Consider the following 144179-nt stretch of genomic DNA (forward strand, 5'->3'; position numbering starts at 1 on the left):
AGCTTGGAGAAGCAAGAAGGCACTGTTGCTATCAGGTAAAATGCAGCTGAGGCAGAGGGCTGGGTGCTTTTTGTGTGGTCCAATAAGCCTCATGCTGCCAGTTGGTCCCTTGTGCTGCTCCTGGAAAAGAAGCCCATGGCAGGGATGGTTCTTTTATGAGCCACTTCCAGGTGAGGCTCTGGCCTAATCCAGCCACCACAGTCCCAGATGGCAAACCCTTACCAGCAAAGCTGCAGATTGAAACAGTCCAGGGAAGCAGGCCGGCCAAGCAAGAAAGCACTCTTACTAGCAGGTAAAACACAGTTGAGGCAGAAGGCTAGGTGTTTCATGTGGCCCAATCATCCCCATATTGCCAGTTGGGCCTTTGTGCTGCTCTCAGGAAGGAAGGACGGAAAGCCACAAGAGGACTGGTTCTTTTTGAGTTTCTCTCCTATGCAAACTCTCTACCTAACTAAGGTACTAGCAATACTGAGAGATTATATGCACTGTGGCTCTGTAGCTGCAGCTGAATTGAGTCTAGCTCGTTAGTATTCACAGGTGGCTCTTCCTTCTCCTGAGTAAACCTTTCCAGTCTTCACCCTTTTGCTCTTGAATACAATTTTTCAGCCTTGAGCATTTCAGTGTTCTGTAATGTTACAAGGCGGCATACATATGTAATAAAATTGTGGGGGAACTGGTTCTTCCAAAGCTGATTTTCTCCTGCAAAGTAGGTGCATGACTACTGAGCAATGGCCCCAGTCCTTAATCCCCTTTAACTCTGTGTACGGGAAGTAGGGGGGAATGGACCCGTTCCCCTTCTGTAGCTGAAGGCTCTAGACTGGGGGAACCCATGACTTTTGCTTCTTTTCAGTTAATTTTACTGTGAGGGAGTGGTGCATCTAATGGGTGATTTGTGGCAGAGGTTTTTCTTGAAAAGGGGCATGGAAGTTTGGAGATGGGGTGGGTGCCTGAGAGTGAGGAGAGAGATTCAAGACTGAACTGTGGAATGGGGGGGGCGGCAGTAAGAATCCTAGACATGAGAGAATACTAATATTTACTTTGGGGTTTTTGAGATTGCTTGGTGACAATTCTGTCTGAAGAACTCCAGAAACACAGCTGCTGCAGGCCTCTTAATGACTTCTTTTTACCTCAGGCCACATTCCCTAAACCTTCACCCTCAGCAGATACACCCACAACCAGGTCCACCTCTTGGGTACAGTCTTCCTCTCACCCCTAATGTTTGTTACACTGCAGTCAGCTGTTATTAATTGCATTCTGATTTCTTTGTCTGGAAACTTCTCTGTTAGGAGTTAAGGAGTTGCTCCTTTTGGTTGGGGGGGATTTCTCCTCAGCATTGCTATCACCTATGGGGTTTCTTATTTACAGCAAATGCCTATAGAAACTCTCTAAACTGTATAAGTACCCTCAGTTTTGAAGAGTCCAAGCATCCCCACTTCCCAGAGGCACGGGGCCATGATGCTGAAATTGCTGGGTGCCTTTACCAGCACCCCCTGGGTGTGTGTGAAGCTGCCACACTGCTGGTGAAATCACTGAGCCTCTCCTCCCAGAGGAAAGGCTCCTGCTGAGACCACTAGGCTTCTTGCTTGCCAGAGCAAGGTGCCATTGATGGGTACCTTGCCTCTCCTAGTCAGGGCCTCCTGTTTTCCTTTCCCTTCACTGAGACCAAGAGCTGCAACATACACTAGTTGCTGACTGACTACAGGAAAGGGCTTCAGCTCAGGGAAAGGTATCTTGCTTTTATTTTATTTATTTATTCATTACATTTTTATACCGCCCAATAGCTGAAGCTCTCTGGGCGGTTCACAAAAATTAAAACCAAAATAAAACAACCAAGAGGTTCCATCCCCTTTCCCTGCGTGTGTGTGCGCTCTAAGTCTCAAAAAGACTCTTTCTCACAGTCTTGAAACTACCTTTAAACCTTCATTTGTTCAGCTATTCCCCCAAAACTAGCTTGTGCATTTGAATCTGTGTAAACCTCAATAACTGTGCCATCTATACTCAGACATTTCAATGGTGTCTGAGTATAGATCTCTTTTGAATGAGAATCACCTTACTTAGCTATAGGCACTCTGTTGCCAATGTCTAAAGATTTCCTTATAAGCGGGTGTGTAAATTTTGGAGAGTGGTGGTTTGGATTTGGTCCTAAACACAAGGCGACCAATCCTCTCTACATTCAAGCCAAAACTACATTTGAACTGCTTTAAAAGTGTTGGGATGAACACAATGACTCCATTCTGTTGTAGATTCTGCTGCCATACAGAATTCATTGCTTTTTCCCATAAACCAGCAAATGGTCTCAGATTACAGCCATGAGAGAGTGGACGAAGATGTGTAAACCCAGAATCGTATGTAACCTGACTGTGTGAAGACAAATATTGCTAACACTAAACTTTTCTTTTTAGATGCCAGCACCAAACAGTAAGGTGCTAAAACAAAGTGCACCCATGACTTGGGTGTACAAATACTAATGTTTTTGTAGGGTGACCCTATGAAAAGGAGGACAAGGCTTCTGTATCTTTAACAGTTGTATTGAAAGGGGAATTTCCGCAGGTGTCATTTGTATGCATGCAGCACCTGGTGAAATCCCTCTTCATCACAACAGTAAAAGCTGCAGAAGCCCTGTCCTCTTTTGTATCTGGTCACACTAGGCACAGAATTAATTTTTAAACTTAATTTGTGTTTCAGGTAGACACTTCCTGCAGTTGGAAGCTCTAACCTTTAAAGTAGACTATTTATTGGGAAGCAAAATCAGATTAACAAACACAAGGAGTTATTTACTAGACTTTACCACCATTTCAGGAGACAAAGTAAGTTCTGCTCACTTTCTTGAAAATGTTCTTTCTGTGCTACACAGATTTCCTCAACAGGCTTTATACTTGTAGTTTCTACTTCTAAACATGCCACAGGTTTTTGTTTACAATTTGGCATGGCAGAAACTTTAGACTGGGTTTGCTCACTCGAACTGGGGGAGCTTTAAAAACTGGCCCTTTCATGTAGCTCACTTGGCTTAGGAAGTGAAGCCTCAACTTCTCTGGCTGAGGGGAAATTTCCCTTGTGCATTTCTGGGAGAGGTTTCTTTGGCAGTTAGAGTATTGCCTCCCCCAAGCTAGGGCTTTAAGGAGAGTCTGGATTTCTGTTTGCTGCTTTGGAAAGTCTTTTTCTGACACTTTAGATTCTCCCTCTGGCAACAATTGTGCACTTGCACTGTCTGTACTTTTGCTGTTGGCTGGGCTAAGTATCCCTGGTTCCCCACTGTAGCCCTGTCAGGGGGGCATCCTCTGAGCATTACACTGAAGCTTCTTGTTCACTTGACGATGTCCACGGGGAACCGGGCATCCCTATAGTGCTGCACATGCTTCTCTCAAGACCTGCCTTTGCTCAGGGGTCCAGGTGTTGGCATCAGTGATTGGTGCTGCCTTTGCTCTTTTAATAATGCCGAAACCTTATACAAGAGTACAGTTCGCTGCTTGTCATACTTGTTCATGTCTTCCCCTAAAGAACTGAGTTCATTCCATAGGGAAAAAATCTGAATGGATCTATTTTCATTTCTGGGGGAGCCTGTTCTGAAACTCCCTGCCTATTGCTTCCGCTTAGCAGGCTTTGTTGACCAGGGCCTAGGGTGACCGGGGGTATCTTAAAACATCATTTGAGGATGTGTGCATCTGCCTCTTTACCACTTTTGAGAAAGCTCAGCTTAGCGGTGTTCACCTTGGTTCTGATTTTGTGCATTCAGAGCTATTTCACCATCCCTTAGAGCCTTTCCTTTTATAGTTCACTCCCCCCACTCTGATGTTGCCTTTCCCCTTTTGTTTGTCAGGGTTTGATATGACCACAATGCCCCTTGCAAGATTGTGGGTCTGTTCAGAAGACACCTTAAACCCTGCTGGGTTTAAGGTGTCTTGGGTGATGCGTTTTGCTAAACCCTGCTCACTCACTAACCACAGTCAGACCATCTACAGCAGGGTTAGTGGCTCTAACTGTGGCTTAAAGTGCTGTGTGTGACTGCACGGCTTGTGGTTAGTGCTAACCCCAGAGAACCAGTTTCACTAATAACAGAGCCTGATGAGTCTTCTGAACAGACCCAGTTCACAATGTAGAAAAGGTCCATGCAAGCAGCATACTAGTCTGGTTTTGGATGGTAGAGTTTCTTCACACTGACCTTTGAATGGAGATCTGTGGTGAAACTTACCCACCAATGAAAACTGGCAAAAAGCAGATTGAGGAGTAACTATTCCTGATTAATTTTTCATGCCCTGAAGATTGTATACCTTAGCATCTCTCTGGAACTAAATATAGAGCAAAATATAATGCTGTAGGATTTTTTTAAACATTGAATTTCTCATGAAAAAGATATGGACCAGATTCTGCTCTAGGGTTCAAGAAAGGCCTCTCAGTTCATTTGACCCAGGTTCAAATTAGTACACAACCATGAAGTCCACTGACTGTCCTTGGACTAATTATTATGTCATCCTAACATACCTCACGAGTTTGTTTTGAGGATACAATAAGAAAGGCACTATTTACACTGCCCTGAAGGAGTTTTGGTCAACTCAAAAATGTGGAACATTTTGTTGCTCTGCCTGCATTACAGATCTCAAATATTTATGTAGGGTAACCATATGGAAAGGAAGATAGGGTTCCTGTATCTTTAACAGTTGCATTGAAAAGGGAATTTCAGCAGGTGTCATTTGTATGCATGCAGCACGTGGTGAAATTGCCTCTTCATCACAACAGTTAAACCTGCAGGAGCTATACTAGAATGACCAGATACAAAAGAGGGCAGGGCTTCTGTGGCTTGTGATGAATAGGAAATTTCACTAGGTGCTGCATGCATACAAATGACCCCTGCTGAAATTCCCTTCTCTATACAACAGTTAAAAGATACAGGAGCCCTGACCTCCTTTCCATATGGTCACTCTAATTTATGCAATTATTGATAGTATTTATATCCTGGTCCTTCAGTAAAGGAAAAAAAATCCCAGGGTTGTCTAATAGTAAAACTTAACAATAACATGTATTGATATAACAAATATATAAAAGCAGAGAAGGAAGGTGCAGCATATTTACTTTACTAGAGCAGAGGAAATTATTTTGTATCTTGAGCAAAGAAGTTAAATACTTTATTCTTCCTGCTTCTCAGCATTTCCTTCTTGGTATTCTAAAACAAGCCACAAGCCTGTGTCCCATCCTTTGATTAATATGAGCCTAAATCTGTGATAGAGAGCTGTGTTTTTTAAACCTATTTTTTAAGAACAAGGAGTAGGAAGTGAAATCTTGAGCAGGAAAGGGTGAGGGAGGCTGTTTAACCCTTCCCCCTAGGATAGGACTGCTTTTACATTGATAATCTTTTCCTTCTGGAGGCTGGTTTTAAGCCGAAACATTGCAAAGGTAAGGCATCGGACATATCCTACTCAGCCCATCTTCCTTCTGCTTGCAGCCATCCCCTGCCTTTTTGTGATAGATTTAAAAAAATGGAAGAAAGTAACATGCAACTGTGTGTAATGTAGTTGTTTTGTCCTAAGGTATCTTGCAGAAGTAACACTCTCCTGGAGCAACTGATTAATATGAATATCTAAAACTCTTAAGAACTTTTGATAAAATTGCATTCTGTATAATTCTTAAGTTATTTTACCTTTGGATTTTATTTTATATATGTTACACGTTCTCATCTGTATTTACTTTCACACTGAGTCATTTATTTTCAGTGTTTATTTAGAGGGTGTAAAATTAGCACTTGGTGCTATTGTAAACAACCTTAGTTCGCATTATGTCCTCCATTCTTGTGTTTGAACTAAATGAACCCTATGGCCAGATTACTATTATTATTAGCAGCAGCATTTTACCCTTCCCCCTCCCTTCAGCCAATTAAGGCTTCCAAGAGCAATTTACAAAGATCAGCAATAAAACAGTCCCTGCCCTCGTGCTTAAAATCTAAGAGACTGTACAAAGAGAAAAGGGGATTGGGACGGAGTAAGAAAAACACAAGCTTCCTAGGAGAAAACAGAGGCCAGGACAGGGTGAGACTGGATTGCAATCCATCTCATAATGAGAATTAGGTATGGGTGCATTGTATTATATTGGGCCCACAGCATTCAGTAGAGGGCAGCATGTAAATGTCCAATGCTGTAAAGCTTTGACAGAGGCGGTGACTATTTGGGATGGAAAAAGGTTTACACCTCAGCGAAGTTTGACGTCCCTCCAACTCAGTCGCCCACCCACTAGTATTTCGGTACTGTGACATTTCTCCCACAGTCTAAATAAACTCTGGCACTGCCTTGAATGCTCGATGCAGAACTAGCACAGCGAACAACATATGCTACATTTTTGAGTGAACGATTTACTATCCCTGCTTGCTTTACTGGCTCAATGAGACTCCCCCGCCCTATGTTAAATGAACTGATCACTAATTACATTTCAGGATTCTTTCTATTTTACGACTTGAACTGTTTCCCACTATCTTTTCAGAGACCTGTTTTATCAGGGGCTTAGTATCAGTCACTTCCGCTTTGCGTTTGGCTCTTTTCAATTCCATGAAGGTAGCTAGTCATTCGGTCACACGACTGGCGGATGGTTTACTGCCGTAGAGGATGCCAGTCAGACATTACAGACTCCTTCCCGGGTCCTTCTTTTTTGCTAGCTGGCTTCTGTCACTCTCTTCTACGCCCATGCCGGTAATACATATTCTTATCTAGTTGGCGGAGAAACTTAAACACGCACACTCCCCCGAGCGCTTGTGAACAGGGAGTTGTCCTTACAAAGCGCCACCCTTCGTTGCAGGTGGCCGCTTCGCAGGCTGCGCAATGGAAGAAACCTGGAGCCGCGCTGTAAAAGGTCTGACGGATTTTATGGGCTTCCTGAGCCCCAGAGAAGACGGCAGCCCGCAGGCAGCGGCAGCCGCAGAAGCGGCCAATGCGGAAATATGTGAGTGTTTGTGTGAGCGGGGGGTCCCCGAGGGGACCCGGCGCGGAACAGGCAGTGGGCGCAACCGAGCCTCTTTATTAGTGGCGCCGCAGCGGCCGACGTCGCGAGTGTGGCGGCACCATTCCTCCGCGCCTGCGTCAGAAGAGGCGCTTCGCCGCAGAAGGCGGGAAAGAGCTGCGCTTGAGCGGGCAGGGCGCAAACAGGTTGTGTCCGGGGCTCTTCAGAGGCCTCGAGCCCCTTCTGCTGAAGATATCCTCAGTTTTGACAGGTGCTTACTAGAGAGCTGCAGTCCTATATCCATTAACCTGAAAGTAAACTCCGTTGGACTCAGTGGCATTTTCTTCTGAGTAGACATGTATAGGATTGCACAGTAAGAGGTGGCGGTTGTTATTATTATTTATTGCATTTATATACTGCCCCATAGCCAAAGCTCTCTGGGAGGTTTACAAAGATTAAAACACGGAACATTAAAAACATATATACAAAATTTAAAACCACAAAAAGCGTAAAAACGGATTACATACAATATCTATCCTGGGTCAATTAAAAACTCAACTGTTAAACATTTTGCTGTTACTACTTAATTGTTTGTTGTTTATTCGCTCAGTCGTTTCCGACTCTTCGTGACTTCATGGACCAGCCCACGCCAGAGCTTTCTGTCGGCTGTTGCCACCCCCAGCTCCCCCAAGGTCAAGTCTGTCACCTCCAGAATATCATCCATCCATCTTGCCCTTGGTTGGCCCCTCTTCCTTTTGCCTTCCACTTTCCCTAGCATCAGCCTCTTCTCCAGGGTATCCTGTCTTCTCATTATGTGGCCAAAGTACTTCAGTTTTGCCTTTAATACCATTCCCTCAAGTGAGCAGTCTGGCTTTATTTCCTGGAGTATGGACTGGTTTGATCTTCTTGCAGTCCAAGGCACTCTCAGAATTTTCCTCCAACACCACAGTTCAAAAGCATCTATCTTCCTTCGCTCAGCTTTCCTTATGGTCCAGCTCTCGCAGCCATAGGTTACTACGGGGAATACCATTGCTTTAACTATGCGGACCTTTGCTGTCAGTGTGGTGTCTCTGCTCTTAACTATTTTATCAAGATTTGTCATTGCTCTCCTCCCAAGAAGTAAACGTCTTCTGATTTCCTGGCTGCAGTCAGCGTCTGCAGTAATCTTTGCGCCCAGAAATACAAAGTCTGTCACTGCCTCCACATTTTCTCCCTCTATTTGCCAGTTATCAATCAAGCTGGTTGCCATAATCTTGGTTTTTTTGAGGTTTAACTGCAACCCAGCTTTTGCACTTTCTTCTTTCACCTTTGTCATAAGGCTCCTCAGTTCCTCCTTGCTTTCAGCCATCAAAGTGGTGTAATCTGCATATCTGAGATTGTTAATGTTTCTTCCTGCGATTTTAACTCCAGCCTTGGATTCGTCATGTCGCATGATGTGTTCTGCATACAAGTTGAATAGATAAGGTGAGAGTATACAACCCTGCCGTACTCCTTTCCCAATCTTAAACCAGTCCGTTATTCCGTGGTCTGTTCTTACCGTTGCTTCTTGTTCGTTATACAGATTCCTCAGGAGGCAGACAAGATGACTTGGTATCCCCATACCACCAAGAACTTGCCACAGTTTGTTATGATCCACACAGTCAAAGGCTTTAGAATAGTCAATAAAACAGAAATAGATGTTTTTCTGGAACTCCCTGGCTTTCTCCATTATCCAGCGGATATTGGCAATTTGGTCTCTAGTTCCTCTGCCTTTTCTAAACCCAGCTTGTACATCTGGCAATTCTCTCTCCATGAATTGCTGGAGTCTACCTTGCAGGATCTTGAGCATTACCTTGCTGGCATGTGAAATAAATGCCACTGTACGATAGTTTGAACATTCTTTAGTGTTTCCCTTTTTTGGTATGGGGATATAAGTTGATTTTTTCCAGTCTGATGGCCATTCTTGTGTTTTCCAAATTTGCTGGCATATGGCATGCATCACCTTGACAGCATCATCTTGCAATATTTTAAACAGTTCAGCTGAGATACCGTCATCTCCTGCTGCCTTGTTATTAGCAATGCTTCTTAAGGTCCATTCAACCTCACTCTTCAGGATGTCTGGCTCTAACTCACTGACCACACCGTCTGAGCTATCCCCGATATGATTATCCTTCCTATACAGATCTTCCGTATATTCTTGCCACCTTTTCTTGATCTCTTCTGTTTCTGTTCGGTCCTTGCCATCTTTGTTTTTGATCATACCCATTTTTGCCTGGAATTTACCTCCGATGTTTCTAATTTTCTGGAAGAGGTCTCTTGTCCTTCCTATTCTATTGTCTTCTTCCACTTCCTCACATTGCTTGTTTAAAAATAATTCCTTATCTCTTCTGGCTAACCTCTGGAATTTTGCATTTAATTGGGCATATCTACCCCTATCACTGTTGCCTTTTGCTTTTCTTCTTGCTTGGGCTACTTCCAGTGTCTCAGCAGACAGCCATCTTGCCTTCTTGGTTTTCTTTTTCTTTGGGACGTTTTTTGTTGCCACCTCTTGGACAATGTTGCGAACTTCTGTCCATAGTTCTTCCGGGACCCTATCTACTAAATCTAGTCCCTTAAATCTATTCTTCACTTCCACTGCATATTCATTAGGAATATTAGTGAGCTCATATCTAACTGATCTGTGAGTCTTCCCTATTCTCTTTATTTTGATTCTAAATTGTGCAATAAGAAGTTCGTGATCTGAACTACAGTCAGCTCCAGGTCTTGTTTTTACCGTCTGTATAGATGTCCGCCACCTTTGGCTGCAAAGGATGTAGTCAATCTGATTTCGGTGTCGGCCATTTGGTGAAGTCCATGTATAAAGCCATCTTTTAGGTTGTTGGAAGAGAGTGTTTGTTATGCACAGTGAGTTGTCCTGGCAGAATTCATTTTGTTCTCCTAGACCATGCTTACCTGTAATTGCAGATGTCATTTGACTGCCCACCTTAGTGTTCCAGTCTCCTGTAACGAAAATAACATCTCTTTTTGGTGTATTATCCAGTAGGTGCTGCAGATCCTCATAGAACTGATCTACTTCTGCTTCTTCAGCATCTGTGGTTGGGGCATATATTTGGATCACTGTGATGTTAAATGGCTTACCCTGAATTCGAATTGAGATCATTCTATCATTTTTTGGATTGTATCTAAGCACTGCTTTAGCCACTTTATTATTAATTATGAAGGCTACTCCATTTCTTCTGTGATCCTCTTGTCCACAGTAGTAGATCTGGTGGTGATCTGATGTGAAGTGGCTTAAAAGTAGTCATTTATTATCCTTTTTCTAAGGTTCCAGTTTCTGTGTGTGTATGAGAGAGCGAGAGCTCCTGTACCTCTAAGGAAGCAAGTGTTTTAGAATGTATCCCCAACTCTGCCATTTATTTATGTCAGGATCAGGAAAGGCAACTATTTCTGGCTGTCATATGCATGTCTAGACAGAAAAAAGCCCTACAATTCCCAGCATGCCCCATGTCTAAACAGTGTTGGGGATGCAAGGGGAAGAGATATGGAACAAATGGTAACCCATTACTTCCTTTTCAGAAAAAGGGCCTGCAGCTTCCAGCATTCCCCAGCCAGCATGGTGGGAGTTGCAGGGCCTAAACATGCATAGGATTGCCCCTGAAGTATTTACATACTATTACTTACTGGTGTATCTTTGTGAATAGCAGACAAGAAACTGAAAATTGGAAATGTACGCGGAAGTTTATTACCTAACTTATAATACTTGAGATGGAGAATGCTGAAGTACCAGCTTGTCTTGTCTGTTTGCTTGACTCTAATCAAGTGGGAGAAGGACAAACACTTCATTTCTCTCTTTTTTTTTCTTTTTTCTATCCTTCCATGCACAAGAACTGGAAAATCTTTCTCTCTCTCCATGAATGAATGAAACATATGTCAAATAAATATGATTAAAAAGGGAGGTTCTTATAAGGTAGATTCTGGTTGTGGTTAGTAAGGGTGGGATTGGAGTATTTCTCCTGGCTAGAAGCAGTACTACTACTGTTCCACAAATTCAACGTCTTTGCTTAAGTCCTACCTTAATCTTTTTCTGTTTTCTTCTCTTTAGTCCCCTACTTCATAAAATCATATGTGTTGGATTAGGGTCAAGGAGACATGAGTTCAAATATTCATTCAACCAGATGTCCTTGGGCCAGCCACGCTCTCTCAGCCCTAAACTACGTCAGGATTGTTTGGAAGTGAAATGCAAGGCAGGACTATGTAGACCACTCCTTGGAGATGGGGTGTGATAAAAATATAATTAATTAAAGCTTTTTCTTGCCATTTCATCATTATCACTAAAATCCATGCTTTTTCTTTGCAGTGCTACCAAATGAGAGAGAATTTCAGCACGCCGCTAAAACTAATAATCTGGACACTATGGAAAGACTATTTAGGGAAAATGTTAATATTAATGCTGTAAATATTGTAAGTATAAAACACTCTATAGAGAATTCCTGAAACAAGAAAATCTTGTTTCTTCAATCCTGTTTCATTGAATTTAGCAAGAGTAGTGGGTGCTCTGCAAGTTTTGGAAGCTGTTGTTGACCAGCAATAGTCAATAGACAGAACAGGAATCCATGAATGGGGTAGTTCATTAGTGGCTACCATGGCTTAAATAAGCCATGGTGCATGCCAGCTGCCATTCTGAATATTCAAGCTGTGGTTGCTGCAGCCACGACATGAGAGTCTGGGAAGGGTGACTTTTTGCCACGGTTAACAAGCCACACCCAAATCCTACTGTAGACCATGAGTTCTGGGTGGCTTGTTTCCCGCAACAACAAGCCACCCTACACAGTTCCCATGTCACGAAAGGCCTCAACAACTGTCCGCCATGTTTGAATATTCACAATGTTGGCTGGCATATGCTGCAACCCACCGTGAATTGTTTAAGCTATTGTGGGCACTGCCATTCATGTGAAGCACCCAGAAAGCTTTGGCTATTGGGCGGTATAGAAATGATTTTTTTTTTTTTAAAAAATAATGGATCAGGTAAAAATCTTAGGCTGGAGACAGGTAATACTCTTAAAGACTAAAGTGCTTTGATTGAGCATTAGTGTAGGTAGTGTAGTACCCAATTATTTTGACTCATTGTCATCTTTGATCGAACATATAATACAATAGCATATCACATGATGATCCATATCATCAGGGGCTCACTTACCCACTCCTCTAATATCATATATGCCATCATTTGCTAACAATGCCTTCCTACTTTCTATAAGACAAACAGTTGGTCTCTACTTTAAGGCTACAATCATAAACGCATTTAGTAGGGGATAAATCCACTACTATTTCATTTATGCAATACTTTTTATACATAATGTATGTTGTATCCAATGGTTTCCAACCTCTAGAGCAGCAGTGAGCAATTTGTGGGCTTCCAGATGTTTTGCTCTAAAACTCCCATCTACCATAGTCAGCATAGCCAATGGTGAGGGATGATGGAAATTGTAGGCCAAAACATCTAGAGTGCTACATGTTGCCCATCTCTGCTCTAGATGAATTCAAACGTAGGATTACTAATACTACTAATTTAATGGAATTGGATGAGCCTCCCAAACACCAGTAAGTAGAGGATTAGAATTAGATTTCTAATTTTTGAGGCTGAAAGCAACACCATAATATAGTGCAGTATCAGCACCTATGCTGTTATGGTAATGGCTTACTTAAGAATAAGGATACCAACATACTGTTTCTATATGTGCATCTGGCAGTGGAGTTTAAGATACATGAAAACAACTTTATTTGTATATATTTGTTAGCCTCCTTATGAACAAATATTATACTTTTACACAATAGCCATAGACACTTATCTACAAATATTTATCTATTTGACTAAGCCCATTGAGTTTATTATACTTATTTTTATATAGATAATGTCATTTACTTGTGTTTGTGAGAATATGATCTTGATTTGTTTATAACAGACCAAATCAAATGGTTGTTGGTCAGTACTAACAAGGGAAACTGTAATTTGATGATAAAAATAGCATTTTTTTCTTTTTTGGTACTGTCCAGAAGATTTAAAACTCCATAGTAATATTATGTGCTTATCTTTTTATCGTGTTTCCCCCCCTTATTTTAGCTGAGGCGCACAGCGCTCCATTTTGCTGTTGCAGGAAATCATATATCTGCTGTGGATTTTCTTCTTCATCACAAAGCTAGAGTTGACATTGCAGATAAGGTACTCAAAAATGGTTCTTTAATATTAATTTACACTTCCTGACTGACATTTAGGAATCTTTTATAGAAACCCTGGCATTTATTAGGTGGCCCGCCATGCCTACACTACTAAAACACTTGGAGTGCCTTCATTGGCAACAATTGAGGTTCTCTCCCCGCCCTCTTTTTAGCCCCTGCATGTCCTCCCCGCCCCCCCCGCCCCCAAATTGAGTGGGGAAGTGGCTGGCCGGGAAGGTTTAAAACTCAGGTCCCTGAACACTTGCTTGAAGATAAAAAATAAATGATTATCTGCACTCTACTTATTTAGCATAGTATTTAGTTTAGCTCTATAGCTCCAGTGGTTGGGAGAAGATCTATGTTATCCAGACAACTTGTCCTGTCTTTTACTAATAACTAAGGATTTGTTGTAGAATTAGGATAACAAAGATGCAAGGAAAGCTGAGCTATTGCATTTGATCCCATTTTCTCCAGTTATATAGCTTTTCAAATACCATATTTTTCAGTTGATTGGTGTGTTACAAAAGCTATTTTACCATATATTAATTTGAATCTAGTGAAGGATCCCAAAGAGAGGTAATTGGATATGCAGGGAAACTATCATACTGCTCCTAATGTGCTCTTTTATTATTTTTGTAGTTAAGAAGTTTGCTATTATAGCAGATTAAATTGCATTTTGTTTATTAGAATATGCTTTGTATGACAGACCGATGCATTCACTTGGATATCAAACGTTTAAGGCTACATTCCTACCAACTAAAATGCTGATACTCAGTTTACAGGGTCCAAGACTTTTAAGAAGTCTGGGTGTTATTTTAACAGTGCATTTGTTTTATATGTTTTAATCAGTTTTATGTATTTTATAATATTTTTGTATTCTATGTTCCCCGCCTCGATCTGGAGGGAGAGGCGGGTAAGAATTATTATTATTATTATTATTATTATTATTATTATTGTGACTGATACCTTTATGGTTCAATTATCCTGCCTCACTCACAGAATTTTACAAGGCAGTACAGACAATGTCATCTTCCAATTTCTAGCCCTCCTATGTTTTCCCAGCCCAGTCTTCTGGCTTTCTTCTCACCAGAAAAACATCCATTAAGATATAGGCATCAAAGCTGTGCAATGCCTTTTGGTTGGTAGTACCAGGAGCCGTCCATATAGAAGCACCCTAAGGCATTCTTATTACTTAGCTGAAAATAGGACATGGGCTTGATCCAAAATTTCATGAGCAGAATTCCTCTCATGGAATAGAGTAGCCTTCTTACAAATTAGGGCACTCCCAGGTGTTGGTTCCCCCTTCATCCTGCAGACCCCTATATATATCCGCTCTGGAGGATTGGGTGATGCTCAGAATAGTGTGGGAGGGTGGCACAGAGGGGCTGCTGGGGGAGGAAAGGATCAGTGAAAAGTTCTCCCCTCTCCCACTTCTATTCATGGAATGACATCTTTGGACCCAATCCATGGAGTTTGATCAGAAGGGAAAGCCATTCAGGACAGGGCCATTAAAGCCATATATGAGAAGCAATGTTGCGGAGTGACAGTTCAGTTCCCCTTTCGCATGCTTGAATCAGTCTTAGTTTGCAGGAGGAGGAGTTTTCATTAGCAGCCAGAAATTTGTTTATGCTCACAGATTGCAAACTAGATTTACTAGCATTTTAATACACATATTTATTTTATATTAGATATTTTATATTAGATATTAGTATGGTTGTTCAAAAAACTACGAAAATAACAGCGTTTATGCATTCAAATGTAATAATTTGCAAATACATTCTAGGCTAATGGGTGTCTGGAATTAGGTAGTAAAGGGAAGAATAAAATAGTAGTTTAATGTAATAATACTATTGTGTTTTCATCCAGCATAGCATCTCAGCACAGGAGAAGCTACCTAATCATAGTTGGGGTAAGGTCCATAACTCAGGAATAAAAGTAAAGGCTTTTCAAAATCCCAGATTCAGTTCTTGGCATGTCCAGTTAAAATGATCTTAAGTAGCAAGTTAAGCAAAGCTTTTTCCTCAGAATGGTTGGTCAAAGACTGGTCAGTATAGAGTGGTAGTGGACCAGTAGTTTCCACATTGTTTAGGGCAACTTCACGTCAACTAGTTTTAAAAATAACGGTAACATTCCTCTAATATGAATCCCAGTTCATCAGAACCCACTGAATATTTTATCACTTAATTCTATTATAACAGCATTTGAATTCATCTCTTGACCATCTAAGGGCATGGTTGCACCCAAGCCTTGAGAAAAAGAAGGAATGGTTACCTTTGTATTTTGAAAGTTACACTGCTCTACTGACATGTATGGAAATTTTAACATTGTGTCAGATAAAATGGGAGTTAGGGTCGTATATACACAGCTTAAATATATATTTAAATTGTACAATATGGATTGTTCATTTTACCCTTTACTTACCCTTTAACAAATGTCTTTAGAAGTAGCTATTTTAAAATATTAGGATCAGGGGAATTAGAAGAAATGCACTTATTGTTATGTCATTGCTATTAGATACTTTTCTGTGGTTTAAACTAAGTAAGCAGACTACTTTTTGGTTCAGTGAGCTTTAATCGTAGTTTAATACATAATATATGCACTCAAAAAGAGCTTGTGTGATAACTACAAACTCTGAAGTTTGAAATATGAATTCACTAGTTCAATATGGTGCTCACCTGCTCACCTACTGTGCAGTTTTGTTAGAATAATTTATGAAATAATGAATGTGAAGCACCATGAATGCTCAAAAACAGCTACCCTATTTCTTCAATTCTAAGACGCACTTTTCCCCCCATATAAACATCTCTAAAAATGGGGTGCGTCTTAGAATCGCGGGTGTGTCTTAGGTTTTTTTTTCCTGTTGGTGGTACTGAAATTAGTGTGCATCTTACAATCGATGGTGTCTTACAATCGAAGAAATACGGTACATACGTGTTGTCAAAATATCCACACGTCTGGATTTTACCATTTCTAGCTGCACAGATTTAAGTGGATATGTTCCAAATCCATTTTTCGGAATGCCCTGCCACAGTTTCATTGGAATGGCCTGATTTATTTTTATTGTGTTGTATTTTTATTCTCTTTCTCTCTCTGTCTTTTTACTGTTTGCCTCTCAGGAATCTTTTTAAGAAATAGAGCCATCTATACATTTTGTAAATAAATAGCAATAAATTCTGTACAACTTAACGGGCTAATTTGCATTAATTTTGTTTGTTAATTATATAATTCCATGCATTAAAATGGAAAATAACAGTTTGGAATTTCACTGTGACTTGTAATTCCTTGTGACTTCTTATAATTTATTTATTTTTAATTTGTAGCATGGACTTACTGCGATTCATCTTGCTGCATGGTCTGGAAATTTAGATATAATGCTGATATTAATTAAAGCAGGTGCTGATCAAAAAGCAAAGAACCAGGTTTGTTATTTATAAATGTAAATTAATTTTAAGTACTTACACAATAGAAGAAACTATTTTGCAGAACTTTTTGTCTTTTCCTTAGGAAGGATTGAATGTCCTGCATTTCGCAGCTCAGAACAATAATGTTAGAATAGTAGATTATTTTATCCAAGACCTACACCTGAAGGATCTGAATAAACCTGATAAGGTAGTGTGTCTATATACTATGCTATGGGTTATCTACCAGTGGATATAAGTAATATTTTGTGAATATGTTTCTTTCTAAACACCTAGCATAATTACAAATAGAATCATAGTTAATTTTTTCTCACATTTTTTTGAATATTGTGGAAATTGACTTTTTCTCCAGTTATCTCATTTTAATTCCTCTTGGCTAGCAAAGTGATGTAGTTATATTACATTGAACAGAAACATACGGCATTTGTACTCATACTTTCCACAGGGACTCAGAGCAAACAACAGCCTTCGTACAACAATAAATTCAAGATAATTTAAAAGGTTATGTATGTAAATCACATAAACATACTGCACTAAAATAAGCTTTTTTAAAATTTGCAGCTGCTTGATGTGAGTGAGAGCCTGAAGCCCATTGGTAGGGCTTACGTGTTGCAGGTAGAAAGCTTCAGGTTGTTCAGTCCCATCCGTCCCCGTCCCCCAGCACTCAAAAAGAATCTCAGTAATAGGGCTAGAAGGATCATTGTCTGAATCCTGCTGCCAGGCCAGCTTGGGAAGATAATGGTGGGCTATATTGTCTATATGAGGCAGATTCTTACGATGCTTGTCCAAATAAAAAAACCTTGCATCACTTCCAGAAGATGCTCAGGTTCCATTTGATTTTAGGAAACAAGCCAAAAAACTCTAATAACGTATCACCTTACTCCTCAAGTACCAATACATGAAATCAGCAAAGCTTACTTCCAGTATAATATATTCAGGATTGCAGCTTACTTGTGCAATTTGATATCTTTTACTGAATCAACGATTGGCAGTGAAAAGACTGTGTTCTTGTAAATTGTTGGTCTTTTGCAAACTTCCACTGATGTACGCTGCCTAGAATAGGGATACACTAATGTAAGCCATTATCAAATTGTTTTTTCTTCTTCTTTAATCTGGGTGGTTACAAATACATTTTTCTACAGGAGGATTAACCAACCTGCCACTTGTAGTTTAAACTTTGCAGGCTAAACACATCTGCAAAATTTATCTTTTTCTCCTGTCGTTATGATGTGGGGTATAGTTAAGACACAAGTATCTAGCAGTTACATATTAGTATTTGTACAGGCATTTACAGCCACATGAATAGGAGTGTGAATCTGTGGGTTTAAAGCAGGAACTATCAATGGCTACTAGCCCTGATGGCTATGTGCTACCTCCAGTATCCAAGGCAGTAAGCCTGTGTGCACCAGTTGCTGGGGAACATGGGTAGGAGGGTGCTGTTGCAACATGTCCTGTTTTGTTGGTCCCTGGCCGACAGCTGGTTGGCCACTGTGTGAACAGAGTGCTGGACTAGATGGACCCTTGGTCTGATCCAGCACAACACTTCTTATGTTCTTAACTTTTTTTCTGTCGAAGATCAGATTCCCTTAGGTAGGGTCACATGTTGGCGGTGGATGGGCTGAAGCCAGCAGTGAGCCAGTCCAGAGCCAAACGTGGTTGGAGCCACCCTTGTTCTAAATTCTGTTTCTGCCATCCCCAAATGTCTCTCTTATTCAACCACCCCTTCCCCACCTCACTGTCTCTTTCTCATTCTACCACCCCCTTCTCTCTCTCTCCCTCCCCAATCAGCAGGCTTCCAGGGAAGGACAGATTACTCTCACCAATGGTCTGAACTGATAACTTCCGGAGGGCTTTTGAAATTAGGCTGAAGTTACCCACAGTGGTTTAAAGGCACTCTAGGAGCGTCTTCAGACAAGTGTTTTATCGTACGTTTGTGACTGGCCACTCACGCATCTTCGTGGGTCATTTTGACGACTCAGTGATCCTCCTATTCATCTCCCACTCTATTTCCTGGTTTTAGCATTGTGAATTAATCCACAGAAAAGCTGATTTTTAAAAAAAAGAAGACTGTGTTTCCTGCCATGTGCAGGGACATTGCGCTATAAGATGCCCACTTCAGGGCACTATTCCCATTGATCTGTATGGGCCATGTGCAGATCCCCATGTAATTTCAACTCGTTCCCATTGCGGAAGAAAGCAGGAAGCAAGAGCGATGGTAAGGAAATGTGATCTCCCCATCCCCCCTAGTCTGAAGATGCTTAAATAGCTAGCAAATGTTCTACGAGAGTTTTTTTCCTTTCCATACTGACATCTTTCTCTTTTACTGTCTCCTAGAAAGGCAAAAAGCCATTCCTTCTGGCAGCTGAAATGGGGCATGTAGAAATGATAAATGAATTGATTTCCCTTAACTTATTCACCACAGAAAAGGACAACGTAAGTCTATTACCAGAATTCTAAGAAAAGCATATTACACAGTGCATAGTTAAACTACAGAACTCTCTACAACAAGATGTAGTCATGATCACCACTTTGGATGGCTTTAAAAGGGGGTTAGACTATTATTATTATTATTATTTATTTATATAGCACCATCAATGTACATGGTGCTGTACAGAGTAAAACAGTAAATAGCAAGACCCTGCCGCATAGGCTTACATTCTAATAAAACCATAATAAAACAATAAGGAGGGGAAGAGAAAGCAAACAGGCACAGGGTAGGGTAAACAGGCACTGGGTAGGGTAAAACTAACAGTATAAAGTCAGAACAAAATCAAGTTTTAAAAGCTTTAGGGGAAAAAAAGTTTTTAGCTGAGCTTTAAAAGCTGCGATTGAACTTGTAGTTCTCAAATGTTCTGGAAGAGCGTTCCAGGCGTAAGGGGCAGCAGAAGAGAATGGACGAAGCCGAGCAAGGGAAGTAGAGGCCCTTGGGCAGGCGAGAAACATGGCATCAGAGGAGCGAAGAGCACGAGCGGGGCAATAGTGTGAGATGAGAGAGGAGAGATAGGAAGGAGCTAGACCGTGAAAAGCTTTGAAGGTCAACAGGAGAAGTTTATATTGTATTCTGAGGTGAATTGGAAGCCAATGAAGAGATTTCAGAAGTGGAGTAACATGGTCAGAACGGCGAGCCAAGAAGATGATCTTAGCAGCAGAGTGGTGAACAGAAACCAATGGACTGATGTGAGAAGAAGGAAGGCCAGTGAGAAGAAGGTTGCAGTTGCAGTGAGAAGAAGGTTGCAGTAGACTAATTCCTGTAAGAGAAGGCTATCAGTGGCTAGTAGTCCTGATGGCTATAGGCTATCTCCAGTAACAAGAGCAATATGCCTATGTACATCAGTTGGGAAACACGGGGGTGGGGAGGGTACTGTGGCATTCATGTCGTGTGGGCAACTGGTTGAACACTGTGTGAACAGAGTGATGGGCTAGATGGACCCTTGGTCTGATCTGTATCAATGCAGTGCCAAATTACCCTGCTTAGGGTGCTGTTGCACCATGTCCTGCTTTGTTGTTCCCTGCCCGATGGCTGGTTGGCCACTGTGTGAAGAGAGTGCTGGACTAGATGGACCCTTGGTCTGATCCAGCATCAGGGCACTTCTTATGTTCTTATTAGTGCTACATTTTGATAAGCAATTGGTTATCTTATTTTACATTAAAAATTCTCTGCTCTGTGAAAGACATGGTGTTATTGATGCAGAGAACAATCCTAACCCCTTTGGACAGCCAACCAAAAGTGGTTAGGATGGGGCGGAGAGGATCTCCGCTGGCAGGCTGAGTGTCCACCCTAGAGTTCCCAGTTATGCCCATGGGAAAACTCCACAGGTGTAAATCTGCCACTGGTAGTGTTCCTTCGGCCAATAGGCAGAGGTAGGTCCTAAAACAGGGTGTGCCGGGGATAGGGTAGGGGTGGATTTGGATCCATTGTATCCAAAGCTCCTCTATTCAACTGTGAGGCTGGTACAGGTCATTTCTCTCCTCTTGATTTCAGTGGGAGGAAAACCAGGAAACCACCCACCACTTCCCACCCTGGTCATTCGTGTGCCAACAGGGCTGTGGGTGCTGTGGTCTGTCTGAAATGGATCCCCCCTTCTGCCCCGTTTTAGGATTGCTCTGCCCATGGGATTAGGATGATTAGTTTGCATGCAGAGCTAATGATGGTTAAAACCTGTGTTTCCCTTCACCATTTTTTCCAGGTATGGTAGGGCATTGACTAATGTCTGTTTCTCTCCACTCCATTGGAGTGGAGCGACACAAGAGCAGATAAAGAAAAGGTGGGAAGAATGAGACCAAAGGCTTATAGCTATGGAGAGGGAAGAGTACGTGGGAAGAGATGTGACTATCCATGCATTACCAAACTTTTATGTTTTTCTGGAGGAGAAGGCTATCTGTGGCTACTACTCCTGATGGCTGCATGCTGCCTCTAGTATCAGAGGCAGTAGCCCTATGTACACCAGTTGCTGGGCAACATAGGCAGCAGGGCAATGTTGCACTCATGTCTTGTCTGTAGGCAGCTGGTTGGCCACTGTGCAGAGTGCTGGATTAGATAGACTCTTGGTCTGATCCAGCATGGCTCTTCTTATGTTCTTTCTCTGCGACCCTAGAGATGAGAAATAATGCTTTTTAAAGATAAACAGAAACTACTGGTATAATTATTGTTATGAACAATAATCTATTTAAAACATTTCTATTTTGGTCAGCGACACACAAGTATGAAAAACACACACCATATAATCTATAAATCAACAAAAGAAAAGAAAATGTTCTTAAAATTAGCCAAGTTAAAAAAATTGAATAAGCAGATCTTGATGATTCCCAAACTCAGTATGAACTGTATGAAGTCCATTAAAATCTTTTTAAAAGTCTGCTCATAGGCTTATTCACTAGAAATGTCATGTGCCAGAGTGCAGATTCCATATGAAACATGAGAATGCATAGTGTATCTTGAGTTGTTACTTGCTCCAAGAATGTTTGCTTTTGGTAATGTGAATATTCATTATATTTCTGTGTGTGTGTCTGTGTTTTGCAGGAAGGAAACAGTGCATTGCACCTGGCTGCTAAAAATGGCCACAGTGAGGTGGTAGAAGCTCTTCTGGATCATTGGGAAGAAATAAATGAGATCAATCAGGTAAAAATATAAGAAATATAAGAAATATGCTAAATGAATGAAAGAATAAAGATGAAATGCATATAAAGTTTTAAAATCAAAGATGTGTCCACAATCAACAAATGGCTTTCAAACTGCCAAATTGGTTGCAGTTTTTTTTTCTAATTAGTGCAACACTTTAATATAGGATACTCAATCCTATATACTTTTACCTGGGCGTAAATCTCTGAATAGTGTAAAAAAATGAATGCATCTAGTTCTTAAACATTCTCCCTATAGGAGAACAATGCACAGGGTTGTAGGCCAGGTAGAATATCATTTAACTAGCACGGACAACATGGTCTTTGGGAAATTTGGAGTTGCCCTGGCAAGTAGTGCCTGTTGGCATGAGGAAGGGAGAGAAGGATTCTGGAGCTAAATCGGGCAGTAGATGGAGATGTCTGTACTGTCACTTCCCTCTCTTGTAGTAAACCAGGAGAACAGGAGATGTTTGCATCAGAAATGAACTGTTGCAGATTTCTCCTGCCACTACAGAAACTTCCACCACCGCCACCCACCCACCCCGGCACTGGACGCAGTGATTTGCCCCAAGCATTGTGTTAGACTGGCTTTAGCATCATTGATCAAAACAACGGGGCAATTTGGATGTTGCCTTTTTCTAAGTTTCGGTTAGATTAGGTTAGCGTATTAGAGTCACTTGCATATCTGTGCACCCAGGATGAAGCTGATGTGCAAACAGATAACACAAAGATGCAACACCCACAAAAAACACCGTAACATCTAGAGTAGTCTGAGTGTGTTTCCTTGATATAAATGCTCCCTTTTTATTCTGACAGGGCTCCTGAACCTTTAACAGAGGAATTCAACAGTTTAGCTTTCCTTATTACTGTACCTCAAAGCTGGGAATAGCTTTTCTTGTTAGATTTTTGCCTGTTAACTAATTGTAAAACAAAAGAGAGTCTTGCCAGAAAAAAAAGATGACAACCAGCCTTGCAAATAAGGTTATGTGAATTAAGTCCATCAAAATATAAGCCAGCAAGTTTTACTATTACATTGGAGGCCCACAATATCTCTGTAAGTCAACAGCCTGCCAGGAATAAAATGCTGATTCTTCCATTTTACCAATAAATATTTTTTTTAAAAAAATATATCCCAGCCTGCTTACCTGAGGAAATTCTTCTTTGCCTGGTACCAACCCTATTTGAAAGTGAATTTTCTTTGTATCTTGTTTGATTTCAGAATGGCGAAACACCATTTTATCTGGCTGTTGAAGGAGGCCATGAAAATTGTGCAGATCTCTTATTGGAATCAGGAAGTGACATCAATATTTCAAACAAAGTATGTTGATAACTCTTGGTGTTTTTCTTAGTCAATTTACTGAAAGAATATTTTTAAACCACTTCAGACTAATTAACATATAATGTGCCCAACCGTGGGGATTACAACAATTCTGTGTAGTGGCTCAGCCTGTAGAATCAGTGCATAGTAGTCATCAGAGTGTTACACTAGGATTTGGGAGACATGAGTTCCAATATCTGCTCAGAGATTAAGCTTGTTGTGTGTAACTTTGGGTCAGTCACTATCTCTCAGCATCACTTGTTTTGTGGATAAATATGGGCTGGTGACCAACATATACTGCCTTGAGTTCTTGGAAGAAAGGTGGCTATAAATATAATAAATACAGATAAAAGGTGGACATTGCTACTAATACACGTGCAATTGTTATGGCATATTTTTTAATGCGTCTTATTTTGTAATTTGATGATTTTTCTATTGTTAGCCACCGTGCACACGACTTTATTGCAAAGACAGGATATGAGCGTTGTAATAAATGATAAATCAAATTTTGTAGCCTACTTTGCAGTGGAGAATGTGGTTTCTCTGTTATCATAACAATATAATTCATTTGCATAATATTTTATACTCTTTGAAGACAAAAAAAGCTTAATGATGTAAAATGCTGCATCCAAACTCAGATGCTTCAGGATATTGCTAGCAATAGTGATGGACCATTCCATTGCCCACTCTCCATTTCCTCCCTCTGCGCATCGGATTAAAATGTAAAGGATAATCTTGGAAGAAAAGGCAGTTGGCCTTTCGCAGGAAATGCCCTGGAGAACAATGCTAACCCCCAGATCCACTGGCTGGAGGAAGTTAGGATGGGGGTGGAGGTGCCTCTGCTGAAGAGGAGCTCGCTCCGCCAGGGGAAGGGGCATCTGCCCCAAACCCCAGTTACACCTGCAGAAAACTCTTGTGGGCATAGATCTATTGCCAGCATCGTTTCTGCCAGCGGTAGGCCCTGAAACGGGGTATACCAACAATGGGTCGGATCATCTGCCTTATCCAAAGCGACTTCATTCCCCTGCGATGCCCCAAGGTCAGCCCCCTTTACTATATCAGCCCCATTACTTGTTGTACTGCCCTATATATTCCCAAATTCGGTCTAAATATTTAGATTGTTTTCTTGAGAAAAAGTCCAGCTGGTCCAATTTAGAAAGAATACACTTTTTGTTTACATGTGATAGCAAGACTGTCCTATTGGCATTGGTCAACTTCGCTGTTACAGCCGAAATGTACCGAGCAAAATTTCTAACCTTACAGAATGTATTATTTGTTTTACCTTTGTTTTTACTATGCTTGTTGTAACCACTGGTTGAAACAATAAAGGTCTGTCTGTCTGTCTATCCATCTAATCAACAAGGAGCTGGAGTAGTTAATTCCCCGCAATAGACACTAATGTTTTTTTTAAAACAACAGCAACAACTAAGAACTTCTGGGGGTGAAGGGGGAAGAGAAGGACCACTGCGCTGACTGGTGTGAGCTGGAAGGGCTCCCCTCCCTTCCCCTCTGCTTACTGACTGGGTTCACACAATCATAGAGGGGGAAATAAGTCATGGTGGGTTATTCTGCCCCCTCTAATGTGTCGTGGGGAGGATTAGCACAATTACCCTAAGCAGTCATGTCATGCAAACCCAGCCAGGGTGGCTTGTTGCCATGGACAACAAGCCACCCCATGGGCTGCTGAGGGTAAGTGTGCAAATCCTCCACCCCCAGCACACCTTATCATGCAAACTGGGCGGTGTTACCAAACAGAATTCAGAAAAGCTGCCTTTATGCATTAGGATCAATACCCTTAGTATCCTACATGGATGTACATTCACCAATATCTTCCAAGCTGCCAGGTCCTTAAAAAAGAAACAGATAACATTGAACATCACTCCTTAAGATAGCCAAATGTACCAAAGATAAACAAAATAATTAGCTATTTAAGATCACTTACTTTGCTTATATTAAATACATGACTTGAATTTTCACAGGGGCATTTTTACTCCAAGCACTATGCGGAAAGGCAAACTTCTTCCTTATACTTTTCCTTCCCTTTTTTTTTTGCCTTTGTCATACTCACTTTTTTATTATTTCGTTTTAAAACGAAATTTTTGTGAACCGCCCAGAGAGCTTCGGCTATTGGGCGGTATAAAAATGTAATAAATAAATAAATAAATAAATAAATAAATAAAATTAAAGAAGAATCCTGATCTTTTGTTTCTTGGCATGTGGAATCTCAAGAAAACTCATGACCCTTTTGACAAAGGTAGAAAGGTTTTCCCCCCATCCCAATAAGGTTTTAAAAGAATGTAATTTGGAATGTATAACTACTTGCTAATGGTGTCTCTTAGCTAAAACAATTACAGTCTAACTGAAAGTAGCGATGACTCTGCCATTCTTGAAACTTTGATTTCCTGCTTTCCATGTGAAACACCACGATTCCTTGCATGTTTACCCAGAAATAACTTCGTACAATGGAGTTCATTCCCAGATAAGAGAACATAAGATTGCAGCAATAGGGTGCTTCCAGACAAGAGGGCACCTAACACTATTACTCTTTCTAATTACGTTGATTTATTAACATTTGTAAAAATATTTCCCCCTTTCTCCATTGTCTTTTTCTTTCCTAGCACGATACCAATGCATTGCAAATTGCAACCCAGAATGGACATACACCTTTGGTCAGATTTCTTATTACTAAAAATATAGATCTGGGTGCTCAGTCTCAGGTAAGGTTTTTTTTTTTTATGCCACGTGTTATGCTCTTCATTTTTTTCACGCTCCTCTGATATTTCTTGACAAGATTCTCTGGAAGTGGTGGTGGCTAGAGCCATGCATAATTCAGGAGTAGTACTGTACAGTGAAACTAATTGACCAATTAAAGTCCAGCATTTTAAACTCAGTTTCAGTGGGGAGAGGGTTAAACCTGACTCTTTCATCAAAACCTATGAAAGTCAAAAGAGCTTAACTCTGGCAGGATTGTGCTTAACAGCTTTTAAGGTTTTCAAGAAGGAAAACATATGCAGCTCAATCCCATGTATGCCTACTCAGAAGTAAGCACCATTGAGTTCAATGGGGTAAGTAGGTATGGCAGACTTGCAGAACCCCTTTCATCCCAAGGGCTGAATTCTATTTCAGAGCAGCCCCCGGGGCCACAGTCTAGTGATGGAGGGCCCGAAGGCAAAAGGGATGCAGTTAAAATGTCAGGATATTTCAGCTTCAAGCTCTTAGTCCCAGTAACGAAGTCCTTAGGAGACACATTTCAACCTTTTCGAATGGGTGGCAAAATACACAAAAACCAGGAAATCACCCAACACCTGGTGGTTGGTAGAGAGGGGGCGGGGCCAAAGGAAAGGACGGGGCTTCCTGGGGAATACCAGTGGGACAGATTGGGCTCCCTGAAGAACTGGATTTGGCCCCCAGGCCTGAGGTACTGCACCCCTGGTTTATAGGATTGCAGCTCCCACTTACAAATGAAAAACCCACAACAATGTATAGTGTGCTGGAATGTAGGTTTCTGCAGCAAGGTGATAACTCTTATTACCAAAAGGGCTGTATGTTCCAGTCTTCTTATTACAGTTAATTGCTTATGTAACAGTAACACATTTAGTATTAATGAGAGAGAGAGAAGTGTTTTAATATTCTAGTACATTTGGAGCTGGGACTATATACAAAGTTATCTGTTTTGGATGTAACTCATAAAACTAAACACTTACTCCTCATGGGTATCATCTGAGTGACATATTTTGTTTGCTAGTAAAAGGATTTTCATTGCATTTCAAAATCTTGGCCATCCCTGAAGTACAATGCTGTTTACTTAGTTTTTCACCAGCTGTTAATTGGTAGATAAGGTTTATCCAGGTTTCATTCCCAGAAGCTATATTTAAGACTGCTTCTGAAATTGTCATACCATATATATCATTGACATGAGGACATTTTTTTATTCATTTGATGAAGAGCTCCATGGTAAAAAATTGGAAATGTTTAGTGAAAAGGTGGGGGCTGAGAAGATAAGTTAGTTTATACACTTGCTTAATATTTTACCTATTCCCCCGCCCCAAGTTTTAGGCTTTATCAAAATGCACAAATTGTCTATTTTCTCTGATATCTTTTATCATATTAGAATTTTGCTCTTTCTGTAAGGAGCTCAGAGTGGTGTTTATTCCATTTTATTGTAACAAAATCATGTGATGCTATTTAGGCTGAGACTTGCCCAAGCATTATTGTTGTATGGAGACTTGAACCCTGAACTGCCATGGCTAAGGCTGACATTCTGGCCATAACACCACAACAACCCATAAGTTCCTTTATTAGAAGGTGCACTTCTGGTGTGCAGGTGTGACTCTGAATGTTTCATTTGGCTGGCACTTAGTTGTAGACCTGAGACTCAAAATGGTCAAATAGGTTATCAAGTGGAAAGTATTTATTCTGATTTAATCATTTGAATCTAGCAGAACCAGCCGGATAGCATGTTCCATGGTGTCTAGAAAAACTCGTTTTACTATCATATACAGGGCTGATTTATTCAGTGCAGTTCTCTCTCTCCTTTGAAAGGAACTTTTTCTTAGTAAGATAGAATTAGAGAGTAATCCTAACCCTCATATCTGCTACCTGGGGAGAGTCCGGATAGAGTGGAGGTATCTCTCTACCAGCAGAGAGAAGCTCCACTGGCAGGGGGACCCATAGGAGGGGCCATAGCTCAGGGGTAGAACTCGTGCTTTGGATGCCGAAGGTCACAGGTTCAGTTCCAAGCAGTGCCAGTCAGTGTTGAAAATATTGGGCTAGATGGACCAGTGGTCTGACTCAGGATAAGGCAGGTTCCCATGTTCCGCTCTGGAGTTCCCAGTTACCCCTACAAAAAGCGCTGAAGGCATACACCTGTCATTCACAGTGTTTCCACCTGTCGTAGGCCTTAAAGCAGGATATTCTGGGGATCCCACATCTCTGGCCTTGAGTTGGAGGTGGTCTTGGAGTCACTGGATCTAAAGCCCCTTTGTTCTTTCGAGAGACCCCAGGATTGGGTCACTCAATTATGCCATTTTGGAGCTGGTGTAGTTAATTCACCTCACTGAAACCAGTGGGGGATGAGAATTTTTTAAAAAAATTAAGATTGGCCAGAATGAAGAAGAAGAAAACCCTGCACCATATTTCCTGCTTGGGCCAGAACAAGCCAGTACGGCCTACCAGGTAGGATTTTGGAAGTGGTAGATCATCTGCCACTCCACTCCCCACCTCCACCCCAGTTAGGATTACTCTGCCCTATATACTGAAGAGTTCTATTTTGACTTAGGCTTTCCTTTTGACATTGATGTTTATCACCTTGTTACAATTCACTGGTCTAGTATGCACCTAACATTAACCCATGATAGGGTTGTTGAATTCTGGATTGGCGTGTTGTGCAAATGTGGTCGTTCTAACAAATGATGGCATGTTAACCAGAAGTAACCCAGGAAACCCATGGTTTATGAACTCTGTTAAACCATGGCTTGTTGTTATGTGTGAACTCAGAACCATGGGTTGTTGATGGGTTATTTCACCATGCTACTGAGGTGGCAAGCAAGAGTCCTAAAAAAAACCAGTCACTCTACCTGCCAGTAATATGGTGCTGCAAAGACATTTGGGATACAGAGAGGGAGCGGGTGAAGAAACAAGAAAACCCAGGGATTGAGAAAATATGACATGGTTTGTTTGCTGGCCTGCTGACAAATCCTGGTAAGGCAACAAGCCATGCGGTTAAGTAAACCATTGGTTAGTGTTTTGTGTAAACCAGGCCAGTGTATAATGGTTTGCCATCATTTGATTGCTGGTATGCTTGGCAAATTCAGTTACCTTGGCAGAAATAAGGTGGCTTTCTTCTGCCCTTAGGAAAGTAGACTATTTTTTTCTGAATTGAAGCAGTGTGGTCAAGCAAGTTCTCTTATAAACAAATAATACTTGTGACGGTTTCATCACACTGTCTTTTCCTCTGTCAACAGCAAAAGAATTCTCCTCTCCATTTGGCCATCTTAAAAAACAACCTATCCGTGGTCAGTAGTTTAATAGATGCTAACCATGACCTAAACTCTCTCAATCAGGTGAGAAATTGTCTTTTAGAGTCATATAATAATTTTAAGATGGAAAATTGAGTTCTCTTATCTCTGTGGGTATGCATGCTATCCCTTTATAAGAATAAAGTGCAAAGTAAGGTGGGGAAATGATCAGTCGCTTCACATATGTCAAGCTAGGCTTCTCAGTAGAGATACCTCCTTTGTCTGTGATGATGTCAAAGGAAGCTTTTGGACACTTTAGACCAGGTTTGTCTAAAGGTTCTTTCAATTTATGCCCCAAAGGATAAAAAGAACCTAATGAACTCTGGAGTAATACAGGCCTTTTAAATACATATTTAGATGCAATATGTATGCAGGTCTCTCACCTTTTTATAGAAATTCCTCCACATGTCGACACTTGGTACTGAGGTTTTCCCCTAATCATGGAACAGCTGGGTGTGCTTAGCTATTGAACCTTTCTGCAGCATCTATAGCTCTTGCCTACTTGCATTATTTCTGGAAAGGTGGCAGGATTGGTTTCCAACCCTTCTTGGGTTTCCTCTGTACAGGTATGCCATCTTCTCTTTATGCATAAATTTAGTGGGGTTATATTTACAAAGGAAAAGCTAAAACTTATTCTGACGCATTACTGTTTCTGACTCCTGTTTTCTGTTGAATCTTCATACCTACAAGTAGGGCACAATTTGTATATTATTATTTTTAACCAACCTCATATTTATTCATCTAAATTATTATAAATAAAGCTTATCTATCCCAGGCCTATTCCCAAATGTGAATGTGTATCAAAGTGGCCACTGGATCGTAGTCAAGTGTGGGGAGATGTTTGTTCAAAAGTCCAAAGAGCTGGAGTGCATTTCCATAATTTACTCAACAGTAGCTGCCACCACTGTTGGGATGTTTGTCAAGCTACCCCAAATCCATGGGCTGTTAAAGGGTTGTGGGTGGCTTGTGAACCACCCCAACAACTCACTCTTGCTAGGTCCACACATAATGACAAGCTACAGTGTGCCTGCATCATGGCTCAAATATTCAAAATGGCAGCAGCCACCACAAGAAAGCCCAAAGGGAAATTCACCCATGGTGGCTTCTTGTTATGTGCGAACCCAGCCAGAGAGAGAAAGAGAATATACATATATAGAAAAAGATAGGTACACACACACACTTTCAGAAAATGTTTAAAAGCATATTTTGCTATTTTTATTGTTGGTAACATGCTTTAAAAACTGTTCTGGGTATATTTTATGCAGAGATATAATGTTTTGACTGCAATGGAAAAATTACACCATTTTTCCTTCAAGGAACCCAAGCCGGCATACGTAATTCTCCTGCTCTCTATTTTTATCTTTACAAAAACAATCCTGCGAGGTAGGTTGGGCTGAGGGTCAGTGACTGGCCCAAAGCCACCTAGTGAGCTTCCATGGTCGAGTGGGGACCAGAAGCTGGATGTCCCAACTTCCAGTTTAACACTACACCACACTGCTTCTAAATGATAAATGTTCAATTGCTAACAATAATTTGGATTTAGATTTAGTCATACTTACTCTAGACCAGCCTTCCTCAACCTGGGGCGCTCCAGATGTGTTGGACTACAACTCCCAGAATGCCCCAGCCAGCTGGCTGGGGCATTCTGGGAGATGCAGTCCAATGCATCTGGAGCGCCCCAGGTTGAGGAAGGCTGCTCTAGACCCACTGAAATCAATGGGACAAGTTAGCTGTGACTAATTTAAGTCCCATTGATTTTAATGGGTCTCCTCTAAGTATGATTCAATCTGGATCCATCCTGATAATTATCTACATTCTCTTATCTATGCAATTCGAATATTTACTTTTTTGTTCATGTTTTATTAACGGAGGACATTCCTTTATAATCGTCTTCTTCTACTTTGCTTTGCTTCTACAAGAGACATCAAACGCCTGTACACCTGGCAGCAGACCTTGGCAATGTAGAAGTAATGGAAATGCTGCTAAAGGCAGGTTGTGACCTCAACATTGTGGATAAGGTACTTTTAATTATTCATATTTCTGTGAAGGTGCAATTACTCTATGGCCCCGTTCAGAGAACACACTAAACCATGCTGCTTAACCACAAAATGGTTAATGGAATGCATTAACCTTAATGCATTCCATTAACCATTTGTTGGTTAAGCAGCATGGTTTAGTGTGTTCTCTGAATAGGGCCTATGTGTCTTGGCATTTAGAACAGACTGCTCTTTTAAAATATTTTTCATTTAAAATATAACTCTTGATTTAGCCTTTCCTTTCCCAATCTAGTGCCCTCCAGATGTGTTGGGACTACTGGCTGGTGGATGGTGGGAGTTGTAGTCCAACATGTGGTGGACCCCAGGTTAGGGTAGATTAATTTAGTCTCTTTCTTAAAACCTGGAACAGTTTGGCATTAACTTAGTGAAAAGCTATTTGTAAGATTAATAATAAAATACTGTACTTGTTCTTTCTATTTGCCAAACATAATGTAAAATAGTCATTCTTCTCTGAAAAAGGCTTTCTCATTCCAATCATTTGATGCCACTAGCAGCCATTTTGAAGCTCTGATTCAAGTGGTGTTTGTTGATGCACTCCAGTTTCTCCTTTATGTTGGGAAATGTGTTCCCCAAATAGAAGAAATTGTAGCAATTAATGTCACAGTGATTTCCCTGGATTACTGATAAAGACTGAACCTCTTCAATGGCAGCCATGGCCCAAGATATGAGTTATTTTTTAGAAGTTAAACATCTCAGCTGACATAAAAGGCAGATCCAGTGGGAATATTGGATGGTAAGTGTGGAGTGTCCCTGAAGTGTCTGAGACGAGCAGGTTTTTTAATTTGCTGTTCAAAGCCTTAAATTCTGGAGTTTCCTGGGGCTTAACAAGCATTCTTTTGCATGTACTCTTAAGCATCATACTCATTTTGTGTGTTTCTAACATGCTTCTTGCAAGTTATGCATTGCTTAGGTCCCAATGGAATAGTCTTTGAAACTAAGGGAATGTAATGATCTAATGCAGGGCTGTTGAAGCTCTCTCAGCCCAAGAGCCTAATTCAATTTTGGAGAAGCCCTTGGGGACCAGTAGTGGGCAGGGCTGAAAGCAAAAGGGGGCCAAAATACAAGCATATTTAGGTTAAAGCTCTTACTGCTAGTAGCCAAGCCTTAGAAGCATTTCAACTTTTTGGAATGGGGTGGGGTGGGGGACTACACAAAAGCTGGGGAACCATGAAACCATTGGCGGTTGGGAGAAAGAGGATGGCCCCAGAGGAAGGGGGCATCTGGGAAACCCAGAGTCGGATTGGGGTCCTTGGTGGGCTGGATTTGCCTTAAGGCCTGAGGTTAGACACCCCAGGTCTAATGTCAAGGAACCAACTCCAAATGTAGATAATTGAGATCCTAGTTTCTAAATGTCAAAGTGAAATGTTATTGAGGTACGCCTACAAGGGACTAAGCCTCAATGAACACAGCGGAACTTATTTCTGAGTAAACATGCATAGGCCTGTGTCATTAATGAATCACTCTCCTTCTGTGGGGTAAAGGTTAGTATTGCAGCACTTACGCTTTTGTCCCTTGGTGAGGCAGGATGGGACATGGTCTCGTCTCTGTCCCTATGTGCACTGCAACACTGGGATTATAAATACCTCTTGTGTATCCCGAGTCCATATATGTCAGAGAGTCATGTTCACTGTAGCATAATGAGATGGGATAGTCTAGAACATTTGAATCCCCTGAGAAAGAACAGTATGCAGAGTCTGCTTTTCCAGGAATGTCCAAGCATTGGTCAAAGCCACTGATAGGATTCTCTGGCAAAAAAATGTGTGTATGGATAGTGGCTTGAATAGTTCAGGCATTGCAATGCTGGGTTCCATTTTGGTATCATTGGGAGAGAATGAATTCCCCCTCTCTCACTGCTTAAGCTCTTTAACACATGGAAACTCTGGAAGAATTATGTTGTGGACAGCTGTTCTCAGTATAAATCCACTGACATAAAAGGATTACAGAGCTAACCCAGTAAAGTCACAGAAATATGTGTGGCCTTGAACTGTCAATAGCAGGAATGTACTTGGATTACAGAATGGTCAGTGGCTAGCAGAGAGATTTAATTGGAATGCAGCACTATTTAAGCAGCAACAGTTAGCATAGACGTTCACTTTATTTTACAGATAAAAGTTTGTTATCAGAGCTCTTAAGGACAGCTACAGGCGAAATAACTGTAATCGTTTATTATAGAAGAGTGGAATATTAATTGAAACTAAGCCAAGGGTAACTATGCAAGTATTATTATAAAAGGGCAGGTGTGGTAGGCAATAGGCAGATTGATTTAGATCTTGATTCATGACAAACAATGGACAGGAGAGAATGCTTTGTTGCAAAACATGTTTGCTACCTTTAAGAGTCAGCCAGGCGTGAGCTTAAAACAAACTCTTTTCCTATTAATTAAACAATCGTTCTGAACTTTCACTACATTGTATCCCTCCTGCTTGCTTTGTCTTTGCTGTTATGCTGGGACACTTCCTGGTTGGTGCTCTTTAATCTGTGTCTTTCCAAGGTGTCAGAGTTATTCCTTCCATCTGCTCTCTATTCAGGCATCCTACTTTGGTGTATGAGAAAACATTGGGTAGGAGGATGAAGATGAGCATGCTAGCTCTGCCATCCTTGTTGCTCTCCATGTGTGGAGGGCAAACATTTGTGCAGCAGGTAGTCTTTTATTTTTTGTTGTTGTTTATTCGTTCAGTCGCTTCTGACTCTTTGTGAAGCGACTGAACGAATAAACAACAACAACAACAAAAAAGACTACCTGCATTATTTAAAACCCTGGAAAATTGTAGCCATGTGGTAACCATGTATGCAATCAGATGACAAAAAATGCTGCAGCAATTTTAGAGATCAGGTAGTTTATTGTAGTTTTGTAATGAACTTCCTAATTAATAGGAGCCAGTGTAGCACAGCAGATAGTCTGACAGTGGGAGGCTTGAATTGAAAACATTGGCCAGCCGTGAATAGCTGGTTGGCTTTTGGCAAGTCATTATCAGACTAACTTACTTTGCAGGGCTGTTATAAGGATAACCTCAAATCTCTCCTTGAAAGAAGACTAAAATAAGGGCACAACCCTATACATGTTTAGACAGAAAAAAGTCCTACAGCTCCCAGCATGTTTAAGAGGGGAATGCTTGGAGTTGTAGGACTTTTTTCTAGGGGTGTTTGGACGATTGCAGGGGTGAAAGAAGCTATCGTGGCTTCTCCACCACCTGCCTTGCTTGTGCCATGCATGGATCCATAGTTTACATAATTACCTGCTCTGCAGCACCGGTTGGCGGGTTGTCTGAACCTGGTAAATGGCATGGTGGGAGTGGTTTCACACCTGCCATACTGCAAGTCGTGGGTGGACACACCAAGCTTGGACAAAGTGCCAAACTGTACTGCAGTGTGGGCAATTATGTAAACCATGGACATACGAACAGGATGCATGAGGGCAGTGGGGGGGATCCTTTGAAACTGGTCTAAACTGCATAGGATTCCACTTTAAATGAATTAATGAATAAACACACTTAGTATATCATATTCAGTCTAGATCTGTTCAACAAAGGTTTAACTGAATTATACTTAAAATGGTGATGAATTCAAGTTTCGATTGAAGTTCCCTTAGTCCTTAAGAAACAAGCTGTTCACAATTTCACAAGATTTGAAAGATTGCCCAATTTCATGGGATGTGGAGATGTACGGAAATAGCTTTTGTGATCAGAGTTTAATAGGCGGTATCATCTATGATCAGTGCTGAAGGAGTTGTAAGAAACCCCATCCCACTGCAGTCCGGGGAACTGTAAAGTTTCAACACATGTTGCTATGCTCACCACTGCTCATGAGGACTACCTCCTTTTTAATTTTCAGGAATCCGAAACACATTTAAAATGTATTTAGCAACATTCTTGATAATTTGTCTGCATTATTTTGTGCACTCCTCCACAAGTCAGTTCTGCACTTCGTGCATTGGGAAGGTAGATGATCAGTTAATTATAAAACCTACTAACCTATTTCTGTTTCTCATCTGTGGCCTCCGTTTTCTTGTCTAATTTTGGTAATTCACTGCTTGCAATTTCAGCAAGGAAAAACCACACTAGCCACAGCTTCCAGGAGCAATCACGCCTTGATTGTAGATATGATTATAAAAGCAGAGAGGTATTACATCTGGAAACAGGTAAGAAGCCTCTCTAATTCATTCCCTCTTTTTCAGAGACAGACTTCTCAGTGTATTAAATTTTGCAAAATATGGTTTCTTTGTAGGCTCTGGATTCCCAAAGCTTGAGATGGGCCTCAATATACTCTGTGCTTCCTTGTTTCCATTCTTAGCTGATTATGATGGGAGTTGCTGAAACAATTGCTTTGGAGGTGGTTTTGGCTTCCCAAACATTCTTTGGGAAGCAATTCTATGCATTTTTACTCAGAAGAAAACCTTGCTGTGTTTAGTATTGCAGCCTTAGAGACACTAAACATGTTACGCTCTCCCTTTTCCATCAGTCTGTCTCCCAATAGGGCTGGGTTAAAGAGAACACCCCCACCTCCAGATCAGCACTATGCGTATCCAAGCATCTTTCCTATCCATGTTGCATTACGCTAAACAGATTTATTATGATGAATACATGCTCACATTTTGCCAATGTCACTCAACGTGCATTTTAGAACATAAGAAGAGCTGTGCTGGACCAGAGCAAAGACCCATCTAGTTCCCGCAGTGGCCAGTCAGATCCTTATGGAGAGTTCAGAAGCCAGATATGAGTGTAATAGCATCCTCACACTTGTGACCCAGTCAGTGACATTGAGAGGAATTTAAAATGTGTTTAGCAGCATTCTTGATAATTTGCCTGCAGTGCACATGGTGCAATCTAGGTAGGGGAGAAAAACAGCTGGCCATCTAAGGTGTTCAAATGAATTGGTCCCTAGTGCCAAATGTATGTGTGCTTTACACCTGTGTCCTGAGCTGCATTGCATGATATGGATGATGTCCATGGAGTCAGGAGGCCCCAATTCATGTAATCTGTAGCAAGCTCAGAGGTCCTGCAGGAAGAACCACATGGCTCTTGGAAACTTCAGCTGCCATGAAGCCACATGGCCTTGGATGCTCTGTGCATGCAAGTTCTTTGTGTGGAGGCTACAGAACAGTGGATGGAAGTACAATGAGTGGTAAAATATTAAGCAAAGTTCCAACCTGGATACATACAAATCCTAAAAAAAACCAGACACTATTTTTTGGCCTAAATAGCATACAATTTGTCTGCTACTTTTTATAGAGAACTAGTGTGGTGCAGTGACTAGAGTACTGAATTGGGATGTTGGAAACCCATTCAGCCATGTGGCTCATTGGATAGCCTTGGGTAAGGCACTGTCTCCCGGACTAGCCTACCTCACAGGGCCCTTGAGAGGATAAAAACACAGACATAGGTAACCTGAGCTTTATGGAGGAAGGACAGGATACAAAAATAAATAAATAAATACAACAAATAAGTAATATATATAACTTTAAGCAAGACAGTGGTTTTGAAAATCCGTTTTTGCTTCAGAGACAAAAAGCTTTCTATTCTGGAGATGGAACACCTGGAGCTCTTCTGGCTTCTTATTTCACTGAATAAAACAGAGGACAGAGGAAAGAGCAGGAAAAGAACACGAAGTACAGATTCGTCTTAGTTGTGGAGTTATCTGGCTTTTATAATGTCATGTCACAACATTAACTGCATCCATAGTTAAGTGTATGACTTCACAGCTGGCTTCCATATGGGGAAATGAGGTTCAGACATAAGAACGAGGAGTCTGTGTTCCGTACCAGAGAGAATGGAACGGCTGCTTTGGAGCCTGGAGATTGTCTTCTCAGTATTTATCTGCAGATGTTTATAATAGAAATGGACAGAGGAGGGCAGTGAACGGCTGCTGAGAACTGTCTAGGTTTCTGAGTAAATCCATAATGGAAACTGCTGTGACATCCAGGTATCGTGGGCAATCTGGGATTGTTTTCTTCATCCTAGCCAAATGAGCAGAGTTCACCATTCTCCCCAGGATTCTCTGTTGCATTAAAATTTTGTTATTTATGGATGCAGAGGAGCTATGAGATAATCTTGTGCAAATAAGCATGAGATAAAATGAAATATGACTGCTTTGGGAAGTTTAATATAGTGTACACATTAGAAAAAACCCACATCCAGAGTTTTATTCAGTCATTTACCACAGATGTAGGAAGACTTTGTGCTTGTCAGGTGTACTTTATTTTTTACTAGAAACTTAAGATCTACTAAGAAGAGCCAGATGCAGTAGTCATACATAATTAAAGAATAATTTAATTCTTCTTTAATTAAAGAGAGCTGGTGTGGTGCAGTGGTTAGTCTGTTGGATTTGGAAGACCTGGGTTCAAATCTTCACTTGGCCATAAAGCTCACTGGGTGAATTTTGGCCAGTCATTGATTCTTAGCCTAACCTACCTCACAGGGTTGTTGGGAGGATAAAACTGAGAGGAGGATCATATATCCCACCTTGGGCCCCTTGGAGGAAAGGTAGAATATAAGTGTAACAAGTAAATTAAAAAATGACTGTTTTAAAATAAAGTTTTAACCTTTTTTGCCAAGGTTTTGTTGTTGCTCTTGAACAAGGTCTTAAAAGGGTGGCGTGTTGTAAGTTGCTGCTTTGCAAACTGTTGCTATTTCAGTATTGCAAGTCAGAACACTTGTAACTGTAGATCTATGCCATATAATGAACGCATTGGGAAATCAGTTTGCAGGATTGAGTGCAAAGACTGCTATGCAAACACAATATCATTACAATTTTGTGATAATGTACCAGAAATATTGGCTTGTATCCTAAAATAAGTCAACTCAAGGAAGTTCACAGGAGGGAAGTTTCCTATCCCTGAAGCCGCTCCCAAAAAGCCTCTCTGGAGGGCTAAGCGGAAGGACTTTAAAATAGTCCGGTAGGTGAGGTTTGCTGGAGAGAGATGGGAATGGAAAAGTTTCTTTCCGTGAACTTTCTTAAGTTAATGTATCTCAGGATCCAAGCATGATTTGGGGAAATTTCCCTCTCCATTAGCAAATGCCTGAGCTCCATCCTACATCATTCAAGAGGGCCTCAGGAGAGAAGCTTTTTTATCAACTGGAGAAAACTATAAGTTCAAGAATGACAGAGTTAAATCTCTGCAGATTACTTCGTGATTCTTTACTTTCAAGGAGCATTGCCGAAATGGTGGTGATCTGCCAAGTGATGTCCTGTCTTTTAAACAAGATCACAGTGTGCAGACCAAACAGATCCGGTCCTCTCTTTGGAATCTGGCTTATAATCAGTTAAAAATGGGAGAGTGGACAAAACTGGCACTATTCTGGAATTTTACAGCTGAACAAATCAAAGCTATTGAAGAACAATGGACAGGTAAATATACTGGAGTTAAGAAATGGCAGTGTCCTTATTCCAGACATTCCAAAAGTTAGAGTTTTTTGAATTATAAGAAATTAACCTTTTTGTTGTTCTACACCAGGGATGTGGCATATGTGACCCTCCAGATGTTGTTGGACTGCAATTCCTAACAGGCCTCTAGACAGCATAGCCAATAGTGAGGGATGTTGGGAATTGCAATAGAGCAACATCTAGAGGGCTACAAGTTTGCCATTGTATGCATGCTTTTAAAAGAAGAAACTTCAAGATGAAATAATTACTGCATGTCTTGCCAACTTTGAATAATTGTTCCTAAGCTAGCATAGAAAATTTAAGTTTATATTTTATTATGTATAGCACAAAGTGTACTTTTTCATTTCTACATTATGATCAATATGTTCTCTTGGCAGATATTAGGCCTTAAAATCCAATCAATAAATATCCCTCCTTCCAGTTTTAATATGATGAGCATATAACCTCTACAGTTGTGAAGTTTGCTTGAAATAGAGCATCTCCATCTCAGACAACTGATTAAAGGTGCTTATTGTCTCATAGACCAATATATACATCCTCACATCTGTCAACATTTGGGGGGGGAATACACTTTGGGCTCACCTCCTGACCCCCATCATAATCCCACCCAGTCACCAGAATACCATATATAATATATATTAACATATTACTGGATTGAGCTCTTTTCATATTTTGTATCTGATCAGCCCAGCATGCCCAAGGTCAACTAATAGTTTATCTACTTTTTAATACTCTTTTATCATCCCATTGTATTGACATTCTATGGAAATTTTTGAGTAAATGCTGGAAGGAGACAGGGTTAAGCAGCAGTACACCCTCCCGTCACAGCCTCCTACCATGTTTTCCAATAAAAAATAAAGGGCCAGAGTTCTCTTTGCATCTCCCGTGTAATATCTTCCTTGGCCTTTCTAACCAGCAGTTACTTGGAAGGTGCTGCTGATCGGGCATAGTGTATGTTCAATGCCGGAAGAGATTCATCAACTTAATACTCTCTCTGAGTTTAAGACAACCATAAAGACTAATCTCTTCTGGCAGGCCTACCCAGATGAATTTTAAATCTAAGAATTTTAAGATGTCGTGATTGTTATTTTAATATTGTATTGGTATTGGAGTTTGAAAAAATAATAATGGTCCCGTTCTCCCACACACACATACACTCCACATCCCAACAGAGCCTCTTCTACTTTTCACTTTTGAGCTGAAGGAACATGCTTCAGGAAAACATTCCTGACCCAGACTACTTTACAGCCATACTAATTGTCAGCTTTGTGGAAAACTTGTGACGCAAAAGCATTTTTCTTCCTAAACAGGATGCTAACATTTTTTATGTTTTGACTAGGGAAAAAGAGCTACAAAGAACATGGACACAGAATGCTTCTTATCTGGTTACATGGTGTCCTAATGGCTGGCCAGAATCCAATTAAACATTTATATGAAGATCTAGTGAAAGGGGGATTCCAACACCTAGCTGGTGAGCAATTATAAGCATAACAATTAGAATATACTGATGTGGTTAAAGGGTTGAGACTCCAGACTTCAGAGAGTGCAAGGGCCTTTCCACACGTTTAAAGGATCACATTTTATTTCTAGCAACTTGCTCAGGTTATCTCCAGCCCAACAGCTTAGTGAAATACTGTTTCCTAGGGTTTTTGTAGATGGGGCATTTATTGGGCACTTGTCATTTCCTACTCATGGTTGCTTATGGGTTCTTTAGATGAAATCATGACCCTGCAGTTTCACTTTTATCTAAAGAGCACTGTTGGCAAGGTTTTTTGTGTTCTTTTTAAAGAGAAGGGAAATTCTAGTATTTAATTGTAAAAGTGAAAAAAACCCTTTTTAAACTTGTATTTGTGTTATTCTGATATACCACTGTGTCACCTGGAGGTTAAGTAGTGGAAAAACAGGATCCATGTAATGCTTGAATCTTAATTCTGCAATGAAACCGAAACTAGATACATCAGATTAACAGCCAATTAACAACCTCATGTAGAAAAGCTCCTCATATCATGGATATGCTGCTTCCTGTACTGAATTTGCTACTTGAAAATTAGGAAAATTGTGTGATCTAGTGCTGGTGAGGAGGAAGAAAAGCATGAAACAGCAGGATACTGCAGCCTGGACTGACAGAAAATTGGGCAAAAGTTCTGTGTAGCACCAGTTTCTTTAGAGGAGAATAAAGACCAATATATGACTCACAGTACAGTCATATACATGTCTTCTCAGAGGTAAGCTCCATTGAATTAAATGGGACTTATTCCCATGCAAGCACAAAGCTGCAGCCTAAGTGTATCTGCAGCACATGCAAGACCAATAGAGGAAACAAAGTGGTAGCAAGCTAGTGAACAAATAATATTGTTATCACTCAGATCCTTAGTAAAAGTTAGCCAACTTTGGTTTGAGAGGGGTCTATTTTAATTTTAAGCATTCTGTAATTGCCTCTGGCTTCACTCTAACCAACTACGTATGTTCTTTGCGGTATGTCTCAGCAGATGGTTGGGGTGGCTACTGAACTTTGTGTGTCAGTTATGCACAAACCTACATGAATCATTCACATCTGATACAGATTATAGGCATGTGATGTTTGCTGAACTCTAACAAGAGTATTTCCTCTTACAGAAAAGTTCAGAGCAGAGAATAATGCTGGCACAGAATCTAAGAAGTGTTCAATTTCATGAATTCATCCACCAAGGAGTGCGTGAAACAGCATTCTAGAATAATTTACAAATACTAAAGTTTTATTTACAAGAAGATGCTCCTTCAAAATTGCTTGCTCCTTACACAATTGTTCCAATGTACTAAAACTTTTTTAATATAAAAATATTTGTGATTTGGAAAAACAATTCTCCCGGGATCTAGTAATGTTTTTTCCTACGACAACTGATTCCATATTGGATATGTGAATTAAACAACTGTATAAAATTATATGTTCTAGATACAGAACAAATATTTTGAAGCTGAATTTAACCTAAACCTTATGGATAAAATAATTAACACTTCCTCATTCAATAGTTTCCAATATTAGATTAAGATTTTCTCCAACATTTCATGCCACACGGTATACAAGTGATATTCCTTCTATAAAATTATTTGCAGAAGCAAAGCTTTTCCTCACGCATAAATAAGGTTAAAAGAAGAAGAAAAGAAACCCCAATTAAAGTTTCCTTCTTATTTCTGCCAGTAGACATCTGAAAACTATTGCCTTTTTAAATAAAAATACTTCTCCAGAATGGTGGGGTGGATACAATACTGTAAAGGTTGTACAGTTCATTATATCAGGAACTAATCAGAAGAACCAGGATCTAATGGGGTTGCACTTACCCAGATTTTTCCAAGTGTCTTCATCTCATTGTAGCTCTTCAAAAAAGCTGTTCCTGAAGATCTGGGGACCCTTCGAACTGGCAGTCAATGCAGTGTGATTTGAAGGGGGAAATTGGCAAGCTCTTTGCATGTACATGGCAGTGCCTCAGAAGTACACAACAGCATCTTTGGATTGCAGCCAATAACTAGGAGATACTTAAATCGCAATCCTAAACAGTTTAAGCACCAAGTCAAACTGAACTCAGTGGAACTTATTAAGGACAAATTGGTTATATAAAAAACCTTTACTTCATATAAAAACGTTTACTTTTTGGAACACCACATTGAAGTGACTGTTTACTCTGTTGTTAACAGCCTGATCATTAGTGTACGTTGGCAGCCACAGTGACCTCCCACTCCCAGATTTGGTTACATATTTAGTGTTCTATCATAAGGCTGTACGCTTGTGTCCACATATGTGGAAGAATGCAGTATTAAATTTAGAGGTATTTAATTGCTAGCAACAATTAAGGATCAGAATATGAAAAGTACTTTAAAGTAAGTGTGTTTTGAGCTGATACATACACATCCATTTATGCCACTTGATGTCTCACCATTCCTAACACTGATTCACAGCTTAATATATTAAATTGCCTCAAATGAAAAGTATTATGTTTCTGTGCCAATTTCACACATCTAACCCATCACTTAATTTTACAGCCAGTCATTTAGCAGTGAGTTTAAAGTGATTCACACTCAGGGGCCTCTTCCAAGTTACTTCAGTGGCATGGGAGTTGTTGCAACCCCAAACTACTACTTTACCATTAGAAGACCAAAATCATGTGGAAAATGCTGGTGAGACATCTATTTCCCATGGCAGCATTTGCTCCTCCAGGGTGCTGGTATATCACTGACACAGCAAGGAAACACATCAGGAACTCTTCTATTGGTGACAGTGAATGTTAGAAGGGGTCCTAAGACAGCAGCATTAATGTACTAAAAGAGTCATTGCTTCTCTCCGTGCTGCCTTCTTTCCTTCCTAGCACCAACAGCCCCCACAATCCTTTATGATTTAGTGGCCATTGAGGTCCCACCACAGGAGCAGGTAAGACTCATGTTCACTATGAAAAAAAACAGATTATGAGCTAAATAAGGCCTAAAACGATTTGGTACAGGTGACCTGAAGCTCCCAAAGCAAATTGCCATGGAGATACACAAAAATGCTGTTGCTACCATAAAGGATTGGGACATTATTGTGTATTATTACTTTATATAATTATGTGGTATTCTTTTATTCATCCACAATGAATAAATGAGTTAATACTTGCAACAGCAAACATACTTCATATTTTATGTGGCCCAATTTCTTTGCATTTTTCTTAATTTAAGAACTGATGAAGACAGATTATGAGGAAGGCAAAATTATTTCTGAATTTCAAGTCTGATTTCTAGCTCAACTATCAACAGTTTAAGTCTCATTTTTAGAATAAGGTCAAGTTACACAAGCCACTCTCAACATTTATGCAGGGGAAATACTTATGCTGCTTAAAATAGACAAGAAGTTCAGTTCATTCTTTTTATTAAAAACTTTAAATAAATCATATTTAATAAAATAGGTTAAGAAAATAATAATTTCAAGTATACCTTATTTGTAGTTGCACAGAACTACATTGTACCAACTCAGGTAGCTTACGTTTAATATCCACAATATCACTGAAAGGAGAAACATGATACATCCTTGGGGTATTGCTATATTGATCGGCAAACATAAAATTTTAAACTAACCAGAAAAATTCTCTCCACATGCTTAAGGTAAAATATAAGCATTTTAACCTGTAAACCTAGTCAACAACCTTTATTGACTGGATGTTGCTGTGAGGCTGGGTATGAGTTTTTCCGCTGTGTCCTGGAGGAGGTCTTGCACTGATAGCATTAGAAAACTGGTGCAAAGTTCGAGGATATTTCGCAGCAGTAGCTTGAGATATAGTTTGCTGAAACATACAAACAAGAAGGTGTTTTTTTTTAAAAAAAAAATCACGTCCTATCCCACAGGCAAGTTCATAGTATTAAATAAGTAAACATAATAAACAAAGAAAATATCATGAGCTTCCTGGAAAACACTTTCGTTAAACTTGTGGCATAAAAATAACATACAAAGAGCCATGCTCGATCAGACCAAGGGTCCATCTAGTCCTGCATTTAGTTTACACAGTGGCCAACCAGATGTCAACAATGAACCCACAAGTAGGTACACGGGTGCAACTGCACTTTCCTGCCCATGTTTCCCAGCAACTGGTGTATATAGGCTTACTTCCTCTATATCTTACTGCTCCTAAGATCAACAACAACAAAAATGTGAAGGAATTGCTCAACCAGTAACTTAAGAATTTACTGCAACATCTCCCGTTTAAGCCTTTTTAACAAACAGTTAAACCTATATGTTCCATGTGACTGAACTAGTTCAGCCACTACAACTTAAAGAGTGTGGATTGCAACTTGGATGGAAGAATACCGGAGAGCCCATATAAGCTTTTCTCAAGTTTTCAAGACAGCAAAGGATTTGATCAAGCTTCCTCTATAAGAATGTTAAAGGAACAGAGACACTCACCTTCAAAGTAAAACAGTTCTCTCTAGTTCTGTTCTGTGTGGATTCATATGTGCAACGGCGGCAACCATGTGGACAAGCAATCATCTCAAGCATTTGGTTATACAGTGAAACAAACAATATGATCCCCATCTAATCTATAATACCATTTGGATATTTATTTATTACACTTATATCCTGCCTTTTTTGTCCAAGGAACCCAAGGCAGCATGCATAATCCTCTCCATTTTATCCTCACAACAACACTGAGGCAAGTTGGGCTGAGAGTCTGTGACTGGTCCAAAGACACCCAGTGGGTTTCCATGGTTGAGTGGGGACTAAAACCTGGATCGCCCAACTCCCAGTCCAACACTTTAGCCAGTACACCACACTAATGCCTCACTGCATGGACAGGTGCCTCAGGTGACCAACTTTTCCACATAGTTTTAGCTGCCCTGTGGAGATTCTATGAATAAGCATAGAACGATCAATCTTGTATGAACACCCATCTCCCTTTACCAGTAAAATTAATAACTTGTTGGACCTAACAACCATTGTATAGCACTTTCACATGCCTTGGGACTGGAGAGTAGAATGGAGACATACTCTGGCCTCTGCCATCAATCAGGGGCCCAAGGGCCATTGAAAATTACACTCCTGCCTCCCAGGAAGAACGTTATGGCCAGCCCTACCCATCAGTCAGAAAAGGAGCAGCTGCAGGAACTTGCTTCCCCCTGCCACAAAAACGAATCTCCAGCTGCCAGTTACCTTGAGACAACAAAAGTCAGAGAGGAAGCACAGTCTGGCTTCTGCAACCAGCCAAAGGAATGAGAATTGCTGGATCAACTGCACCATCAGCAGCAAGGGAAGATCAGCCCCAAATGGGTAAAAATGCCTGTTTACAATTCACTTAGTTCTGGCACTGCCAAATTAATCTATCTTCTCCCTTCACTCTCTTTTCTTAGTGTGTCTTGCCTTCTTTTCTTTTCGTTTGGAGACAATGGTGATGTTCGCGCAACATGACAATCCATGGCAGGTTATTTAACCCATAGTGAGGCTGCAGTGCATTTTAAATATGTTTGGGGGTTGTTGTGTTGTGTGAATCTGGCAAGCGTGGGTTATGCGAGGGTTAAACAATACTTACATAACCCATGGCCTGTTTTAAGGTTACGTGAGCATTGTTTAACCCTCACATAACTTATACTTGCTGTGTTTGCATAACACAATACAACAACCCCCAAGTGAGGGGTTGCATATGCAACCTAGAGCCCACAGGCACTGTGGCTCATCGTGGGTTAAATAACCCACAATGAGCTGTGGCGTGTTTTCCAAACTGGTAATTATTTTTCTAAAAAAAGAGATACGTTTTAAAACAAAAATATAGTTTTAATCCTTAGATCATCCATTTATTAATATTCCCAAGCCAGTATTAATATCCCCACATTACATATTAGGGGGACTGAAGCTGAGAGTATGGCATGCTCAAGGCGATCTAGGAAGTTTATGGCAGAGGAGAGATGTGATGTGAGTCAGGAACTTCCTGATTTGTATCTCAATCTTGGCCACCTAAGTCACCTGGTGTCACTAACTAATATAACCAGCTAATATTTATTAACCATGTAATATCTATGGTTTCATATATCTGAAGAACTTCCTACAACCAGCATACGAAGAATAACCTTTATTTCAAGTGAGTCACGATACATACAAAAACTGCCTCTCCCATGTCAGGTGAATGCATTTATACAAATCACTAGAACACTCACTCAAGTCAATTAACCCAATCAGCACACAATCATTACATCTTTCCTTTTTTCTATTTTTTTCTTTTAATTTTCGTACCCAAATCTTAGAGGTTTTCTCATAATTCTTCCTCTAGATGTAATTACTGGTTTCTCCTCCAGCTCCATCTTTTTTTGTTCATTCTGTTCCATATTTACACTTCCACCACCTTCTTTCTCACTCTCCCTATCATGACTTTCCTCACTCATCCTTTTCCCAGACGTTTGTAAGTCCTTTCTATTTCTCCTATATAACCTTTCATCCTGCGTTTCCACCATATATGATCTAGGATTTTGATGATGCTCAATTATTTTTGCTGGTTGCCATATTCCTTCTTTCTGAATAGTAACGCTTTCTCCCACATCCAGTGGTGGCAATAGCTTAGCCCCACGATCATAATAAATTTTCTGCTTTTTCTGTCTTTTTTAACTGTTCTTGCACCCTATGTGAAATACCTTCTGGTTGCAGCAATGTCTTTGCTACAGGTAATCTTGTTCTCAACCTTCTTCCCATTAGTAGCTGTGCTGGGGACTGATTATCTAGCATAGGTGTATTTCTAAGATCCAACAGGCAAAGATATATATCTGTATTATCCAAGCTACTCTTCTTTAAGATCTTTTTGACTGTTTGAATAGTTCTTTCAGCCATTCCGTTTGATCTTGTTTTCCTAGGCTTGATGTGCTCTTTTATAGTCAATGTGCACTAAGAATGTTTCAAGGAAAGTGAAGATTCTGGCAGAAAAGAAGCATACTATCTGCTGTATTGTCAGCCAAGCGGGATGACTGACAGCTTGTCATTTTGAAAGGAGCACGATAGCACTGTTCTTGTTGCCTTTGATCTTGCCTATATGGGTCCACTTAAACTCAAAAATGTACACAGTGATTGACAAGAAACATTGCTTTTGAAACGCCTTGAATGGCCTTTGTTATAGCTGCAGTTAAAGGAAAATGACAGCAGAAGAAACATGAAGTGGCAACTAGACCTATAAGTATAGTGAAAGGTAAGGAGTTGGGTAAAAAGGAGAGGACAAACACAAAACTCCAGAAGGAATTAAGAACCTCTGATCACCTTTTGAGTAATTTAAACAATCAGTTAAGGCAGCAAAGACATTCAGCATCTCAAGATTTCCCAAAGGCCAAGTTTCTCTAGGATTTCAAGGCCTCTCACTGACTATCTCTAAGCCTTAAGGTCCAAGGCAAAATCTGTCACCTAGAGGAGTTTTTCATTTTGTCTCTTTCCTCCTTTTTTCTTCATTTATATATAGATTTTTTACCCCATCCTTTTAATGTATATGCATTATTCAGGGCAGCTTAATAGCAATTAAAAGCAAATAAAACAATAAAATAAATACAGAATAGTGAAGGCAAGCATAGCAGATCAAAAGCATCTGTTTATTGTAAGCCACCCAGAAAATGTTGCTATTGTGTGGCATATAATTGCTGTTAATGAATTAATAAATAAAAACTAAGCCCAATTTCCCATCATATTGGAACTCAGTATGCTTAAGTTTGGCATGAGTGAGCCCATCTGACCTATGGGCCAGATGCGGCCTCCCCACACTCTCCTTGGTTCCACCCCCTATGTGGCCCCCATTTCCCAGCTTCTCAGCTTTTTCCTCACAGATTGCATGAGCTGGTGATGTAGGAGGAGAGATCACTCCCTTGCCTGATGTGTTCCTGCGCTGTGTGGGGAAGAAAGGGGCTTCCCTTTCTCAGTAAACAGCAATGAAGTCAGGTGAGCTGGTGATGCAGAAAGAGAACAAACCCTTTTCCTACATTGCCAACTCACCCCAACCCCTCCACAGCTTCAAAAAAAGGGGAGGGGATATGAGAGATAACAGGAAGAGAAGAGAATGCAGCTCTGGTCACATCCACTTGTGGCTCCAGCCATACCTCCTACTGGCATGCAGCTCCAGGAATGTTAGATGTGCATGTGCAGCTTCCAGGCTCAAGAAACATTTCCCATCCCCGGTTTAAGTGAACAACACAGGAACACAAACTATGGTGTGAGAAAACACAGTTTAAACTTACCCAAAGTCTGAGAATGAATTCTAGTCAGTTTAAAAGTGGAAACTGAAGCTTCCAAAGAGGGATGAGGAGCCTGAGTTTTGTGCGTTTAACACTGAACCATAGTTTTAGCATTACATCCAAAAGGCTTAAAGGGAACAAAAAGCTTGCAAGATGCAACGCAGTCTGGTTTGAGACCTAGTTCTCATGAACAGCAGGTGAGATGGCAAGCCTGTTTTCGGCTGCAGGAATTGGCTTATATAACTCTCCCATATAGAAAAAAAGTAATCCCTCGATATGCAAAAGTATTATTAATTATTACTATTATTATTACTATTATTATATATTTCTTTATATCCCACCTTTTTCCCAATCCTGGGACTTAAGGCAGCTTTACAAATTAAAACATGTACAGCTAAAAATATAGAGATATACAAAATTTAAACATATAATTAAACATGCTACAATATTAAAACATTTTAAAACATTTAAAATACAAATAACAACTAAAAAAAAGTAGATGCGACAGAATGGTTCTAGCCTAGCTTTCTCTACAGCATACTATTTTTCCATATGCTAGTTTCGCAGAGAGGACTATTCTACATGGAAGGCCCCACCTACAGTCTGAAATAGGGATCTCATCTCACCTACTATTTGTGGAAACTAGGCCGAAAGTGTTCACCAGAATGCCTGTAGCTTCACCTCTTGCTAGGTAAGAACACACTGCTATTCATGGTGCAAGGAATAAATATGATCATGGTGCAAACATAGCTGGTGTGATGGAAGTTCATACGAAAACAAACCATTCGATTTACAAGACAGGTACAGGACTGCCATAACTCAAGACAAGAAAGCAACCCAAAGCAATTGCTCATAATACCACTTCTGGTGTATCAGCCAGCCAAGACCTAATACATATAGAGTTGCCTATAGCAGTTGCCTCAATCAGATTCTTGTACTGCTTCCAGCTTTTATTTATTATGTTTATATACCGTCCCACAGCCGAAGCTCTCTGGGCGGTTTACAACAGTTAAAAACAGTAAACATTAAAAAATATACAAGGTTTAAAAAAACCATCAGAAACATAAAAACAGTACAAAAACAACAGTATCCATTTAAAAACAACAGTTCTGGGGTCCATTAAAAACAAACTTAACGTTATTAAATGCTGTTAAAATGCTGTTAAAATGTTAAAATGCCTGGGAGAAAAGTCTTGACCTGGCGCCGAAAAGATAACAATGTTGGTGCCAGGCGAGCCTCATCGGGGAGATCATTCCACAGTCAGGGGACCACCACCGAGAAGGCCCTCTCCCTTGTTGCCATCCCCCGAGCTTCCCTCGGAGCAGGCACTCAGAGGAGGACCTTAGATGTTGAGCGCAGTGTACGGGTAGGTTCATGTCGGGAGAGGCAACATAGTAGATATGGAAAATTATTACTCCAGATTACCACTAATAAACAAGGTTCTCAAGACCAGCATGACAAGAGGGGAATTAATGTATGGTACAGATTAGACTGGTCATGCCACTCCATCATGGCACAACAGCTATAATAAAATTGTCCTGAGGTTAGAAATACTATCTACTAAACAGCAAGAGAAAATGGAGTTGTGTTGCTGCTTTGGGAGATACTTGCAACAACCTACAAGTTGACCACTCCATAGGAATTTGCCTTGTATCAAGGCAGACTATTTGTCCAACTAGCTTAATGCTACCTACATTGACTGGCAGCATTTCAGACAGGCGTCTTTCCCAGCCTTACCTGGAAAAATTGGAAATGAACCTGTGACCATCTGCATGTTAGGTTCTAGTCAAGCCATGCCTTCCACTGGGATACTACAAACTCAAGCAAATTAATTCACTCATCCCACTCCAATATTCTTTTCCATCTGATATTCAAAGCTCCATTACTCCTAGAGACAACTAAGTATGCCAAGTCTTCATTAGCCTGTTTGCCCCTTCATCCATTTTTACGTTAACACTTAATTGACAAAATTCATACTTCTATGATGTAGAAACCACACTCTTATTTGAAGATGCCCCTTTATGTCTCCCAAGCAAAACTTAAGCCAGTAATAAATTGATCCAGTAAACGTTTTGTATTTGAACTTTCAGAATGTTTTTGACAAATACTCCAAATTAAACTTAATTACAGAAAAGGGGATACGTTATTCGAATAGAACATGACTTACTTGAGTGACTGGATGATGTTTTTCCACTACAACAGAATTCATAGGAGGAGAAACACCCAACACATCGAGGTTACTGTAAATCCGATTCCTGGGTGCAAAATCAGATCGGCCAGTGATTCGAGCAGTAATGGTCTTTCCAGCCTTCTGCTGTGCTGATGTCACAACCCTAGCCGTGGACTATGATATGCAAAATACAAATCCTAATTACACAAGGAATACATGGTATTTTTTAAAAAAAACTAACTTGGAAGTTTACTAGCTATTACTCCCTAGCTTTACCCCAAGAACATCTGAAAACAGAAGTTTCATTTCCTGTATATGAAGCTCAAAAGGCATTGTAACTAAGTTTATCCAAGGCAGAAGGATCATATGAACCTGCCTGGATGTAAGGTTTTGCTTACATGTAACAGTTGCGTTGAAAGCATAAGTCAGCAGAGATATGTATACTATTAACAAAGAAGTCAGCAGTGACATTAGTAAATGGGAGGCACTTAGCAAGGGGCTTAGACTGAGCTAGGCCACCTTATAATAATCAGCAAACTCAAAACACAATACCAAGTGTTGTTACCAAGTATAGAAATTGGCATAGTACAAGGGTCTAAAACAGCCTCACCACAGATGCCATGTTCTGCCTGCATTCAAGATTTGTAGGTCTTTGAAGTAAAGCAGATCACTATACTCCATCAATGAGTATAGTAAGCTAATTCTATTCTCTTTCTGTATTACGTATGAAAGGTGTGTGTGCATGTTCCTTTTTTCTAATAAAAGCATTCTATTGTATTTTAAATTGTCCGTGTCTGTGGAAGTCAGTCCATTGTCGGAATCAAAACAAAAAACATCTCTCTCTGAACGCAGATATAGACAGGAAATAAGAGCCTGTCACAAGTAAACAGGGTGTGTGTGTGTGGGGGGGGGCACTTAATTAAATTTATTATCTTTAAACGTTAATTCTTACACTTGGATCACTGAAGATCCCTTAATCCCGCTAAGATGTGGATTTGACACAGACCTGGTGTTTCTTCCATCTTCTCTCTGCAACTATAGTGTCTAGAAACAAAATTCCCTTATGGCACGGACGTATGAAAATGTCTTCAAAACAGTGACTTAGAATGGTCTCGTAGCCCATAGGTTCACTTCTGCATAACTGCTAAAGTTGTACCAACATTTCGCTCTTAAATTTTTTAGACAGAAGAGGGGATATGAAAGCCTCTTCCAGTCCTCCCCACAGAACATTCCCCTCCCTCTCCCAGCACTGCATTTGCAGCAATTCACAGCTCATTCCTCTCTCTGCTGTGGCATTTTTGGAGACCACCCTTGTGTCTTCTCCAGTTTTCCCAACAAAGCAGATAACATGGCATTTACCACATAGCTAATCAGAATTGATGCAAATACTTCCCGCTCTGCTTATATTGTTGTGGGGAAGGGAACTGTTACCAAGGCATCCACACTGCCTCAATAACAGGGGCACTCCCCACAAAATGGCTGGAAAATGGATAATAAAAGTGGACAATATCTCACACACATATACACACTAAATTTATTCTAGTGTAAGAACAGGGATATATTTTGAAAAGTTCCTGTTTATTTCCAAGTGGTTTCTACAGGAAAAGTTCCCAGTTGTCTGTATCCCTGGACTTGACTAGAACAAATAATGACTAGAACAAATAATCTGGGTTTTTACCAATTTTGGAATGGACACAGTCCCTGATCCTGTTGCGGCACCAGCCGAATCTAATCTGGTCTGAGAGGTAACTGCATGGCCCAGGTGAGAAGAAAACTGCAAAACAATGGGAAAACATTACAATATGCAGATCCAAATAAAGTAATACATACACAGATCACCCATTTCCCAGTATTAAACATTAACATCAATATATTGATCTGGTTCAGAAATAACACTAAATTCTGTGTTTTTGCAATATGTGAACCCAGCCACGCCAAAAAACATGGTTTGTTAAGCACAAACAAGCCAGAAAGAAAACCCATGGCTTGTTGCTGGGTTGTGAACTCTTGGTTGATTAACCCATAGGTTGTCATTAGCCGGGTTCGGATGATCACTAGGGAAAAGAAGCCATGGTGGCTTCTTTTCCCCACCTTGTACATGCTGCTTCTGTATCTCTGTTTCCCTAATTACTCTTATCATGGTGGAGTTGCTGTGTTGTCCAAAGCTGACAAGGTGCACAGTGGGGGGGGGGGGGCTTCCAAACCATCCCTCAAACCATGGCTTGTTGTAGAGATTACAAGGTGGTTTGGAAGCCACCCCTGCTACACATCTCACCAGGTTCAGACACCACAACATCCTGCAACATGGCAAGGGTAATTAGGGAAATCGCGGGTACATGAATGGCAGGCGCAGGGTGACATCCAAACCCAGTCACTATGTGTCAACCCAGAACTGTGGATTGTTCATGGGATATTTTGCTAGCCTACAGAGGCAGAAGACAAGAATAGTAAACAACTAAAAAACCCAGCAACTTTATATGGCAATACTATAGCACTGCAGGCATTTGGTATATAGGGAGGGAGTAGGTGAAGGAGAAAAGAAACAAACAACTCAGGGATTGAGAAATTGAACTCTGGTTTGTTTGATTGTCCGCCAGACAACAAAGCATGAGTTAAATATACTATGGGTTAGGATTATGTACTAATTAGGTCATTATTTTGGTTTGTATGAGTGATATCCCTGTAACGCTGGCATAAAATGGTTCAATAGTCCATTCTAACTCTTTAAATTGGTATAGCAAATGCCATTAAGACTACTCTGGTATTCTATAATTTTAGAAGCTTGATCCTCCAATCTCTTCTGCTAAATTTTATATAGATCTAGGATTGCTAAGACTAAGAACCGTCTTTTTCAATGTTATTTTCAATGTTTCCTTACTTACCAGATCTTCTATGGGAGCAAAGCCAGGAGTCACTATTGGAGGTGGGGGCGGTGGCGGTGGCGGTGGTGAGGAGGTTGGTCGTAAAGGCCGATCAAATTGAGCTGGAGGGAGTTTTGGTGTAGGACCACCACTGCCAGCACCAGGTTCTGCTCTCTTATCTGATTGATCAACTACTATAAATAAATTAAGAAACATTCATAACTCTACTGCATAACAGCAATGATAGAAAACAGCTAAATCACTTTCAAATCATACGTCTCTTGCATTTATCTACATAAATAATGGAACTTTTCTGAATATAAACCAAAAACCGACACAGGTCTTTGCCCAGAGATACTTTATAATATTGTGATATTGTGATACAAATTTTGTATTTTTATAATTATACGTTTATACTTTATTGTTTGAAGGATTGCACGCTGCCTTGGGAGCCATTTGGCCAAAAGATATCTGATCAGTTCAAGAAGTCCTGTCTATTAACAATATTCTTTATAAGCTAACTTATACCAGAACCAGGCAGAATCAAAAGACCATCAACCATTACCAACTGTGTTCTAAATCACTGGAAACAGATATTAGAAAAGATAAAGCACATACTCTACTCTAAGGTGTGAGTCAGCTATTCTTCCCGAGAAATATTTTCTCAAAATGCTGAACCTCATCCCACATAGTGTCCCAGGTAAAAGGCTTCGCTTCCAACCTACAACCAGAAAAATCTGCACTTCGGAAGTGTGGAGATAACGTCCCCGCAAATGTTCTTTGTGATATCTGAACAACATGAGAACCTTCTCTTCAAGCTTCACCTTCAAAATGTCAAGCTCCTTAAAAATGATTTTGTATTGTATTTTTGTATTCGTGTTTTTAAATTGTTGGTTGTTTTTATGCTTTTCATGGTTTTAATTTTTGTGAACCGCCCAAAGAGCTTCGGCTATTGGGCGGTATAAAAATGTAATAAATAAATAAATAAATAAATAAAATGTCAAGCTCAAACCCACAAGTAGGTATGAACTGTTGTGTTTATTTCTTGGTGTTCTCTTGTTGCTCTTGGCATGTATCTAGAGTAATCTGCAAAGTTGCTATGAGGCTGCCATAATATATGAAACAGCTCTGAGTGGTTCACTTAGAAAGCACACAAAAACGCCTAAATTTCCAGTTACTCCTGAAGCTCTTGCCATAGAACTTTCTACAGGACTGGAGTGCCACCCTGTGGTAAATTAGTTAACTCAGATTTTAAAATAATTCTTTTCTTGTTTAACTATGCATGCTATCCTTAAAAAGAAAAAACCCAACAGCTTTTTTTGTGTAAGAAAATGTAACAGCAGGAAGAAGCAGAGCAAAGAAATATAAAATTTGCCTCATGACACTGGAACTGATGAGCCTTGTCTATTTTATAATGACATTGTAGTTGTGTATACTCTGCGCTAAACCAAATATTGTGAAAAAGAAAAGTTGAATTTTCCATATTTTAAGAAGCAGGATTAGGATTGGCAGAAATCCCACCCATCCCACCCACCCCATCATTAAATTTGCTTCTTAATTAATCTGGATAAACCAGATTATGAAATCAGCATCTGGACCAGGCTTTTCCAATGTGGTGCCCTCCAGGTGCTTTAGACTACAATTCTCAGAATCTCTCAGCCAGGTTGGGGAAAGCTGCTCTAGACTCTTCAATGCACCCATTCATTGGCCATTCTAAAGGGCCTAGAAGTTTCCCTGCAACCTTTCAAGGTGTGAATCACTTAACAACCCTTTCCCTGTTCTTCAAGCTACTTGCGTGTGGCATCAGAACTGGAGAGGTCCTGATTAAAGCTGGGAGAACTGCAGGGCTATAAAAGGCCAGAGAGATTCTTAGGCTTCAAAAGCAGGACATTTCTAGATCCACACTAGCTAAAAGTGGGCTAGGTGGAACAACTATTAGGTGGATTCACAGTTGGCTACAGAATCGGACTCAAAGAGTACTTATCAACGGAATCTTCTCGAACTGGGGAGAGGCAATGAGTGGGGTACCGCAGGGCTCAGTCCTGGGCCCAGTGCTCTTCAACATTTTTATTAATGATTTGGACGAGGAGGTGCAGGGAACACTTATCAAATTTTCAGATGGCACAAAATTGGGTGGGATAGCTAATACCCTGGAAGACAGAAACAAACTTCAAAGTGATCTTGATAGGCTGGAGTGCTGGGCTGAAAACAACAGAATGAAATTTAATAGGGATAAATGCCAAGTTCTATATCTAGGAAAAAGAAACCAAATGCACAGTTACAAGATGGGGGATACTTGGCTCAGCAGTACTACAAATGAGGATCTTGAAATTGTTGTAGAGCACAAGCTGAATATGAGCCAACAGTGCGATATGGCTGCAAGAAAGGAAAATGCTATTTTGGGCTGCATTAATAGAAGTATAGCTTCCAAATCATGTGAGGTACTGGTTGCTCTCTATTTGGCCCTGGTTAGGCCTCATCTAGAGTATTGCGGCCAGTTCTGGGCTCCACGCTCCAAGGAGGACGCAGACAAGCTGGAGAGAGTTCAGAGGAGGGCAACCAGGATGATCAGGGGTCTGGAAACAAAGCCCTATGAAGAGAGACTGAAAAAACTGGGCATGTTTAGCCTGGAGAAGAGAAGATTGAGGGGAGACATGATAGCACTCTTCAAGTACTTAAAAGGCTGTCACACAGAGGAGGGCCAGGATCTCTTCTCAATCATACCAGAGTGCAGGACACAGAATAATGGGCTCAAGTTACAGGAAGCCAGATTCTGGTGGGACATCAGGAAAAACTTCCTTACTGTTAGAGCACTGCGACAATAGAACCAGTTACCTAGGGAGGTTGTGGGCTCTCCCACACTAGAGGCATTCAAGAGGCAGCTGGACAACCATCTGTCAGGTGTGTTTTAGGATGGATTCCTGCATTGAGCAGGGGTTTGGACTTGATGGCCTTATAGGCCCCTTCCAACTCTACTATTCTATGATTCTATGGCTATTGAGCGACATAGCCTGTACCATTGCTAATACCGTATTTCTTCAATTCTAAGACACACTTTTCCCCCCTACAAACATCTCTAAAAATGGGGTGCGTCTTAGAATCGCAGATCGTTTATTATTTCTTAGAATCAACGCTTTTTTTCTGTTGGTGGTACTGAAATTAGTGTACGTCTTACAATCGATGGTGTCTTAGAATCGAAGAAATATGGTACTGTATTGCAAAATTTGTTTTCCTAAAACAGGGGGTGGGAAACCTCTTTGAGCCCAAGCCAAATTCAATTTTAGAGAAGCTCTCAGGGAGAGCATTCCTGTGGTGGGCAGGGCTGGAAGCAAAGCGGGTGGAGCAAAAATACAAAAAAATACCAGCATATTTGATCTTAAAGCTCTTACTGGCAGTAATTAAGCCTTAGGAGAGGCATCTCAACCATTTAGAACTGGGGAAAATAGCACAAAATCCAAGAAATATATTTATGCCCCAAACCAGTGCACACATGGAGTTCTTGCATGAACAGGCTTCCCTATTCACTCAATTGCCTTCCTGTAGCAAATCACAGAACTGAACTGGGGCAATGCTGCATTTTTGTTTAATTACCTGCAATATTATTTTTGGGGGGATTCTCATCCAGAAAACTTTCTGGAAAATTATACTTGACTATCGATTGACATGATGCTGGCTACTTTTGTTTTCTTTATAAAACCTTTTGTTTTCTTCATAATACTAACCATGGTCAAATTTGAACTCTTTTCCCTGAAAGATGGTCATTGCTTCCATATTCAGGGCACAGACACCCCGCATGAAAGCCTTCTTCATGGCATCTTCATAATCATGTCTTTTGTTCTGCATTTCTAAGATCTCAGCTCTAGCCGCCTCCAGTGAAGCATTTGCCTAACAAGGAAATAAAAGAACAGACCACTTAGCATTCTTGTATTTCTTTTAAAAGCTTTAGAAAACACTGAGATGAGATGAATTCTTCAGATTACTTACTAACCCCTTTAAGGCAAGAAACCATAGAGCTGCAATAACGCAGAGCTTGGAAATTGCCGCTAGGGGAGGGGGGGGGCATTTCACATTGGCAGGCTCAGCTTTAAGCATAGCTAGAAGAGGCACTTTGGATAGTGCAGAAGCGGCAAGGAACCAGGGGCAGGTGGGTGGGATGAGTGTAGGGGAGTAGCGCAAGAGCAAGTAAGCACATCTGAAATGCTGGTGTTAAAAGGTGTGAGATTGTCTGGAGCAACGAAGAACACTTCTGTGTTACAAAACGTGCTCTTTATCTTGAGCATTTCTTATACTGTGATTTTCTGCCTGACCAAGAATGTCATGTAACACAAATATTTGCATGCCATATTCACCAGCTGTTGATCCAATGTGACATTTTGTATCTCATATGCCATGGGACCAGAGGAAAAACTGTCTATACCAAGAACTATTTTCAGAGACTGACATTGGACAATACTCTTGATCTTGTTCCTGTGTGTACGGAAGACTGAGATCATACTTTTCCATCTGCATATTGACCTAGTTCACATGACACGGCATGGCGCATCATCAGTTATTTAACCCACAACGAGCCTTAGTGCCTGCAGACGCAACGCTACTTTGCATATCTAACCCCCACTCAGGAGTTACCATGTCATGCAAACCTGTGGGTTATGCAAGGGTTAAACACCCATTGTATAACCCATAGTTTGTTCTAGGGTTATATGAGGGTTGTTTAACCCTCGCATAACTTATGCTCACATGGGTTCACACGACACAATAACCCTCAAGCAGAGATTGGATATGCAAAATGGCGGCTGTACACCCACTCACCTGCCGCACTGCAGCTTCACTGTGGGTTCAATAACTCACTGTGGGCTGTTGTGTCATGCAAACCAGCCCAATGTCTCTCCTCTAACACCCTCAGACATTCACACATGGGCACAACATTTAAACAGAGCATGCACACACACATTAAACCCACATAGTCCCAAAGGACAGTATGCATAAAATTGCAAATGGGATATTGTAATAACAACTCAGTCCTACAGATGCAGGTTTTAAAACATTATTCCTATGTGTTGGATGTCCCTTGGTCTCAAAAATAGGACAAATATACCTGGAGGATGGAGTGGGAAAGTGCCCCATTACATGCAAGGACAAGATTATTATGCCACATTGAAAATTTATTTCCCATTTCCCCTCTACACTGGACAATGATCCAACTTTTGTTTTGTATTTTCCTTTTACACATGTATAAATTTTAAAAAGTTATTAACAGATTTTAAAAATGTGAAACATTTTGGCATAAAATGCAAGCCTCAGTTACAAGAGCATGTTACATTCCTTTTTAACTATGTACTTTCTTGCTGTTCACCGCAACATTTTCTGATAAGATCCATTTTTACCACATGTAGTAGACTATACCTTTTCTACATGCTTCATGAATATTTGCCAATGCCCTTTTATATTCCTTACATATTCTCTGATTTTTATGATTCCTCAAATCCTTTCCTTCATCACTTTTTAAAATAAACTTAATAAACTCAACTCACTTGATAACATAATTCCTTAGTTTTACTAAATGTACTTTTGAAAAATCAAGCACTTTAGTTTCAGCAGCCCTAAGGAAATCCAAATCTATTGGCCAATTATTATTTGATCCTACATTAGCTCCTATGCCACTTACTAGAAGAACATCTATACAAATAGTAATCCTTCAAAATTAAAATCTTGCATTATATGGGACAGACATTACTGCCTTTTTGGAATGTTTATCAGGAAAGATTCCTTTACATATCTTACCTCTTGAAGTTTAGTTTCATAGTCATTGGATAGCTCAACACGCAGACATTCGGCACTTGACTGACAGGCCCTTTCCATGGTTTCTTTCCATTTTATATGAATATGAGAGCGCCAAGTTGCCCATGCTTTCTTCAACAAACCCATTTCATATAAGCGATCAGCCAGCCTCTTCGTATATACCTGGAATAAATTATCCATAAGTCTGGTATGAGTTTCCTACACACTTATGTTAATAGGGAACAAATAGGTTTTCAACTCCCAAAGCAAGGGCCCAGCTATGTTTAAGTTACAGTTACAGCTCGCTAGTCTTATTCCAATACTGCAGAAGCAGGACAAAAGGGTTGTGTGGTATACATTGCCAGCTCTCTAAAATTCATATTGTGTAGCATGTATAACACAGTGGTAGGCTGGTGCATGCAGCTACCATTAAACCCATCCAAAGATTTGAATGTAAGCAGGTCAAGTTCAAATTCAGACCATCATGCTTGGTTGCCATTGCAAACCAAAAGGGAATACATTTTTAACATTTCCATATGTATGATCTCATGATGGGATAAAGCTCAAACATAATCCTGCAAGTGCACAATATTATCTTTAGATTGGCCCCATATATGGCTTGCTCAGTTAGCTGCTTCATGGGAAAGGACGCAGGTTTCCAAATTTATGTATTTATTTATTACATATTGGCCTCGTTCACACATGACAAACCAGGATTATTTTAAACCCTAGGTTGTCGTGATGAAGCCAGTGTGCTAGCTCCTGCTGCAAGAGCGGCAGAATAATCCAGGGACACAGTGGCAGCAGGAACATATATAGCAACATGAACTAGTATGCGGGCTCGTTCATGACAATCCAGTGTTTAAAAAACCCAGGGTTATAATTATGTATGAACTAGGCCATTGAATTTGCTGACTCGGACAGTTTTAACTGTTGTCTTGTTTTAAATCAGTTTTTTTTAAAAAAAAAGACTCTTGATTAACAAACTCCATAGTAACCTTCTGGAATTTAACTTAACATATCCACATGTACCTCCTGTCTGGCCTCTTGTCTGCCCACAAAATGCTGAAGACGCCATTTTGTGAATTTCTTCATTAACTCTATTCTGTCCTTTTGTTTCTCAATTGCATGTGTCAAATTGGCAATTACCTAAAGAAAACAAAAAACATGAACCACAGCTATAAAGTAATTTAATTGAACTAAAATTGAACACATAGACTAGGAAACATGTGGTCCTCCAGAAATTGGGACTCTCATCATCCCTGATCTTTGACTGGGATTGATGGGAGTTAGTATCCAACAACATCTAGAGGGCCACAGATCCCCCAACCCTGAGACAGACAATGCTACTATGGTATGTCACGCCCAACTTCAGCAAGCTTCATGCCCATTTCAGCTTCAAGCCCCATTCATTTATGATGTAGAATACAATGATGAAAGCATTTGCATGTGGTGGGAAAATGGATGGCAATTTCTAGGCTGCACAGACTACCAATTTTCAATTACAGAAGCAAGTTCTTCTTTGTATTTATCAAGACTACAATTATTTGCTGCTGACTGTTCATAACACCAAAGAGAAAGTCTCAGCATGTGGTCTGAGGGCACATAATGCAGCCAGCTTGTTGACACTAACTAGGTCTGGGTCTTGTCAGTGCCTGAATGGGAGGCCATCTTGGAACATCCTTGAGTTTCATGATGGAAAAGAGGTAGGATAGTAACAATAAACCAAAAATCTTGACTTGTAGGAATTACTACAACAGAGTAGCAGAACGCATTACCTCATCCTTTCTCCCGATTGAAATCTCGTACGTATGTAGCAACTCCTTCAGATTCTCCATCTGATTAGTCAATTGTCTCACATGTGCTGCATGTTTTTCCCTTTCTTGTCTCATTTCTAATGTGTGATGTTCAATAAAGTGAAGTTTCCATTTCCTCAGTTCAGTCAGAACATTGGTCTGAAAAATTAAAGGAGTAAGTTTAGTAAAGACTCAAGGATCAATCCATGCCTTTAATTGCCAATAACATAAGTAACTACCTCACCAAGACACACAATGAAGCTTTAGAAATTTCAGCATCACTGAAATTTCTAAAGGAAGCTCCACGTTCTGTGACAAAGATGTTCATCGATCATTAATGCTGCAGTAAGATGCAAGTATGAGCTTAAACAGAAAGACAGCACAAAATACCACCCTTTCAGCAATTTTTTGTAGGGTGAGTGTTTGTTGCAGCAGGAACATGAACCAGCACATTTTCAGGACCCAATACAAGGTGCTCTCTGATGCATGACATTTAGCTGACAGCACTCTAGAGAGTGAGCTCTTTGCTGCTTTGTATAGGGAAAAATGCCCTTCAAAATCTAGTTGCCTACATTATGACAAACTCTCTCTTTCTAGAAAGAAGAAAAAGGGCTATTTTTGAACAAAACAATAGTGCCAGAGCTTTATCTGATTAGTCCTCTGAACAGCAATGAACTAGCTCAAAAAGGTATGCTTTGGGGGGGCCCTTCAGGAAACATTTGGGAATTCTTTTTCATGCAATACAGTGTCCATTCCTAAATATTCAGCTCAGCTCGATTAAAAATGACCAATAATATTGCCATTAAAGAAAAAAATGTTATTGACTAAGTTACATTCTACACGGTGTCACAAGCCTCTGGTACTTGAAAATATATTATCTCCATAAGATAATAAGGCCAGGTATTTATTATGTATTTATTTAAACAAATATTGTCACTTTTCCAATCATGGGAGCTTTCTAACATAGGTAAAATGAGAGCTATTAATTGCCTAGAAAAACAAGAAAACAAACTCCAAATGCCCTCCTAAGTTAATCTTTTTCAGCTGCTGTTCTGAAAGAATATAAAGGGCTAACCCAAATTTCTCTTGGGAGGAATTTCCTTAATTGCGAAGAACCCACTCTGAAAACTCTTCCCGTTTGAATTCATGAACGCATGGAACCTATGCAGGGCCCTCTGAGAAGTTAAATCAAAAGTGTTGGCCCACATGGGCCCCGTATCCAAGAAACCAAGGTAAAAAGTTTCTCTTTATTTATTCTACTACTAAGGGAAAGCCAAGTGTAAATACTTCAAATACCAAACTTTTTATTAATCTTCACTCAGGGAATCCAATTTTGAGAAAGCAGGAGCTTCTAGTTATATTTTGACAGCAGTTACTCAAAGTTCAAGGTGGGGTGTTCTGTTTACAGAAAGGAAATCAGAAGAATACCAGGGCTGGCTTTATCACTAGGCAGAGTGAGACAGCCGCCTCAGGCAACAGATGTTGAGGGATGGCAAGATATTGGAGGGCAAAGCTGAATATACCATGCAGCCTTTATTATTAATTATTTTATTATTATTATTATTAATTATATTATTATTATTATTATTATTATTATTATTATTATTATTATCCCGCCTTTTGCCCAATACTGGGCCTCAAGGCAGTATTACAAAGTTTAAAACATACATTTTAAAACATAGGAAAAGAAACGTAAAAAAAAAAAGTTTAAAATACACAACAAAATTGTAAGTCAGTAGGGGGAGAAAACAAAACAAAACAAACAAAGCCAACAAACAAGGGGACAGGCCCTCGCCTTGGTGTTGCCCCCTTCGGCGGCGACCCTACTGGTGGTGGACCCGCCCCCAAAGGAGCCTGCCTCTTAAACTCCCAGTCCCAAAAAGATGTTGCAGCTGGGGGTGAGATGGTTCTTTGCTGGGAGCCTGAGTCTGCTAGGAGGCAGTTGGAAGTTTCCGCAGCCTTTCCCACACCACCTAAGTTAGCTTGTTGCCCTTAGGTGTGTTGGTAGATACTGTCCCACCTCCAGTGTTGAAGATTTAACTGCCTCTCTGGTCAGCTTCTGAACATAGAATAGGGAGAGGTGCCATCTTGGGCGGTCCCTACAGAATACAATTCTCTGCTTTTTTTTTTATTATGCAGCACGATTCGTAGTATATTTATTATGCGTTCAGTGGGACTTATGCACAGCCACTTAGAGCACCAATACTTAGCTTCTTTTTAAAGACAGAAAAACAATTTCAGAAACAGGAAAAGTTAAGGCAGGAAATGAGCAGGGGCCCTCCCACCATCTTGTATTTGAAGCCCTGCAGAGGAACAGCTCGGACCAGGCAATTAAGAACACGGAAGCAGTGGGTGAGGAAAGGATAAGTCCATCTTCCCTCCCTCCCACTCCTATACTTGCCTCTTCTGCAGCTGTTTTGCTATGAAAAAATCAGTCATTATAGACAGATACAGTTTCTTTTTGAGCTGAAATTTAGCTGTGACTATGCTATTGATATCAAAAGATCTTTCTTGACATACACTCAGAGGAGGTATCACTCAATACCAGAATGTTGAATAGAAACTCTAAGAGATGCAAGCATGAGATTAAATAAGTTTTTTTAAAAAATAAATAAATCAAGGTAGCTTCTTTCTCCACAGCAATACAAGATTCTATTTCAAAGCCTTTTTTTTACTTTGCCTTTCTTTGTCAAAGTACTTACTGTGAATTTCCACACACATTTTGCAACCAAATCTTCAAAAGTGTAACAATACACAAATCTATCTGCAAAAGAATTTTGTAAAAATACCTTAAGACTTCCACTCCAGAGATCAAGTATGCTCTCTATTTGGGTCACTCTTTCATCTGAAAGACTTAAATCAGTCACATTCGACTCTTGAAGATCTCTTTGACTAGATGAAGATTGTTGTGAAGAACTTTCTTCTGAACGGACTGGGCAAAGTCCCTCCATGTCCGTATGAGCTGGCTGCTTCACTGAAACTGAAAAAATAAAAAGCCAATTGGCCCTCACATACCATATTACTGAACTATGTTGAACTTCCTGGGTGGGTGCAAATTGCAAACTAAATGTTTCAAAAGTCAATGTTGCATTTTTTCTATAACACAAGAAAATATTTTAGCACTTATTTATTTATTTATTTATTACATTTTTATACCGCCCAATAGCCGAAGCTCTCTGGGCGGTTCACAAAAATTAAAACCACAATAAAACAACCAACAGGTTAAAAGCACAATTACAAAATACAGTATAAAAAGCACAACCCGGATAAAACCACACAGCAAAATTGATATAAGATTAAAATACAGAGTTAAAACAGTAAGATTTAAATTTAAGTTAAAATTAAGTGTTAAAATATTGAGAGAATAAAAAGGTCTTCAGCTGGCGACGAAAGCAGTACAGTGTAGGCGCCAGGCGGACTTAAAGGCTAACACATTTATTATAACAGATGTTTTTGTGGATCAGAGTGCAACTAGTGCATCTGATGAGGTGGGCTCTGGTCCATGAGAATTTGTCATGCCAGAATCAATGTATTAGTCTTTAAGGTGCTGTAATAATTTGTTGTTTTAGTTGCAACAGACTAAGATGGCTACTGCTTTGGAAGTCCCCCCCCCCCAAATGTTAGAGTAGGAAAAATATTTCACCCTCAAAAATGGATACTTCTAACACCTGGAACTTGCTGAAGGAAGAGAAGGATACTTGCAATGGGAAAAGTCTTGGTTTCTCTAAATGAAGGAAGTTTTGTACCATGTTACAGAAGTTTGTGTATTTGATAACGAAATACAGTAGAGGGGTAATTTATTATCCGGTTGGGAGGGAAAGAAGTGAAATATCACTTCATGTAAGTTTCATCCCTCATGCATTTCTAGGTAGTAGAGAGACATTGTACAAATACACACATCCTGCAGATCATATGCTGGACATCTGAACTAATTGGGAGCAATGTGTTAGGAGAAAGAGAGACAATGTCATTTCAAACCCCCATATGCCCATGAAGCCACTGAATGACCTCGAGCCAGGCATCATACCTCAGCCTAACCATAATTTTATTTGGTCAAAGCCTGAATAATCCCCGTTATGTTTGAATTTTATGTTAAACTGAACCTAACATAAGCTTTTAAGCAATAAATTTATAAACTAATATTCTTTTCCTCTTCCCAGTAGTTATACCTTCTATCCTTGTTGTCCGAGTAGACGTTGCAAAATCAGGAGTTCTTCCATGTTTTCGCTGACTTATTCCTGCAGTTTCATGTCTGCGTTCACCCATTACTGGACTTTTTCCTGCTTCAAATACAAGGAATGATTAGATTTAGGCAAGTTGATAAAATCCTTCAGAGTTTTGCACTTATCATGACACTAATTAAAACTCATATATTGGAGCTAAAACCTGCCTAAACTTAGTCTGTTTGCATGAAAAAGGATAAAGGAAAACAAGGAAGAGGATCATGTCTGCCAGGAAATGGCCACACGTAGTCTCTTTCTAGCTCTTGTAGGATGGGAGGTGGTGTATTGATGGTAGCAGTAAGCATCAAACTACAGCACACTTACATGGGGTTCTTTCACCAAAATAAATGAAGCTGGATAAAGGCTTTGAGTTGGGCTGCAAGAACAAGCTGCACACTCTTAAAGGTGTCCTAAAATAATGTTAAATAAATTTAAATAATTTCCCTCATGATTGTCTGTGTTCCAAAATCTGTTATTTCCTGTTGACTAGAAAAATTCACCGAGAATAGGATTTGGTGGGAGAAAAAATAAATAAATGCCATCCTTTAGAATATGCACACACTCCTGCTGACATCACAACAGAAAGTTTGTCAATGTACTTCAGAGACAGGAGATACAAGTCTGCATTAAGACAGATTTCCTCTAGTACAACAGTTCAAAACTGGAAGACGAGCACCTTAGCAAGAAGCAACACAACTGGCTGGAGATGAGTCATCACTGCTTAGTACTTTATTGCATCAGTCTTACAAGTTTCCAGATTTAATTAACTAAGCTGATAATGCAGGGCAGGAAATTAAATTTTAGTGTTAAAAGCATTCAAATACTAGGTTTAACAGTACATCGTATTTTATTCTGATATTTCTTCCTTATAATGCTGGAAACTTCTTTTGAAGATAATTCTTATCCCTAGATCTATTATTTCAAAGGAAGGCTTGTTATTAGTAACTGGAGGTCTACTACCAAAGTGTATTAGATCTAATCCACAAAACAACTTTTGCAGTTCAAAGTTTTGCAAAACCACCAAGTCTCCTGGATGCACACACTACCAACAACACTTCAATTTATGAGATGATAGCAATCCCAAATACAGAGTTCAAATTCTAATGAAAAGCTGGAGATCAGGCAGATGAAAACTAATTTAACTAAACATAATAGAATGAAGATTTCCCACCCCATTTTTACCTAATAGATACTTTGGATGCTCAGGCTTTATAAAGTTGAAAATATGCCCTCTACCTACATAGCCAGGACTCTTCAAAAACTGCTGCTTTCTCTATTTTTCACACAATATGTTTGCAACCATAGCTCTCCACATGTAAGGCTTTTCATGTCCTTCCTCCCTGCATGTATTTGTGTGGATGTACATACAGTCGTGTGAAAAAGAAAGTACACCCTCTTGGAATTGTATGATTTTACATATCAGGACATAATAACAATCATCTGTTCCTTAGCAGGTCTAAAAATTAGGTAAATACAACCTCAGATGAACAATAACACATGACATATTACACCGTGTCATGATTTATTTAACAGAAACAAAGCCAAAATGGAGAAGCCATGTGCGAAAAAGTACATCTTATGATTCAATATTATTATTATTATTATTATTTATTTATTTATATAGCACCATCAATGTACATGGTGCTGTACAGAGTAAAACAGTAAATAGCAAGGCCCTGCCGCATAGGCTTACAATCTAATAAAATCATAGTAAAACAATAAGGAGGGGAAGAGAATGCAAACAGGCACTGGGTAGGGTAAACAGGCACAGGGTAGGGTAAAACTAACAGTATAAAGTCCGCACAACATCAAGTTTTAAAAGCTTTAGGAAAAAGAAAAAAGAAAAGAATAGCTTGTAGAACCACCTTTAGCAGCAATAACTTGAAGTAATCGTTTTCTGTATGACTTTATCAGTCTCTCACATCATTGTGGAGGAATTTTGGCCCACTCTTCTTTACAACATTGCTTCAGTTCATTGAGGTTTGAGGGCATTTGTTTATGCACAGCTCTCTTAATGCCCCGCCACAGCATTTCAGTCGGGTTGAGGTCTGGACTTTGACTGGGCCATTGCAACACCTTGATTCTTTTCTTTTTCAGCCATTCTGTTGTAGATTTGCTGGTGTGCTTGGGATCATTGTCCTGTTGCATGACCCAATTTCGTCCAAGCTTTAGCTGTCGGACAGATGGCCTCACATTTGACTCTAGAATACTTTGGTATACAGAGGAGTTCATGGTCGACTCAATGACTGCAAGGTTCCCAGGTCCTGTGGCTGCAAAACAAGCCCAGATCATCATCCCTCCACCACCGTGCTTGACAGTTGGTATGAGGTGTTTGTGCTGATATGCTGTGTTTGGTTTTCGCCAAACATGGCGCTGTGCATTATGGCTAAACATCTCCACTTTGGTCTCGTCTGTCCAAAGGACATTGTTCCAGAAGTCTTGTGGTTTGTTCAGATGCAACTTTGCAAACCTAAGCCGTGCTGCCACGTTCTTTTTAGAGAGAAGAGGCTTTCTCCTGGCAACCCTTCCAAACAAACCATACTTGTTCAGTCTTTTTCTAATTGTACTGTCATAAACTTTAACATTTAACATGCTCACTGAGGCCTGTAGAGTCTGAGATGTAACTGTTGGTTTTTTTGCAATTTCTCTGAGCATTGCACGGTCTGACCTTGGGGTGATTTTGCTGGGACGTCCTCTCCAGGGAAGATTGGCAACAGTCTTGAACGTTTTCCACTTTTGAATCATCTTTCTCACGGTAGAATGATGGACTTTAAAATGTTTGGAAATGGCCTTATAACCCTTCCCAGATTGATGGGCAGCAGCAACTGCTTCTCTAAGATCATTGCTGATGTCTTTCCTCCTTGGCATTGTGTTAACACACACCTGGATGCTCCAGACCAGCAAACTGATAAAACTTTGGCTTTTATAGAGGTGCTCATACTTGCTGATGATCAATTATTTATTTATTTATTTATTTATTACATTTTTATACCGCCCAATAGCCGAAGCTCTCTGGGCGGTTCACAAAAATTAAAACCACAGTAAAACACCCAACAGGTTAAAACACAATTACGAAATACAGTATAAAAAGCGCAACCAGGATAAAACCACACAGCAAAGTTGATATAAGATTAAAATACAGAGTTAAAACAGTAAAATTTAAATTTAAGTTAAAATTAAGTGTTAAAATACTGAGTGAATAAAAAGGTCTTCAGCTGGCAACGAAAGCAGTACAGTGTAGGCGCCAGGCGGACCTCTCTGGGGAGCTCGTTCCACAACCGGGGTGCCACAGCGGAGAAATTAATCATGGGCATTTGATTAGCAGCACCTGTCTACTACTTAGCATCTTAATTCCTATGGAAGCAGTAAGGGTGCACTTACTTTTTCACACATGGCTTCTCCATTTTGGCTTTTTTTCTGTTAAATAAATCATGACATGGTGTAATATGTCATGTGTTGTTGTTCATCTGAGGTTGTATTTACCTAATTTTTAGACCTGCTAAGGAACAGATGATTGTTATTATGTCCTGATATGTAAAATCATACAATTCCAAGAGGGTGTACTTTCTTTTTCACACGACTGTATATCACTCCACCTTCAGAAATCCTGTGGTGAGGGAAGATGACCATCCTTCTCCAGCCAGACTTTATGCTAGTCAATGACTGATATCCATGACTCCATGAACCAGCTCTCAAACACAAAGGAGTATTTTGTGATACGAGTTGGAATTTTTAACACTGCAAACCTCTTTTAATATTATTTTTCATATGATTGGTACTTCTAACATGCAGCTAGTCAGAGCTTACCTTGCAAAATAGTTCTGTCCCCATTTAGGATACAAGTATCAAGTAGCTGACCATCTTGCAACTGTTCTTAGAATGGTTTAGAATTCTAGAGTCTTGCAATTATTTGAATCCTAGCAGTTTTGTCACTGTATATAATTTGCTGTTGGAAAAGTGTATTTGAAAAAGGTATGCTTTTTTGGTGACAGCAGGAACAATTTACTGCCAATTGCTTGTCTCTCATTCAGCAAGCAAGATACATAAAAGTTGTTTGCATGTGCAGATGTGCAGTAACAACTGCATCATCATTTGAATATTTTATTTACTATTAACTGAAGCAATTAAAACCCAGAGTTCTTTTCAAATAAATGCAGGATCTCTCTACTTTACTCATATCATTATTTAAAGAGCTTAATATGTGCTAGATGCCATATAGAAATAAGTACTAAAAGCATGAAATCTAGAGAGAGGAACTGGAAACATTACACATTGTGGTAAAGAGTAAAAAAAAAAGTGCTGGGAGCCAGTGCGATGTAGTGGTTAGATTAGGAAGAGTTAGGTTCAAATCCCCACTAGTTATGAGTAGTCACTGGGTCACTTTGGGCGAGTCACTATCAGTCCAAGCTACCTCACAAGGGCTGTTGTGCAGTTAAAATGAACGGAAGGAACTATGCATGTCACCCTGAGCTCCGTGGAGGAAAGGTGTGATATAAGTGTAATAAGAGGAAAGGGTTAAGGAATACAATGATCAACACAGGAATAGGAAAGAAACAGCAGGATACACAGGTTGTGGCTGGTTCAACACAACCATATGCATATTTATTTGGAAATGAGTTCCATTTGAAACTCACTTGCACTAAGGGTGTATAAGATTGAAGCCTTTGTACTAAATTTCATAATGCACCTTTGCAATAGGTATGAGACAGTTCCCAGCTCCAGCTCCAAATTGGAGGAACGGTGGGAGGGGCTCATTTGGGTGGTGGGCAGCTGAGGGTGTCTCGAGTGTTGCAGCTGCCCACCATCAAAATGGCTAGCTCCAACCTTCCCCTCTTGAAAAGGACTTGTTCTGGCAACAGATTGGCACAATCTTCAACCCTGAAATCAGACCCTGTTATGGTAGTGGGTGGCCAAGGCATTCAGCCAGACAATGCCAAAAGAGACAGCTTCAACCTTCCTCTCTAGCTTAGAGCTGGTGAGGGGAGAGAGTATCTTTCATGCACTGTGTGAAGCCCTCCAAAGCTCAGCATAACTGTGGGGCAATCCCCTCCCCAGCTGCAAGCTAGAGAGGAAGGTGAAGTTCCTCACATGACCCTTGCCAGAGAGTGATTAAACACTCACTCAGGTCCAAAGAGTATATCAAGAGGAAAATTCAAGAAAGAGACGGGACAAGTTTTGAATAATTTATTAAAGACAGAGTTTCTACACATAAGGGGTTACAAAAAAGAAAGAAAGACTACAAGACGGCCAAACTCTTAACGTGGTACGAAGACTGAAGGATGACACTGTCAAGTGAGAGAGAAAGAGAAGCAAAAGTAAAGGTTTAAGGAAGTCAAACACAATGAAAATTAAGTTTGAGATAACAAGCCTTCAACCAAGTGAGAAAGTGGGGCAAGGAGCACGTGAGCCTGAAACCCTTTCCTGTTATCACCCAAGCATAATACCAGTGGCAATATACTGGGGACGTTTAACCTCTTTCAACGAGAATGCCAAATTCCATTTAGGAAATCCTCTCTGATGCCACATTTTAGCTTAAATCTCTTACCGCCAGTAACAAAGCCTTAAGGGAAGAATTTCAACCTTTTAGAAATGAGGTGTGTGTGGGGGATTCCACAAAAGAAAGGGAACACAACACACAACCAGTAGTGAGGGAAAAGTGGGAACTGTGAATGGCCAGATTGGCCCTCCAGGTGGGCCAAATTTGCCTCCTGGGCCTGAGATCCCACAAGCCTGCAATATACCATGTGGCTTTATTGTTATGCACAATCCAAAAAAACAAACCTCGTAGGTGTCTAAACATTAACCAACACAGTAAACCTCCATTATCCACATATTCTCCCATTCCTGGGCTTGCTTTGTGTCTCTTGGACAAAAATAACCAGCATTTCCTTTTATGTAAACCTGGCTACATCTAAAATATGCAGAAGCCAGAGACAGGGCACATGACTGCCATTGTGCTGCTTTGCCAAGCTGACATAAAGCAAAACTGGGTCCATGTAGATAAGCCACAGAATACTGCAATCATTAAAACTACTGTACATACATACAAGCAAAACCTAGTCCTAGTAAGAACTACTGCACGTTAAGATTCCATGCAAATCCTTCCACTTACAACTATCCTAGTTTTGTTTTGGCTAAGTTAATAAACAATTTTTCTAATTTTGAACAAAAAAATGCCTGTAAAAATTGGAACTATAAGGATTCACACTTTCTGAATGCCATGAAACATTAAAGGCATTAAGATGAATTAAAACTGTTTCACATTTTCAAACAACTAGGTATTTATTAATGTCTTATTTTTAGAAATGCCTCAGAAAATAAACTGTTAGCTACAAAAACAAAACAAAACCAGTGACTGAAGCAAATTATTAAATATCACTCATACTGATTTTCAAATAAGTGAAATACCTCAAAGCAGCAGCTGGGAACATAATGAACAGATATGAAGAATTTATGTCAAGTTTGGCCAGAACTAGTCTACTTTGCTTAAGGAATGTGTAAACATATAGCATATATGCAAGTTGACAAAGTAATATGTGCTGTGAAATCTCCTTAATTTATTTATTTATATTTATTGATTTATTATATTTTTATACCACCCAATAGCTGAAGCTCTCTGGGCGGTTCACGAAAAAATAATTCTTATAATAATTCTTATTATAAATTAAGAAGACATCTTGAATTATATGTCATGGCAATGGAAATTTACAAATCATTACCAATAGTTGTGGCCAAAATCAGACAAATAGAGAGCATATTTTGACCGGCACAACACAAAGCAATCCTAATCTGAGCTTTGGAGAAGGGCCATTGCTCTGTGATAGAGCACATGCTTCTCATGAAGATCTCAGGCTTAATTCCAGGAATCTCCAGGTAGGATGGGGAAAGCTTCTTCTCTCAAATCCTGGAGAGCTGCTGCCAGTTAATACTGTTAATAATGCACGTTAAAATACTGTTCAGAGTAACCCATTTCCAAAACTAAGGACATAAGAGGATCTTCATTCATTCTAATCAGTAGGGGAACCCATTCCTACATTGCCTTCTCTCCACCCCCAAAGCCATAACATCCAATTCCTATCACAAGTTACCTGCAGACTTCTGACGAACCTCTATGTGATCTGACTGCCGTAATGTACTTGGCTCAAACTTTGGGGTAACTACAGCATAACGAAGCAGTTCTTCATATTCATCCTATCATAAAAGGATCACAAAGAATGATAAAAATTGGTTGCCAAGTCAAAATACAAAATGAAAGAAATTTAAGTTTGTATCTTTTTAAATAGCATTAAATTGAATTCATAACACTTTACTACCAAGCCAAGAGAGCAGTCCAGTATCCAAGGCAGTAAGCCTGTGTGCACCAGTTGCTGGGGGAACATGGGTGGGAAGGTGCTGTTGCACCGTGTCCTGCTTTGTTGGTCCCTGGCAGACAGCTGGTTGGCCACTGTGTGAAGAGAGTGCTGGACTAGATGGACCCTCGGTCTGATCCAGCAGGGCACTTCTTATGTTCTTAATCTAACCTGCAGTTTCCATTTCAGAAATATTTGCATCATAACAAGCTCACAGTATTCACCAACAGCAGACAGAAAGAAGACTGTAGTCAGCTAGCCTGCAAGCCATTTGCAGTAGACGGTAGATGGTTGTGTTGCTCCTCTCCTAGCTCAGCAGATATCACTCATGCATCGTGTCATTTTATAGGTCAGCAATGGCCCGAGCTTGACGAGAACAGAAGGAGTCACTAAAGCATGCATCTGAAGTCGGTGGAGTTGGTGCTTTGACCTCACCTCCTGCACTGAGTTCTGTGTGCAGAAGTGTACCCTTTATTTAGGAGAATGGCGGCCACTGAACTGCTACATCAAATTGGTGGTAAAGCAAAACTATGAGAAGGCCCAGGAGGCCCAGTAAAAGGAGACTGCAGCTCACCATGAAGAAATCATGCCACAAGCCATTAAGTACCTCAAGAGGCACTATTCTCCAGTCCCTGCTCATCCGTATTCAATCATAAAGTGGGCTTCTGATCACAATGTTTTCCTGCTTGCTAAACCTCTTATTTGTCATGTCTTCCTCATTCCAACTTCTGGGGATCTGCCACTATTCCACCACACTTTGCACCTTCATCCTCTCCCCTGTTGTGATGCCTTTGAGAATTCATTTTGTTTTGCAACTAACATTTCCAATATTTAAATTAAGCTATACTGATGCAAGTGATGTCAATATCATTTTTTTGTTTGTTTATATGCTGTCTTTTCATACATTATGCCCAAGGAGGTTTGACTCAAAGCTCCAGACAAAATACCAGCCAATAAAAGCCTCCACAACATACAGAACAATTTAACAATTCAAATTCAGGCATTTTATATTAACAATCCATTAAACAATTCATCAAAACATAACTAAGGAAAAATAAATAAAACCCATCTCATAACAAATCAATTCATAATAGCAAAGTCGTAACAGTATTCAAAATTAAGAACTGTGTCCTCAACTCATAATGCCCCTCCACCCCGCCATGCAAAAATATCAAATTAAGACCAATACTGAAACACACAATGGAACTTACTTCTGAGTATACATGCAGATGATTATGCTGTAAAAGCAGCAGATTTTTAAAAGGCGGAATATGATTGGCAATAAATTCGTAAGCCCTAGGATTTCAACCTAAAAGGTGCTCACTGCACTTGAGGGGCCAGTATCTCACACCCAATAGCCTACAGATTGTCCATCCCATCAGTTACCTAGATCAACTTAAGTCTTTCTTAGACATCCCTTAAAGGAGGAGTGGGGTGGGGTCTCTCTCAGCCTGCAGGCCCCATTCCCTTGTGGCTAACCTGCTTGCCAGTGGTAGGCATGGCCTAAGAAAAAAGTGGGTGGGGCCACACCCACAGCCATTCATACACATTCACACATAATACACCCATTCATTCACTCACGCACATACAAGTTCTTACTTTCACTCTACTGCATAGCAATTAAGCTTTAAAAAGGCCTTCCACTGGAGCCAATAGGAAGCTTTTTCCAAGCCTAATTGTTGCATGGGAAGATTTTAGGGCAGAGGTTGCACTACTTGAGCAGGGAAGAGCTAATCCTTCCCTCCGTATCTTTGACATCACCCCCTCCCCCCTGAACAAGGAGGGCTCATGCAAAAAAATAGGGTTTTTAAAAGCATCCTGTTGGTTCCAAAGGAGGCTTTTTTCTTTCTTTTTTTAAAGAAAAGCATAATTGTTGTGGGAAAAGGGAGAGTGAGGAGGGAAGACCATGGGCCAAATAGGAAGGCCCTGCAGGTTGGAGGTCTCCCACTCTTGCCTAAAAGGTATACACAGTATACAATCCCCTGGAATATGACTATGAGGATCCGTATATAGACCTTCAACCTCATTCAATCATCAGGAGTGGGGACACCACAGTCAAAAGTAGCCTCAGGGGAAATGTCCAACTCATGGAAGTCACTCCTTGGGTCCCACACAACAGTGAATTTTGACAATCTCTTTTGGGGAAGGGCTTCTACTCTTAAGGGCTGGACACACACACTTCTGTCTCCTTGGTAGTGGCAACTGGGAAAATTATAGTAAGCAAGTTCTCACCACATGGCAATGCTACCAAGGAGGCAACTCTATTGACTATTTACATCTTAACTTTTAAATAGGTTGAAAAGCTTGATGATTTTCTTTCCCCATAGAAGCCACTTCAGCTATCATCCACAAAGAATCATCCCTTTCATTGGTGTACATCCACCTCTCACCCATTCTGATTAGTTTGGGTAAATGTAAGTGGGACTCTGCAACAGGGTGTTTAAATGGAGCCTGTGGGTGAGGGGATTGTTGGGTCCCGATTAAAGTAGTTATCCTACTAGTGAGGGGTGGCACCCAAGAGCCTCCAAAAAAAGAGGATAGTGCATTTGCAACAGGCTACAGTTCTGGTTTACACAGGACAGCTATACCCACCTCCCCGGTTGTCCATCCCTAGTTCACTCCCTGTGCCTTCTGCTTCTCATCCAATCTTCCCTCTATTCTTTCTCCTCCTCTCTCCTTGTACGTTTCCACTTCCTCTCCTTCTTGAGCTTTGCCTCATCTTCCCGAGCTCAGTCACAGCTACATTAAAATCCTGGATTTTATGGCTCTCTGCCCTTTTAATATCTGTGTGACTTCCACTGTCCTCTTTTGCTCGATTTTTCTGCTTTCCTTTTCTCCATCTACTGGGCGGAGGGGGAAAGGGAAGGAGATAAATGGAATAAAGGATAATGAAAGAGGAGTCACAGATATAACTGTCACTTTCCAATTCCGTTCTTCACGCCTTTCCATTCCTTGCCTGCTCTCTCTCAACTAATCTCACATGTCTGCCTGCTACCTGATCAATGATGTTTTAAGCTTCCCATGCTATTGCAGCCATGGGCATCCTCTTCACCAGCTACTTCAAGTTAGCCTGCCCATTGATTCCAGAGGGAAACAAGGGGGGGGGAACTCCCTTGGTTGTTTTTTTAAAATTGATTTTCAATGTTATATGGCCATTGACATACATAGGTCAAATTGAGCTGTTTTAGGGGGTGGGGTTTGTTTGTTTTTTGCCCAAAACAGCTCAATTAGCTTTTTGCTCATTTTTTTCTCTGTCTTGACAGTCTAGAGGTTACCCAAGCCTGCTGATATCACCCTCTTATGCATGGGTGATGCTGTTTTGGCTACCTAACAATTGACACCCTTCCCTGAATATCACTACCAAAGGGAAAGAGATGGCACTACAATACACACTGCTGCAATTTGCTTGGTCGATTAAACCATCCAGTGAAGAAATAGAGGTACATTATTAGTTCCATTATTCACAACTACAGCAATAATTCAGAGACTAAGTAGATAAAATATCCCATTTTTCCAAGGTTAACTTTCCAATAGAAACCCAAGAGAACGCAAACAGAACATTACATAGCACTTAAATTTATTCCAAGGGAATAGGCACTAACAGGAAGTCTTCAAGTCCCACTAGCTACATAGTATACAATTTAAATTAACAATTTTGTAGTCTAGTCTTTGGAGCACACACACAGGCTAATATTCCTCTGGGTGTCTAAAGAAAAATATTCTTTAAATTAAAACCTAGTTTCTAATTAGGATAGCGGGAAGCAGATCTGGATGCTAGTTTCTATACTGGATGGATGACCTCTAAACCTTATTGTATGATCTGTGAAAAAATAGGACAAAACACGAAAGAGCGGAAACAGCACTAAAGAACTCTGAACAACAGTGCTATTCACTCTGCACGATTTCTTCCATAGTAAGAGAAAAGTTCCCACAAAAATAATAATTCTTGCCTAGAATTCAAACAAAAAACAGAGGCAACAGCTGATTTTTTGTAAGGAAATCCATCAGTATGACACCATATTCTTCATACATAGTTTTAAGCAGCCACCAAACTGAAAGGAAATGGTGAAATAGTTTGTCTGCTGCATTAGAGTCATAAGACTGCAGTTGTTAACTGTTCTACCACTGTAAGCCTCTTTCACTTCAAGGAGGCAATTTAAATCATAAGGTAGTTTGAAGATTTGCTCATCAAACTCAGAATGACAAAATAACATTTGTAATGTCAGACCTACTTCTCCTGTTTTGCTCTTCCATGACACTGGAAAGTGTGTGTGAATAAATGGTCTTATAACTTTAATTACTTGTGTTCTTCCTGATATAATTTAGTTACAGAGACTGGGAAAAACAATATTCAACTACTATAGATTTCCATGTGTCATCCCTTAAGTTTAATTAAGACAGAATGAATGTCAGAATTACAACCCATGTTTACTCAGAAGAACAGTGCACTGATTTCATTGCCACTTATTTACAGCTTCCCACTTTCATTTTTAAATAAAACTGTATTAACAAAACAATGCAATTCAGTAACTGAACCGGATCACAACTTTAGTTTAAAAATACTGTTACGTTAAAAAAAATCCTGGGGGGGGGGAACCCTCCCCCATTATATTTCAGCAGATGGTAGCAGTTTGTCCTCAAATTCTTAAAGAATGTGCAAATCTGATTTAAAAAAGTCTAAACAACAACAAACGGATCAAGAAATCAGCTAGCAAAAAAAGCTCTCATTGTGAGGAAAGTAACGTTTTAAAGAAACTTGGATTCATAGAGCCTGGTTGATTTTTGGTTCTCTGTATAGCCATGGTGTCCTTGTTCCTTAAGAGAACAAGGCTTTCGGAGAGAGGAAAAGTCCATGGCAGTCTTATCTAATGGAACACAAGCTCTTTTGGAATGATTTTTCACCCACCCACATCCAACTGGCAGAGAATTATATCTTTGCTAAGCTTTACACTTCAAGAAGCTACTGGAGCATAAAACTACTACTTGCAAGTGAATTCACAAATTGTATGAGCATAGGTCAGTTACTGTAGATTCTTCCACTGCTCCTTTATTTACAAAAGTTCTAACTGGAAACCAGATTCCAATGAATTGGATATATTTTGCAATCTGTGATGAGTTAATCTGAGAGTGCATTTTTTAAAATATTTGGCTTATCAACCCTGTATCGAACATTCAGAATTTGCTTTCCAGTGCTGCACAACTTTCAAATGTACAGCCATTAACAAAAACATAATTATCTCACCATGCGATAAATTACTCTGTACATTGTCTGCCATGGATAGGAGTGTTAGGAGGGGACAATAATTCAAGCTACAGCGGTCCCCAACTTTTTTGTTCCCAAGGGCACATTTAGGTATTTGATAAATCGTTGTGGGCACCATCACAAAATGGCTCTCACAGTGGATGCAGCTAGACACATAATGGCATCCTTGGGGGGCTGACAAGTCAAAAATAAGCTAAAGAGATGGTGTGGGGAGGGCATAGCAAGACTAGAGGCTGGGATAGAGGGGAAATAGAAAGGCAAAAGGGGTAGTTGGGAGAGAGTGAGAGCAAGGATAAAAGCTAGAAAGGGAGAGAAAGAACTATCCTAACGTTTTCCAAAGTTTTCTTAAAACAATTTTTAAAGGGGCAGAGAGAGAAGAACCTTGTGTGCACCCCTGGAGGTCTCTTGGGTACCATGACACCTGTATGCACCACAATGGGTTTCCCTGTGCTACTATATTCACTAGAATTCAAAAACCTGCAGGCCAGAAGGTTTATTTATTTATTTAGTTACAATGTTTATATATCGCTCAATTATCTAACACAGATTCCAGGGAGGTGAACATAGGTATGAACAGTAAAAGAAAGAAGATTTTAAAAGCAAATTAAAATTGTTCAATTTAAAAACAAAGAAACCAGAAAAATAGTGGCTAGTCAGTCGAGGAGGGCTTCCTGAAACAGAGTTGTTTTCAAGAGGCACCTGAAGCAGCCCAGTGTTGGTACCTGCCTGACCTCCAGGGGCAAGGAGTTCCACAGAGAAGGGCCCACTACACTAAAGGCTCTTCTCCTGGTGGATTCCAATTGGGCCATAGGTCTATGTGGGGCCACCAGAAGCATGCCCTCCGACGACCTCAGTGATCAGGCCCATTGGGAAGGGAGAAGATTTGAACTTGGGGGCAATCTCACCACATCTAGAACAGTGTTCCTTCATTTCCACAACTTCTCCAGCATTCCAGGGATAGGGAAATGTCAGTATGGTACTGCCTGACCAGAGTATAATACCATCTCATTTGGATTGGTTTCAGTTTGGCTGAGATAGTCCTCACCACATTCTATCCCAACTGCCTTTGGCAATTTGGCATTTCAAGTCACCTTCTCAGGCCACTCTGAGCACTTGTGTGTCCCTAGTGGATTCATCTAAAAATAAGTTATAAATGCTGGCAAGGTCCCTTTTAGGTTCTCTGGTGACTATGGGCATAGGGATTCAAATCCTGTTAAAAACTGAGACACTTGTTTGGCCCTGACCAGTGTGCTGGCAAATAGTTTGATTTGAAGAATTTGCAGCCATTCTATATGTGGGCAGGCTATAAGTCACCCATTCTTGCCGCTGAGATTAGTTGTCCTTTGTTTGTCAGGTCTTGTATTTCAGTCTTCTGACTTTTCACTCCTCATATTGTTTATATTTGTCTTTCTGACAAAAGTGAGGATGATTCAAAAATGGGAGGAGGGAGATGTTGCCAATCATTCTGCGTTTACAGAGACATACATTTTTATGTCCTCTACTTACATTTTGCACTCCATTTCTATTATCTTGCTCAATTCATAAGTTGATAAAATTTAAAAGGTACAACCAACCACTTTCCTTAAAAAAATCCACAAGATTGTTTTTTTAAAGGCTGTTTCTGGCCTACCTGAAGGTCTGAAGAGACAGAACTGCCATGATCAGAATCTTTTGGCAAAACAGGACTTGTGCTTTTCTCTTCAGATGATGAAGACATCTTGCATTAAGACGCTCCTATAAATCAATTAATCAATGAATCAGAAGTTAAAATTTAAAATCAAAAGCCTGTTTCTTGCTGCTGGTCAAAAATTTCTCAACTGTGATGAACTGCTAAATAACTAGTAGACTCCAAATTAGAGACAGGCATTCTGAAGGAGTCAAAATGTTTTCCCTGACCAGTTTTGTGATTTTATTGACAGAGCTCGGAAGCAGAGTATTGCTCTCCTGTACTCTCTTCCAAACAAGTGCAATCAGGGTGGCTCTCTGGGAAAGTTATGTGCCCTTCCATTTGTATTAGAAGATTGGGGGGGGGGGGGGCAATCAAAAGGGATACCAACTTCCATAGGCTATTTTTATTCTCCTATGCTCATACCTGAAGGACATTTAATAAGTCTTTAGGCTATATACATCTTTGAATCATGAATCTCATAGTCTTACTTTTATAGAGAGAGAAAGGTGGGGGGAATGCACTCCATCCCCCAGGACTTATGGAAACTCATGGTGACTACGCACACAATCAACTGGTCTGATAGTCAATTCTCATTGGGAGACCAAAGAAGTTTAAGCATAGGATTTATAAACATATATCAATGACTATGGAACTCCCTTTCAAAGGCAACCAGGTTGGTTCCATCTCTAAGGTGCTTTAGAAGGCCAGTAGAAACTGTACAGTTTTGCCTGGTTTTGATGGATTTTAATACTATTATGACTTGTTCTAAATTCTTTGTTTCTGCTTTTATTCTATTGTGATTTTATTGCATTGTTGTTTTAAATTATTCATCACTTTGAGGCCCCTGGTGAGAAGAGAAACTGTTTATAAATACACTTACTAAAGGAAATAAATATCCCACCTTAAGTTGTGTTGCAATACAATGTAAGGCAGCTCACATCAAAGAGTTAGGATACAGAAAACCATAGAAAATACAGTGACAAGATATGGATAAAAATGTCTTAAAAATCATTTCAAAAAATACCCACATCCTTAAAATCTTGCTGAAATAAAAACATTTTTAAGATGTATCCAAAAAGCTGGAGGTTTAGGTCATCACTAACGTCCATAGATTTATATAAAGTCTGTTTCAAACATATGAAAAGAAATAAGACTCCCATGGATTCAAACTGTAAAGACACAGTTTTTTATTTTGACAGTTGTGCTTAAATGCTCTTGAATTGTTTTCTTCTTCTTTTCTGCTGCTGGTGTGTGCTTATTGCTTACTGATGTTTTATTTTGTTTTGATATTCTTTTAATTATTTGCCTGTCAGCCATTTTGAGTTTTGTTCAAAATAAAAGTAGAATTTTTCAATTATAGAAATTCGCTAGAAATCAAAAGAACAAAAAATATCAAGAGCATGGAGGCAAGTGAAGACGGAAACATCTAAATAAAATATCCTCAACTTAAATGGCTTGAAAGCTTGTCTCTGTATTATTCTCATTTGCAATGCAGTGTACAAGTGAGACTTTCACAAAACATCTAACAGTTAATTAGAAACAAGTTAGCATGGACTGCAGAATATTCTCACCAGACCCTTATGGGTCACCTTCTCTGTACAAGTATAGCTGCAAGATTCCACCCTCCATGTTATAAACAGATCAAGCCTGCAGGCTGAGAACTTATTTTGTACCACTGCAGTGAGAGTCTTCTAAGGTCATAGAAGCAGACTCTGCAGACATTTATTAAGACTAATGGAGCAACTCACTGCTCTTGGAGAAGACTTATTCAAATGCAGGAATTAGCAGTTTACAAAATCGACAATTACGCACTCCTCTCTAGATTAAGATTTTATCTTAATCAGCTATAAGATGTTGCTTAAGGTTAATGCACAACAGATGGAAACACAGACAAAAACACAGAAGATGAGAAAGGCCATAATTCATCCAACCATCTGAAAAATGTGCAAAGTAGGCAATTTATAGGGCACAATCCTATACATGTTTGGGTAGAAAAACGTTTTCTGTCCAAACATGCATAGGATTGCTCCCTCAGTGTTCAAAACACATCACACATTAAGGAAGCTCAGTATAGTCATCTCCATATTTCAGATGAGCAGCTAAGGCAGAGAGATAATACCTTGCCTAAAGTCACCAAGTTTTATTTTTTATATATATTAATTTTATAGTGAAGTATTTTTGTGTGATTTTTTTGATGGCTTAAGTTTTATTATTGTTTTATCTGATTTGTACTAGACAGAGCTGTGATTCATAAATGCATTAAATAAATCAGCACATATAGCTCAGGTAAGGTTGGAATCAGAGACTTCTCAATTTACAAGATAAGCCATTACACTAAATCAAGCTGCTTAATCCCCCTTTCTCTAGTTGTGAAAGACAAAAAAATAGTAGAAGTCATGAGGGAAAAGTAAGTAGCTTAGGTAACTGAGTCAACAGACTAAAAACGTTTACCTTCAGGCATAGGTTTACTCAGGCTCACTGGATGTAAATTAATGCGCTCTAAAACATGTTTTACGTGCATTAACAATGACAATGGTAGCGTAAGAGGCACATTAGTGAGTATTTTGGATTTAAACAGTAAGATTACAGGACTGACAATTACACCACGCATGTGACTGATTTGTGCATACATTAGGCTTGCTTGGGAGGTTTTTTGCTGCTGCCTTTGCCTTCAGACAGTTGCAGTATTATATCAAAGTTAAGCTACAGTCCCAAGTCCCACAATCTCCTACTTACCTCTAAACCAGCCTTCTCCAACCTGGCGCCCTCCAAATGTGTTGGACTGTTACTCCCAGCACCAGCACCCCAGCCAGGCTAGGGTGATGCTGGTGTTTCTAGTCCAATACACCTCGAAAGCGCCAGGTTGGGGAAGGCTGCTCGAAATCATTCCTCAGAGATAAGCTCCAGCTATACGGCGATAAAAGCAGCAAAAATCTCTTGCTGCAGTATAACTCAGCAGGACATAACAAGGGCTCCACGAGGGACACTGCACCAGTAAGGAGTTTGCAGTTAGGAGGAACCTCAAGCGACAAGATTGCGGAGAGGTGAAAGGGAGAAAGGGTAAACAGGGAAGAAAACATTCCCCTTGAGGCAACTGGCAGCTGCAGATTTTAGGCCAGCCTTCTCCAACCTATGCCTTCCAGAGGTGTTGGACTACAACTCCCAGTAGCCCCCAGACAGATAGGAGTTGTAGTCCAACACCTCTGGAAGGCATAGGTTGGAGAAGGAGGACGCCCTCTTGAGCCCCAAGGAAACTCCGTGATTAGTCCCCAAAGAAGCACCTCAGCTCCCCCCTCCCCAAAATGCCACAAATACACACAGACCACTTCGGAGCCACCCACCCCTCACCTGAGCAGCCGCCACACCTTCACTTCCCCTGCAAAAGAAAGCCTGACAGTTTCAAACTGCCAGTCTTGAAAGAAAGGGCTCCTGTGATTGGTCCCGACCCTTTTGTTAAAGGCCCGCTGACAGGGCAAAGCCTTCCAACCGCTTAACCACCAATCAACACGTCGCCCATGAACTCAGAGGCGGGACTCCGCGGCTGCCGGCGTCCAATTAAAACCCACCGGACACTCGGCGAGTTTTAAGCTAGAGCTGTTTAAGGTCTCAATGGTCGGGATTCTGGGGGAAGAAGAATGGGTCTTCTCTCACGTGCTGATTGGTCCACTGATGGGAGCCCGGGCCGAGAGGCGGGTAGAAAGGAGGCAGTTAGGCTGAGGCCACGTGATAAGGGTAGGAGAAGGCAGGGTTTAGAGAGTGCCTGAGAAAAGGAGGGGGTGGAGTCTATGCGCGTTTCCTCAAAATAAGCCTCTTTAGGTTCAGTAGGGATTACCCTCTAAGTAGGAGCGGATAGACTTGCAGCCTAAATGATAATAAAAGCGGGGAAAGGCAGTTTTGCTGAGACCAAGACGAGACATGCGTGATCAAATCAACAGTCCACCTAGTCCTGCTTCCCATGAAAGCCAGCCAAGTGCTTCAGAAAAGCAGCAGCATCGCCTCACTGTTGCCCCCAAGCAACACGTAGTCAGCCACTGAACATGGTGGTTCTATTCAGGGCGCAGCCCTATGCTTATTTAAACAGACATAACCCCTGTAACTCCTAGTATTACCAGCTACGGGAATGCTGGAGTTGGACTTATTTATGTCTAAACATGCATAGGATTGCACCCTTAGCCATTGGTATTTTATTTATTTATATCCCATCTTTTTGCCAAATAATGGTATTCAAGGTGACTAGCAATAACATAAAAACAGCATCTTAAGTAAAACACAACAGTAAATTAAGAACACAATAATAATAATAATAATAATAATAATAATAATAATAATAATAATAATAATAATAATAATATAAAAAAAATACCCAGTCTAATAGAACCCCTTTCAGCAACACACCAGCTTAGTGCCAGAAGCCTGACTGAATAAACACCTTTGGCTGCAGGTAGAAGGGCAGCAGAGAGGGGGTCCAACCTGGGAAATTGTTCTAGAGCTTGGGAGTAGCCACAGAGAAGACCTGTCCAGGAATTTATCTAATCACCTTTTAAAGCTATCTAAGCCAATGGCTAACATGTGGCAGTAAATTCCATAAATTAGCTAAAGGTTGTATGAAGAAGCTTGGCTATCCAGATTTCATGGGGTGACCCATGTTTTAGTATTATTTAACAATGGTAGCAAAAAGTTCTCTACTCACATAGTTTTATCTACATAGAAATTTCTATCCTGGCCTTCAAATGCCTATGATCACAATATCGTAAGCTACATTAAATTACAATTAAAAATAACACACACACATACACACACACACAAAACGCACACAAGCAGGGGCAACAAATAAAACATAACTGTTACATAAAATAGCAAATATGTAGCAGACAAAAGCCCGCTAAGATAAAAGTATAATTACTAACTGACAAAAGACCGCCAGATGGGGCCATCTGCTCTTCATGGAGCAAGGTGTTCCACAGTATCAGCGCTATACATAATTTTATAAACCTGTATCAACACGAATTTGTTCATGACAACCTTTTTTTTTTTTAATATTGTGGGTTGTTGTGAACAAAACAGTGATGATACAGGTTGATCCATGCACATTGGCCCAACATGTGCTTACCTTGTGTGTATATGTATTGCTCCATTTCAGAAGAGCAGTGCTGTCCTCTTCAAAATGTTAGCATTGGCAGCACTTGAAGTGACATCAACCCTGCAATACTTGTTACTATCAAAGCATCTTCACTGCTGCAATCATAAATTTCAGAGGTTTTTTTTTCAAATATAGGCCTTTCTTATTAATGCGTGAACAGAAAAGCTTGAAAATATGACCTTTCTCTGAAAGATGAACAATTCAAATAAAATGAAGTCTCAACTTATTTTTATGTTACATTCATTCGTAAATTCTAACTCCAGTATTAATGCATGGGTTGAATAGTGCTAAGATAATTCTGTAAAGCATTTTGATGGTGATTACATATAGCAGCATTTTCTCTTTGACTGGAGAAAGAAATGTTTGAAACTTACGATGGGTTTGTAATGGGATATAAAATCTGTGCATGGCATTGCAAGCAGATAAAAAAAGGCAAATTGATCAAATTATATTAAAGCTGCAGTCTTAAACATATTTACCTGGAAGTAAGTACCACTAAATTCAACAGGACTTACTTCTGAAGACCTTCATAGGATTGTGCTGCACAGTGGAAATTAGTATGAAAAGATAATTTTCAGATAGCTACAGATCAAAAGACATTGTGCAGTTATTACCTCTTTTACTACCTTAACAAATTTCTTCTAGTAAGAAAAAAGACAGAAGTAGTAGGAAATCATAGCATGATTGTACATTGAAGATGATGATGACTGGACACTAAAATTATGTGAATGTGGGAGGATGATTACATGATAAAAGCCTCATCCTTGTATGAATGACTCACCAGGGCTAGTCTCAAAAGTACAATTGCGCAGATGGCTTTTATTTCTGGTCTCAATTGATATAAAATTGAAAATCATCATTCAATGTTCAACCTGTTACCAGTGACCACTTATGAATCAACAAAAAACAAAATAAAAACAAAATCCGTTGCCAAAAAAGTGGACAGTGATTTGTGTAACATTTTCACATGCTAATTTATATGCACAGGTGCAAATTTAGAAATTGTTGTTATAATTCAAATAAAATACAGTATATCTCACTATGCTATGGAAAACACTGACCAGGTGACCTGTGTGCCTGCCTGTTCAGCCTGCTGTAAGTGCTGTTGATGGGTTCATTATGGTTCCTTAGTTCTTATGATTCATGATGGTTCATTATCATTAAACTGGAATTGGACAGGATAGTCCTTCAAATAGAGGACTGTTCTTTGTAAAAGAAGACACAGGGTCACCATAGGCATGTGCAGCACATTTCATTAGGTGGTTCAGCCAAGGATTTTTTATTTAAGGTAAACATTGATTGAATATACAGTAATAATGGACTTTTTTTTCATTCATCAAACAAACAAAATAAACGAAAACTGAAGTAAACTAATTTTTAATTAACAAGTAATGTGTACTTTAAAAATACACATTTTAAAACAGAGACTCTGAATACTATTTTTTTGCTGTAGTGATAACCAGGCATATATAAAGATACAGTCAATTTTTACCATCTTTAAATTTAATCAGATAATGACCTAATCCAAACTTACTAAAACAGATTCAGGTTTCTTGATCTTCCTGTCCTAAAGAAGGAGGCGTTGCTCACCAGGTGTTATGGACTTAAATTCCCCAATAACATCATTATAATTAACTGACAAAACCAATTCTTGTTCAATGTACAAAATCATGAGTGAGTCGAGTCGCTGTTGGGACATTGTACTTCTTAGTTTGGTTTTACATGTGATAGTTCTGAAAATGCTCTTTCACATGAACAGCTTGTAACATGTAAGATTGCAAAACATTGAATACATTTGTAAAAGGCCTGGAACATGGAAGACCGATCTGAGCCAATCAAGCCATTCTCTGGTGGTGTTTGTAGTGCTACCTTTAGGAACAGATCCTTCATAACCCCAAAGCAGTCCGACTTCAACTTCCAACTCATCCAAGGACACTTCAATATTTTTTGGAAATGATTCTAATATCATCCCTGCCAATGTCTAAGCTCAGCAGCTTTCCCACTGCAGTCACAATTTTACAAGTCTCCTGTTCAAATCACTGGTCAATGCAAGTAATCATTGAGTCTAGGAGTGGGTAAAATGAAGTTATTCTCTCCTGCTCCTCTTTTGTATCAAACTGATGCTGGGACTCAAATGTGTCATCAATCCGAGTGGATATTCTTCTCTTCTTAACTGGGGAATAAATGTATCACGCTCTTCACACATTTTCACACTGTCATTGAAAATAGATTTTAAATGTTTTGGGTCACTTCTCATCGCAGCCAAAGAGTTACGCAAACTTTTCACCCCTGTCATTGCAGCCAGTAGGTTGAGTTCTAGAGCTTGAAGAGCCTTACTCACTTTTACCACCATCTGGGGAATAGTGTGCATCATATGAAGGGCAAAGATGAACTTGAATGAATTTAGTTCATGGATAAGGCCGTTGGCTTTTATTTTAGCGTCAGCAAGGTGAGTTGTTTCATTTATCTCTTTTAAAGCTTGTAAAATGATGGAATAGTTTTGTTTTACAACAGCTACTGCTTCTGCTCTGCATGCCTTTGACAGTGACTTCAAAGTCTTCAACTGGGATCCTACGTCTTGTGCAATTTTTTCCATTACTGCATGTCACACAGCACTCCCCTCCATGAAAGCATAAAGAGTCTGAATAACACCAAAAAAATGAAAGACAGTTCTGTTTTGTTGACTTGAAGTGCATGCATCTACTAGGATGAGGTTCAAGCAATGTGCATAGCAGTGAACATAGAGTATTTCACTGTTTCGGTTTATACATTTCATTTGAACTCCTGCAGTATATCCAGACATAATAGATGCACCATCAAAACAGACAGACATCACTGAAGACCAGTCAATTTTAAGAATGCCAAGGACGTGATCTAACTGGTCAAAAACAGATTGAGCATCAACTGCTAATAATCTCTGAACAGATACAAAACGTTCAACTGGACCATGTTTTTCATTGTCGAAATATCGCACCACAATGGACATCTGTTCATGGTGTCCACAGTCAGTAGTGTCGTCAACAATTATTGAAACCATTTTTCCATTTAGTGAAGAAATAATTTGTTGTTGCACAACATTGTGACAGGCCACAATTAAATCATTTTGGATGCGATTGCTCAGATAGGTAGCATTTCGAGGAGAATGTTGCACATGCTCTGCCATTACAGGATCATATTTTTGGAGCATTGTGACAAGATCTAGAAACAAGCCTTTCTCAACGCTGTCAGCTTTTTCGTTGTGACCCCTGAATGGTCTCCCACCTTTTGCCAAACACAGAACAATGTCAATCAGACACTCCATTATTCTTCGGTTATGGCAGCATTCTTCTTCTTGCTTAGTCAGATAAGCCTGCTTGCCCTCATCCAACAATGCATCAATAGGTTTCCCTTCATTAAAACTTGACCATGAAGAAAAGCTCAACACATGAGATTTTGACAGTTGGTGTTTTTTAAAAAAATTGCTAGCCTTATACCAATTTCTGAAGCCCTTATGAATAAATGCTGAATCAGGGTGGCCTTTGTTTATTATTTATTTATTTATTTATTTATTTATTTATTTATATAGCACCATCAATGTACATGGTGCTGTACAGAGTAAAACAGTAAATAGCAAGACCCTGCCGCATAGGCTTACATTCTGCTGGCATATTAGAGGAGGAGCAACAGCAATAAAAACAGAATGCTGCATCCTTTGATGGGCTGTATTCTAGCCAACTATACTTTTCATACCAATCAGAATGAAAACTTCTTTTAGTTTTTGCCATTTCAGTTTTAGGAAATATGCTCAATCTAGGCTGATAAGGACCTCTAGATAATCGGGACTGGCATTCTAGTCTATTTTTTGGAATATCCCAGACTGGGTCATCAGGTGAAATGTCTGATGGCTTTGAAGAGGAACTACACTGACCTAAACTAACAGACAAAGTCTGTTTCTGTTTTTCATTACTCAGTTCATTGCACACACTAGAACTAGTGGCAGCAATACCTTCATCTTCATGTAAGTTCTTCAGTGAGGAGTCAGAGCTATTTGCACTAGTATCAGCACATTCATTATAATTCAGTTTGTCTGCTCCTTTCTTTATCTTAACCACAAACTGATCCATAGTTTAAAATTTGCTACTGTACCCCACGATTTCAGTGCACAGGTTGATACACTTGATGGTCCTGAGTGCTCAGTATTGCAACTCCCATCTCTCCAAATCAGTCGGGGATAATGGGAGTTGTCAGAGGAGGCTGCTATATACTGTCAATAGGTCTCACCTTTTGAGTAGACCTGAATAGGACGGCATGGTAGACTAGTTTGCTTTCTCTACACCTGTCCAAAGTTCCAGTTTCCTGGGCTGAATCTCCTGGGTCCCTTTGAACCCCCTGGCAAGAATAGCCTCTAAACACAGAACAGCATTTTACAACCTGGAACAAAACTCACAATAGCTGAGAAAGGCTCTCACTGTTTGGCCATTTAAGAGTTAAACTTTAACCCTTAAATGGCCAAACAGTGAGAGCCTTTCTTAGCTCTTTTACTATGCAGTTCATTTCCTTTATGGGTTAAACTGAAAAGCCAACATTTTCTCATTGGAGTGCCTGCCCCTGAGTCAGCGCCCCAGGAAGTTCCTGCACACAGGAGGAAGCCGGCAGCCGGCAGCAGACAATATATGGCCGGGGGATGACTCGGAGTGCGCTGGCCATAGAGGAGCTTAGGCCAGAGCGGCGCCTCGCTTGTCCTCTCTCCCTCAAGATGCTCCCTCAAGTTGCTCACAGCGCAGGCGGGGCAAACATGGCGGTGGCGGATTAGGGTGTTCAGCTGAACCCCTTGAACCTGTTGTCTGCACGCCATGAGGGTCACCCTAATTGTCAGGGTTTCAAGCACTGCCCACTATTAGTCCATTGCATAGCCACTGTGAACACTTTAAACTGAGAATAATTGAAAGCCACTAAAATTGATTTAAATGGAGCTATTAATTAGCATTTAGGACAACTTAGGTAATAGCCTAAATGCTAATTTACAAAGGCCGATTCAGTTTGAACTTCAATTTCTGAACTAGCATGTAAAAAAATAAAGTGTATACTAATGTTGAAGCCTTAAGTATTTTTTTTAAAAAAAGGATTTATAAGGAATATCCTATATAATAATAGCAAAGTTATTCTCTGAGTGTGGATTCTTATGGAGCCAAAATGGCATCATCCTAACACAAGAGAGAAGCATTTTTGTATTTAATTGTTCTGTCTCCTATTGGAAGGTATCCAGTGAACTTGTTTTATTGAGTGGCATATAAATATTGTAAATAAATAAGCAAGCATCAGGCTGGGGAAAACCCCAATTGTTTGCATCAGTTCAAAAGTATTTTTAAGGAGAAAACAAAACCTAAGTTATACGCTCATTTTGGTGATGAAGGTCACCAAAATAGGCCAATGAGAACTGAGCATGCTCAGTAGGCATGCGATGCTTGCTGATAGAGTAGGGGGAAGTGAAACACCGGGGTGGGAGGGGAAATAGGTATTCTGAAAGAAGACATAGCTGGCTGGCTGGAACACAGAGCAGGAGCTCTCAACACTGCAACAAGATCCTATTTCATTATTTGTTTGTTTTATTTTATAAACATATATCCAAATGACCTCAAGGCAACCAGCAAAGCAAGACACACACATAAAACGTTTAAAAACAATATCTTAGGAAATAACCTATATAATAACTAACAAACAATTTCTGGGAACAGCACTAAAAATAAACCAAAAGAAAAAAGCCTTTTTAAAAAGCCATATTTTTACCAGCCATATAAAATAGTAGAGTGTTGGGTCCTATCAGATAGAGAAAGCCCTACACCAGCTATCAGTTTTTAGGATGTTTTAATAATGTATACTATGGTTTTAATTCAGTTTTATGTATTTTATACTTATTGTTGTTCCCCAAATCGATCCAAATGGAGAGGCAGGTAAGAAATAATAATAATAATAATAATAATAATAATAATAATAATAATAATAATAATAATATCACGGGGCAGGGGATTTGGATAAGTGCTTCATTTGACAACTGGAACATGCAGGGAAGAACATATAGATGAAGGTGATTCTTAAGATACCCAGGTCCCAAGATGTTTAGGGTATTAAGGATTAAAATCCCATTTTTTTCTGTTAAGCATCTCACTTTAATATCAAAATATCATTGTAGAAAATGTTGTTGAGCAAACAAGTGAATACTTCTATAGTAAAGTTACTATCAAAGTGGCAGAGATCAGGGGGTCAGCTAAACCACTTCTGATATGAGCTCAAAAGATCATCATCCTTAGATCTCTTAATGGCACTGTGTATGAAGAACGTATTTGTGATGACATATTTTGCCTCAAGAGTTGCGGATTTCCACTACAACCACAGAGAGGTGAAGAACTATAGTGCACATTACCAACATCTCTCAAACAAGAACTGAGGTTTCTACTGACATCTATTATTCAAAATTATTTGTGAGGAATGAAGTCTACTTTTATTTTGCTATTCTTGCTTGCAGCAGTATATGTACCATTTTAAAGATAGGCTCCTGACAATTCTACCGCATGGCTTACTGCTACAAAGATTATCCTTATACAGAACTACTGGGCAGACAGAACTGAGCAAAGCCTCCATTAGAAAATGTACGTCATGTTTGCAGTGGGGTGAATAAGAAGCAGGGCCGGCCCTCCCATTAGGCTGAGTGAGGCAGTGTCTTCAGGCAACAGGTGCTGGATGGGGGAAAGAGAAGAAGCAGTGGTAGCCCCCCTGGTAGTTCTTCTCTGTTTCAGGTCACCTGCCCTGCACTAGCTTATGGCCCTCAGGTGAGGAGAGCTGCATGTTGCAGGTAATCTGCCCTGCATGAGCCCGCTGCCCTCAGGTGAGGAGAAGGATGCTGTCCCATCATCAGCGTTGAAGTCAGATTAAGGCCTTAGCTAGACGTAAGGTTTATCCCTGGATTGTCCCGGGGTCATCCCTGTTCATGTAAATGACACACAGGGGATCCCAGGAGCAGGCAGGGATGACCCCTGGACAACCCCGGGATAAACCTTAGGTCTAGCTAAGGCCTTCAGTTACAGTCCATTCACCTTCTCAGTGGAATGTGGGGACAAAACTATTTGTTCTCTGTCTCAGGTAGCAAAACAACTTGGGCCGGCCATGATGAGATGGGAAAACTGTAAGGATCTCACTGCAAAGTAAGTCTCTGAATCTAGCAACACTCTTAGGCCTTAGCTAGACCTAAGGTTTCTCCTGGGATTGTCCCAGGGTCGTCCCTGCCTGCTCCCAGGATCCCCTGTGTGTCATTTACATGAACAGGGATGACCCCGGGACGATCCCGGGATAAACCCTTAGGTCTAGCTAAGGCCTTAGAAAAAACAACGGATGTAGGGCTGGCTTCTAGTTTGGGGGGTCCATGGCAAAGTGCCTTCCGGTAGAAGTCCTATGTCACTGTGCCCCTTCAGATGTGACATATGTCACTGTGCCCCTTTGGATGAGGGAGCTGACATGCTGTGTATTTCTAAGACCTGGGTAAGGGAACTGGAAGGGGTCATTCTTTCCCAGCTGTGCCCTCCTGGGTACTCAGTGCAGCATCAACATTGGGTCAAGGAGTGCGGGGAGGGAAGTTTGCTGTGGTCTAGAGGAATTCTTGGGCACCCAGGACAAATTAGGGATTCTGCTGATGTATTGCTCACTCCACTACCCCTTAATCTCCCTGCCTGAGTTGACAGAGATGGTCTTGGATTTGATGTTGAAGGCCTCCTAGAAAGATGGTTCTGGGGGATCTCAACTTTGCTTATTTCTATTCTTATGACTCCAGCATTCAGGCTTTTAGCCTTTGCTTCTGCCCTGGATGTTATTATTATTATTATTATTATTATTATTATTATTATTATTATTTATTTATATAGCACCATCAATGTACATGGTGCTGTACAGAGTACTTAAAGCACTCCACCCCCCTGAGTTCTTAAGCTATTTGAAGAGCTCTTGTCCCAATTCCCTTTTGTTCTGCTCAGCTAGCTCTCACTGTTGCAGGCTCTTGTCATTGGGTAACCACCCAGGTTCCTGCATGGTGACCCCTAACTGCTTCTCACACACACTCAGAAGATGAAATAGACAGTTAATGATCCATTAAGGCAAATATGTTTATGTACGTAATTGACAAGCCAATCATACAGTACACGCAAATTCGTATAACTTTAAAATCATATACTTGTGAATATATCTCATCAATCTTCAGCATGAAATCATGATTATTGGCAATATTACAGGGAAACACTCCCGTTTCCCTGTGTTATAGGCGATCAGTGAAAAGAGCATTCCACCATGTTAAGGCCGAAATTGGGGGTGGGTCATTCTGACATTCATAAAATGGAAAGTGTTTCACCAATCTTTCTGAAACTGAGACCTGCCAGAAAGAAATGCTGGTTTTACATACCCTGCGCGTTTCAAGAAGATTTGTGAAATATTGAGGGCAGGATGGCAGTTCAAAGTACGAAAATGGGGAAAACCTCTCTGGCTCAAAATGGCTCTTTTCTATTTCCGGGTGGCAATGATTTTTTGGTCACTAAAAGCTCCGAATTGGGACCCTTACCCTTCAAACCAGTGGTGGGATCTTGTCCCCCTGTCCTTCTAGTTGGTGGAATGGCTTTTCTTTTTTCAAAATTTGCTTCCATTGTTTTTTAATGAACATTTCTTTGCCCCATTAAAGTGAGTACAGACTCATAACTCCTAAATAGAGCATGCTCAGTAGCGTCACTCTCCCCCCTCCCTCCTGTCTCAAATAGATTGGAATGTTGGAAATAAGATGGCTGCCTGGCTGAAATAAGATGGCCACCTGGCTCATTTAGGAGCCATTTCCTTCTGCAGATAAGCCAAGGCCCTATCTGGGCCCTCTCCTTCCCCACAGTGCTGTGGAGGTCAGGGAGGGAGAGAGAAACTATCTGCCTTGCTTGGAGGGAGGCCCTTCCCTGGCCTCCAAGGAAAAAGAAAACCTGGCTGGCTCAGGTAGGGGTTTGATTGACTTTGTTGTGTGTCTTTGATTGTGAAGAGGGAGGGGTGTGTGTGTTTGAAGTGCTGGTGCATGCTTCTTCATTCAAAGTAAAGAATATATGGCAAACTTTCCTTTGGGGTGGCAGTTCCTCACCCAAGCCTCTTAAAGTTTAAACTTTATGGAAAGAAATATTTTGAAACTAGGAATGAGAGGAGGTTAACCCTGGCCTATCTGCCATGAGTTTAAACTTCTTCAGGTAGTGTGTGTTTCTTTAAAAGATGCTGAACTACATTTTAAGCTTTCTGTTATAGATTTGTGTGTGTGTGTGTATTTTGAATTTGAACACAGATATAGGTCTCTTTAAAAAAATCTCTGGTGTGAAGGAAGAAAATATTTTCCTTTCTCTGTGTACCCGCTTCTTATAAGCTAAATCTGCTGCTTTATGTTTGTATGAAAGGAAAACATTTTCTAAAATGTACATCCATGAATCTTATACCCAGAACATTACTTCACACCAGAGAAATGGTTAAGGGACCTAGTTTTTGCTACAACTTGGTACCCTCCAGTTGCTGTAGACTTAGATTCACAGAATCATAGAATTCAATGCCCCTCAGTAGTTGCAGTAGTCCAGGGCTTGTAGTCCTCTTCATCCTCCTCTTCATTTTATCATCACAACGACCCTGTGAGGTAGTGTAGGCTGAAGGAAAGCCGGAAAGGGGTGGGGCATAAGGAATTACATTTATATACCGCCCCATAGCCTGGGTGTATTTATTTATTACATTGATATACTGCCCCATAGCCAAAGCTCTGCAATAAATACCTAAATGTGTTGTTAACAATGATCTCCAGTTATTGACATAGCAAGAAAATACGAGCAAGGAAGCAACATTTGGTGATGCCTTTCATCTGGAAGTTATGTGATATGTGGGTTATCAAGCAGTTATATGAAAAATGCTAGATACTCTGATCCTTGGTTTAAGTGGATTTTTTAATGTCAATATAGTAAAATTTATAAATTTTAGTGTAATTTTTTTAATAATTACACTATAGTGTCATAATTTAAAATTTTTAAATAGTGTAAATTGGGAAATTATTTTAAAAATAATTTTTTCTCCCCGTGTGGGTTCTTTGATGTCTGCTCAAGGTCCCACTACAGCTGAAGCTTTCCTCACATCCCATACATTTATATGGCTTCTTTCCTGTGTGGTCATCCGTTACACAAAACCATGAAATTCAATAAACAAAAAACCTACGGTTTACAAAACAATGTTAAAGGCTCTACCGTTTTCAACCAAACTCCAAAAAGCAGGGAAATTGGGAGTTAAGGCTCACAGGCCTATAACGCCACATCCTCCCTAAGGAGGCAGAAAGTGCTGTTCTAGAGGAAGAGCAGGCAAAATGTAGCTCTCTAGATGTTTTGGCATTCAACTCGTAAAAGTCTCTGTCAGCATGGACAGTGATCAAGAATGCTGCGAATGCTGTGACCACAGAGGATTTTTCTTATGTGTTCAGGAATGTGAGATCAAAGGCAGAGCTACCACCTAATAGATTCATGTGTAAGGAAGGATTATTTAAAAAACTATTGATGAAAATGATTTTTGTCCTCACCATAACATGGGAATTGCAGCGCAGCACATCTGGAGAGTACCAGGCTGGAGAAGGATGGTTTATACTTGAATCCTATGCATGTCTTCTCAGAAGCCAGTGCCACGGAGTTTACTAGGGCTTCCCCCCAAATGGTATAGGATTGCAAACTAATCTCATCTGAAAGGAGTTCAAGACACCCAAACTAATCCTTTTCTGTTCCTCTGTCACTCTGATGAGATGATGTATTGTGGAGGGATTGTGGGGAGTAAACAGTATATTTTGTATGAACACATTTTAAGAAAAAACATTGGTTCTTTGAAGGGCAGGGTATTTACCAAAAGCTGAAAGTGCCAGCCCTTGCTCTGGTTCTACATCTCCAACAAATAGTGCCCCTTCTGTTATCAATCATGCTGCTCTATGCGAGATGTGTGTGAGAAAAAAAATATTGTGCAGCCCCTGTATTTGGTAAGGATATAGATCAGCGTTCCCTATCCTGCTGTCCCAGCTTTCCTGACCATGGGACATACTGACTTGCAATGATGGGAGTTGTAGTCCAACACCTTTGGAGGGCACCAGGTTGGGGAAGGGCTGCTCTAAACAAAAAAAGAGAAGTAGGTGGCCCTAAGTTGTTCGTCATCAGTTTTCCACAACCCCACAGTCACCTCTGCATATCCTATTCTCCATCCTGTCCTCATGGTTTATATCTGCTTTGGGAGAATGAGAATTTCACTGGCACTTTCTGCCTCCTTAGGGAGGATGTGGTGTTATAGGCCTGTGAGCCTTAACTCCCAATTTCCCTGCTTTTTGGAGTTTGGTTGAAAACGGTAGAGCCTTTAACGTTGTTTTGTAAACCGTAGGTTTTTTGTTTATTGAATAATTTTTTCAGCCAGTGGCATATAATACCAACAAGACTACATACCATTAAAACAAAACAAAACTTTAAGTTCCCTTTGTAGAGAACCTTTTGGCCAAATTAGCACGTTTTTCTATCTGTGGTACAGATCATAAAACACTAGGAAGAATCTTAAATGCCATATTAATCAGGTCTCGTGCTTTTAGGTTGCAACCCACAGAGGCAGTGGAGGAAAATGGATTCTTCTGGCCCATTCCTCCGTCGGACATTGATACTAAATAGCAATTAGCCTATTTAATTTAGAAGCACATGTGGATGTAGCTGTAGTTGCTAAGCATGGACTACACAAGATAACCTACTTTTTTATTGCCACCTTGAGAGCTATACTGCAATATCCACTTTTCCCCAATCAGTTATTCAACTCATATATAATACAATATTACAAAAATCCCTTCCCCTATAAATATGATTTTAGCCACTGCATGAGTCAGCTATTGAATGAGCCGGACAACGTACACAGCTGTTGTAGTTTTCTTTCTCTGCCTAAATTTTCATCACTTCTACAGCAGGTGGCAACACATCATTCTGTTCAGGCACCAGTGAATTGACAGATGATCTCTTGTAGTGAGTGAAGAAGTGACTGGAATACATAGAATTGTGAGAAGAAACAGCTACAAACTAGGTTTTACTAGAACAGAGGTGGTAAAGATTTCTTACTACTGTCAAACAGGCTTTGTTTCTATAATGGATGTGAATAAGTATTAATATCCAGAATGTGGTAAAAAGGTGGGTGTGTGGGTGTTAAAAGAATGGCAATAAAACCTTCTTAGGAATTGATATAGAACACCAGCAAAATTAAACACGATTTAAAAAACCCAAAAATCAAAAAATGAAACCCTTTGTTTGGAAGCTGGTAGCCAAACAAGCATATTCTCATATCTGTACTAAAGATCATGAGATACTGAAAAGATTCTGAACTTCAGGCTAAGGATTCCAGGCTGCAAAGAGAAAAACAGGGAGAGAAAATGCACCCATGGCATCTTCTGCCCTATTCCTCCATGAATTTCATCACTAGAATTGCTGTCTCATCTGCTTCAGCAAACAGAATTCTTATCCTGCCCCATAGCAGGTGGGGTGAGGAGAGAAGATTGCTCAAAGGAATCAGTGGAGGAATGGGACAAAAGAAGGCATGGTTTAAAGAGAAACATAACATTTCCAGTTTGCAACTTGGCAATCCTAACAAAGGATTGGGACCACAATACCTTATAGAATGCCTCTCCTGACATGAACCTACCCATACACTATGCTCAACATCTAAGGTCTTCTCTGGGTGCCTACTCCAAGGGAAGCTCGGAAGACGGCAACAAGGGAGAGGGCCTTTTCAGTGGTGGCCCCCCAATTATGGAATGATCTTCTCAACGAGGCCCACCTGGCACTAACATTGTTATGTTTTCGGTGCCAGGTCAAGACTTTTCTCTTCTCCCAGGCATTTAACAGCATATGTTGAGTTTAAAGTTGTTTTTAAATGTATATTGTCTTTATATGTTGTCTATTTTTATGGTTCTATGGTTTTAAATTTTGTATATCAATTTTTAATGTTTAATGTTTTAATCTTCGTAAACCACCCAGAGAGCTTCAGTTATGGACGGCATAGAAATGTAGATGATGATGATGATGATATCCACAGTAGTATTTAAGAATATCAATCCAAGAGAGCCAATAGATCTCTATGAAAATATTATCTTTAATTTAATGTCAGCAGCTAAGTTGTCCATAGTTTATCTTGTCAATGGGAATCCTCTTCCCTATCCCCGCCCCATCACCATAGCATATTATGACCAATGGCAATGGCAATTATTCAAAACAGGTACACTAACAGCACAATCCAATGCATATTTACTGAGAAGTAAGCCCCACTCTTTTCACTAGGTCTGTGTTGGTCTGGGTAAGGTGCCCATTTCTTTCTTCTGTGGAAAATTAAACCCTAGCTTCAGTACTTAAAGCACTAAAATAATTCCTCCTTAATCAGGAATCTTTATCTAAAATATGGTGTAATTTGAAATGTTTTGTTTTTGATGGGCAGGAGGTTCAGGTTCGACAATACCATGAGTGAGGACTCACAAGCGCTCAATAAATGTGTAAAAAAGGCTCAATATCTAGTTCCCATAGAATGGTAAATCATTCTTCTCTGTCTGCTCAGGAAACTTTACCTGCCTACAACTTTCTCTGGCCCAATCTACATGGGTGATTCAATGCGGAGGTCATTGAATCAGGGTCGTTCATGACACATGACATTGTCACCACTCCGCAGCAACCTTACCACTTTCCTCTCAAAAAGGTGCATTTTTGCAAAGTCCTTTTAGTGTTCCCCCTTTAAATGCAGCTCCTGTGCAGTTCTGCTGCAGTGTGCCCTGTTCCCATGAATTTAATCCTGCAAACTGGGTGTATGTAGGAATGTACCTGTAACCTGGTTGTGACCTGGGCCTGATCTACACCAAGCAGGATATAACACTTTAAAAACGGTATGAAAAAGGTATATGTAATGTGTCCTGGGCCTGAACAGTTCTCATAACTATTATAAACCATTATAAGCAGTAGTGTAGATCCTGCCCTGGCTAAGCAGTGGGGCCATCCCTTTTTTCACTCCATCCCCCCTACATTGGCAGTAGCCTCTTTGGACACAGGTTTCCCACTTTCCCAGTTAGAACTACTGTGCAGTAGCGCTATTTCACTGCTTTCCTGTTTATTTTTGTGATGGAGAGGGAATTTCACCAAATGCTTTTAATGACACCTGCTGAAGTTCCCTTTTCTATACAACTTTTAAAGCCCTGTCCTCCTATCCATATGGGAAAATAAGAAGGGCCTCTCTTTCTGATCTTAAAGTACAGGAAGGCTGATGTGGGTGAAGGTGGTCCTTCTAGTTTAAGGCTTTAAATGTCAAAACCACTATCTCAAAACTAGCACTTTGAATCGGGCTGCCTACAACTTTGTAGGGCTTGGAAACACACTGGATAGATATAGCTAGAAAATGCTTCTGAAACTGTGACCATGTAGATTAAACCTCTGTAAAGAGATCCTTCCTGCTGCTGCAGTTCTTGCTGCTCCACGAAGTGGGAAGGACACACCTGTGCATACCATTTTTTAAAGGAAAATACCTGTCTCCTTAATTAGAATTTTGACAGTAGCAGAAATTTCACAGCTTTCACTATAAGAGTTCTTATTGCAGCTGACTACAGCTGCAATGTATTAGAATTAATCCCATAACCCAGGCTTTCCCAACCTGGTGCCCTCCAGTTGTGTTGGACTGCAAGTTTCATAATTCCCAGCCAGCCAGTTGCCATACAGGATGGGAATTATGATCTAAAACATCTGGAGGGGTTAGGTTGTGGAAGGCCACCATACCCAACTTACATTTATCCCCAAATTTGGCAGTATTGCCCCATGCTGTTGTAGTTTAACCTATCTTCATTCAGGGCTCTTCCCCCCCACCCCGAAGAAATATTACAAGAAGCTTTTTTAGTCTTTATTTTGAAGAATATCAAGGTTCCATCTCTTACAGCAATTCCATAATTCTTCCAGAGGTGGTGCCTCCCTATGCTAACATTTTGAGAAAGATAAGTAGCTAATGTTCCTTTGCAGAGAAACTAATTGATATTAAAAGTTCCGATCGGTGAACTGATTATTTTACTTAATGTCGTGGTAAAGCACTTTGAGATTGTGTCAGCAGGAGATCTAAGAAAACAGTCAGAGTTCTGCTGTGATATTATAGTGAGTCAGACTGTGATATTATAGTGAGTGGCCTCCCATACCTGCGCAACTCTCCAGGGCTTCCCATCACTGGAAATGCCCAGGACCTTCTACATGCAAAGCATGTGTTCTGCTAATGACCTACAAGGATTCCATTTTAGAGTTAACCAGGGTTGGCACCAACAGCAGGCTTGGTAGGTAGGGTACCTGCCAAGGGCCCACACTCCAGCAGGGGCCTAGTGACAAGAGCCCTCTAGAGTTACTCCTCTTCTTCACCATTACAGCCTGCTCGTTCACTGGCTTTTGCCCAGGCCCAGATAGTAGTGGTGTTGGCAAGGAGGAGCAGAAGGTGCCCAGGGCCGGTGCCAGACTATTTTGCACCCTAGGCAAGGCGAGCTACCTGCACCAAGTTGCCAACTTCGATTTTTAAGAACAGATGTTTTGTAGAAAAAATAAAAAACACAAAACTTGAAACTGCTAAATTTATTTTAAATTGCAAGAATAAGTAACCAATTTTTGATTATCCTTTGCAAATCCAACGGGGGGGGGAGACACCCACCATCTCGCGCAGAGACTGAAGGCGCCCGGAGGGGTGCAGAATCACCGCTTACTTAGCCCCTTCCATGCCTGCAAGTGGACATATCGGAGGAGGCAAGAGGGGCAGAATTCCCCCCCACCTCCTTTCTGGGGAAGCGGTAGCTGTTGCTGCTGCCGCCGCTGCTGCTGCAGTTTTCCTGTTCCGAAGCAGGAGCTGCATGCGGCCCACGAAGCCAATCACGCTCGGCAGCAACTCAGAGCCGCCGCCGCCTTTCCATTGTGAATTCGGCGGTGTGGGAGGCAATTCGGTGCCAAAGGCTCAGTCAAGGCGCGCAGAGAGGAGGAGTGTGGGGGTCGGACAGACAAAAGCTCCAAGGGATGGATGCAGAAAGCCGTCAGGTGCTCTGCGCTCTCAACTCCCTTTCTCTCCATTCTCTCTCTCGTCCCGCCAAGAGGCAAGAAAAAGGCACCGCCAGCCAGCAGCCAAGCTAGGAAGGCCCTGGCCCCCTCCCCTAGACCCCAAGGGCTGATGACGCGGCTTCCTGCAATGGGGGGGGGTAGATGCCCCAAATCCCCACCCTCCCCACTGCGTCACGCAGGGGGTGTGCTGCTGGGTCCTGCCCGCGCGATCCCCCCTCCCTGGCCCCCACTGCAGGCAGGAGTCGGGGCCAGGAATTGCACCCCCGGAGGAGTGCGGGGCCCGCGCCCCCTGGAGGGAGGGGAGGGGAGGGGGCGCAGCGGTGGCCTCCCATACCTGCGCGGAGCGGAGGGCCTGTGGAAGTCTTGGGCAGCAGTGGCGGAGCCGGGGAAGGAGGCAGCCCTGGCGGATGGGGACGCCTCCACAAGTGGGCAGCCTCCGCCCTGCTTCCCCTTCGCAGGAGCCTGCCCGAGCCCCCTCAGGGTCGGCACTCTAGGCAAATGGCTGACCTGCCTAGTCCTCACACTGGCCCTGTGCCTACCTGCTCCCTTGCTCACTGCCTGTCAAGCTAGTGAGTGATAACAATCATAGAAAGAGGATGAGTAGCAATAACAGCTAAGCACATAAGAAGAGACATGCTGGATCGGACCAAGGTCCATCTAGTTCACACAGTGGCCAACCAGCTGTTGAGCAGGAACCCACCAGCAGGACCTGAGTGCCCTCCTGATGGGTGTCTTCATGGTGCTGGATTGATGCCACCTCTCTCTCAAACCCTGAACTTTCCCTCGCCCAGTTTGGTATGAGGTAATCCTGACACTGAGGAGGGAGCACAGGGCTTCTAGGTGGCCATCCATGGGCTGGATGGCTACCTCTTCCTGCTGAAAGGCGACCAATCACAGGTTGCCTTCCACCAGGCACTGCGTGGCCATGCCATTGCTGTGACTCCAGAGTGAGGTAAAGGGCTGTCTTGACTCAATTTTGTATGTCTTTGCCTCACTCCGGAGAAACAGTTGAGTTAAGTCCCTGACTTTTTTCCTCTGGAGCTTCTGTAGAAGGGTGTGTGATTGCAGTGGCATAGTATTATTGATGCCGCACCACCACACACTCACCTTAGGGCTTTTTGAGCATTTAGGCAGCCTCCAGGTGTACATAGGCTTACTGCCTCAGATACTGGAGGTAGAACATAGCCAGTAAAAATGGCAGTGAAAAGGTAGACTCTCAAGGGAGGGCCCCCATTAAGGGTGCCTTGCCCAAGGGCCCTAAGAAACCTAGAACCAGCACACAGCATGGGTATAGGCCAAGGTGCTAGTTGAAAAGTGGGACCTTCTGTGACCCTCTATTTCTCAGTACTTCCACAGTCACTGGAGGTCTTGGTGGGGAAATGGCTTCTATAAAGTTGGAGCAGAACTGGCTTGCTAGAGTACGGTTCTACTCTGGTCATGATGCTACTTGGGAATTGTAGAGGAGGGAAGGGAAACAGGCTCTGATTTTAATTGGTAATACAAATGCATCACCAAAGACCTCCTTCCCCCACCCACCCAATTTTTCTTCTAATAGGCAGCAATCCCACCCTAGATGCTTTAGTATTCTTTTGAATTTAATTGAAATTTTAGAAGAACTGTGTTTATCCATACAATCCATTTACACTTTCATATATTAAGAGCTGGGCAAAAGTGAAGAGAGAGAGGTTCTGCTGAAGCACATTAATGTTTAGCAGCGTGGTAATTTAAATAAGACATGTCTGTGTTTAGAGTAAATTAGAAATCAGAAGCTGGAGCAATGGGGAGGTAGGATGGAGAAGTTTTTATGAAAGCAATAACTGCATGCCTCATATTTGTGTGTGGCACATATGGCCAGGGCCGGTGCCAGACTATTTTGCGCCCTAGGCAAGGCAAGCTACTTTCACACACTCACACCCAAAAATTGCCAACTTTGATTTTTAAGAACATATGTTTTATAGAACACGTTATTACACGTGCGCTCTCAATTTATTTACAGACAGACAAATAGCACATAAAAACAACAACAAGACAACTTTTTTCATTTTCATCCACAATGGCCTCCTTGCAAGCACATAAAAGGCTGGATATAAACGTAACATCAATAAACCATCTCTTGCAAGCCCATAACTCCACATCATGCCTTCCCCCACACATGTGACTTATAAATCATGATGATTAGAAGGAATTAATAAGACAGACCTCTGAAAATTGAAGCTGGGGCAGCCCTGTGGGCAAAATCCCCTGGCAGGTTGGTGCCCCCTCTTGCCTTCACTTCTTTCCCCTCGCCCCCATCCCACCACAACGCTTCAACTTCAGCATTAACCCAGAATTTTGGCTCCTGAAGAGTCAGAGCATCCACATAAAAACAACAATAGCCCACCACAACCCATGGAGGCTGGTGGCTCCAATTTCGGTGGGGCTGTGAACCCATCCTGGTTTTAGTTAAAACCAGCCAGAATGCTGAAGGCGTTATCCAAGGTGCTGAGCTTATTTGGGGATTGGATTCAGTGCTTTGGAGGATGGCTCCTCTCGAGTTCTGACTGAAACCCAGGATGGGTTCACAGCCCCACTGAAATCAGAATCACCAGCCTCCAATGGCCACACAGCACAACTCGAAATTAGAGGAAAGGAAATGGGTCATTCGCTGCCATCACTTGGCACTTCTCTGCCTCCTCCCTGGACACGCAGCCTGATCCAGCCTGCAAGTTTACTCAGAAGGAAGTCCCACCACAGGTTGCATTTTTACTCCCAGGTAAAGGATGCGTGCACAGGATTAAGGCTCAGATTCTTTCAGGCAGCTGAGAAAGAAAAAAGCTTTCATTACTCCCGACGGAAAAACCAAGCCGCGGTGGAGGATGGCAGCGCTGCCAGCCGGCACAAATACCTGGTGCGTCATGTGATGCTGCTGCTGCTTCTGGCCTGGTCCTGCTGGCTGCTCCTGGTCCCGGCCACTGCTTCTCGTATTCTTCATCCACGTCGTCTTCCTCCTTGCACCCTTGCACCGGGCACAGTCTGTTGCTGCTGCTCTTCACACCGGCACCTGGCTGATTGCTTCTGCTGCTGTGCAGTCAGTTCAGCCAGCCAGCCTGCGCAAGCCCTCTCAGGGTTGGCGCTGTAGGTGAACGCCTTACTTGCCTACTCCTAGCGCCGGCCCTGCATGTGGCAGCCATTTTGCATATTCAAGCCACAACTATGGCTTGTTATGTCAAGACCCAAGAGCGGCAGCTTGTGCAAGGATTAAAAAACCTTTGCAGAACCCATGGCCTGTTTTAACGTTATGTGAGGATTGTTTGATGCAACCCAACCCCACCAGGTTTAAATGGCACAATGTGGTTGTGGCTTGAATTTTCAGGATGGTGCCCGCATGTGCGAAAGCTTATCATGGCTTAAATAATGAGCAATGGATGAGCCTTGGGAAATGTGCGAACCCAATCAATATCTAAGATAGAATTGTATATTTGACATTTTAATCATACAGATATTTCAGCTAAACCTGCAAAGGCCATCTGCGCCCCTGAAAAGCTAGAGCGCTCAGGGTTAGAGCAAAACTATATTTCATCTTGGAAGCAAACAGTGAAATTAGTGAAATGGAGAAAATGAAATTATCTCATTTAACAAAATAAAGAAGTACAAAAAGAAGCAGACCTTGAACGTCACATCTATTGTTTACCAGCTTCCATTAAGCCTGGGCAAAACTAGTGGAAGGAATGACTGAAGAGCTTAAGATGCTATGAATGGGAAGAGACTGTTCTAAAGGAAGGGAAATGGATACTTGAAATGTACTTACTTTCTATGGTGTAAGTGCACTGATGTGCAAGTATTGTTAGCCATATTAGCCTTCTTCCATAATTTGTACTGATTCATGTGTTTTCTCTCTCAGGATGTCCTCTTACAATAGCTCTTGAGCTGGTGGTGACTTGAGAAATATCAGGCAGACATTCTGCCTCTGCAGTATAACTCATGTTTGGCTAAGGGAGGGAACTGCAAGGAACGGCATACCATCCAAGTAAGGCTCCCTGCACAAACCAGCCAGTACAGATATTCCTGTATCAGGAGCCATGTCAGAAGACATTCCTAATGCTTAAGCATCAGGCTTGCTTGATTTGCTTGTCTGAATAACTAAGGGACATTGTGACGGCACTGACCTCACACAGAAGGCTTTGCCTAGCACACCCTTCTCAAGCCAAGCACCACCTCTTGAAAAGCCTGAGGAAAGGGTAAAAACAACACAACCTCTCCCCTATATGTGAGGGAACAAGTTATGGGGTTTTGGAAAATAGGTTCTATTACTGAGGTACTGAACTGCAGGTGTATTGTTAGATGTTTTTACACTGTGTAATATAGTGTAATATAGCAGGTAATAAATCCGAGCTGACGTGTGGTTTGTGGTAACAGAACACAAAGTAAAGTTTACTGAAATTTAACAAATCTTTAGTATTTCAATTTAGATCAAACCTGCATATTTTTATATTTAAAACAACAATCCCAAGTCCCTTAAAATCCTATCTCTTCTCACTCCTCACACCAAACACTCTCACCAAGCACAAGCCATACTAAAACTCCCAGACTAAAACCAAACCTCAAACTAAAACTCAGAATCCCCTCAGCCAACCTATTTATACTCCTCCCTCCCCCTCTCTCACCGCATCACTAGCCACACCCACTCAGTCAAACATTCCGCACTCACTAGACATATAATCCAGACATACCTAAGGGACAGAAAGGTGGGTATCGCCACAGACATGCTCTTGTTGATTACACATTACTTTCACCACCCAGTCTGGGGGCTCATTTACACCAAGCCAGATATTCCACTATGAAAGTGGTATATAAAAGACAGGAGCCACACTACTGCTTTATAGCAGTATTGAAGTATTGAAGACCACTATTGGGGCCCTTTGACACATACCATATACCACTTTCATACCGCTGTATCCTGCTTGGTGTGGCTTCTGCCTTTTATATGCTGCTTTCATAGTGGAATATCCGGCTTGGTGTAGATGAGCCCTGGGACTAAAACACGGGTTAGTGTGTCTTTGTGATGGCATCCTTAAAAGACCAAAGAATAGACTGTAGAACTATATTTATTTTCTGTTGATTATGGCAAGTCGCAAAGACCCCTTTATCCTCCTCTCTCAACTTTTCCCTGCTCATCCACAGTCTGCGCCTAAAAAGGTTGTCCAAAGAACTTGATTTCATTGATATCACTTACTCTTTGGTTTCAAACAATAATGCGGAAAATGTTGTAATCACAGCTTATCAGTGATTTAGGGCTTGCTGTTGTTAATCAGCAGCTTTTATTCCCCCACCCCAGGGCATGACCATGGGTGTATACACACAAATTCTATTACAGACACACAAAGAACAGTACAATTGGTGGCCGAGTAATGATGATTAGGCAGTGCAGTACTCTGACTCTGAATTGTAGACCGTCGTCCATTGTTTGTGAGACTGCAGTTCTCTTTCTCCAGTCTGATTCATTCTGAGTCATACTGAACATATCCTTGTTGAAATGGGGCACGCAGCAGAGAGGGCTGTCGTGCTTGTTCTGCACCATTAGGTAATTGTATGAGTCTTTCTACGAGAAATGTCTGTTAGGCTGGCAGAGTACAAAAAAAATCCCAACAACAACTAAAGGAGTGTAGGCGTTAGTGAGAGAGCATGTAGACTCCAGGGGAAAGAAAAATATACCCGGTCCCATTGTAATAGGAAAAAAATGGTAACGTGACCCTGAATATGACAAATTCAACATCCTTTGGGTTATCATGTTTCATTCACACATGAAGATTTAAAAAAGCTACAGCTGTTTTTTTTGCAGAGCTTCATCTTGGGCCACATCACAAAATGAAAGCCTCATGATCAATTATCATAATAGCGAACTTGAATTCTCCAAGTGTGGATCTTTATATAGCCAAAACAGTAGCATTGTGTATTGTTGTACCTGGGTTTTACACCGTATCATGAGCAAGAGACTGCCCTCTGCCCTCTAGTTACAATCTAAATTTAGATGGTACTGTATGAGGGGAAGAAGACAACAGAGAGAATAGGGGTGGGGGCAGAGATGTGAAAACAAGGAGGAATGGGCACAAATGCAGTTGCTTCAGATGGAGATGCAGAATAAAGGGCCAATGGTTTACAGTGTAATTCTATATGTGACTATTCAGAAATAAATCCCCTGGAGTTCAATGAGGATGACTCCCAAGTCAGTGTGGAACCTTTTGGTTTATATGAATATCAATGTAGTTTGCCTCTGTCAACCATGGCAATTTGAGAAATTGACCTGGGCACTACCACAAAATGGGTGCATTGCAGATGAAATAATCAGCCTGCAGCCACCTGCCATCTTCATTGCCTCAGAATGTCTCTGAGCCTTACATGCAGCCGTAGACATTAAAGGGGAAAGAAGATGGAATCAGCTAGTCTTCACTTTGCTTTGAAGCAATCCCAGCTGCCAGTAAGACATTTTGTTGTTTAAAAAAATAATTTTAAAAGTAGGACGGATAGAGCACCTTGGTGGGTACCAAGAAAAATGCCTGAGAGCACATTGGTGCCTGCTGGCACCATATTACCTTCCCCTGGCAGAACTATTCCTAATAAACAAAGCAGTGCAAAAATAGAGTCCTGGTTCCTAGTAATTATCTTGACTCTGATGGGTTAAACTCATCAAACTATTCATGTATTGTCACAGAGTGACAGCCACAGAACCATTTGCCACAAACAGCTTTTTTCTTCTTTTTTTTGATACGATATCATTGCAGAGACATTGTGGCGTGCTCTCTACTGGGAGACATCAACTCGCTGAGCAGCCAGCTTCTAAACAGAGTTGTTAATTAATTCATTTATAGTAATTGACTGAAACGCAGATGGCTATCCAGGAAATAGTAAAATACCATTGTTTTCTATTTTTGGTAGGACGAAAACCCATCCTAGCAACAATAACATCACAATGAGAAAAACCTAGGGATGGGATATGTTGGAGGGACACTTGCTAGATGCTATGGTATGAAATATTTTCTCCTCTGTTTCTTGCCTGCTTTCCCACAGCTGATCAAGAAGGAGCAATAGGCACAGTCCATTAGAGAGGTCTTCTGTGCAAATCCAATTGAAATGAATGGTAGGGCTCTTGGTAGCACTCGTGTGCAATGTATTTGTTTAGATTTGTTGATATCCCAGCTGTCCAATTCAAATAGAACCACTGACCTCATGGCGGATGAAATGGCCTCACTTCAAGGTATCTTATGCAGGGGAACATCTAAGTGTTGTTAATATGTTTAGGCAAGCACTCAGAAGAATATCAGTGTAGCCCTGCTAGATCAAACCAAAGGTTTAGTCAGTCCAGCACCTTATTTTGGGAAGCCTACAAGGAGGACACAAAGGCAACAATGCAATCACGTTTTCTTTCATCATCTTCTGCTGATTAGGGAAGAGTAAAATGTCTGAACATTTGATTTGGAGTGAAACAGGTAACAGCCGGTTGGAACTGCAACACAAATTAAACCTCTTCTTTAAAACATTGGCCAAAGCACAATTGATTTGCTTCATTATCAAACAGAAACTGTGCTTTGTAGAGGATGGAAGGGAAGCAACTTCAATGAAAAACATGAAATGAAATTAGCATCAGATTACTCAAACATAACAGTATTAACATTCACCGAAATAGGGATCTTAACTGGATTTCTTACATGGGAAGAAGATAATAAATCAAGAAGAGGAAAAACATATGCTTGCGTTGTTTTCCAGATAGCACTGTTCTTACTTTAAATTTAAACCATGTTGCATTTTTTAAAAAACTTTGGGCTCTCTTACAGGGATAAATTATAAGAACATCTTTTTTAAAAAAACAACCGTGTTGCTTGCAGTAAAATCCATTATCACTCCTTTGTTTGAATTCAGTTCACATCGTCTTCTTGTGGGCTATAAAGAGGTTCACTCTGTTCCAGAACAGTAATCACAGTCCATTAAATTCTGTTCCCTGTAGTCTTTGTTCCCAGTTGCATTTGATACTGTAGGAGTTTGTGTGTGTGTATGTGTATGTGAATAAGAGAAAGACAGAGAGAGAATGTAGTATCTCAAAAGTGCATTTAAGGAGCTTCATAGAATTATCATGGGTTTTTACTATCTAATGCATTTAAGTCTAATGATGGGGCAGTATCCAAGCAAGCCGCTCAGCAAATGGAACCCACCACTAATTTTGTTCCACAAATGGGGCCCACTGCCATTTATGTTCCACTTGCGCAAAGGGGATTTAGGAATCCTTTAGGAATCCTAAAACAAGCAGAAATGCTTGTTTCAGGATTGGGACAGGTCAGTGGGGCTCCTTTATGTGAGCTCTGCCAACCAATTCGATTCTAGAAATGAGGGTTTCCACTCATTTCTCACTCCTAGAGGAAGTGCTCAATCCTTGTTGCAGAAGAACAAAATCACAGTGGGCTCCACTTGATCAATGCTCTGCTTGGATACTGCCCATGGTGTTTATAAAAGTTAAAACTGAAAAGGTCTGACTTGTTCACTAAGCAAAGGCAAGCAGAGAAATATAAATGTTATTCTGTAATAAGGATAGTTCCTCAAGATCCTACAAATTTCTCCTAACCTCAAGGAAATGTCATGGCTGATATAGACCCCTGCAGAATTTCCCCCCAAATTAGGATTTTAGTCATAGTAGTGATTTCTAAGAATCCTCCTGTGATGGAAAATTATCATGTGAGGAACAAGCCTGTGATAGTTCTAGAACTAACGATTTAACTTTTGACTGCTACTGTCTTTGATGCTCCAGGCAGGATATTCCACTATGAAAGTGGTGTGACAGTGGTATATAAAAGGCAGGAGCCACACTACTGCTTTATAGCGGTATTGAAGTGTACTGACATCTGTTGGGGCCCCTTGACACATAACATATACAGCTTTCATACAGCTATATCCTGCTTGGTGTAGATGTGTCATGTGTCCAGTACCCCTATAAAGCAATAGTGTAGATCCTGCAATGCACTTCAATACTGCCATAAAGCAGTAGTGTGGCTCCTGCCTTTCATATACCACTTTTATACTGCTTTCATAGTGGAATATCCTGCTTGGTGTAGATGAGCCCAGTGAAATCGAAATGGGAAGGGGGATGTCTTCACATCACAGACACCATCTCTCAAATCTGCCAAAACCCAATTTTATATCGGCTGGATTGTTTATCCTACTAGCTGTCAATTCCAGTGTCTTCTTTAAATTCCATACCAAAATATGTCTTGAGTTGTTTTTTCAGTGATGGCACCCACTCTCTTGAATGGTCCCTTGACTGGTTTGAGTGGCAGAAACAGTGGCAAGCTTTAAATGCCTCTTGAAAACATATTTGTTTACAGACATTATCCCTGATCTGCAATGGATTATGATACTGCTCTCTTTATTGTTGTACTTGCTGAAATTATTTTTATTTTATATTTATTTATTTATTACATTTATATACCACCCCATAGCTGAAGCTCTCTGGGCGGTTTACAAAAGTTAAAAACAGTAAACATTAAAAAGTATACAAAATTTAAAAACAACAACAGTATAAAAACAACAGTACCCATTTAAAAACAACAGTTCTGGGGGTCCATTCTGGGGGTCCTAAGTTTTTTTTAACAAACTTAGCGTTGTTAAATGGTGTTAAATGCTTGGAAGAAGAGAAAAGTCTTGACCTGGCGCCTAAAAGTGCCCAACTAGCTGTTGACCAGGGACCCACAAAGCAGGTTATGGTGCAACGGTACCTCCCACCCATGTTCCCCAGCAACTGGTGTATACAGACTTAGTGCCTCTGGAGGTAGCATGTAGCTATCAGAACTAGTAGCCACTGATAGCCTTCTCCTCCAGGAATTTATCCAACCCCAAGCCACCCAAATTGGTGGCCATCGCTACATCTTGTAGTAGTGAATTCCAAAGTTTAGCTACACGCTGTATGAAGAAGTACTTCCTTTTATTTGTCCTGAATCTCCCACCAATCAGCTCTATGGGATGACCCCGGGTTCTAGTATTATGGGAGATGGCAGTGGCACATCCTTCTCTTCCAAGCCTGGTTAGCCTTGCTGGCAAAAGGAAGTGTGGGACAGCCAGCCAGATGGACCTGCAAGGTCTGTGTACACAGTTTTAAAACAACTTTATGAGCTCTATCAGATGAACGTTTTATTGCATGCTCTTTACTGGGCACTCACAGATTTCCATGGGTCCCTCTCACGACGTCGTCTGCCTCCCACATGCTTCCCGCCCCTTCTGATCTTCTTTCCATGACAAAATAAGACCCCATTAAATCCGATATAGTTTTTCGAAGTGAAACTTGCCACATGATCTTTGTTTACTTCCTCTTCAGCACATGAAAGAAAGAGGAAGCTGCTGTCCCAGAAGCACAATTTGCTTTGCAGATGGATGTGGGGCTGAAGCGAGAGGTTGCTCCCTGGGGAAGGACCTTGCCGATTGTAGTTAGCAGAGCAGAGGGGGAGGAACTCTGTGGGAGAGAAGGTGGAAACGAAATGCCTTTCCCTTTCTCTGGTTCCCCCTCCCCCCATGCTGTCCTTTTCCACTGCTAATGGCAACCCAGGAATGAATTAATCTCATCTCTTCCCCACTGATGCTGCCCTCTTTTATTTCCTTTTGCCATGAGAGGGGGCAGTTTTGGCAGCTTTGGAGCACATTACTTCCTCTTTCTTCTCCATGATCGTCATCCATATGAAGCAAGAGGAAGTACTGTGGAACAGCAGCGGAGGTGGGGAAGCGACAGTAGGGAAATGTGTTTCTATCCCCCGCCCCCATCTGATGATTCTTTATATCCTTAGGTTTTGGGTAGCAGCGATCTGAGCCAATCTGATAGTGCCTTTGGGGAGAATGGCCAATGAGGGCACAGGAGGGGCAAAGGGGTGGACTTTTTGCTGCTCTTTTTAATCTAAGGTCAATACGTTCTGCTTTGAAATGGCGTTGCCCTGTGACTGCTCCCTGCAATGCTTTCTTTTGCCACTGGGGATGTTCGGGCAAAGGGATGTAAACAGCAAGAGCTGTCGCAGTTGTCACAATATTAGTAGTGATAGTAGTCCAGACCTGGCGGCAGCTGTGGCAGGGAGAGAGCTAGGGCTGGGCCCTTTTGAGTTGCTGGGCCCTCGGTAACTGCCCACCAATGCTGAACCCTGATACTTGGTTTGTAGTTTGGCATTAAGAACTAGTGCAGGTAGTGCAAGCAGATGTTGAAACAGGGCAGAAAGTGTAGAAAAGAGGGAGCCGCTTATCCTTACTGCCTCGCTTACTGCATTCTTCTGCTCTTTATAAGACTGGAACTACGGGATTTAAAGGGAAACTTGACTTTTAGATTATACTGTTTTGTAATTACCTCCTCCTACTGTCAGAGTATTAATCATACTGAGCAGGACGGGTTTTTTTTTACATATTAAATGTTTGACCTACACCAGTCACTGATAGTTACTGTAATATGAAGAAAATACATAGTATTGGACCTCTAGTACGTTAACCTTGTCATGCACTCAGCACATGTTCTGTCCCTCACATATGGCAAAAGTGCTGTAACAGCATATAATAATTCACCCGTTATGCAAATGTGTGAATTTGCATAATGTGAAATGGTTCTATGCTACTTCCAGTATCAGAGGCAGTATGCCTATGTACACCAGTTGCTAGGGAACATGGGTAGGAGTATGCTGATGCAATCATGACCTGCTTGTGGATTTCCTGTTGCAGCTGGTTGGCCACTATATGAGCAGAATGCTGGACTAGATGGACTCCTGGTCTGATTCAGTATGGCTCTTGTTATGTTCAACCTTCTACAGTCCAACACATCAGGAGCGAACCAAGCTGGGGAAGGCTGGTATGAGGCAGGAATATCTTTTAAAACAAACAACCCTTTTCCTGCCAATTTAACTACTTCACAAATGCTTTATCTGAGGCCACATAGATAAATCCTCCAAGGGAAATGTCAGCGATTACATGGTTCCAAAAGTCCTTACGCAACTAGAGAATTGCCATAATAATAAAAGAATCTGAACAATAGTTCTGGAAGACAAGCGCTGTTTATATGGAGTTTTGAAATCAGAATGTGTATTCAAAACAGACCTCAAAATGGAAGAAAATGCTTTGCCATGTCTTTTCATGATGTCTTTTACCTCTTGTCAGGAGGACAAATAATCAGACTTCATGGCTATGTTTCATAATGCCCACCGTAGTGCATTATGACCGAGTGCATGTATTTCATCATCAATAAGCAATCTCACAATAGAAACTAGTATTTAGGTAGGACGATATAAATGTATTATAATATAATACATTGATTTCAATTTCTGACTTCAGTTGGCCAATTCTGGAGAAAATAAAAGAAATATTTTTCAAATCATATTTTGAATGCTGAAGCGAAAGCTTTGACTGCAAGGCTTTGCGGTTGAGACTCTATCTTACTGTGAAACTGAAGAAATGCTTTTCTAGTGGTTTTGTTTTCTCATTTTACTGCATTGAAACTATTCCACTTTGAGGTCAGTAATGACCAACACACACACACACACCACCACCACCGACAAAAACTTTCACTAGGCCATTGCTGTAGCAACTGTTTCTGGGGCTTGGCACTTTGCCTGGTCTGAGAGATATACTGTATCAACTGAAGAAAAGAAATGGTGAGCTAAATTTAGTTCAGCGTGTGCAGTGCCCATCAGCATATTGGGAGAAGAGCTTCAGTACATTTGAAAGGGTGAGTGCCCCACCTTACTGAGCCCACAGCTTACTGAGAGAATGGAGGATCTGAGGAACCCAGAAACTGAGGGAATGGAAGGGCACTTTTGGAATGGAGATTTGCCAAGGTGGGATCGATACAAGTTGGGTGGAAAGGAGCATGAGTCTTCAAGATCTAATGTGGCAGTGAGAAAATATCTTAATATTTTGCCTATGATGTCAAAATGCTTCATGCAGGTATTTATTGTTTTGCCATGGTTTGAGCCTGTCAAGCCCAATGGTGTAGTGGAGCAAGGGCTTGCAGGGATGCAGCACTGGGACTTTTTGATTAGCAGGAACTCTGATGTCATCTGCCACCCACCTCTGAGAATTTCCTGGTCCCTCTGAGTTTAGCTGCAATCCTTACAATAGCTGAGGGGATAATGGATTTTCCCAGCAACAATCTATTATTCCCTGTTGTGATGCAAACTATTGGGTGGCTTGGTCTTGAGTGGGTAAATATTTTTATTTATTTATTAAAACATTTGTATCCTGCCCTGTATCACTAGGATCTCAGGTCAGCATACAGATAAAATTATGCAACAATATAAAAAAAATACACAGCTAAAAACAAATTAAATCATTAATCAAGCTAAAACTAATATAGAAATAAAAGCAGTAAAACCAATTAAAACAGTCAAAACAATAAGACCCATTAGCTTTACAAAAGACCTGCTCCTGTTGGAAAAGAAAAATAGTAGAACTAGTTTGTTGATATGGATCAACACAGCTTGGGACTCTCCTTGGTGGTGTGGCATGAGCTATTGCACATCAAAATTTACCATTGGTCAAGCCATCATTTATTTGTTCTGACTATGAACTACCGTTATGGTTGAATGTTGAAGAACAAAGAATGACCATGTGTAAGTATAAAACAAAACATTTGGAAATCTAGCTGTCTCAAATACATTTGGTCCATTCCTTACTCAGATGAGAATGCTAAATATTTTTTCTCACAACTATAATTGTGTGTGCATGATAAATGCTGGTGCTGATTGGAACAGCATGAGACAGCTTGAATGAACAAAAGGTATCTTCCCACTCACTGTCAATTGCTGTTCCCAATATTAATTTCACACACATGGCTGTATGTTCATACACACATATGCAGAGAATCTTTAATCCATCTCTTCCTTTTGAGTATAGCATGCTGTAGAGATATGCTTATCTCTCAACTAGTCCCACAGCTGTAGTAAGGAATAATCTTTGCACAGTGTTCTTTCTTTATTAAGGGTACCTAATAAAATATATAAATCCATAACTAAATATGGATTCCATATCTCTGTATTTAGGAAAGTTAACATGTTGGTGGCCAAGATAGATTTAAGAAAGAAATGTCTCTCAACCTGTTTTACCTCAAAAGAATGGTATGAGCATGTGTTCCGTTACAGCATGTTTGCACCAAAATCCAAAGAGTGTAAAAAGAGAGACAAACAGAATGATAGTATATCAACAGCTGAAGAGGAGTAAAGTGAAAGAAGAAGAGGAAACAGATGATGTGATTTAACAACTGAGCAATCTTAAAAATGTGGAAAATATCAAACTAACTAGAGAGAGTACAGCAAACACCAAATTGAAAGGGATCTTTTTTAAAAAACGTTTCTTTTTTTAAAAAGCTTATCAACTGTAGCGTGATGATACCAGCCTATATTTTAATTTTACGGTCCCCACCGCAGCTGGCTTTTCCCCTCCCTGTCCTGTCTGTTACTGTGCTTTTAGAATGTAAGCCATATGGCGGGCTGTTTTGTTTTATTCTGTATGGCACCATGAACATTGATGGTGCCATATAAATTATTATTATTATTATTAATAATAATAATAATAATCTAACTGAATTATTTATTCACTGATATTTATGGATCGCTTACATTGAAAAAAAATCTCTAAGCAATATACATACAATACAGTAAAAACCATAATAACATAATGTAAAAAACTTAGAAGAGACAATAGCATGACAATAAGGAATACAAGATCAGTGTTTTGGGAAAGCTTGTTGGAGCAAGTAAGTTTCCAGTTGGTGTGAGAAACCCGGAAGGGTTAGTGCCTGTCTAATTTGTATGGGGAAGGAGTTCCAAAGAGTGGATGCTGTGAGATTAAAGGTGCTATTCTGAGCCATCATGGACTGGACCTCTGATATCTGAGGCACCACCAGGAAGGCAATTCCTAAATTAGCAGAAAGAACACTGAGATCCAAAGAACAAGACATTAAAGAAGTTCCTACAAGGAAGTATGCTTGCAGTACAATCCAAAGTATGTTCCATTTGACTTAGGCCTTAGTAAGTGTGCTTAGGATTCCAATCTTAGAGCTCCATCACACCAGTGTTTTATCACACTCTTGTCATGCCTGGGTCGTCATTTTGCAATGCGTTACTCACATGATGTCGTCACTGTCCTGCACTCATCTTGCCTCTTCTGCCCTGTTTTCTGTCTTATTTTGGAGCAGGGAAAGTCTGGTTTAATTCCTCCATGCGAGATCAAAGTGCCATCCTGCTCCTGTGTAATTCCATCGGCATGCTATGGCCTTTGTTGGGGGCATGTGCTTTGAAGGGAGGTCTTGCTGATGAAAGAGGAGGGCAGGGTGGTTCTCCTTCTCCAGCACATGAATGGAGCCCTGCTGCCCAGTTGGACCTGGAAGGCTGGATGGATTTATGGGTTGGGATGGGAACGAAACTATTTCCAGCTCCAAACATCCTTGGACCAATGAACCAATGAACTGGAGGAGGAAGGAGAAAGGGCAGGGTGAGGTAGGGTGGGGTGGAGTGGGAGAGCAAAAAAGTCACGAGATGAAATAGCGCAACAGCGCATGCATGTGAAAAGTGACCAGCGTTTGCTGTGCTAATGAAATGGAAGAAAATCACAGGTGCATATCAGGGGGGAAATGTAGGTGTCATGGAGCTCTTAGAATCACATCCTGCAATCCAACACCTGCTTAGCTGGAGTAAGTGTCATTGAACTCAGTTGGACTTACTTCCAAACAAATGTACCACAATCAATACCATTGAACTAAATGGAACTTATTTCTGAGAAACAATGTATAGAATTGCTGTGTAAGTAAAGTATTCAAGGAGGTAAAGCTAAATATTAAAATCAACAGGAAGGGCATCACTTGTTACAAACCTGCATCAAGAGCATTATACATTAATCATGGATATAAATCCCAGTCATTTTCCTCAACTTCATTCAAGCATATGAAATTTATTTATTAACTCCCTGAGCTGTGATAGCTGGCATTTCTGGCATCTTTATTTTCTTGATGGAAAGCCTCTTTTTTCAGTTGCTGGCAAAAAAATAATAATAGTGGTGGTGGTGAGCAAAGAGAAAAGATAAGGAGGAAAAAGCATGAAGAACTTAAGAAGAATAAAAGCAGAAACTGTTCTCTGTTACAGTTATAATATTCAAAGTGCTAACGCCTTTAGTTCCTCATATGATATTATATGAGTTTGAAATTGAGATCATAATCTGATTTATATGTATAGCATCAGCACAACTCACCCACCCCAATATTCTTCCCCTCAGAATGGCTGAGAATGATTGCATGTAAGCTAAGGCAAGCCCTGGTGTCCACACTGGGGCGGGGGGGGAAATCCTTCAGAGTAAAACTGGCTATGCATTAATATGTGTCCGATTCTGCATATGCGTCATCTGTTTCTCAGCAAAATCTCCTCCGACAGTCCTGGGCTCTCTTGCAGTTGGCAGAAAGACTTGAAAGCATTGGCAAAGAATGGTCAGAATTCTTCCACACTTGACCCTGAAAATATGTATTTAATGTGTCATGGTCACATGTTTCTAACTGGCCACAAACGCTTTAAGTATTCCAAAAGTGGCAGCCCATTTGATCAGTAGCAAAGGAAGAGATGAGACATAATGGGACCCTACTGATGACAACCCACATGACAACTGTGGAAATGGAAGTCTCTGAGACGTTGGGGCTGCAATCCTATATCCACTCATTTTTGAAATTCTACATTGAAGGGATGCAATCCTATATATAAGATATATCTATAGTGCAGCAGCTTTACAATATGATAGAATACTATGCCAAAGCTACCTAGCAGGCATATCTTGAGCATATGATATATTTTTTCACCCCATCGGCTCGCATTTCCTCAGTATTCTTTTATTAATGAAAACATTAAAACCAGGGCTGTGTCTATACAATGCCACTTTGCGTCTTGATTACCCCAGAACCCTGCAACATTGCTGCTGTGGAGTGGCAGTGACAGAGTTACACGGGTGAGCATGGGCTACCCAGCCCAATGGCAGCCCCATTTTAAAAACAGCTCAATTCTTGCCAATTTTGGGCTGGAGTAAGCCACCCTGCTAAACTTCCCCCTCTCCTCCCCCCACCTCAAAAGAGGAAGGACTGAAACGAACCGCAGTTGCTCTCTGAACAGAAGTTACAATGCAGTACCTATATTTAAAAAATATATTTTTAAGAGAGAGGGAGGTGGGGGTCAGAGGAGGAAATAGCAGAATCAATACCTGACACAGAGGTGTCAATTTGCATCGGGGCTACGCCCACTTTATCAACCCAAACTGAAGCCAACAGCAATGGATAAAGAAACAGTCTGGTGGTATTGGAACAACTGAAAAAAGTCACGGTAAAATGACACCATGAAAAAGCACAGTTTAGGGGCAGGGGGAAGCCTGATGTGGCTACAAGTTGGTAGCTATATCATATAAAAAACGCAGCACCATTGCGCAGCCATGACGGCGTGTACAGGGTGTATAGACAAGCTCCAATCCAACACCATAACTGCAAACAAACTGGGCAGCACACTCTCTCAGGGAAAGCCTGAGTAAAGAAATGGGCCCTTAAGCATGCTAAAGTTGGTGCTGCCCAAATACCAGTGGGGAGGTCATTCAATCAGGTGGGTGTCACCATGGAGAAGGCCCTTCTTCCAGGTCTCTACAAGATGGCAAATCTGCAGGTTGTTTTGCAACCAGCAAGGCCTCTTCCAATTATCTTAATGATCAGACAGGTCTGTACTGGGGAAGGAAAACTGCCAGGTAACCTGGTCCCAAGCTGTTCAGGGCTTTATATGCCAATAGCAAGACCTTGTACTTGGCTCAGTAGGTAATAGGTTGCCAGTGCAGTTGCTTTAACCCCGGTGTAATATGTGCATGGCCAGGTGTTCCACTCAGCATCCTGGTTGCCACATTTAGCACCAGTTGCAGCTTCTGGACCAAGCATGAGTGTAGCTACACATAAAGGGCATTAGAGTAGTCTAAACATGAAGTTACGAATGCATAGACTACAGTGGCCAGGCTATCCCTATCCAGGAAAGGGCATAGCTTACATACCAACCGAGTTGGTATTAGCCGTTTCTCTCCACAGAAACCACTTGGGCCTCTAAACACATTGGTAAATATAGGAGCAGAAGCTGGTTGATCCTAACACGTTCTTGAGAACATGCAGAAATTGTACAGAAGCGAAGGACTATAAAAGTGAAGCTGGCAAACAAAGGAGATTTTTTACCAGGAGAGGTTACCAAAATGAAGTTATTCACAAGGCGCATGAGAGAGCACTTTCAACCACACGAAGTGAGAATTTCGGAACCAAAGACAAACAAAAAGGAACAAATCAAACAGTAGACAAGTATGCAGTTTGACCTATAACAAAAGCATGTGCATAAGAAACAGTGTTTTAAGATATTGGCACATCTTGGGAGATCTACCTATTTTTCAGAATACATCAGTTTTTGCTTACTTGAAGGCGGCATGGCCGAGATTCCCAGAAGAAACCCAGCAATCAGAGCAACAGGCCAGCTCCCTTCCCACCCCGGCACTTCCTGCAGCAGCCGCCTCTCTTTCCAAAACAAAAAGGTTCTCAGAGATGGGGAGGTTCACATTCAACTCACTGAGCCTGCTGTCCCTGCTGTGCTGGTGGTGGCACTGGGCCACCCGCGCCAGGCGTCTGTCCATAGTAGGCAGCTTGTTGTCTGTAGTATTCTGCCCAGGCTGCACTGTAGTCTGGCTGAGGTCCTGGTGGTGCTGCTGGCCCTGCCCCAGTGGCTACTTGAGCTTGCTCCTTATAATACTCTTCCCAGGCTTTTGTGTAGTCCTGCTGTGGAGGAGCTGCTGGCCTAATTTTTTGTAATATTCCTCCCATGCTTTAGTGTAGTCTGACTGTCCTGTGGGGGGGTGGCTGTGGTGGCTCTCCTTGCACTGGTGGCGCTGTGGGGGCAGGTGGTGCTCCTGGAACTGGGCCAGGGGGCTGCTGGTAGTAGTGCGAGTAATATGCTGCCCAGGCAGCGTTGGGGTCTGCGGCAGCGGCGGCTTTGCTTGGGTCATGAGGAGCAGGAGGCTGCCACTGTGGGTAGGCATTGCCCCAGCCTTGGGGTGGGTACTGTGGAGGCGGTGGCCCTCCAGGGTGAGGGGGTGCACTGGGTGGCCCTTGATTGAAAGGCCCGGGGTTGAAAGGCCCATCAGTGCCGGTCCAGGAGGTCCACCAGGCCCAGGTCCAGGTCCAGTCGGGCAGAGGTGACCCTCAATCTTCTCCTCAATGAGCTGCTTGGCATGATCAATCTGCTGAGGTGAGCCACGAATGATGAAGAGTTTGAAGCTGGGGTCTCCGTTGGGTGATAGCTGCCGAGAAATTTCTACAAAGGCTACTGTCTGCTGATTTATGGCCTTGACATTTTCTCCACCTCTGCCAATAACCCGCCCACACTTGTGAGTGGGGATAGAGAAGGTCATCTCTCCTCCAGGAGGACCCCAATTCCCCTGCCCTCTGCCTCTGCCTCCTGGAGGCATTCCTGAGCCAGGTGGACCTGGTGAGCCACTCCGAAGACTCTGGAGAAGGTCATTGATAATCCTGGCAGCATGTTCACATCTGTCAGGGGGACCCATGATATGGGCAATCTTCTCGGGACCCGTCCCATCATCTTGTTTGAACTGTATCCGAACTCCAGCATCATTTTGGATTTTCTATTTAACATCTTCATGTAGATGTTAAATAGTGTGAGGAGCAGGATGATACCCTGTGGCACCCTGCAGCAGAATTGCCAGGGAAATGGGGCACTATCCCCCAATACTACTTCCTTGAACTGTCCCTGCAAGTAGGAGCAGAAGCTTCCAATTTCCCACTCAAGGGGAAATGCCCAAAGAATACCAGTGGCAACAGTATCAAAAGCTGCTGAGAGATCAAGCAGGATCAACAAAGCTGCACTCTGTCTATCTCTGTCCTGCAAGAGGTCATACATCAGGACAACCAAAGCTGATTTCGTCCCTAAACCAGGCCTGAACCCAGACTGAAATGGTTCTAGATAATAGTATCCTCCCATTCACCACCCTCTCAAGCACTTTGCCCAGAAAAGGGGTATTAGTGACTGGATAGCAGGTGGTAGAAACCTCTGGATTCAGAAAGAGCTTTTTCAGGAATGGACACGCCACCACCCCCTTCAAGGCGGTGGGCACCATTTCATCATACAAAGAAGAATTCACCACTAATGCCAGATATGGCTTTTGATCATCCTGATCTCTTTGTCTACATGCCCATTTGATTGTGGACAATGGCCCTGTTCAGAAGACACCTTAAACCACAGCTTTAACCACAGTGAATAAGGCAAAAAGCTTTATTCACCATGGTTTAAGGAGTCTTCTGAACAGGGCCAACATGTTCTTGATGTGACATATTCCCTGGCAAAAAAAGAAAAAGAAAATTCCTGTCCAGGTAATTGAGGTTTATTATCAGACATTAGAATGTATGGTATGCCCTACCTTGAAAAGATAGACTACAAGAGAATAATTACGTGTACTGGATTTATTTATTTATTTATTTATTTATTTATTTATTTATTTATTTATTTTAAATATTTTGATTTTGTAGTGTAGTTATTTGAGATACTATTATTCTCATTAAGATTAAAGATGGTCTTTGTCAAAGAGATCCACACCCATGTTGTGCCATATTTCTAACATAAGGAGGGCAACTTGTGGCCCTCCAGATGTTTTTGTCTATAACTCCTGTCAGCCATCACCATTGGCTAAACTGATGAGAGCTATAGGCCAATCACCTATCTGTGATTGTGCATCTATCTGGGCTACACAACCCTATTGTTTAGGGTTGTATTGGGCAGTTTATTTACCATTAGATCATCATGCAGATGTTATTGGTGGGATAATGGGAGTGGGATTCATGATTTTAGTCCTGTTGGGCTACCATAGCCCACCCACATCACCCCAATTACTGGCCTCATGAAATTGCCTGGCGATTTCAGGGCAAAATTTAAAGACTTTGCACCAGACTGTTAGGCGCCCCAGTGATGAAGCATCTCAGCCCCAGTAGCCCAGTAATGAAGCATCAAGCTAAAAATACATTTTAAAGCAAACAAGCAAGTTAAGCACCCATGTAGGGAGTCGGATGAATTGAGATAAATAGTAGGGACAAAAGATGAATTTCCTATCCTTATTGACAAATTGAAAACTAATAAATCACCAGGTCCAGATGGTACCCATCCTAGAGTACGTCAAGAACTCAAATATGAAATTGCTGATCTAGCATGCATAGCCCCACTATGTATAATTAGGTGAATGTTTAGTTTGGCCCTTAGCAATAGTGCACAGGGATCTGAGGGTAATATTTGTTCCAGATTCACTAATACACAGCTCAAGAATATGATCAGTTGCTAAAAATTAAATTAAGAAAACAATTCCTTGCTCACTCTTGATCACCTATTGGGTAACAGATGCTTCTGTTATGCTGCTCAGCGAACAATAAGGCTCAAGGGGAGGGGCAAAGATGTTAATTTGCCTAGCACAGGTCCTCAACCCAGCCCTGTCCCTGAACGCTGGCTTCATGGCCTTTGGGAATTTTGTTTGTGGGGACTGAAGATGTCTTTACCTCTCACTGTTCTATTCTTTTTCGTGTTCCTGGCCAGGAAATATTTTAGTTTCAGAGCTAACATTATAAATGAGAACTGACGTACCGTTTCTCTTTATACATCTAATTCCAACCCTTAGATAGAAAGCTGGGGTGGGTGGGGCAAAACAAGGAAGCATGTTCTGGGAAGCGTGTTTCTTCTTGCTACAGTATGATGGGTCATCATTAATAAGAAATAAGAAAAAGCTCTCTGTAGCAGCTGCTATTGATGCACATCACTAACTTGCACATAATGAGGAGAAAATGCTTTCTCTGTAATTGAAAATCTGCAGCAACCTTTAAAAAGAAAAGATCAGCACTGAGTGAACAAAAGGCTCATTCAGTGTGCTATCTGCTCTCTCTGAGCTAAGGGAGTTTAGGGAATTTTTACCCTTCTTCAGCTATTTCATTGTTTGGGTGGCCCACTTGTCCATTTTTCACTTGGACAGTACGGGAATTTAAGATCTATGCCAGGTATTCAGAGTTGCTTCTGATCCAGGCATTTAAGATCTGCATATTTCTGGGGAATTTGTTAGGCCAATATTTTCTGCCCTAACTGAATATGATGCGAATGCACACCAAGAGGGGGCAGTACAAAACTTGGGCTTTGTGGCAGAAAATAGTAAAAAAATAGTGCAACACTTTGACACAGGTTATGAGGAGATTTGGTGATTTTGATTTTGGGCTGTTGTTCAGTCATTGGGTATATCAGTTACACACTTGTGAGTGGTACTACAAACATCATTAGGGTGACCATATGGAAAGGAGGACAGGGTTCCTGTATCTTTAATAGTTGTATAGAAAAGGGAATTTCAGCAGGTGTCATTTGTATGCATGCAGCACCTGGTGAAATTCCTTCTTCATCACAACAGTTAAAGCTGAAGGAGCCCTGCCTTCTTGACCAGATACAAAAGGCAGGAAGTTATTTAGGATTCAAGTGAGGTAATAAACACACCAGGTTGGTTCCCTTCCCAGATATTATTTAGATGGAGGGGCAAGATATTAACAGCAGCAGCAGAAAGGACCAAAAAGGCAGGTACAGGAAACTTACATCCCTTCAGATACTGGGAACACCATTACAGTAACAGATATGTTCAACAGTCAGGCAGCCATGGCATGATTATGAGAGGTGGTCCAGAGTCAGCCAGCCATAGCATGATCCTGAGAGGTTCTTTGTTACCGGGCCCTTGTCTATACAACAGCGGGATTGCTCCTCATTAAATATAAACTCAGTTTTTTGTTGATTCGAATGTAGGTAAAGAGTGTCACACTGCAGCAGCAACAGTGATTTATCTCCTGTAATTTTTTTGCAGTGCAGTTATAAATGCGCACATGCGCATTGTCGCACTATGGGATATACGATGTTACGGAGATGAGTGAAGTGATATGTGGAGCTCCGCATATGAGGCTGCAGAATGAGGCTGCAGAAAAGGGTGGCAGCACGTTTCTGCCTCTTTGTTTATGTGGAGCTCCATAGGATCAGATAGTTCAACCTAAAAATGGCATGAAAAAACAAGCCAACTGATAGGTGGGAAAGCGGGAAAACGGCCAATCATGTTCTCCTACCCTCAAAGCTCTGCCCACCTGTCAAAATGTGAGTTAACTCCCCCAACAACACATGACCATAATACGGAGCGAACTCGGACATGATTGAAAAATTGCAGATGCAAATATGCGCATTATCGTGTTTAAAATGCGATGTTACTGCGAACGGACGGCTGACTCATGTGTCCTAAAATGAGAATATGTGCAGCTACGTCGAGGTAAACAAGCCGTATAGACAAGGCCCAGCCATTAATAAATGCTGACATTGGCCCTGCCATCTATGTTGGGAATGGGACTACAATAATTTGATGTTAAACAACACTGGGTTCCAAACTGGAACATTAGCAATGCTCCTAGCCTATTTTCCTAGTAAAAGCTATGCTTGAGACATTGGCCCAGCGTAATTACATAGAAAGTGAAAACGTAGTATTGATAGTGGCTATTTTCTTCAGAGCTTTTGTCCACTGTTCGCGCTTTTGTCTGGGACACCCTAACATTTGATACTTACTACTGTATTTAAGTATAGGATATAATTGATCTTTTGCCTGTAGGAGGAACACAGAGTAGGAACGTTATAATTCCGTGTGCCATAGTGACAGACTGTCATTTTCTGTTCTTTTCTAGACATTATGAATAGACAATACACGTAGGCTGGTGGATACAGTTGCTTGGAAACCAGCCTTTAAAACTTTCTTAAATGCAATTGCTTCTTTGCCAGAAAAGCATTGATCAGTTAAATTTTCTTTTATGTTAAGGTAACAAATTTGCACTTAACTTTTCTGAGCATCCCAGTAAATCAAATTGAGAATGTCTTGTTGGAAATTATTTAATTTTCAAAGCATTTTCAGCTAGCCTACCTAATAGGCAGTGGTGTTGAAAGCATGTGGGATGCTATTATACTCAGCCTTTGGGGAGGGGGGAAGTCAGTAGTGACAGAGATTAGGAGCACCCCCAAACTACGAATCTGATCTTTCAGAGGGAGTGCAAGCCCAATGAGCCTTATCTCCCAGACTCTGGAACCACTCACTCACAGGGCTTCCATCTTGCTAGGATTTGGTTTCAGTTTATTGGCCCTAATCCAGCCTATTACTGAGTCTAGGCACCGGTCCAGGACCTGCACAGCCCCACCTGATTCAGTTGTCACAGGGAGATAGAGCTGTGTATCATCCGCATCTTGATGGTATTTAGCTCCAAATCCACTAATGACCACTCCCAGCGGCTTCATATAGATATTAAATAACATTGGGGAAAAGATTGTGCTCTGCGACACCCCATAGTTCAATTGCTAAGGGGCCGAGGAATGGTCACACAATGTTACTCTCTAAAAATGACCATGTGGGTAGGACCAGAACCACTGTAGCACGAGCTTCCGATGCCCCAGGAGGATACCTGTAACCCATTCTACATTGATGTCCCAACCCCCTCCTCCTGCCATATCTCCTTCTGCATCAAATCACTGGAATAGTGGTGCCTCCTCCATGTGTCCCTGCATTAGGGTTTCCCAAGAACATCCTTACCTACACCACCAATACACACAACACTCACTCACCATTCAACCCACTGTCAATCATGCACCTCAACAAAACAACAGAATCACAGTTCTCACTTGTGGTAACCAGCTACTGGTCACAAACGGGCATCAGGTTTGCTACTAACCAAGCAATAAAGTGCTTATTTCCATACAATCTCCTTCCCTTAGTACCTGCTCATTCTGCTTTACACCTGGAGTGTGGCCACACTTTTCTCCCTGACTCTCACCCAGGGGGAAACCCCACCTTCAACTACCACAGTCTCTCACCCTGGGCATAAGAAGAGCCATGCTGGATCAGACCAAGGGTCCATCTGTTGACCAGAGACCCACAAGCAGGACATGAGTGCAATAGCATCTTCCCACTCATGTTTCCTAGCAACCGGTGTATATAACACTTACTGCCTCTGATACTGGAGGTAGCACATAGCCATCAATAATAGTAGCCATTGATAGGAAGCCTTCCTTTACTGACGAGTCATGGTTTTTACTGGTATTTGTTGTTGTTCTTAAATAGCAAATGTTTAATATGGTATTTTACTTTATTTTTAATCTTTCTATCATTTATTGTTCACTGCTGCTGAATCTGTTTAGATGTGGGGTACTATATAAATGTTGTAAATAAAATCAATCAATCTACTAGATAAGAACTAGGGAAGGGGTTGTGCCTATGAGCTCTGTCACACCTGGGAAAAAACGCTGGCTACTGTCACGTCTCCGCTCCTGGTTTTGTCGTTCAGTTACTTCCTGTTTGAAAACAGGAAGTAAACAACAAGCATAGGGCCCATTCAGTCGGGCGGGCATTGTAATCACGCTGTTTCTCCCACAGACAGCAGGAGAGAGCAGCAACTTCCGGTTTTAAAATTGTTTCAGACTTGTCCAGGTTTTTCTTGTGGTGCAAGGAAGGCCAGAAGGGGCGGAAGGCACACAGGAGGCAGACGACATAATGTGAGGGATCTACGAAAAATCCATGAGTGCCCAGTAGCGAGCGTGCAATAAAACGCTCTTCGGATGGAGCTCTTAGTGTGTTGGGCTCAATGTAGGGAGAGCCAGTTTCAAATTTCCACATAACTTTTATACTCACTGGGTTATGTTGGGCAGTCATTCCCTCTCAGCTTATCCTATTCACTACCTAGCATTTAAGCCAGACTTCCCAGCCTGGGCTGCCTATACGTTGTCTTTGCGCTGTGGTGGCTCCGAGCCACCCCAGAGCAAAGAGCCGAAGATTGCAGCTGAAAAGTCAGAGACTTCCCGACTGTTCCTACCCAAGCAAGGTCAGCCTGGCTTTTCCACAATCTGACCTTGCTCTGTGGCCTATCCCTCTGTGTGTAACTGGTTCTAGCAGATGCAAACACACACACCCCAGTGATTGGTCGCCAGAGGCCAGGGAGAGGGTGGGGAGCAGCTGCAGTATCTGGATGATAGCCGGAAACCCCACACTCCCTCCTTGGTGTGGGGATTAGCAATCGCAACCTCTTAGGAGGGAAACTGCAGGGTTTAGGGGGAGCATGGCGCCATCAAGGCAGCCCCTGGTGTCCTCTGAGGGTGTTGAGCTGGACGTCCCATCATTGGCCGTGCTATCTGGGAATGGTGGGAGTTGCAATCCAACTCATCTGGTAGGGTACTAGGTTGGGGAAGGCTCATTAAAACATAGGCTGTGAGGTTGGGAGGGGATCTCACTGCCGAATCCTATGACTCTGTTAAGTTATACATACTATTGTGTAAATGCATATGAATTAACCTGAGCTGTATTCAGCACTGGTTTACTGCCTTCCAGGGCAAAATAAACACAATGGCATTTTATAGTTTTCTGCTTGATAGCTCAGGACAAAGCTTTTGTGCCACCGGCTTATTCCTGATAAAACTGACAGTATGATGAATGGTTTCTCTTTATTGCTCATATTTTTAGTTTTCACTGTTTAATTTGGGGAGGGGGGTATTAAACCAATCTTTTTAAAATTTACAGTGCAATCATATATATGTCTGTTCAGAGGTAAGCGTCATTGACTTCAGTGGGACTTACTCCCAGGTAAATGTGCATAGGATTACAGCCTTTAGATTTAGATTAGCATGGTGCTATGAACTAAACTGTTCTTAAATGAGATTTCATCATCACTCGGTGGTTATCATCTGAATGCCACGGGCTCTCAGAATCCTCCCTGAACTGTTTTATTTTCCCTCTACTTTCTTGTTAATACAGAGAGTAAGTTTTGGCATTGTCTTGTTGTTTTTTCTATGTAATTGTGGAAAATGTGAATGATTATTGCAAGACAGATGTGTGAGTTTTATAAATAATTAGTTGCAGAGATTTTGAGAACACAACAATGGATGAGGCATACTTTCTGCTCATCCCACTAAGGGAGGTTAGCCTAGACCCCTTCCTTTGGACTGGTTATTTTCCTACTGCAGATTCAGTTTTTACTGCGAGGAACACTCAAATTTGTGGAATGTAGGAAGCTGTCCTATACCAAGTCAGACAATGAACTGGTCCACCTAACTAGGTCTCGTCTCTTCATAATGGAGGCTGGTGGCTCTGATTTCAGTGGGGCTGTGAATCCAGATTTCAGTCAGAAGAAGCTAGAACTCTAAAGGAGCTATCCAAGGTGCTGAACCATATCCCCAAAATAGATTCACGGCCTTTAGAGTTTTGGCTGGTTCTGCCTAAAACCCGGAATGGATTCACAGCCCCACCAAAAACAGAGCCAGCAGCCTTCACTGTCTCTACACTGACTAGCAGAAGCTCTCAAGGGTTTCAGGTAGGTTTTTTCCCCCCACCTGGTGATGCTGGGACTGAACCTGGAACCTTTTGCTCTTCTACTGAACTCCAGCCCCTTCCCCGCCTCTGCAGCCTGAAGTGGTGCAACCTAAATGATTGCTCTGCGTATGTATACTGGGTGTAATTCTCATATTGGGTCAAAAATTATTGGTAGGCAATGCTTGGAGAAGATTTGTCATACGTCATAAAATTGGCTTAGCATTAAGAAGGGTTTTTTAAAAAGCTTATTACAAAGACTTAGCTTCAAAACAATACATGTTTCCTTCTTGAAACATGGTTCAAAAGGACAACCCCCCACCCCCATCCCAGATAGAAGCAATCACATGAATTGGTATCATGGTAATATGCACTGATATGTTCTGATTCAACATGATCTATAGAACACTTAACAATCATCAAACAAACAGCCCTTATTAGCCTCTGATAACATTTGGCAACTTAATCAGATGTAGGTAAGCACTTGAGCACTATCCAGTTGTCTCCAGAACTAGTGCTAATGGCTTGGTTGGTGTTGGTGTAAACCAGCACGTGTGCAACGTAACTAGTGCTTGCTAGGTCAATGGAAAAAGCAACAATTTGCTTTTCGCCATCGGCCTAACAAACTCTAGTTATGTTGAGCAAGTGTTGGTTTACACCAGCGCCAAACAACTCATCAGCACTAGGAGAGACTTTGCTGTATCCCAGAATCATTCCTTCCACTCACAGTGTGCTTTCAGATGGGGGGCTTCTAGTGCTATTAATCAAAAGGCATCATGTAGCTATTCTGTCTTTCCCTTCTTCGTGGATTTTTTAAAAATTATTATTATTATTATTATTATTATTATTATTATTATTATTATTATTAAAAAGATGGAAGTGCAGAAGGGTTACAAATGGAAGATGTCAGAGTCTGGTTAAATTCTGTGTTTGAGGCAAAGCGACTGCATGCTAAAAGACTAGGGTTAGTTACAAGATCTGCCTGATTTTTCTGCACACGGGAGGTTCCTCTACCTGATTTTTGGGGATCCCCCACTGTCCCATGTAGCACAGCTCATCCCACTCATCAGGGTCTCCTGACTCTCTGTAGCATTTTCCAGGGGGCTGGAGGGGCTACCATGGGAAGGAGGAGATAGAGAAGTCCACCTCCACCAGTGCAGTTGCTCCAGCTTAAATCTGGATCCAACCCCTAGACTGGAAGCACCTTGTATTTGTTGTTTCTTCTTCTTCTTCTTCTTCTTCTTCTTCTTCTTCTTCTTCTTCTTCTTCTTCTTCTTCTTCTTCTTCTTCTTCTTCTTCTTCTTCTTCTTCTTCTTCTCCTCCTCCTCCTCCTCCTCCTCCTCCTCCTCCTCCTCCTCCTCTTCCTCTTCCTCTTCCTCTTCCTCCTCCTCCTCCTCCTCCTCCTTCTCCTCCTCCTCCGTTTCCATCTGCAGTATATACAGAAAAGAGCCTGCACATAATGTACAACATATATTCACACTGCTCCTGTGCTTCATTTGCAGTGATCAGGTGCTTGGTGATGCAGGCTGCTGGGACAGTTTTCTGAGCTTTTCATTCTCCACAAAATTCTTTTGAGAGCTGCCAACTTTCATCTGGAAAGTGCGGAAAAGATTCTGCAGAAGGTGGGTGGATTTCTCCCCCAGAAACAAACCCCAGTTGGAAATTGATTGCATTTGTGATAACAGCACAAAAAGATTCTCCCTAGAGGTCTTTTGTGGGTGGAATTAGAAACCATTAAACAGAGTTTAATTATATGTACTGTTTTTCGGCTCTGTATATTCCTGACAGATACGTAGCGTAGCAAGAAAGCTTCTCTTCTGTTATTCAAAAGTTTGGTCTTCTAGCAGAAAGGAGACCAAGAAGCAATGATAAAATGGGGGGGGGGAGGGGGAGTTTAGTTTTTAACTGGGGCCTCATGCTTTTTTAATAGGGCTCTTAAGTTTGTGCATTAATGCTTTTTAAAACATCCTTAGGAATGCTTGTTAGGGACGTTTCACGCACAGGCTGTACATGAGAGTGAACCTCAGGTTCATACCACCTCCCTAACCATGGGTAGGACTTCCATAGCATGTTGAAAGAAGGATGTCTCATTGAGTTCAATGGCAATGCTAAAATAAATCTCATTGAGTTAAACAGGAATGCTGAAGCAGTTTCACTGAGTTCAGTGTGGCTTAGTCCCTAAATCTTCTTTTAGGAATCTACTTTTTGTGTGGGTCAGGGTCTATACTAGTAAATGTCACCATGAAAAGTCCCTGCCTCATAACCCACTCACTCCTTTTTTGTGAATGGCAGATCGTTGATAGTCACCATAGCCCTATTGACATGTACTCACATGTAGGGCATCATGTGCTGAAGTAGGGCTGCCCTGTTAGCTCCATGGACAACATCACTCAAAATCAGGGGAGGGGCTAGCCCAGAATATTATGTCATGGTGGCACCAGCACCATTGCCTCACTCTTGCTTCAACACATGAGTGCTCTATATGTGAGTGACGTATGAATAGGGCTTGTTAAAAGATTCTACAAACTGTTCATCCTACATGCTATGGCTCAGAAGCCTATAGACCTCAAAGTGATTGTTACAGTTGCATTGATCTCTTCATCACAACAGTTAAAGCTGCAGGAGTCCTCTTGACCTCTTGACCAGGTACAAAAGAGGGCAGGGCTCCCGCAGCTTTAACTGTTGTGATAAAGAGGGAATTTCATCAGGTGCTGCATGCATACAAATGACACTTGTTGAAATTCCCTTTTCAATACAACTGTTAAAGACACAGAAGCCCTGTTCTTGTTTTCATATGGTCACCCTATTATTAGTCCATAAATGAAAAGGGGAAATCTGTCTGAGAAAAGAGGATGGGGTAATTTGGAGTACTCATTGCTACAAGAAGGGAAAATATTTAACCACTCGGTAATTCCCTCTTCCTGTCAAGAGTTTGCACATTATTATCAGTGCCTGTTTGTATGCATGTCCTCTAAACTTTTACTCTTAACTCCTGCAGTGGTAATATGTTGACACTGCTGACACTGTTTCCCGGAAGGCTGTGATATAAATATTATTAGGCTTTTTGAAAACTACTTATAACTGTATTGCCTTAAAGTGCTTAAATAGTTTAATTCAGAGAGGGTGGAACTGCTTGCTCCATGTTGTACGGTGTTTCCGTTTTCAGGACTCTCTCTTTCTTTTTTAATGCAATTTTACTGCTGTGGTACATTTTCAATTGGAAGACTGGTACTGGGGGAGAGGAGTTTCTTGTACTGATTTTTTTTTCCCCTACTGAAAATTATCCTGAACCCAACCCAGCAGCTTTTTCCCATGTAAGGAGGGCCCTGCGCAGGTATGGTCACATGGAAAAATATAATCTGTGTAAAACAATTGTAGTAATAATAGGTTGGATCCAGACTTTATTCATTGATCTTATGTCCCATTGAAATCAATGTGAGAAGTTAAATACAACTTAAGTTCCATTGAGTTCAATGGGAATTAAATTCAGCTAATTCTGCAGCCCAATATAATTACAATTGTTTACTGAAAGTCCCTGCCGTCTCCCCTCTACTTGGGAGGGGGAGGCTGAAGCATGAGCTGTGGGCTCAGGTGGAAGGCATGCAAAAGGGGAAGGGGGTCATTTCCCCCTTCCCCCTGGTCAGGCTCAAACTCCGACCTCCTGCCTCCCTGGAGGCTGCATCTTTTAGTGGGGTCTGTGGCTCCCCTTGTTGCCTATCTTGGCTCCTCCTTTTGGATGATGTTTAACAAAAGAGGCCTTTCTTCCCTGGCTGGGCCCTGACCCCTCATCCCAGGACATCTGTGTGTAGTGAATCGCCCAGAGAGCTCCGGCTATTGGGCGGTATAGAAATGTAATAAAAATAAATAAATAAATAAATAGTCTCTGCAGGTGTCCTACTCTGGGAGCAATGTGGTTTCACTCTGTGTGGGGTTGCATCCCTCTCTCCCTTCCTTCTATTTGTGCGTTGTGGTCCAAAATGATACTTGTGAGCAACCTATGGGGATCTGAACCTCTGTTGTAGGAGTGCCTGGGGACTAGCAGTAGCTGGGTTATTGCTGGCTGTGTCACTGAGGCTAATGGAGTGCTGGTGCTGTGGAATCATTTTTGTGTGTGTGTGTTGCATGTTTTGTGATGCAGGGAGGTCTGCTGAGGGCATATCCCCATTGTTGTGAGTTCAGTGGCTTCCTTCCATTTGTGGGTGGAATTGTCACTAGTACAGTCATCAATTGTTATTGTTATTAGGGATGTTGTGGGGGGAGTTCAACTAGTTTTCCTAGTTTCCCTGGACTTCATTTCAGTTCCAGCTGCAGCACCCCGATGTGATCTGCAGCAAGTTGGGTTTTTTGTTTTGTTTTTTGCAATTCGTTTACGGTTCTGCAAATTGCAAAAATTTCTGAGCTCTTTTCACAAATTACAGAAAACAATGGCTGAATTTGCACAAATTATAGCTGAATTTATGCAAATCTGGCTCTAATTTGTGCAAATTGCTCAGACATTTGCGTAAATTCATACTATCATAGAATTGTTGAGTTGGAAGGGACCGCAAGGATCATCTAGTCCAACCTTCTGCAATGTGCAGGAAAACCAATTAAACCATCCATGAGTGGTGGCTGACCAGCCCCTTCCCAAAAACTACTGGAGATGGAGAACCCACAACCTCCGTAGGTAGACTGTTCCACTGTTGTGCAGATCTTACCATCAGGAAGTTTTTCCTTCTATTTAATTTTGGGTCCTAATTTCTGTAGCAATGGAAAATAGTTCTTGACCATCTTCCCTGTGACATGCTTTTATGTACCTTCTATTACTCAGACATTTGTGCAAAATACAGAACCTCCCCTTCTCCAATGAGTCCTCCTAAAAAATAAGAAAAAAAAATGTTCTGGAGAGCTTGGCTCACAGGCCCAAAATGAGTTGTACATGACGCAGTACTCTTTTGATCCAAAAAAGAAATGGATCTCCCAGTGACAAACACCCCTAATTCTTATTAATTTTTATATACCACAAAGATCTCTAAGTAGCCTGCTTTAACTGATTCATGGTATTTGGTGGTGTTTTTATGGATGCTGGGTGGGGACTTTCTGAGCTGTGCTTTTGCCCCTCTCCTCTCAGGATGGGTGAGTCTGGAATATGGCAGCTGTTCCATCACCGCAGTAGCAACATATCTCACCTCTTTGCACTTGCTGTATAGGTTTGCTCTATAAGGGAACTACTTTATTTTAGTGACGGTAACTCACACTACTTAACAATTATGGTTAACTAATATTATGGTCAATTATTACTAACACAAGTATATTAGCTTTATACAATGTTGTGTTAGCAAAGCATCAATGCATTATTTGTTATTATGAAAATCAAAGTAATCATGCACAGCTTGATCTCAATGGCATAAAAGCAATTGTGGTGCAATCAAACAAAATAACTGTGCGGGCAACCTCCACTTATCATTTCCTAAATTACCACTTTCCCAAAAGTCAAGCATTATTAATGGTGCCATAAAACCAATCAAATACTACACTTTCATTATTTCCCTTAGTGAATTTGAAAGATGTGTTTTAAAATAGGGAACTTTATGATAATCACAAAATTTGTTCTCTTTGGTAATTTTATATAGCCAAATTATCATGAGAATACAAGTCTTAATTTCTCAAATCCTAATTAACATGGTCTTTGTCTTGGTTAATCTCATTTTAGATTTATTAATCTTCCACAATCCTTTCATCTGAAAAGCAAGATAAAATTATGTTGCATTAAAAATAAAACCTATTGTAGTTTTACTTGAAGCTCAAAAAATGGGCAAATGTTTATAAACCACAGGCCATGACATACGTCTGCTACATATCCTCAGCCTCTTTCAGTGCCCCAGTGAAGAGACCTGGGGATTTAGCGCCACTTGTGGAGCCCCTCCCTCCGCTGAGTAGATCATCTGTTGAATGGGGAATGGAGAAGGGATGCCTGAAACTAGTCCAACCTCAAACAGGGGGTAGGGTCTTCAAGAATGAAGCCTGCTACTATCTCCACTGGTTTTCGAACCATATTCCTAACTCTCAGCTCAGCAATATTAAAAAAAATCACAGCCTAACAAGGTCCATTCCTGTATAACAATAGTGGGGAACCTCTGATCTGTGGGCCTAATCCTGCTTGCAGAACTTCCCCGTCTAGCCTCTGAAGGCTTGGGCTCCACCCAGAGAATAAGGAGCAGGAGCAAAGTCTCCTGCACACTCAGCCAGAATTTGCAGGAGTTCCTGCAATCATGGCTGAGGCCTTTCCCATTGTGCACCACTCACTGTCCCAATCAAGAAGGCAAGTGGCAGGCAAAGTAGGTGCCAGCTGGCTTGTCTTCACCTTCCCAAAGAACTAGACCTGTGTCAGATGTTTATATGCAATCATTTTCACAGTTTTACCCTTGTTCGTAGGCTGTTTTATCGTCATGAAGCCCATTCAGAGTGAGAGTAATGCTTCATTCCCTCATGCTGAATGGGCAAGAACAAATACCCACTTCCATTAATAATACCTGGCTATGTGAATAAAGCCATGGTGCCTTGTTAACTGCCCTGTGATTGTGTGAACTGTGGTGCACAGATGAGTCAAGCCCAGTGTCTCTTCAAAAATGCAGGCCTGGCTTGTCATGGCTCCCTCAGCAACAACCCTTCCTACTGCTGGTTTCCCCCTTACCCAAAATTAACTTGGGTAAGATGACCAGCAGCAGAAGAGGTTGCACCCCATCTCCCAACATCTGACAGGAGATGAGCAGACAAATACTGTATTGGCTGAAGCTTCTGGAAGATGAGAAGCTTCTGAAGCTTCCGGCCAGATAGAAAATATAATACATTTGCAGTACTTGATCTTAGAAGTTACAAAAACATGAAGTGACTAAATCCCTCTTCTTAAAAGAGGCTTTCATCTTACCAAATAGATATTGGTAAAAAGAACTTTTAGCTTCTGCCATCGCCTGTATACAGAAAAGCAGAATGTGGCCCAAGAAATACTCCATCTGATGAGCTGAATCACAATCATCATTATGTACAGGACTGCAAGCTTCTTGAGGTAACTAAATGGAAGTATGAGTACTAAGGTCTATGAGAGGAATGGCAATCATTACTCTCTGAAATAGCCCCTTTTCACTCTTCTTGTCACGATGAAGTTCTGTCAAAGTGGCAAGGCTTGAAAAGTAAAAGAACGGAGCAAAATGGAACATAAATACAAGGAAAATGAAGATCTTTGTGCAATGCTGTGATGGTCGTACAAAACTTTACAATTATCAATATTGATCTTATCTCACGTATGCCTAATCTGACCCATAGAGGTTCCACAGACCCTCCTTGGGCCTGCAGCACCTGGTGAAATTCCCTCTTCATCACAACAGTTAAACTGCTGGAGCTATACTAGAGTGACCAGATACAAAAGAGGGCAGGGCTCCTGCAGTTTTAACAGTTGTAATGAAGAGGGGATTTCACCAGGTGCTGCATGCATACAAATAACACCTGCTAAAATTCCCTTTTATATACAACTGTTAAAGATACAGGAGCCCCGTCCTCCTTTCCATATGGTCGCCCTAGCCTTACATCAACCTTGAAGGTAGGTTAGGCTGGGAAATAGTGACTGGCCCAACATCACCCAATGAACTTCATGGCAAAGCAGGCATTTGAATTCAGGCCTCCCGAGTCCTGCTTTGACATCCAAGACACAGGATGTCTCTCTTAGGTGAAATAGGTGTGTGAGGCCATCAGTCAGATGCAGGATTTATAACAATGGTTTCATATATTCTACAATACAATTGCGATTAAAACAATCTCTTGGAATAACTGAATTAGGGTGTATTGAATCCTGCATCTGGGCACATGGTAGAAATGGTGCACATGCAGCCAAAATGGTGCACAAAACTTTCTCCACTGTGTGCTTGCTGTCTTTGCTCACAGAAGTTGCACTCACAGCAACCCTTGTTCTCTGGAGATATTGCAGATGAGCCAAGAAACAAGTTCTGCCCTTAAGCTAAGGTGGGATATAAATGAAATCAGCATCAGTTCCACTTGCTTATAACAAGATACAACATACACATAATGGCGAAAGTGGACATCCTGCCTTTATTATAAACGAACACTTGCAAACCTTATACTTATTATATTGTATCTGTGGATTCTAAAGCATCAGAAGCACTAATTTCTGTGGATTTAAAGTACACAAAGAATGGATATGGTCAGGATAACTTTCAGTTGCTGGGCATGGTGGTCGTGGGAGGTTGTCTCCTAACAGTGCCCTTTTGTTATAGTGGGCAGTTCCATACTGGGATGTCAGCAATACAGTGAATAGTAAGTGAAAAATATTTCTCTTTAGGTTGGTTCATTCTTCACAAACTCTCTCGTGATAATATTGATGGGATGCTGCTATTATTATTATTATTATTATTATTATTATTATTGACTGTAACTTGTCAAAAGTACAATGTTGTAATTTACTCACTGTAATTTTGTTGAATCGTTTAAGAAAAAATGAATGAGAAATTGCAAATATCATTTATGGACACCCAAAAAGGGATGTACATTCTTTTGTGACTGGACTTCAACAGTAATTTCTAAACTGTGGTTGATTATCATTGTGCTGTTTTGGGATGAGCTCTGGATTTGCGCTGATATTCAATACAGTATTTTACTGTCATCTCATGCCTTGATGGTTTGTTCCCCTACCCCAGCTAAGGTGTAATTAATAATTCAATAGAAAAAAAAGTGTGGCTAAGCGTAATCCTTTATGTTCATCTGAAAGGTGTGAGGAAGAGAGGAAATTGACCTCAGTTTGCTTCTGCGGGTCCCATTGACCCAACATAATGGATTTATAAGCCCTGCTGTGTTCCCAACTCCATATCAATACAAATGTACAGAAGAGGTGATCTGTAATACAGGACTTCAAGTGCAAGTAACACTTTCAAATGAAAGAAACCCCAACAACATGAAGGGATACACTGAAAAAGGGACTTCTTCATCTAACAAATGCAACATGTTTCCTTGAGGTTTGTTGAATTAATTGCTCGCAGGAGATGATAGGAATTATAGTCTAATAACATCTGAAAGGCACCTGGGGGCTGTCTATATGTGGGGAAAGCGCTGTGGATCTGCGCTGTGTCAGTTATATGATGCAGCCACAGCTTTGCAGCCACCGTGGGGCTTTCCTGTGAAGCTGTGCATCGAAAAAGCCAGGGACTTGCCCAGAATTGTTAAATAAGGGGGAGGTCAGTACGGCTGTTCCGCCATCTGGCATCACTCCAGGGCCAATCCAGGAGCACGCCTTGGTGGAAGGCGATCAGGGATTGGTCGCATTCCACTAGGAAGAGGGCAGGGGGTGGCTCCTGTATCCAAATGGCCACTCGAAACCCCACACACCCTCTTTGGTGTCGGGATTAACTGACGCCACTGTGGGAGAGGAAAACTGTGGGGTTTCTGAGGGAGATGGCGCCAACTCGGCATCATGGTTTGGAAAGTCCACATTAATGTATGTAAAGCACCCTTGCTACTCTAAAGGACAATATAAAAATTAATTAGTGCTATAAGATTGGGGAGAGGTGTGTGTGACTAAACAACTTCCCATGGCCCCTTCTAACAAACTGGACCAGTTTTTATGATCACTGCAGCATAGCTCCTTTAAGCTATGATGGGTTGCAGTGAGTGCCCTTTAGCCATTTTTAATATTCAAGCCGCAGCAGGTGGTCGCTGTAGCTTATCATGTCATCTGAATCCAGCGAAGGTGGGTTGTTGGTGTGGTTAACAAGCCACCCACAACCCATGGGCTGTCTTAGGGTTGTGGGTAGTTTTTTTAACCACACCAGCAACCTACCCTCACCAGGTTCAGGCTTCACAGTAAGCCATGGTGACCGTCTGTGATGGCTTGAATATTAAAAATGGCTGTGGGCACGCACCACACCACACCATTGCTTAAAGAAGCCATGGTGGGCTGCAGTAATTGTGCAAACTGGCCCACTAAGGGACAGGGTAAATGGGCCCAAAACTTGTGAGTTCGGTAGGCCTTGGTACATCCCAGTTTAGGTAAATTAGAGGTAATACGGTATCACAGAAACTAAATAGGCTGATAGCTCTTAATGGTTAATGTTATCCATGACCACCAAAGTTCTGAATGGGATTAATCTTTCCTTTTGTCCTCCTAGCTGGTGAAGATGTACACAAAGTGTAAAGAAACTGCATTTGGAGAAATGCAGACTAAGATGGGACAGAGAGGAGAATTTGCTTTGGAAGCATATTAGGGTGATGGCTGCCCCCTACTTAGGAATCTGATGTGGGAGCAGTCAATTCTGAAAGATCTTTTGGCGTTTTTCATGTGTACCTGCACCTATGCTCAGTGACCTCAGTCAAGTTTGCAGTGACCTCATTCCAAGGTCAATTGTAAGGTCAATGAGACTTACCTCTAAATAGACATGTGTAAGACTGAACAGTAAGTTACTTGCATATGCATGTTAGGTGCCACTGAAATCAATGTAAGTTCATTATGACTAACACAAGTCCCATTGATTTTGACAGGAATTAAATGCAACTAATTTCATCTGGATCCTATCAGCTATGTTTTCAAATCTATAGGGTGATGTGGCATTTTATGATGCTTAGGCTGCAATCCTATAGTTACTCTCATGGGAATAAGCCCCATTGAACTCAGTTGTAGTTAATTTCTGCATAGGATTTCACTGTAACTACCTGTTCTTTGTTTTGGTAATAGAATTTAGAATATTATCTTTCTTCTTGCGGGAGTTGCTCCAGCCGCTTGATAATTTTGGTTGCCCTTTTCTCCACCTTCTGTGGAAACCAGAACTGTACACACTATTCCAAACATGGTTGCACCATAGATTTGTATAAAGGTATTATGATCTTGGCAGTTTTATTTCAATTCCTTTTCTAATTATGCCCAACATGAAATGTGCCTTTTTTCCCCACAGCAGCCACACTCTGGGTTGACATTTTTTAGCTGCTTACCACAACTCCCAGATTTCTTTCTTGGTCAGTAGATATATGTGAAGTTGGGATTTTTGGCCCTAATGTGTATCACTTTACATTTGCTTACATCCAACTAGACTTGCTCTCCCAGTTTGGAGAGATTCTATTGGAGTTCTTTGCAATTTCTTTTTGTTTTAACAACCCTGAATAATTTGGTGTCATGTTAATATACAAATTGCTAAACAACTTTGGTCCCAAATATCTGAAAGAGCACCTCCTCCCTTCTAGACCAGCTTAGGTGCTAAGATAAGATCAGAAAGGGAGGCCTTGTTAGCAATACTGTCTCCCTTGGAGGTTCATGGAATAGTATCACATGAAAGGGTTTTCTCTGTGGTGGCCCCGAAGTTGTGGAATTCCTTCCCCCTTGAGGTTCAATGGTACTTTCAATGTACGCATTTTGTTGGCTAGTCCAGACTCACCTCTTGACCCAGCTCTTTGGAAGTGGATGATGGAAGACATCGTTTTGTTTTGGCCTGTAGTCTGAGTTAGTATGAACCAAGCTTTTTATAATGGGTTTCAGTTGTTTTATATTGTTTGATTGACATATATGTATGTATATCATGAGAGGCCTACCCTCAGGGAGATCTATTTATCTGAGCATGCATGGATGTGTGTATGGGAAGCTGCATCACACTGGGGATGGCATGGCATGCTTGCCCCACTTTCAACACATGGAACACTTTCATGTGCATAACACATGAAGGGGGCAATTGTCTGAAGTATATCTAGTGTTCATATTTGTTGGGTTGTGCCAAAGCACCTTTATGGGCTCATGCTCTCTTTGAACATGAGTTAAAGCATCATCAGACGAGCGTTTTATCGCACATGTATTGCTGCCCACTCACGTTTTTTGCAGGCCCTTTTGATGCTGCCATCCACCTCCCGCATGTCTCCTGCTCCTTCTGGTCTTCTTTCCACAACAAATAAGGCTCTGGGAAATCCATTTTTTAAAAAAAGTGAAACATGCTGCCATTTCTTGTTGTGTGCAAGAAAAGCAGTGCGCTAAAAATGCCCACTGAATGGGCCTCGTGGTCATTGTTTACTTCCTGAAGAAAGGGAAAGTATCATGGGGCAGAAGCGGGGTGGGGGGAAAGCAACGGTAAGAAAATGCGATCCCCTCCTCCTGTCTGATGACACTGTTATATTTGAGATTAACAAAAGAAACATTTTGTTGCTGTTCTGGAGCATCGAATGGAGCTACAATCTTCTATAATATCCATTGATCCATTAAATGGAACAATCTAAAGGTCAAACAGTATATGTTTCCTGTTAGTTTGAGAGACCTTCCTCAACCTTGTTGTGTATTGTTTCAGCTTCTGGGGATCTGAGCTTTGACTTACAACAAAGCTTCTATATTGTTTCCATCTGTTCTCTCATCCTGTTCTTTCACCCATTGTATTGCTCCTCTTAATTATTTTTATCATTTGTTCCTAGTTTCTAAGTCATTTTTTAATTTTTGAAATAATTGAGTTATTTGTCTTTTGCAGGTTTTTTTTTTAAACCAATGACAAATTAGAGAAATGAGAGTCAGACGTTTGCAGGAATCCAGGCCTGTGTGGACCAGTTATAAGGCCATGAGTAACCCTAATTTGATTCCAATATCCCTGTCTGCAATGCCTTCATTGAAAAATAAAAGTGATTTGGGATTTCTCTAATAACTAAGGCCAATCTTCTTAACAGAGAGAGAGAATAGCATCTGCTCCCATTAATTTTGGACCCTCTAATTATAGTAAGATAGGGCCTATGATACGTCTCCCCATATTCTGTAGATTATAAAGATATTTCAATACTTTCCCTGAATAACACAGGGTAGCAATTCTAGAGCGTAGCTGGTGAATTTGCTGACTTACTGTTGCAATATGTCATTTGATGCTTACAAGAAACAGATTATAGCACCAAAAATTGCTACTCAAAAAACCTACTCAAAGTCTTCAGGGTATGGGTCCTTTTTGCTATTAGGAAAATGGATACAGGCAGACCAGCTGGTGGGGTGGCTTTTCTCATTAACCTAAAATTGACAATCAAACACGAACAGACAAGACTTGAAAATCATTCATTTTTGGCACTTAGGGTTCATGTGGGAAACGGTTTTTTGGGGGTTTGTTTGTTTTTTTGCAGATAGTAGTTAACAATTACATTCCTCTTAAAAATTCTGAACAGTCTTAAGCCGAGTCTGTCTAGCAGGATGTCCCCTCAGCTGGTGAACTACTGGAGCTCAGTTACCCACACTTTCCGTGAGTGGCCAATTATGAGCATGCAATAAATCACTCATGTAGAGAAGCCCGCAGATGCCTGGGTGTTTTCATAAGCACATAAGCGGAAGAGCTGTAATGGATAAGACCAAGGATAGTAACCAATGTTAGTTCTACATAGAGTAGAACCATTGAAATCAATAAGACAACTTAAGTCCCATGTATTACTATGTAGGACTAACATTGGATACAAACCCAAATAATAATAATAATAATAATAATAATAATAATAATAATAATAATAATAATAATAATAATAATTATCCTGCCTTTTGCCCAATACTGGGCCTCAAGGCGGTATTACAAAGTTTAAAACATACATTTTAAAACATAGGAAAAGAAATGTAAAAAAAAAAAAGTTTAAAATACACAACAAAATTCTAAGATTATTATTTATTTATATAGCACCATCAATGTACATGGTACATTAACATAGATGGAGAATGCCTATGGGAAGTCTACAGCAGAATTTGAATACAATAGCACCCTTCTGCTCATGTTGCTTGTGTTGTAGTGGTATACAGAAGCATACAGCCTCTGATACTGGAGGTAATATACAGCTATCATAACTAGTAGCCATTGATTGCCTTATCTTCCATGAATGTGTCCAACCCCCTTTTAAAGCTCCCCAAGTGGGTAGCCATCACTACATCCTCATTTGGGGGAAGCAAACCATTTGTTATTAGCCAATGATGAAATTCCTCAAAATTCAGGTGTTTTCTGCAGATTTCACCTGGGCCCTTGAGAATACCACCAGCAACAGGGGCAATGCAATAATTTTACTGCTTGAACCAACAGAACAACCAAAAACATTTCAATTCATTTATTTTTTGCCTTTTCGTAGGATACTTCTGTTACCTTTTCCCAAACTATAATACACCCCTGGCATTTTTTGTTATGCATTGGGGCTGATTTTAATTTATATGGGGTTTAGCATACATACACACGCATACTGGAAATAGAGAAACCTATAGAAACATGCATTTTTAAATGTACCTTGAACTTCCTACAGATGTTACACTTGAGCAGAAACCTACAGACTTGCTTCAGATGTAATTTGGTGCTAACTCTCTATCTCAGACAGTAATACTGTGATAACATGGTAATTCATTACCAGCTAGAGTGTCTTTTTCTTTGTGTCATGGGAATTTCAAAGGCCTGTGCCTGGTTTGACTTTATTAATGATTCTTGTGAGTTTTCTGCTGAACCAATGATTTCACTAATTAGTTCTATGATGTAGATAGATTCTCACTGACTGCAACATGAGCCACGTGAATGTGATTAAATATATTTCAGACAAGACATTTCAGATTCACCCATTAGTCAGTCTTTGTTCAGGGATCACTTGGTTTTCCATTTTTAGAATAAAAAGAGAAGCAGAGGAAGGTCATTGAGGTGACAATGTTTTCTATCAGTAGCAGATTGGGGCAGTTAAAAAAAAATAGAAATTGGAGTTATATTGGAGTCTATATTGGAGTTTCCACACACACACCCTCAGAAGTTAGTGGTTCGCATCAGGACTGGGACCATGCACAGTTACACAAGAATAAAGACAATAATTACACAATGCTACACTATGCATGGTAGCAGAATGTTTAGTTTGGCCTGTATATTCTTTGTAGAGAAGGTGTTCAAAGCCCCAATCATTTTGGTTCCCTTTTTTGTGATCGACTGATCAGAACGGTACGGAGTTTTCCAAATATTGGAGATATTTGAGAGCTTCGGCTATTGGGCAGTATAGAAATGCAATAAATAAATAAATAAATAAATAAATAGTAATAATACCAATAATCCCTAATATGGAATTTTCTTTTTTCACAGTTGCTGCACACTGAATTTCATTATGCTATCCATCATGACCCAAGATCTTTTTCTTCATTAGTCACTGCCAGTTCAGAGTCCATCTGTGTCTATCTCATTAGGATTTTTTTGCTTTAATATGCATCATTTTTTGCTTATTTACATTAAATGTCATTTGCCATTTTGTTGCCCATTCATGCTCCTTTTTGAAGTTCTTTGCCACAGTATTGAGCTAAATGGACCAGTGGCCAGTCACAATATAAAGTGGCTTATTATATTTACAGTTGATGTAACTGTAAATTACAAAAAAAAAAAAAAAAATTGTTCCATTTACTTTTGTTTAGTTGTTTTTTACCCAACTCGGAGACCTGGAAATTAAAATCCATGACACAGGCTGCAGGTTCAAACAACCTCTCCACAAATTCAAAGAATGTATGAGTGTAGCCACGGTGCCACACAAGCAAGCCCTTCCTCCAGATGCCACTGGGCTCAGTAGCCAAATCTCCCTGCTGTCCACACAGAGTACTACAACAGTTAAATTTAGTTTGCTTGCAAGGTAATTTAACCCCTTTGTTGTTCTGTAGCAGCTACAGAACACCCAAAGGGCCAAATTTAGATGACAAACAAGCTAAATTTGGCATTTTGGCACTCCATAGCCATTATGGATGCCACTTTTTTCCTGGAAAAAAAAATTAAATGGGGGGGGCAATGGGGAGCAGTGGGACGTGTGGCAAGGGTCTCAGTGGGGAGTGGAGTGTGGCAGGGGCCACATGCAGCCTATGTACTGTGTGTTGCCCACCCTTGATGCAGAGCCTCTTCCAATTCATGCTGAACATGTTTTTGAATGTGTGTGACAGTTCTCTGAACATCCCCCCTATAATGTAGAAGGTTCATTAGCTAGACTCCAGTGATCATTAAACTAGCTTTTTAAAGGTTCACAGAACTGAACACTTCATGATATTTATCCACTCCAAGGAAGAAGCAGAGTCTTGGTGCAGCAATGTATGTATTGAGTACTGAGTACCCATGTATCTGTTGTACTGATCTGGATTTGGATCCAAATTTAAACTGGATCAACTGTGCTGGTGGAGGTGGACTTCCCTGCCTCCTCTTTCTCATACCAGCCTCTCCAGCCCTCTGAATTGCTACACAGAGAGTTAGGAGACCCTGCGGAACTCTCTGAGTGTGTGTGGGGAGGGGGATCCCCAAAATTTGGCAGAAGGAAGTTCAGCAAGTGTG

The 144179-nt window shown here is 41.0% G+C and overlaps 2 protein-coding genes and 1 pseudogene across 2 annotated transcripts; 1 reads left to right on the forward strand and 2 right to left on the reverse strand.

Annotated features, from left to right (window-relative positions):
• The first annotated feature begins 6800 nt into the window (after positions 1-6800).
• On the forward strand, positions 6801-41244 carry ANKDD1B (ankyrin repeat and death domain containing 1B). Its single transcript, XM_063128642.1, has 15 exons — positions 6801-6921; positions 11255-11358; positions 13019-13117; positions 16434-16532; positions 16618-16722; positions 18867-18965; positions 21553-21651; positions 22870-22968; positions 25587-25685; positions 28932-29030; positions 30905-31003; positions 35085-35180; positions 38188-38386; positions 39762-39893; positions 41039-41244. The coding sequence occupies exons 1-15, from the start codon at positions 6801-6803 to the stop codon at positions 41095-41097; spliced, it is 1608 nt and encodes a 535-aa protein (XP_062984712.1). The 3' UTR covers positions 41098-41244.
• A 2045-nt stretch (positions 41245-43289) lies between these two features.
• Positions 43290-82631, reverse strand: POC5 (POC5 centriolar protein). The gene is made up of 13 exons (XM_063128643.1): positions 82570-82631; positions 79183-79286; positions 72029-72131; positions 64887-65000; positions 63507-63697; positions 60700-60876; positions 59954-60070; positions 58925-59104; positions 56866-57028; positions 53165-53337; positions 51961-52056; positions 50280-50456; positions 43290-43710 (listed from the first exon to the last, which is right to left on the reverse strand). Exons 2-13 carry the CDS (start codon positions 79267-79269, stop codon positions 43561-43563), a joined length of 1728 nt encoding a protein of 575 aa, XP_062984713.1. The 5' UTR covers positions 79270-79286; positions 82570-82631; the 3' UTR covers positions 43290-43560.
• A 36301-nt stretch (positions 82632-118932) lies between these two features.
• LOC134400443 (far upstream element-binding protein 2-like) lies at positions 118933-120416 on the reverse strand (annotated as a pseudogene).
• Between the last annotated feature and the right edge of the window lie 23763 nt (positions 120417-144179).

Source organism: Elgaria multicarinata, chromosome 6, assembly GCF_023053635.1.
Source record: "Elgaria multicarinata webbii isolate HBS135686 ecotype San Diego chromosome 6, rElgMul1.1.pri, whole genome shotgun sequence".
In the NCBI taxonomy this organism is placed as follows: domain Eukaryota; kingdom Metazoa; phylum Chordata; class Lepidosauria; order Squamata; family Anguidae; genus Elgaria; species Elgaria multicarinata.

Bases quoted from the DNA above. Each gene is read 5' to 3' on its own strand.
- POC5 (XM_063128643.1), bottom strand. From the start codon at position 79,269: ATGTCTTCATCATCTGAAGAGAAAAGCACAAGTCCTGTTTTGCCAAAA. The intron at 57,029-58,924 runs GTAAGATATGTA...TTTCCTTGTTAG, and splicing joins ATGAAACTAAACTTCAAGAG to GCAAATGCTTCACTGGAGGC. The intron at 43,711-50,279 runs GTAAGTCATGTT...TGTATGTTTCAG, and splicing joins AACATCATCCAGTCACTCAA to CAAACTATATCTCAAGCTAC.
- ANKDD1B (XM_063128642.1), top strand. From the start codon at position 6,801: ATGGAAGAAACCTGGAGCCGCGCTGTAAAAGGTCTGACGGATTTTATG. The intron at 16,533-16,617 runs GTTTGTTATTTA...TCTTTTCCTTAG, and splicing joins ATCAAAAAGCAAAGAACCAG to GAAGGATTGAATGTCCTGCA. The intron at 39,894-41,038 runs GTGAGCAATTAT...TTCCTCTTACAG, and splicing joins GGGATTCCAACACCTAGCTG to AAAAGTTCAGAGCAGAGAAT.